The sequence below is a fragment of the Acomys minous genome, assembly GCF_964271855.1.
Source record: "Acomys minous genome assembly, chromosome: 1".
Classification (NCBI taxonomy): Eukaryota; Metazoa; Chordata; class Mammalia; order Rodentia; family Muridae; genus Acomys; species Acomys minous.
The window spans coordinates 21,090,386-21,231,806 of NC_140483.1; the positions used below are offsets into that span (position 1 = coordinate 21,090,386).

General features: G+C 48.5%; 4 protein-coding genes and 1 long non-coding RNA gene across 13 annotated transcripts; all 5 read right to left on the bottom strand.

The window, feature by feature from the left end:
* Nucleotides 1-2,144: 2,144 nt before the first annotated feature.
* On the bottom strand, nt 2,145-28,989 carry CFAP45 (cilia and flagella associated protein 45). 5 transcript variants are annotated; one of them, XM_084797001.1, is made up of 12 exons: nt 28,861-28,989; nt 22,973-23,098; nt 20,787-20,929; nt 18,544-18,688; nt 18,064-18,234; nt 16,037-16,215; nt 14,593-14,722; nt 9,695-9,841; nt 7,974-8,087; nt 7,339-7,532; nt 3,489-3,713; nt 2,149-3,139 (listed from the first exon to the last, which is right to left on the bottom strand). In XM_084797001.1, the coding sequence occupies exons 1-12, from the start codon at nt 28,972-28,974 to the stop codon at nt 3,061-3,063; spliced, it is 1,767 nt and encodes a 588-aa protein (XP_084653127.1). In that variant the 5' UTR covers nt 28,975-28,989; the 3' UTR covers nt 2,149-3,060. The 5 variants fall into 5 exon arrangements, with proteins under 5 accessions (XP_084653131.1, XP_084653127.1, XP_084653128.1 ...); XM_084797002.1 differs by having other exon boundaries at nt 2,159-3,139; nt 28,866-28,973; XM_084797003.1 differs by lacking the exon at nt 28,861-28,989 and adding an exon at nt 27,775-27,829 and having other exon boundaries at nt 2,166-3,139.
* A 14,606-nt stretch (nt 28,990-43,595) lies between these two features.
* Nucleotides 43,596-51,122, bottom strand: TAGLN2 (transgelin 2). The gene is made up of 5 exons (XM_084797062.1): nt 50,975-51,122; nt 45,678-45,885; nt 45,066-45,240; nt 44,686-44,788; nt 43,596-44,387 (listed from the first exon to the last, which is right to left on the bottom strand). The coding sequence occupies exons 2-5, from the start codon at nt 45,855-45,857 to the stop codon at nt 44,246-44,248; spliced, it is 600 nt and encodes a 199-aa protein (XP_084653188.1). The 5' UTR covers nt 45,858-45,885; nt 50,975-51,122; the 3' UTR covers nt 43,596-44,245.
* Nucleotides 51,123-51,279: 157 nt separating this feature from the next.
* Nucleotides 51,280-71,284, bottom strand: IGSF9 (immunoglobulin superfamily member 9). Of its 5 annotated transcripts, none has more exons than XR_014782156.1 (22): nt 71,159-71,284; nt 68,599-68,863; nt 68,166-68,354; nt 62,894-63,046; nt 61,942-62,096; nt 61,621-61,738; nt 59,755-59,896; nt 59,516-59,661; nt 59,268-59,410; nt 57,963-58,103; nt 57,287-57,403; nt 56,928-57,078; nt 56,639-56,762; nt 56,239-56,414; nt 55,744-55,997; nt 55,440-55,524; nt 55,172-55,348; nt 54,869-54,911; nt 53,768-54,628; nt 53,443-53,570; nt 52,833-53,230; nt 51,280-51,361 (listed from the first exon to the last, which is right to left on the bottom strand). XR_014782156.1 is itself a non-coding variant. In XM_084796976.1 (21 exons), the coding sequence occupies exons 2-21, from the start codon at nt 68,654-68,656 to the stop codon at nt 53,049-53,051; spliced, it is 3,543 nt and encodes a 1,180-aa protein (XP_084653102.1). In that variant the 5' UTR covers nt 68,657-68,863; nt 71,159-71,284; the 3' UTR covers nt 52,757-53,048. The 5 variants fall into 5 exon arrangements, 1 of the variants encoding a protein (XP_084653102.1); XR_014782158.1 differs by lacking the exon at nt 51,280-51,361 and adding an exon at nt 52,757-52,798 and having other exon boundaries at nt 52,829-53,230; XR_014782159.1 differs by lacking the exons at nt 51,280-51,361; nt 71,159-71,284 and adding exons at nt 52,757-52,798; nt 70,767-70,897 and having other exon boundaries at nt 52,829-53,230.
* A 2,986-nt stretch (nt 71,285-74,270) lies between these two features.
* Nucleotides 74,271-77,376, bottom strand: SLAMF9 (SLAM family member 9). The gene is made up of 4 exons (XM_084786168.1): nt 77,174-77,376; nt 76,221-76,562; nt 75,223-75,495; nt 74,271-74,626 (listed from the first exon to the last, which is right to left on the bottom strand). Exons 1-4 carry the CDS (start codon nt 77,214-77,216, stop codon nt 74,427-74,429), a joined length of 858 nt encoding a protein of 285 aa, XP_084642294.1. The 5' UTR covers nt 77,217-77,376; the 3' UTR covers nt 74,271-74,426.
* A 15,937-nt stretch (nt 77,377-93,313) lies between these two features.
* Nucleotides 93,314-125,183, bottom strand: LOC311597382. The gene is made up of 2 exons (XR_014779210.1): nt 125,063-125,183; nt 93,314-93,580 (listed from the first exon to the last, which is right to left on the bottom strand). It is a non-coding gene; the product is annotated as an uncharacterized lncRNA (long non-coding RNA).
* Nucleotides 125,184-141,421: the final 16,238 nt, after the last annotated feature.

Below are 141,421 nucleotides of genomic sequence, written 5' to 3' on the forward strand. Positions count from 1 at the left end.
CACCAGCCCCCACTTCAGCCAGGTGGCTTCTTCAGGGAGCTATCCCATTGTCAATCATTAAGATGACTCGAGAGGAGCTGGAGATACAGCCTGACAGTAGAGTGTTTGCTTAGCACATGTGAGATTGCCATTCATTCTCCAGAAAGAAAGAAACAACAACAACCACCACCACAAAATACCTTATAAAGAGTGGGTAGAGTGCCAAGCGTGGTGGCTTACTCCTGTAATCCCAGAACTCGGGAGGCAGAGGCAGGTGGATCTCTGTGAGTTCGAGGCCAGACTGGTCTATAAAGCAAGTCCAAGACAGCCAAAGTTACACAGAGAAACCCTGTCTCGAAAAACCAAAGAGTGGGTAGAAGGTTTATACGAGGTGACAATATGGAACTGCCCAAAACCCCAACAGCTCCCAGAGCTGCTCCCACTTATAGGAACTGGGCTCTAATGGATTCCGATTCTGGAGGCTACAGAAGCCTGTAGAGGGTCTCTCATGAATCCTGAGTGAAGAAATCAAATCCCTCCGCCACATCACAGGCCAATTCTGACATTTGAAAAAGTTAGTGGGGACTAGAGAGATGGCTCAGAGATTGAGAGCACTTCCAGCTCTTCCAAAGGTCCTGCGTTCAATTCCCAGGAACCACATGGTGGCTCACAACCATCTATAATAAGAACTGGTACCCTCTTCTGGTGTGCAGTTGTACAAGCAGGCAAAACATTGTATATATAATAAATATTAAAGAAAAGAAAAAGTTAATGGAATTAGAGGGGCAATCCTTTGTATTCTCTCTCAAACCATATCTCTCTCTCAAAACATAGACAGATGATAGATAGATAGATAGATAGATAGATAGATAGATAGATAGATAGATAGATAGATATCTTAGCACAGATGGCTTTCTGGTTAGTTTCTTGTTTGTTTGGTTTTGGTTTTTTGGTTTTTTGAGACAGGGTTTCTTTGTGTTAGCCTTGGCTATCCTGGACTCGCTTTGTAGACCAGGCTGGCCTCGAACTCAAATCGGTCACCTGCCTCTGCCTCCCGAGTGCTGGGATTAAAGACGTGCACCACCATGCCTGGCTTAGTTTCTTTTTTTAAAAAATTCATTTACTTTATTTTATGTGTATGGCTATTCTTGCCTGCATGCACCGACCTGTGCACCACATGCATGCCTGGTGCAATGGATCCTCTGGAACTGTAGTTACAGAGAGCTTTCAGCTGCCATGCGGGTGCTGAGAACTGAACCTGGGTCTTCTAGAGAAGCAGCCAGTGCTCTTAACTGCTGAGCCATCTCTCCAATCCCAACCATCTTCGTTTTATTAGCTATAGAGCCAGACCTTTATCCATGTGACCTAAACCCTGTCCAGTTTGTCTCACTCTGGGGCTTTGGGCTTTGCAAACCCATTTGCACAGAGCTGCACTTCACCAGCAGCAGCCCTGGTCAAACATCAGGCTTGTTTGACATCCATGAACCTGGCCCTTTTTTCCCTATGGATACTCAGAAGCTGGTAGTTGGTGTGGAACCTTCTTCCTCCCTGGTTTGCACCACAGAGGGGTCCATTCTGTTCAGCTCTGTGAAGGACGGCAGGTGTAGAACCAGCCAAATGGCAGGTACCAAGGATGCTTCTGGCTTTCTTGAGAAAGTCCTCTGAAATAGATGAGGCTTGATCTGTGATCCCAGCAGGTATCACCTGAACAATCAGTGGTGCCAGTGTGCCAGCTAGAGGCAGGCTAGAATCCTTGGCGGCACCATCAATGCTTTCTCTCCTATCCTGGGCTGAGTACCACATCTTCCAAGACCTTTACACTTCACTAGGTAGGCGGCATTGAGGTAAGGGTCTTTTCCCCATCCAATGGCGCTTCCCACCTAGTTGTGCACAAGTGATCCGTCTTCCAGTTGAGGAAGGTGGAAAGGGTCACCATTGGGGAAGCAACTGGGTCCAAGGAAGAGGAAACACAGGAAGCACCTTGTGACTCTCCTTGGGCCCTGTGAAAAGAGGACTCTTGCCCCAGGCCCTTGTAACCTGGCGTTGTAAACACCCAGGACGCGCCTGGCAGCTGTCCTCTCCTCCTTGGTATAGAATTCATAGAGGGAGACTAGACTAGACTCTGCATCTGAGAGACGGAGCAAGTCCCTGGGGGCCGGGGTGGAGATGGGCACCACACTGATGATTTTAGATAGAGAGGTGGCTTTGCAATTCAAAAGGGAAAAAGGTTCGATACCCAAAGACCGGAAGGGGGTGAAGCTGAGGGGAGAATCGGGAGCACAAGTGAGAAGCTCCCAGAAAAGGGGGAGCAAGTCTACTGTAGATACTGCGTGCCTCGGGGGTATTCAGGAAGTATCTGAAGTGTGAGTGAATGAATAGGAGAAAGGTAAACTGAGGGTAGACAGGCCAGAGTCGGGGTCGGCTGTATTTGGATGAGGAGCTGGGCCCTGCGTGGGCCTCAATGGGAACCGGGGCGAACGTCTGTGCTGAAGTACTTACTGCCTGAGCTGAAAGGGTCTAACCGGAGAGGAACGAATCCAGAGGAGCAGGCCCCAGGCTCACGCTCCGCCCCCTCCATACATGTGGTCTGAGTCACGGTTAGGAGCCCCAGGAGGAGCCAGTCTCAGCCGTACAAGCTCCTCCCTCTCCACCCCTGCTCTACGCAACCCTTTCACCAGCCTTTAACAGAAGCCCTAACTCTGCCTCAGTGCCCCCAGATTCCTATGAACACGGGACCAGTAGAGAGAAGAGAATGTAGTGAGGAAAAAAAAAATGGACAGATGGTACGATTACAAAGAGGCCAGGAGGCCCTCCAAGAAAATGGATCTCCCAGTGTAGGAGAGAAACCAGAACACCCAGGTTCAGCCCCTGAGCGTCAGGCAGCCCACATTCAGGTCCACTGGAGTTTATTTTGATCCACCTTTGGTACCCATTAGTAACCCCATCCCCCCAGCAGTAAAGTTGAGCTGTTCCTTAGAGGATAGAATAGCTTTAATCGGTAACTATGAAATGTCTAGGTTAGCAGCAACTGTGGATGCCCAGGGGACTAAGCAGCATCTGTGACCAGGCTGGCGCCCTGCTTCACTTGACAGAAGCGGTCGGCAGGATGTTGGCTTTGCGCTCAGCTTCAATGCAGTATTTCTCAGGAAGGCCGGTGGCTCTGCGGGCAGAAACACAGGGCATGTGTAAATAGGGTGCTTATCAAAGCAGTCCCTGTACGCCCAGGCTGTTCCTACCATATACCCACTAAGCACATTCCGGCCAAGGTCGTGACACACTGGCAAGGAGCTACCAGTGAGCCAACGAAACCCAGCCCCAGAACCTTCTGCTAGAGGCCCCTTCAGAGGGCAAGCCTCGGGTGCCAGTCGCCCTCCCATTAAGCACCTACTGTCATCGCCCGCTCCTCCTTCCCCAGCTGCGCACGTATGCGCGGCGCTTTTCCAGCCTGTTTCGCCACCTCTTTGGGGAAGAGAAGAGCAGAGAGAGAGAGAAAAGAACCCGGTGTGCACCTAAGCTCTTCCAGCTTCTGCTTCTTGATGTCCTCGATGCGTTCGCGGCGCTTCTGGGCTTCCTCCTTGAGGCGCCGGCCCTCTTCGAAGGTAGCAATCCGGTTCCGCACCTGCTTCTGCTGGTTCTCCCGCACCTGCCGTCGGAGTTCGTTGGCATGCTGGAGGCGCCCTGCGGCCTTTTTCTCCTGCTCCAGCCTCTCCCTCTCAATCTGATCTCTCTGAGCCCTGGGGAAGGGATGAAAGGAATGCAACTGGCTGAGCTCCCGGGGTGACCAAACCCTCGGTGGTCATGCTTCAAAGTCCACAGACGTCCAACCTCCAGGCCTCGGGGACCAGGCTGAAAGTAACCACCGACCCGGACCCCCGACTCCCCGCGCAATGTGTTTGCGGCTTCCCAGCCAGAACCAGATACATTGCCATATGTCACAGTGTTGACGTTCCTAATAATTTCTAAAATGTTTCTCATTTTATTTTATGTGTATGAGTATTTTTGCCGGCAAACGTGTTTGTGCGTGGCATCTATGCCTGATGCCCTCAGAGACCAAAAGGAGAGTGTCAGATCCCCTGGGACTGGAGTTACAGATTCTTGTGAGCTGCCATTATGGGATTGAACCTGCATCCTCTCCAAGAATAGTCAATGCTCTTATCTGCTGAACCATCTCTCCAGCCCTTACTTAATACATCGCAAACAAAACTCTCCACAGTTTAACCTTTCACTGGGCTCTCCCTTCTCTTCCCTCTAATGACTCATGTAACTCCAGATCTACCTTATCTTCCTCCCTGTCCCCCTTAATGATGACAGTATCAACAAAACCAAACAAGAGTAAGGGAACAGCATCTGTAAGGTCGGCTCAACTTTGGTTGCTAGCACAAGGCAAGAACTCAGCCTGCTATCCCTCTGCTCTCTTAGTGATCAGTGTCCTCACATTTCTTCAGTGGATGCCTTGTATAGGAACACTTCCTAGACCCTAATATCGGGCAGAAAACTCTCTCATGGCTTCCAGAGAGGCTCAAACGAAATAGATTTACATCTAAAAAAAAAAAGAGGCCATCAAACCTAGTATCAGATTCCGTCTCAATACAATCAAAACCAAAATTGTAAAACACCTTAGGCAGGGAGTCCTCGCTTGTTCATCTTACTGTCTTACAAAACCCATCACTCATGGCAGAACCCTCTCAAGTCCTAGCGGGTCTTCCAACCATGCAAACCTTCCCAAACCCCACACCTTTACAGAGCTTTTCCCCAGTGTCTAGGAAGGAAAGTGCTGGCCTCCACACCTCTATAGTTAAACACCAATGCCCGCAGCCCACACAGCTCTGAGGCAGGTGTCCCCTCCCTGTTTGTCATCACCCCCCTGTGTGTACATTCGTTTCCTATTGTTTCACACTCATCTAAGTGAAGGAGTCACTGTGGGAGACGGGGAGCTGGATGAGAGGAGAGAGATGCTGGGCTGGGGGCCGGTTGAAAATCCAGATGAGGAAGAACTTCGTCAACTTGACTAGTTCCTAGATTCACCTAAAAGAAACACTTCTGGGCTGGAGAGATGGCTCAGAGGTTAAGAGCACCATCTGCCCCTTCTAGAGGTCTTGAGTTCAGTTCCCAGCAACCACATGGTGGCTAAGAACCATCTATCATGTGAACTGATGCCCTGGCCTGCAGGTGTTCATGCGAACACTGTATACATAATGATTAATAAATAAATCTTTTTAAAAAAAGAAAGAAAGACTTCTGAACATGTTTGTGAGGGGGTTTCCCCAGGAGGAGAGACACACCCTCAATTTGAGCAGCACTATCCTGTGAACTGGGGTCCTAGACTAAAAAAAAAAAATTAATGGAGAAAGGGAGCTGATTACCAGTGTTTTTTTCTGTCTGCTTCTTGATTATGAATGCTGTGTGACCATCACCTTGCTGTCATGGCTTCCCTGCCATGTTGTACTGTATCCCCTCAAACCGTAAGCCAAAATAAACCCTTACTCAAACTCACTGAATATTCTGTCATAGCAATAAGAAAAGTAACCGAAACACTAGTCAGTCATTCCACAAGGTGAAGGCAAAGGTGTGGATCCTGACTGCATGTTAGAATCATGTAAGAGATTTCAAAAGCTACTCGCCCCAAACTGTTTAAACCACAATCTCTTAGGGTGCCATCTGAATGCCAATATTTTTCCAAAGGTCCCGACTTGGCTCTCTCTGCTCAATCAACAGTTCAAAAGCTCAAGACCTCCTTTTCACCCAGAAACAGGAAGTCCGCATGGCCGTGCTTTCTAAGTAAGAAAATGTGAATTGCTGGCCATAGCAGAGACACTGTCAGGGAAGTCACACAGGCTGGAGACACTAGGTCTAGGTGTTAAGCTGGGACAGCAGGTGAAGTTGGCCTTCTCCAAAGAGCTGGGCGAGCTTTAATAGCCGCCTATAGTGTGTGTGCTCCAGGCAAACAGAGCAAAGCAGAGTCAAGCGGGTCAGCGGCAAAAGCAGAGCTTGGAATTCATCCCATTAATATTTATTAGTGCCTGCCAAAGGCACACAGCTGTCCAAGGGCACAGAGGCAGGGGTGAGGGGGGTTGAGAGACATCTGGAAGGCCATCTGGAGCCCAAGGGCTGGCTCCATGGGGTGGGGGTGGGGGTTAGGAGGCTCTCTCCATTACCAGGTGTCCAGTGACCACAGCACAACCCCAGGGGCAGGAAAGCAGAAGAGCCAAAAGGCATCACAGCCAGTGGGAACAAGCAGGGGCGAGATCCTGTGAAGATCCAGGAATGTAGTTCTGGCCGGAGAGGTTCTAGGAATCTGCTCTGCCCCCACTAGGGGTGCAGGAAGCCTGGCCTGGCTTCTTCCTGATAGAGACAGTTCCAAGAGGAAGGAGCCAGAGCCCAGACACCAAGATGACTGGATGCTAATCAGTTGGCTTCAGCTGAGCATAACTTCTTTATTCGCACATTCTCCAAACCCAAATTCTATTTGCTTCCTTCACCCCTCCGCCCCATCCCTGCCCCCCCCACACACACCCCAGGCCTTTTTTTCCCCCCCAATCTTATTTTCCAGAGGTTGGAACAAAGCAAAAAGGGGGTTGTTCCCAGTCAAATCAGGTCTGGTGGTGGCAGATCTGACTGGGAGAAAAATCAGAAGAGAGAAGGAAGCCCACTGCTCCGAGGGAGAGTCGGAAGAGCGAGCAGAGTGTGTCCTTGGCTTTGGTGTTACATGCTAGAATCATCACAGCACAAAGTAAAGAGGTAAGAGCCGCCGAGCAGCAGCAAGATGAATGCGGAGGATGCCCACCCAAGTAGGGGTCCCTGCAAGCCTTCCTATGGAGTAGGCAAGAGCAGTGCTCGTGCATCCCTAATGAGCTTGACAGTATCCAGATAGAGCCTTGGACAGATGTTGCTCAGCAGCTATGATTCAAATCAATGGCAAAGACTCTCTCCCCCAGACTTGCTGCAGTGGCACACCCCTTAGTGTCTGGGGTAACCCTCCAGTCTCCTCTAGGCTTTGCCTATTGCAGTCTCCCTAGATTCCTGAAAGACGTGGGATCTAGGGGAGGCAGACCAGACCAGATGTATATCTTTATTTACACCGTTAATGACACAGGATAAATAACCCTCGGTTCCTTGAACACTTCCAGATGCTATTTTCCAATTCCCTAATCAGAAAATGCCTGGCGCTGAATGGCTTTGAAATATATTTCAGCCATGCGTCTAGTCGGAATGGCTGCGGCGACGTGATCAAGACGGATGCACACCTGCCTGTTAACATGGCAGGAATCTCCTCCCCATGCCCTGAGCACACCCCGTTCTCCTTCCACAGCTTTATCAACACAGGGGGGACAGGAAGCCAGGGTTCTCGGATCTTCCTACCGAAGGATCCTCTCGAACTCATCTCGGTCCCGCTGCACCTGAACGGCCAGAGTGTGTTCCTTGAAAGCCACCTGCTCCAGCCGGCTTTTCCGCAGCTTTTCCTCTGTCTCCAACTTCTTCTGCGCATTTTCCTTCTCCTTTCGGCGCCACTCTCGATCTGCAACCTCCTGGTTGCGCTTGGCCCGCAAGGCATCCTAGGAAAGCAGGCAGGAGGGGCAGAAATCAGGGGACCGATGAGGATACCAAAAGAAAAAAGGGAGAAAAAAAAAAGCCTTTAATCCCAGGACTTGGGAGGCAGAGGCAAGAGGATCTCTGTGAGTTCAAGGCCAGCCTGGTCTACAAAGTGAGTCCAGAACAGCCTAGGCTACACAGAGAAACCCTGTTGCGAAAAACCAAAAAAACAAACAAAAACTTTAGAGTCACTAACTTACAGACGTCAGTCTGCCAAAAGAAGAAATGGACAATGGGAACAGGCCCACCCTTCCTCCTCAAATACGTTTTCCAGAGTGAATCCCATCATTAAACGACGTTTGTCTGCGGTTAGAGTTTACAGCCACTTTACAGCCTGTCAGGGATGGCCATGGAAGTGAGAGAGACAAAGGAGAACAGAGGGGACAGGAAGCAGAAGCGGATACCTGTTCTGCTCGGTAATCCTGCGCTTTCTCCTGCATGGCCCTCAGGCGGGCAATCTCCTTCTCTTTCTCCTTCCGGATTCTCTCCTGCTCAGCCTCAAACTCTGCCTCTCGAGCCTGCCAGGAAGAAAAGGCCTCGTGATAATCCACAGTGTTGCAGCTTTGCGCAGAGAAACGCAATCTCTACAGCGAATATCCCTTCCGGCACCTCCCCTACCACTTCCTCCAGCCATCTAAGATGGGGGTGCGACCTTAGCGAGGCCCAAACATTAAAGACCAAGAGCGTTTGTAGAAGGCATCGTGGTTTACAAAAGGCATTCTCGGGCATTATCCTAGAGAGCTCGGGCAGCATCTCGCAAGACAGAAACTGCGCATCCCAAAACTAATTTGTACGCCAGAATCCTGAACCCAGGGTTTCGTACTCCTTCCATCACATTGCAGATAATTGTAAGTTGCAAGGCCATTGGAGCCAAGTACCCAACTGTGGCTCCTTGCCTGTCTTATAAAATGCAGCAGGTAGAGGTTATCTCATTAGTCCCCGGGCAAACCGCCAGCCATGCTTTGGGCAATCCCACAGTGCTTAGCAGATACTTCAAGAACGAACCATCAAAATGTGTTCCTTTTACCACCTCTATGAAAGAACAGGAGTGAGTATCCATCCCCCAACCACTGCTCCCAGAGAAGTCACGTGGCCACAAGCGTAGGGTGGGTGACGCGTGGTGGCCCAACCCATGAAGGCTGTCCCTTATCTCATGGTATTTCGCCTGCCCAGACTGCCACGAATCTCAGCGAGCTGCCTGCTTGGGAGCCATGCCCCCACTGAATGAAGCTGGTTCCTCTTCCTCATATCCTGCCCTGGATAGCAGGGGAGAAAATTCTAGATGCTTCCACACCCACCCTCCGCCTTTAGTCCTGAAGGGGCAGTGCTGGGAGGATGATGACACTCTCTGAAAACACTTTCTGAAAAGTAGGATGTGTTCGGGGTCATTGCAAAACGCCAAGTTTGAAGGAGAGATTGGGTCCACAGGCAAAGAAAGCATTTCCCTGCCTCTGTGAGTACTTCTTCCTATTTTTACATAAATCCACATTCACTCTAAATTATACAGAGAAGTCTTTTTTTTTTTTTCATCCTCCGCTCCCCTCATACCCCAATCATTCCATCATTCAATTTTGTCCCAAAAATGAGTCCACACGCTTGGGGGCTTTATCCATCCAAAGCTGTTTGCAGATATTACCTTCTGCATATATATGCTCTTACACATTCATTTTACAGTGGGTGGAGGCCTATTTTTAATGCTCAATACAGGATGTCCTATATAAGAGTTTTTACACACACACACACACACACACACACACACACACACACACACACACACACACCACGTATGGAGACCCTGACTCTTGGTTTCTAATGTACCCTTGAAGAAGTCATAGAAACTTCACTTTCACCAATCGTTTTAGTTTTCTTCTGCTTCATGACCTTGATCCCAACTTTTAAATGAAGGTAATAATGAAGATAATGACACACTGGCTGCCGGGTATCTCTAGAGCTGTGCTCCTATTGGACAATTTATCAGGCCGTGAAGGGGAAAAAAGAAGCCAGGACTGCACTTTTAAAATGAAGACATGGCTGTCTTCCGCTAGAGTCCCCTCACTGCTCAGGCCTGTTATATAGCCGTGTCACTCCTGGACACAGGTTCCAGCATCAGACACCAAGTCCCTACCATCTTCTTCTTGGTAAATTCCATCACCATCTGGTCTGCCAGTTTCTCCTGTGCCAGCCGCTCTGCTTTCTGTCTCTGGTTTTCATCGTTGATCCGCTTAATTTCCGCTTGCATCTGCAGCTTCTCCTGATGCCTCCGTTCTAGATCCTGTCAGCAAAAAGAAGAGATCCTCAGAGTAGCTTGGACGCGAGGCGAAAAGCTACTGGCCTGTTGGTACAGAGGGACACGAAGGCTGGAGGCAGTCCAGCTGCCGTGACCGGCCTAAGAATAGACAATAAGCAACTTTACAATCAAATAGCCTCTTTGCAGTCTCCATCCAACGAACCTGGTGATGGCCCCTGCCACTTTTCTCTCTCTCTCTCTACACTTTCTGGAAATGGAGGCTCTTAAACTCTCTTCCTCTTGCCATGCTAAAGGCTACCCTTGTGACCCCATGAGCTACCACGGTCCGCCTTCCGATTTCCTTCTGTTGCAACTCAGGTTTGAGACCTCATTCAGTAGTGATGAAAGTGAAATAATAAATCGCTCAAATTGAGTAGTTTCCACTCACTCACAGGCATCTAGCAGAGGCTGTTTCCCAAGTCCTGAAAGGTGGGGCCTTGAACAGATGGAGAACTGAGGTCCCTCGATTTAGTGGCTTGCCCTAGGCTGTGCTGCTGGTAAACTCTCTCTGCCTAAATCCACATTGCCATCCTCTCTGGAAATCTTACGGGACTGCTTCAGCTTTCAGCTCTCTCTGTTTCAAGAGTTTTCTACACTTGAGACCTGTGATCACACACCTCATTCTGTCCCTGATTAGAGACAGGGACCTTGTGGCATTCCCCTTCCCTCCCCTATTGTTTTTTAAATTATCTGTATTATCTGTAGGCCCGCTAGCAATCAATTAAGACACAGACACTTGTTATATTTTAAAATAGCCTTAGTTAACCTGGGGTCGGGCAGATATCAATCTTTTAAACTACATCTCATAGTGGGGGCAGGCATGGGATCCTTGTCTCAATCTCATGTCATCTGTTTCTAATAAACTCTTTCTATCAAGCTACCTCCCATCCATGATCCCAAATACTTGTTAATGTTCTTTATCTGGGCTGGATTCTCCATCCACGATGGACATGTGTTTCTCCTCCATCTAACCCTCCGGTCTCTCTCTCTCTCTCTCTCTCTCTCTCTCTCTCTCTCTCTCTCTCTCTCTGGCAGTCTTTTTCCCCCCAGAATTCCTCTAATTCCTCTGTCTCCTAGCCCCACCTATCTCCTTTGCCCTGCCCAGGTGGATCACTCTGAGTTCGAGGCCAGCCTGGTCTACAAAGTGAGTCCAGGACAGCCACGGCTACACAGAGAAACCCTGTCTCAAAAACTAAAACAAAAACAAAATCATCAGACCATCTCCCAACACTCCCCCAACAGCAGGTAGCCCAAAGACAAGAAGACAGCAAATACTCGACAGACTATTGCTAAACAAAGACCAAAGTGAGTAGTAGTACATGATGTGGAGAAAAAGGCTCAGACACAGAGCCATGGGAAGCAGGATGCCAATTTGAGAGCAAAGATCTTTCTAAACACAGAGTCTATTTTTTTTTCTACCCCAAGCTTCCAAAGTCAGGTACTTTTAAGCCAAGGCATATTTTTTTTTTTTAAATAAAAGCTCACTACCTCACTACCGTAGTCCTAGCTGGTCTCCAACTCAACTAAGAGAGATCACCTGCCTCTGCCTTCGTCCCTCCTCCCTGCCTCCTGCCTCTGCCTCAGGAGTGGTGGGATTATTGGAGTGTGCCACCACACCCAGCGTATTCTTGAGTCACATGCAGAGAGACACACTGGAATCTTGTGCAGCTGGCTGTCCATCACCTCCAGCTCTGCTTCAGATTTCTTCCTGCCCACCTACCCACTCAGCTTCCCTCAGCTCCATTTCTTCAAAAGCTGGGTCTCCCCCAAAGCCTTGCGGCTACTCTGCGACCCAGCTTCAAGCCTTGAGCCACTCAGCCATAATAGGCCTTGCTGCCTTGCTGCCCTGCTCCTCCCCCTAGGGCTGCTCCCTGCCCATCCAGCTGCTACCCAATTAAGGGCACCCCTCCTCCAGGAAGCTTCTGGCCAGTCCCCTGCTGCAGCTCCTTAGGTGCAGGTCACAGGCTTCCCTCATTCTCTCTGGACTCTTGCTTTTTTTTTTCTCCACACCACCTTTTCCCTTCTGCCCTGCCAGCTCTCACGCTCTGCTCCCTCTGCCTCTTCTCCCTGTCTCCCCGTCTTCCTTTCCAACTTTTTCTCACCAGCATCAGGACTATTATTGGTAGCCCAGGCATTATTCACACTGACCCTCATAGCCAAAGAAGCTGTCGCCTCTGATCTAGGGTGTTTATATAATCATGTGTTTATTTGCTTCCTTGCCTGTGTACTTACTCTTTGGTTTGTTGTTTGTGTTGGCTCATTTGACTTCCATGGAGCCAAAAGGACTTTCCCTGTCATTGAAGCCCTTCAAAGCAACCCAGAAAACCTCCCTTGGTTCTTCTCCAGTCTTGCTAGCAAGGTGGGAAGAGCTGCCCCACTCCCTGAGACACTGACAAGCAGCTCGATGGCTGGTTAGGTGCCGGGTTCTACCCTAACCTTGCCTAATAACACTTCCTGGAGACTTGGGAGTGTCTTTTGGAAGGACATCCAAAGGACACTGACACATCCTCGTAATGGTGTTGACTCACTGACTGCCGGGATTCCCCAGAGAGCCCACCAGTTCCCAGCTCCCCACAACCTAGCTGAACTGTCTAGTGCTTGTTCCCCCACTTTATTCCTGCATATTTCCCCCATATCTCTGTTTCCCACCCTGCTCCCCTGAGCCAGGATCCCAGCTGGGTTTGTCTGTCCTCTTGGTCTCCTTGGCAAACAGTTCACGAGGCTGCAAGAGGGATCTTCAGCCTACCCTTCACACAAACCCTCACATTGTAGGTGCTCTGAAAACCTGCTTATCACTTATGGGACCCTTAATGGCTTTCTAGTCACTCCCTGCCACCCAACGTACTGGCTGATGGCAGCTCCATCATCCAAACACATGGGGAGGGAAAAAACAAAAAACAAAAAACAAAAGACTGTGAGTTCCATGAATTAAATGGCATCCCCAAAAAAAGAGTCAGGTACAGGAATGCTATTGGATAAGAGGAATAATTTCTGGTGTTCTATAGCACAGCGGGATAATTACAGCCAACAATAGTCAACTGTACATTTCAAAATACTAGTATAAAACATTCTGAGTGTTCCCAATACAAAGAAATGTCAACCGTCTGAGGTGACGGATATGCGAGTCACCATGATCTGACCATTACACATTCTCCACATACATCCGTCACACTATAGACCACAAAGATGCAGAATTCCTATGTGCCAGTTAAGAATAAAAATATATTTAAGAAACAAATGAATCAACAAATGAGGGGATGCTTCTAGATCAAAGCAGACTAAAGCGACCTTTAACCAAATGCAGCCTGCAAGCCTTGACTAGAAACTTGTTTGGAAAAAAAGAAAAGTAGCTGAAAACACATTTCTGTAGCAATTAGGGAACACTAAATATAAGTTAATATTAGGGGATATTATGGGATCTCTGGAGGAGCTTTTGGTAGAGGCTTGGAAGTGGGCCTTGCTCTTCAGAGATGAGTGTGTGTGTGTGTGTGTGTGTGTGTGTGTGTAACATTTAGTAGCAAAGTATCAAGATGTCTACAGCTGAAAGTAATTTAATCAATATTAAGATTAATCTTTAAACCAAAGTGAAGCACTTAAGGGTAAGGTTACAATTCTTTCAAATCTTGTTCGTGTGTAAACTTTTCAAAACAAAGTTTTTTTAAAAAGGGGGGGAGCAAATGGGTAAATGTGATCAAAGCACATTGTACAGCATTGCCAAAGAACTAATAAAACTTTAATGTGTGTATGCTCAAACGGCTGCTGTAGGGCTAGAGAGATGGCTCAATGGCTGGAGCGCTTGCCACACAAGAGTAAACACCATGACACTGGAGTGCAGATCCCTGGAGGTCTTGTAAATGCTGAGTGGGCGTGGCGGTCCCCTTCTAATTACTACCTGAGAGAGAAAGCAGATCCCCAGAGCAAACTGGCTAGCAAGGCTCCACCGAGAGACCCGCCTCCGTGAGTAGGAGTGATGGGCGATGATTTCTGACATCGACTTTGGGCTTCCCGCATGCATGTGTGCACACACACATGTGTAACCATCCACATGCAAAAGCATGCATATCCGCAGACCTACCTATGTGCATATGTCATTGCTACGTGCTTTTGTGCATTGCAACACACCAGACAAGGCATCTTAAAGTCCTTGTCTTTAGACCACCTTAAACTTTATAAAGTTCACACAGGTGTGTCATCAGGTGTTTTGTTTTATTTTTTTTTTCATTAAATGTTCCTACTGATTTTATCTAAACTAATGGAGTTTAAAAAAGGGTTGGCTTTCCCCCACACAACTAATGACAATGGGATATTGTGTGCTTTGAATGAGACAACAGCAGGGAGCAAGAAACTGAAGCACCGCTGTTCGCTGTTTTCTGTGGAGTGTATAATTTCCCTCGGTAACCAAGGAAAACATGGTAAAGCACCCCTCCGTTTACTTGTGCAAAGCATGAAGCCATATATTCCCTTCAAGTGTCTGTTCACACTGATGTGCCAGTCTTGGACCACAAGTCCCTGGGAGGCAAGAACACTATCTACGCAGATCACAGACGATCCCCAGCATGATGCCGTGGCCAAACAAAGGTTTCAGACGGCAATTAGGAAGTCGATGGTGAGATGGTGATGCTGTTGTGAAGTCGGGGTGGGGGGTGGGGGCACTTCATACTCTGAGCCCCAAAATCTTGGCCAGCTTTGCGGGGGGGGGGGGGGGGGAGGGGAAACTCAGCACGAAGGCTGGTTACCTGCAGATCCTCCTCCTGGAGTCGCTCCAGATATGCCAGCATCTGCTCCTTCTCCTGTTCACGCTGCTCTGCGAGCAGCGACCGCTCCTCTTCGTTCTTTTTCATCTGCTCCACAATGTGCCGTTTTCCCCTGGGAGAAAACAGGACTTTCTGAGTGACTCTAAAATTAAGAGTCCAAGCCTCTACTTTGACTTCTACCCAAATAGTCCCCAAGACGGGAGGTTTCATAGGCATCATCTGACAATTGACCCTTTGGTATGCTTTTCTGTTTGTTCGTATTTATGTTTGTTTTTGTTTTTCGAGACAGGGTTTCTCTGTGTAGCCTTGGCTGTCCTGGACTCACTTTGTAGACCAGGCTGGCCTCGAACTCATAGAGATCTGCCTGCCTCTGCCTCCCAGGTGCTGGGACTAAAGGCGTGCGCCACCACAGCTTCCCTTTGGTATTCTTACGCCTCCTGGGTCCAGACTATAAAATCCTTCCCTCGAGTGTCCTGGGACATAGGCCCTCGTTTTGCTGTGTTAGTTCTACAGTGCTACTGCCTGAGACCCCTCCTCTTTATCTGTCTGGCCAGCAGTTACCTACATATTAAAGCACCTTCTCCCTTCCAGCATATTTAACAGGCCTCTAGAATACAGTTTCTTCCCAAGTCTTCTCATGAGTTTCACAGAGCTCTGTAGATTTTCGAAGACCAGGATCTCCAATTCCCCTTGTGTTTCCCCCTTGTTGTCTGCCAAGCTGACTCTCAGGCCTCCTCTGCCCACTGTCTTTTTGTGTACGTACTTACACTGAAGACTCTGCTGCTGATAGACAGGGCTGGACCCTGAGCCCCACTCAGCAAAGCCCTCTCTTCAACAGGAAATACACAGACACTGAACAATGGGTGCTGCCTGCCAGTGGCCCCGGCATGCACTAATAAGTATGTCGGTCAATCTGGAGGCATCTAAAGCCTACGGCATGAGTAAACGCTGGAAGATTGGGAGTAGACAAGGCTCAGATACAAATTGAGAAGACACGTTAAGGTGGAGGAGCTCTTGGATGCTTTGTGTGGCAGACGAAACAAGCGGGAGCAGAAAGAGTTGCCTGGAGTGTGGGTGTGAGCTCAGTCGACGTAAAGACTGGATCAAATCGCCAGAGCTGCCTAAGAGGCGCAGTGTTCCTCCATTGGATCTGCTTGCAAAGACCTTGGAGACGTTGGGGGAGACGTGTAGAGTGGGTGACGGGGAGCACTGAGAAAGCACACTGCACCGGACTACGGAGAGAAGCACCCACTAAATACGCTTTGCAGGCTGTATGGTTCCCCGTACCATTCCATGAGGGAGGACAGTGATGGGTACCGCACAACCATGTCCGGTGTCTTCCTTCTCTGCTAAGCTACAGGGACCTGCAGACACACGGAAAGGACTTAGGGAGAGAAGTGCGGACCGCTGCCTCATCTCTACCTACCGGACTCGTTCCTCCCTTCTCTTCCTCTCCCGATCCTCCTGCCGCTGGAGGGATTTCTGCCTGTCTATTTCCATCATCTGATCCAAGCGCTTCTCCTCAGCATCCAGTTCCTTTTGGATCTGCTGCTTCTCCAGGATCTGGGCATCCCGGATTGCGTGACACTTGGCATTCAGAATAATCTGGGGAGTGGGAGAGGGGGGAGGGGGAGGAAACATTGCAGCACTAGGCTTGGCAATAAGGTTAAGGAAGGAGCTGTTGTGAGCGTGTGGAAACTTAAGGGGAAGAAGTGGGAGCAGAGTGCCAGTGCACGTACTGGAGATGAGCATGCACACTGAGGTCACAGAAACAGAGCATTTTTCACTCACCCCACAGCTCCAACAATTAGTACGTTGTTTTGTTTTTGGTTTGGTTTGGTTTGGTTTGGTTTGGTTTGGTTTGGTTTGGTGTGTGTGTGTGTTGTTTTGGTTTTTGAGACAGGGTTTCTTTGTGTTATCTTGGCTGCCCTGAACTCGCTTTGTAGACCAGGCTAGCCTCAAACTCACAGTGATCCTCCTGCCTCTGCCTCCCAAGTGCTGGGATTAAAGGCGTTTGCCACTACACCTGGCTTTTTTTTTCCCTAAGATTTATTGGTGCTTTGCCTGTGTTCTATGTGCTGGATCCCTTGGCATTGGAGTTACTGACAGCTGTGAGCTGCATGTGGCTGCTGGGAACTGAACCCAGGGCCTCTGGAAGAGCAGCCAGTGTTCTTAACCACTGAGCCACCTCTCCAGCCCCTTTACTGGGTTCTTGGGTAGGCACTAAGGTTTATTCAAGGAGAGACAGCATCACTCAGGGTATTGTAGAGTTTGAGAGGTAATGGGTCAGTCTTTGGAAATATGCTAAAAGCCATGATATGGTATTCACCTACATAAGCACACACAACATCTCAGTAGGACTTTAGAGCTTTGCAGTTCCTTCTATGAACACTGTTATGCTTAGGGAAGCCAAGACATTCTAGCAGAAATTCAACCACTACGTTTTTTAATCTAGAAGAACCCAAGGGGACAGAAAAGAAATGAAAAACCTTGGTGTCATCATCAAGAACCAGAAAGTAAGAGCTTTGGAATACTACGGAATACTACAGGAAGGAACGAGTAGAGAAGATTTACCTGAGAGATAGAGTTCAGAGATGAAGGGGCTGGGGACTCAACATTTTTTTTTTCATTTGATCAACAAGAGAGCCAAATGCAAATGAATTACAGAATAGAAAGTCAAATGAGCCCCTGATCTTTATGCTCCCAGCTAAAGGAAATACTCTGGGCACTTCAAAAAGAATCCTAGGGGGCTGGAGAGATGGCTCAGAGGTTAAGAGCACTGTCTGTTCTTCCATAGGTCCCGAGTTCAATTCCCAGCAACCACATGGTGCCTCACAACCATCTGTAATGAGATCCAGTGCCTTCCTGCAGGCAAATACTAAATAAAATTTTTTTTTAAAAAATCCTATTGTCGGGCTGGAGAGATGGCTCAGAGGTTAAGAGTACTGACTGCTCTTCCAAAGGTCCTGAGTTCAATTCCCAGCAACCACATGGTGGCTCACAACCATCTAGAATGAGATCTGGTGTCCTCTTCTGGCCTGCAGGTATATACATAGGCAGAGTACTGTATACATAATAAATAAATAAAAATATTTTTTTAAAAATCCTATTGTCTCCACCACTTATTGGTGCCAGACTTGAACTAACAGTATAGAAATAAATGTGGGATCCTGATCAATCACGGTTCACTAAGGTTCCCCTGTGTCTTTGCTTATTTGATGCTGTCGACAAGTCTGCCAAACTGTGCTGACGTCTTCATTTTCCATGTGGGCACAGTGAGCTCAGGGAGGGCGAGTGACTTGCTCTAGTCATCCAGAAAGCAGGTCACTTCTCCTCCTCCTCCTCCTCCCCTGACAAGCCCCACCCACACCAGTCCCTCACCTTGTCCAGCTTTCGTGAATACAAGCAAAGAGGGCGTGGCAGTGAGTCCCCAGATAAAAGGAAGAGACCCACCTTGCTCATGTCCTTGAGCTCCTCCTCGCGCTCCATGCGGAGCTTGTTGGCTCTCTGCAGAAGGTTCTGGGCCCGCTCCCTGGCCACCTCCTCCAGGTCGCTTAGCTTCTTGTTGTTGTTCCAAGCCATCTCCTTCTGCTTCATGATCTTCTTGCGCATTGTCACTGCTTCCTAAGGGAGACGAGCCTGGATTGGTGGCGGCTGCTCCCCGAGAACTCCGCCTGCCACAGGTGACCTGGGGAGACTTCTCCTCAGTCCATCCCAATATCAGAGCAGAGAGGTCCCACAGCCTGGCGCTCTTCTCAATTTTCCCAGTGGCTCACGTAACTCTCCCATACCTCGGGGATTTCTTTCCAGATTTCACTGTCCAACGTTTCTTTATCAAACACGCATGCACATCTTATTTTAGCACACCTTAACTGAGTTTATTCCCCTCTGACATGGGGATCCACTGAGGTCAAGGCTATGACGGTGACTTACCAAGATGGCTTCCTTCTCCTTCTTGAGGGCCTGCTCCCTGGCCTCCAACTCTTCTTTGGTCAGGACTTGGGATGCCCACTTGATCCGCTCAAACTCCTCAGGGCTGATGATTAGAGATTCCCCAGAGGGGTCCTCTGTGGGGATGCTGACACAGGAATGAGCAGCGTTAGTAAGGAGAACAGGCTCCAGGGTCCCTCCCCTCCTCCCCTCCCCACACTATGCCGTGCCAGAAGAGTCTCCAACTCTATGGACCACTGGAGAAGGATGCGGCAGACTACAAAGGACATCTTACACCTTTCTCCCTATGGTCTGTCCCATATCCTCCCTTCTCTACATAACCGCCCGTGACCCTTCCTTGTGTTTATGGATGTCCACCCTCCTCCCAAGTATTCTCCTCTGAGCCCTACCACATGCTGACTCCATTTTACTGCCCACATCTGGACCAGTGATGCAAGGCCCGTATCAAGCTTCTTTGGGATGAGACCCTGTCTTCACTACATCAATGGCCCTACTCTCTGAGCCAAGGCTCGGTACTTAGCGCTCAAAGCTGTTGAATCGGACTTTAGAAACAGATTCTTCCTGATGCATTAAAAGGTATAAGAGAATGCTTGACAAGGCTAAAAATGGATGCTGGCGGGAAATCTAAACATCCCCTGTCCATCCACCCTAGATAGACGCTTTAAGCCCTAAATATTAATTAAAAACGCTGATTGACAACTGCTGCAGACATGTCTCTAGTGCTCTCCTTGGTAGCTACCCAACGCATTCAACAAACCTATAGCTAATTATAATGATTAGAAACAAATAACATACATTAAGGATGGGGGAGGGAGTAGTTGAGAGGTGAGAATAAAGCTGCTTCTGGGCGAGGCAATTTAACAGGTGCATAGCAATGAGACGCAGATGATCTGAGACCGGAAGTGAAATCTCTTCTAATAAAAGCAGTGGGGGGTGGGGGTGGGGGAGTTGTCCTAAAAGTAGATCTACACATTAGTCAAGGTCTTACACTGCACCAAGTGCTGTGGCCCAAGAGAACAGGGAGTTGAAATGACCTGGATCTAAGACAGTGGATCTGAAACACCACTGACCACCATGTCTGCAGAGAGACCAGTACCCGTCTGGCTACTGCCTATGTCTGGCTGTCTGATGGCCAGGCTGGCCAGCCTCCGCTAAACAAAGGCCATAGTCTAGGCCAGCTCCTGCACCAGGATCCAGCTGTGTCTCTTCAGCTTAAGGCATGAGCCAAGGGCTTCAAATTCTGGGAACTTACGTCATTCATCGCTCAGCAACGGAGCCAGAGCGGCAGGAGTGGTTAGAGCGTGCGAGGCACTTAAACACCACTCAGCACTGGCTCCTAGCTCTTGGCTGAGTTCAGCCCGCACCCTGTAGGAGGAGCCCCATGCACTGCGCCCCGCCCCCTCCCCCCGCGACCCCCCCACCCCCCACCCCGCGTCAGGAAGTAAAGCTGAGCTAACCCCAAAGGAACCCGAAGGGACCCTGTGAATTTCCCCTGATAGCCTCCAGTCTGGGAAGGAGCCAGAGTGTTAATTAAGCATCTGGTCAGTTTCCCCTTTGCTTTGGATTCTTGATATAGCCAAACGGAAGTGACTCATCGGGTTCAGCCCCTTCCCCCAAAAAACGCACTACTGAGGGCTTAGATGCATCACCCCTCTCTACCAGGTACTTTTACAGCCCGAAGCAAGCACTGGCGTGAAGGGCAGTGTAATGGTAACTGCCAAAGGGAAAAGAGCAGGACCGAGATGGAGGAGAAAGAACTCAGAAACAAAACGGGAGACCGTGATTTTCTTTTCTTTTACCTGTAGAATTGAAGTGTGTGTGTGGGGGGGGGGGCATGGAAATAGAGAACTGTAAGAGGGAGGAAGAGGTTAAGTAGGAGAAGGGAACTATAAAAGATACTGGAGGAGAGGGGGAGAGGGAAGACAGTGAAGAAACTGTGGAAAGGACAAATACGAACAAAGTATATAGATATAATAAAATGTCACAATGGAACCCATTTCTGTGTGTGTTAACCAGAAAAGTTGTTTGTTTGTTTTGTTTTGTTTTATCTATACAGACAAACAAAACAAAAACCCAAGAGTAGAAGAAGAGAAGTGAGGAACGGATAGAGAAGCCGCTGGAATTGGGCGGGCTGGCTGGCTGCAGTCAACCTGGTGACCCCATCACCCTGCACAGAGGCAGCACTGCCTGAACTGGGAGCCCAGGACCGTGCCCCTGGGACTCACATGAGTTCTCTGACCATATCTCTGGTGATGAGCTGGATCGTCTCTGGCTTGTGGTCCAAGCCCAGAGCAGTGAGAGTTTTCCGGATGGCATGTTTATCATGGAGCAGCACGATAGGGCTGTCGCTCTTGCCCTGGGGCGGGGGCTATGAGATCAGAAAGAAAGAGTTAGAAACCAGTCGCTCCACTTCCCACTGACCCATCTGAGGAACCTCAAGAGTAGCTTCCTTGAGGCTTCCTCCCCATGCAGCCGCAGGGGCAGCTCTGGTATAGACCGCAGAACACAAGAGCAGCTAGGGTACGGGGAAAGCAGCCTGGTGCTCTTTATCAAAACATGGCTTGGGTATGCTCTGTACTGGCCAGATCTTCTGAGAGCAATACCTTTTATTCCCAGGATGGCATTCCTCCCAAGGATGCTAGAGACTATGCCAAGAGGTAAGGGGGGGGGGGCGGGTGACAGTGTATATCTGTCCCTATGTTGAAACCATCAGGAATGAAAATTTAAAATTTGGTGTCTAGGTTCCTTCTCCATGAACATTTCTGGTCTTGTGAAATTCTTGAACCACATTGTGACTCTGGAGCAGTACAACATGTTACAGATAAATCTACCCCCTCGTATTAAGGTATATAACATTTAATCCTTTTTAATGATTTTTTTTAAAGCCATATTGAGGGAGTTGAACACAGCGAAGTGGCCTAACAGAAACTGCCTTTAAAATCTAGCATCATTAGGCCAAGCATGGTGTCACACACCTTTGATCCCAGCAATTGGGAGGCAGAGGCAGGAGGGAAGCTAGTTTGAAGACACAGCAATACTCTTAGCAAAACAAAATGTGGTTAAGGAGGTCACTGAGTTAGGATTCAGCAAAATGAACACAGATCAAATGTATGACGTCTTTTTTCAGATTTTTTTCTAACCCGTGAAAGACTTAGCAAGAAAATACAATTCAGGGGATTTCTAAATGGGGTGGGGGAGGAATTTAAGTGCCATAAACTGCAGTAACCAACACCTGCCTGGTATCCCAGGGGTAGCTTTAACTGGTTCTCCTTGCACCGTCCCCTGAGCACTACTGCCACCTGGTGTCACCTCTGCTTCCGGAAGGGCGTGACTCAAGTCATGCCACAGACCACTTCTGCCCCCTACTGCCAACTTCCTGGACTCTACCCATAAGGCCAAAGAACGTGGGGATGGACAGAGCTATTAAGTAAACAGGACTATTCTTGGAACACCTGGCCACCCTGCACCCTCCTAGACTAGAAAAAAAAAAAAAAAACACCACGAGGACCCTTCCCCCTCAAAAAGGGTATGTCTGTGCAATTACAGAATTGCATCCTTTTGAGCCTTGCCTTTACCAATGGGAGAGGCACAGCACAGTGAGAGATCCTCCAGGCAAAAGCAGGACCCAACATCGCTCTCTACTCCCCAACCCACCTACATTTCCAGAACTGCTCCCTTCTCTCTCCTCTCTGCTCTTCCTCTTTGTCTCTCCCCGCCCAGCTCTCCAGGTTTTACTCTTTTTTTTCTCCCTCCTGCTCATCTATCATCACGGCCACCAATATTGTTCCCAAGAGCCGGGCGTGGTGGCGCACGCCTTTAATCCCAGCACTCAGGAGGCAGCGGCAGGCGGATTGCTGTGAGCTCGAGGCCAGCCTGGTCTACAAAGCCAGTCCAGGACAGCTAAGGCTACACAGAGAAACTCTGTCTCAAAACAACAACAACAACAACAACAACAACAACAACAACAACAAAAAACAAAAAACAAAAAACAAACAAACAAATGTTCCCAACAACACTCTTCTCCCTTTCTGCACTTTTCTGAACTGTCATTGTCCTAATCTGAGTGGGTCTTGCTTGTCTCCCCAAACTAAGCAATTGCCTTAGTTGAGCAGCTGGAAGTGGAAGAAGGGAGGCTGTCTGTACTGTTTTGTACTCTAATGCTGGGAAGAAATGGGAATTTTCAGGGGTGGGGAACCAGGTACCCCTGTTTATCTAGAACACACTAGATGTCAGAGAGCTAGGGCCCCAGAGCTTCCTCTTTTTCTTTGGTATGAAATCTCAGGCATGTGCCTAGCACACACTTCACCCAGAGCAACACTGGTCTAGGCCACTGCTGTGTAGGAGCAGCTACCCATGATGGGGGGGGGGGGGCAGGGACCCAGGGGGTGTCTACTGATTATTAATTAATTACCTTGGCACCTCCAAAAAGGCTCTCATCTACCTCAGAGTTCATGGCTTTGGTCCGATAACGAGTCCTATTCCGTGATCTGTTGGAAGCACTGGAAGCAGAGCTTGAGGCATCACCTGTGCTCAGTGGCTGCAGGAAGAGACAGAAAGTGTGGGTCACCAGTACCCAGTGACGTCCAGCCCGCAGGCAGCAAACATTTCTCTAGCTTATGGAGGGAAAACCTCCTTTTTTGTTTTTCTGAGACAGAGTTTCTCTGTGTAGCCTTGGCTATCCTAGACTCATTTTGTAGACCAGCTGGCATCAAACTCACAGTGATCCACCTGCCTCTGCTTCCTGAGTGCTAGGATTAAAGGCGTGCACCACCACCACGCCAGGCTCATGGAAAACCTCTTAACAGAAAGCGTCTGTGTTGGCCTTGAAAAGTAGGGGCACAGCATCCCCCCATGGGGAGACCTCTTGACGGGGCACACTAACTCAGCAAACAGCTTTCCTGCAGTCTCAGGAGCTGATAAAGTCAAGCCAGTCACAAGGTACAGAGGAAAGGATGGAGTAAAGGATGACCAGAGGACTGGAGTAACACTGGACCTCATTGCAGGCACAAAAGAAACGGCCTTGGAGAGGCAGCCGCATCTACCTTTCCAAGAGTGCAGTGTTCTCTTTATGAGCTCTAGAGCCCTTTTGCTAAGGACGCACGACACATCCCCTTCAAGTTGCATGAGTAAGCTAGGGACCAAAGGAAATAAAAGCTATGGAAAGTCACAGGGCCACAGCTCGACATATGATGGCTGACAAGATTCAGGTAGTGGACCAACAGTGATTACTGGCTACCATCAGACAAACTAACCAAAGTAGACTACACACCACACCATTCCATGTGCCCAGAGCGTCCTATGTTTGACAAACTCCGCCCCCACCTTCCCCTCCCCACATAATGATTGTGGGAGACAAGGCTCATTCCCAAAAAAACAGAAGCTGAAAACACCAGGTATTTGCCTTCCTAGTCAAGCAGGGGATCTAAGCTGAGCCAATAAGATGCCCCTGACCTGACAGTGACAAGGGAGCCGGTGACGTGAGACACAGAACAAGGAAAAGCCTTTGTGACACGGGTGGTGGGAGCAGCCGCTCTCAGCGTCTGGGACAACAGTGATAAGGCTGCCACCAGCGAGCAGAGCCAGCAGTGTTGAGGAGCATGTGCCAGATCAGCTCTCAGTTTGGATTTTGGCCTTGGTTACAGCTGAAGAGGCTCCCTCTGTTCCTATTTTCCAAGCCTAGTTTCCCTGCTGGTTCAAAATCAGTGGGCTCTTCTGAATCCTCTCGGGGTGTTCCATCCTACTTAAATAAGAGTTCTGGCTCTGCTGCTTACAACCGAGAACCCAGCTAATTACAACCTCCAGTCCCAGCCGTGGGTTCAACTTCAGCTTGCCCTCCCACCCCACCCCACCCACTCCCGAAAATAGATATCTGCATCCAGGAAGCAGTTTCTGCAAGGGCTTTTGGATAACTGTAGCCAGCCTTAATCTAAAGCTGATTCCATTCATTGCTTTGGAGGAGGCCACACCCACCTCATCAAAGCTCTACAGGCTGAGATATCTTGGGGAAATGGTCTAGACACACTGGGTCCCTCCAAGTCTCTGAATCAGCAGCCACCAGAGGGATGGAGTAAACAGAGGAATGGACCTTGCTTTCCAGGTCACTACACAGTGGTTTTTTTTGCAAGCTCTCACTCGTCTGCCATTATCAACGAGCGCTCCTCCCAGCACCTGTAGCACCTGTGTCAGGTTTTTACTCAGAACCCAGGGCGATTATTCCTCAGCTGGCGCCCTACCAGACAATAAGCACTTCCGTGTGTGCCTTCCCCCTTGCTGCTTGGCATAGCCAGCGGAGGCCTCCTTTACATCCCCAGCCAGCCCCCAAGACAGCAGAGCACAAAAGCCTGCGTTTATTAAAAGGCAAATATGGCAGTCCCGGTGACGCCTAATCAAAGTCTCTGAAGGGTTGGTATACGGTGGGCGGTGAGCGGCCGCTGCCCTTCCTACTGAAAACAGAATAAGAGGAAATGAGCAGAAACTGCAGTAGGTAGGACTCGGGACAAAGGGAAAGGGTGGAAGGCTCTCGAGGGGTAGTGTTTGAGTTCTCTACGTGGTTAAGGAAGCCGCGCAAGGGCCTGGCGCACAGGAGAAACCCAACTCACGTGTGATACGAAACAGGGGATGAAAGGAAACAAAATGACCCCACGAGGACTCTAGACTAGATTGAAATGCATCTCTGGGGAAGCGCATCTGTCTGACTCCGAGTCACTCCACCAGTCCATGTTTTCCAGATCACGTATGTGGTCTGCACTGTGGATAATAATGTATGTGGAAAGGGTTTTGGAGTGCAGATGGAAAGTATTATTATTGTTTTCCCATCTGTTTTCCTGTTTCTCTTCAAGGGCTCCTTGTGTGTGGCATTGTGCACCACCAGACTATGAGTCCCTCAAGGCAAAGACGGCGTCTTCTCTTTCCTGTGTCCCTGGTACCCAGATTAGAGGAAGTCACCACAGGAAATAATCCACCGCCTGAGTTTAGAAGTCGGAACGAGGGACCGCAGAGAAGTAGCCACTGAGCAGGCCAGCGGGAAGCTATGAGCACTGGCGTTGGGTATCTAAGAAAAACTTCATTGAGAACTGCTGACTTTGAAGCCACAAGCCTTACCCCAGGGCTAGAATAACCAGTTTTGCCAAGAAGAAGAAGAAGAACTAGGGAGGTCACTGTATAAACACACTAGGAAGAAAAAAAAAAAAGATGAAGAACCAAGAAGAAATGGAAAGTTGGATCCCTCTGGACCAGAAGCAGTAGCCAAGTGGTCCTCTTAGGAGGTAAAGGGTTGGTTTTATTTCTTGCGTGATCCAATAAATATCCCCACAGCGCTGAACAGTGGCTAGCCAGAAGCTGCCTAGTCCTGCTTGGAAGGAAAAGAAGGAAAGGCAGCCTTCTCCCAGCTACCAGTAGCTGAGGAGGCAGGTGGAGATGGGGAAGATGAAGAGCAGCTGGGGCCAGGTAAGCATGCATTAATATGCCTCTCTTAGACCCCCAGCTGTGTCCCCCCCTTCCCTCCCCCTTCTCTTTATATACCATCTTATCCCAAGGGCACGAGAATCTGGTCTAAACAAGATTACTCTAGCAGAGACCCTGAGGCAGAAAGATTAAATCAAAAACAGACAGCCATGGCACACGCCTTTAATCCCAGGACTTGGGTGGCAGAGGCAAGAGGATTTCTGTCAGTTCGAGGCCAGCCTGGTTGGTCTACAAAGCAAGTCCAGGACAGCCAAGGCTACACAGAGAAACCCTGTCTCGAAAAACAAAACAAAACAAAAAACAAACAAACAAGACAGTGATGAGACGGACATCGCCATAACATATGATGTTTTTAAGAAAACAGGTTTGTTTGTTTGTTTTTTTCCCAATAGGAGACAGAAGAGGCCCTGCAGGGAGTGGGAAGCATGACATGACTAAACCTAATTATATAACTGTGTAAGACTGTCAAAATTTTATTGAAGAAAATATATTCTAAGAAAGGTATAAGTATTACTATAGAAATGGTGGTGTGGAGGGCTGGTGTGGTTGCAAAGTGCTTGCCACACAAGTGTGAAAACCTGAGTTTGGATCTCTGGCACCCACACAACAGCCCGGCATAGCCTCACACATCTGTGATTCCCCCCACCCCGACCCCTTTGCCCCTGCATTTCAGGTGAGTATTACCATCTTAAGATGTTTCTTATATGGAGTTTTAGGGAATGACTAGATAACTATTTTATGACCAAGAAACACAACTTAAAAAATGTTTCTAGTTGAAAACAAAGCGTAACTGCGGGGCTATAAACTGACTGAAGGCAAGAGAGTGCAGCCTCGAAAAACTAACCCATTTTTATTTGTATATATATATGGCAGGACCTAGGGTTTTTGGCTTAAATGCAAGCAGGGCAATGCTAGCAGGGACCGGAACAGGCCGGTGTGGAGTTTCCCGGACGTAAGTACAACACCTGTTAACTAAACAAAGACAATGGCACGTTTCATTCTTAGATGTCCTTCGCACCCAGATCTACTTCCTCTTCTACAGACAGAGTCAACGCAGGCTGACAAAGTCAGGCTTTCCTGGCTCCTACCAGGCCTTTCTGGTCTTCTCAGTCTATGACCATGACAGTCCACGCCAGCTCAAGGCACCTCAGGACTAGCAGACTTATTCCCATCATTCCTTGGGACTTTGTAAACCTGGCATCCTCCTCATTCATTCATTCATTCATTCATTCATTCATCCATGCATCCATCCATGCATCCATCCAATTACAAATGCTTATGGCATGCCCAAATCATTCCCACAATGAGTGAACTGAGGCTCTTCTGGAATATTAGGTGCCTTTCCCATGACCACCCTGCTGGGTAACAGCATAGCAGGTCCCAGAGCCCAACATCTGGCCTTTTTCCAGGTGCTTTTCTACACATCACAACTCATAACCCAAGAGGACTCAGCACAATGGGATGGAAAAGGTGCAGCACCAACCCCAACACACACACACACACACACACACACACACACACACACACACACACACACACACACACTTCCAACCCTACCCGAAGCTGCCAATCACTTCTAAGTCTTTTGAGTCCTCCTCTGGACTTCCTTTATTCGGTTTCCAGCAGCGTCGGGTCCTCACTCCCAGAACTTCCTGTCTTCCCCAGCCCCTCACAGAAAACCCCAACTTTCCCCCCTCAGAGCCCTAATCCACTTCAGGACTCAAAAACTACAGCTAGCCAGAGCCTCACCATCTCTGTCGCCGCTTTAGCCGCAGGCGCCTCCACCGGCTCCGCGGGAGGTGACGCGTTGCCGTAGCAACCAAGAACCCGCGGTCAGAGCCTTAGCCCCGCCCCTGGCCCCTCCTCTCCCAATTCCTCTGGCTGTACAAGGTGGTTTAGAAGCAGGAACCCCTCCCTCAACCTTTTCCCGCCCTACAGTGTAAGGAGGAGGAGGCTTTTGAAGGCTGAGCCCCTTGGATTCGCCGCTGCTGCCCATTTTGGCTTTGACTCAGTTCAAGTCAGGCTCAAACTTTTAAGGGTCTACTTTCCATGGACCCAGGAGAGCTCAACTATCATCAACTCCTAGAGCCAAGCCCAGGATCCCGGGTTTTCTCCCACAGACCCTTCCACCAGCCCTAGGTTACCATGGTTACCGGTACCGGTTTCCGGGAGGAGTCAAATCAAACCTGATGAGAGTTCAGGCTGCAGAGAGGCAAGCAGCATTAAAACAAACACATTTCACAGTAGGAGGGAGTCTGACTAGACCAAAGAACGAACTTCTAGTCCTGAATATATGTATGCAGTCTCACAAGCTGTAGCTCTTAGATCTGATGGAGTTTACTGAAAATACAGGGAGTCTGAAACACAAAGTTCAAAACCAGCCTGGGCAGCATAGCAAGATCCATCTCAATAAATAAGTAAACAGAAAAAGTAAGTCTTACCAAATCTATGATACGAGCTTAGCGGGACCTGCCTTCTAACACTTCTACTGTGAATTTTCCAATTTGGCCTTGGTTCCCCCCTGACCATCTTCAGGACAGAGCTGAGCAGACCTGGGTGGGATTCTGTGTGCTCCACACCTCACAGCACCTCCCACCAACCAGGTGATTGTTTTTCTTTCTCAGGTGTTTATTTTCTGAGCTCTTGGTCTCTCAAAACCCTCCAAGCTCAGACTGCTTGTCTCTCCGAACCTTATTCCAAGCTAAGCATGGAAAGCTGTTGACAAGCCCTAGGAGGAAAGGAGACAGGGACATCTGCTACCACCACACCACCACAGACACCACACCACCACCAGAACCACCAGAGCCACCACACCACCACCTCCACCATAGGTACCTCACCATCACCACCATAGGCAGCCACCACACCTCCACCATAGCCACCACACCTCCACCACCACCAGTTCCACCACAGCAGCTGCAGCTGAATCCAGAAGCCTGCGCAATTCATTCCCTACATCCCTCCACTCTTATCTCCCTTGGAATCCAATTACTAGCCACACCTACGGGGTAATTATTAACCCCGTAAACCAAAAAGGAAAGTTAAACCCAAAGAGGCAACTGCAAAAGAAAGAAGGGATGTGTTCTTTTCTCCACTCAGCCCGCCACACTAAAGGAAAGCTTTAAAGGCAGGGAGGAGAGGGTGACAGAGTGCACCGTCAGGAAATCACTCCCCAGGGTTCTGTCTGAACTAGCAGAGCCTTGCTCCAGGCCTAAGGCTCATAGCAAACCCCTGAGCAATATGTCTGCTTAGTCATGTGTTTGTGCAACGTAAGTTGATTTAAAGAAACATTTATTCTGGATTTAGTGACACATGTTGGTGTGGTTTCCATACTTGCATACAGTTAAGACTCTCCTAGGACAGGAAAACTTCCTGGAACTTCCTGGAACACTCCTACAACCGGGCTACGAAGTCAACCCACTGGATATCCAGGCTGCAGCTTGTCAGCCCTGTTCTCCATACAGCTGTGCTGTGATGCCTGATCCCTAAAGGATCCAGAAATGGAGGGAAAACAAGGTTAGAAATGAGCAAAGCCAGAAACAAAAAATTCCTCTAGCCACTGGTGCTGTAAAGCTGGAAGTGGGTATGGGGAGCTGGCTCATTGGGTAAAATTCCTGCCGCACAAGCCTGAAGACCGGAACTGGGATCCCAGACGCCTACATAAACGCCCGATGGGTGTGGCAGGTATAACAGCCCCTCCTGTAATTCCCAAAGCAATCTGGCTTCCTCGATTAGCAGAATGGCAAGCTCTGGGTTCAAGTGAGATATCTTCCTTCAACATACAAGGTTGGGAGCAATTGAGGAGGATGCCCAGCACCAACCTGCAGTCGCCCCATGCATGCATGCATGCACACTCACGCAATGTATCTGAACACATATGCATACACATGCATGTACACCATGCATATTCATGCAGGTAGGAATAGAGCAAAATGTTAAGTGGGGGTGGGTGTTCCATTTATATCAATGCTTAGTAAAAACTTAGGTTTTCTGTGTCCAGAAAGAGGCCCAACAATGCAGCATACAGAGCTACACACTCTCTCTCTCTCTCATACACACACACACACACACACACACACACGCACGCACGCACGCACGCACGCACGCGCGCATGCACGTCATTGTCTCCTCAGAGAAAAGATGCCCCCAGGGCACCCAAACTGGTTGACTGCTTTCGGTTTTTTCCTTCTCTGGTGTTTTCCCTTTGAATCTCTTTATTGAAATGTGCAAGTCACTTGAATTTCCCTAAACATAATGAGGCAGCTTCCTGTTGTAAAACCATCTCAGTCCTAGGTGTTTCCCACTGCTTCTATAACAAACCACCTCGAACTTAGTAGCTTTTTACATAAACACAAGTTTATTACAGTTTTAAAGCTTGATGTAAGTTTCACTGGGCTAAGATTGAAGTATCAACAGGACTACATTCTTCCTTGTGCTTCGAAGGCTGCCCCCTTTCCTTTCACTAGCCACAAAGCCAGCACTGTTGGCTGTCTCTGACCGTTCTAGTCGCTTCTCTCTCTGCTGGGAAAGGGTCTGTTTGTGCACCACGTGCCTGCAGTACCCCTGGTGGCCACAAGGTGGCATTGGATCACCTGAAACTGAGTTCCAGGCGGTTATGATCTGCCCCTTGGATGCTGGAAATTAAACCTGAGTCTTCTGGAAGAGTTGTCAGTGCTCCTAACCACTGGTCCATCTCTCCATACTCTGTAATATATTTTCAAAGACTTGAAAAATGAAATAAAAAAATACTAAAAACACTGAAACAAATGAATATGCTCCTTTAAACTTCATTTTAATTTATTTATGTTTTTATTTTGGAGATTTTTTTTAAATGGAAATATTTTTCATGCAATATTTTCTGATCACAGTTTCCCCTGCCTCATCTCCTTCCAGATTCTCCTCACCTCACTACCCTTCCAATCCCACACCTTATTTCTCTCCCTCTTTAGAAAACAAATGGGGTCAGGTGTGGTGGCATATGGTTTTAGTCCCAGCACTCAGGAGGCAGAGGCAGGCAGATCACTGTTGAGTTCAAGGCCAGCCTCATCTACAAAGTGAGTCCAGGTCAGCCGAGGCTACACAGAGAAGCTCTGTCTCTCGAAACACCAAAAAACAAACAAATAAATAAAATAACAATAATAATAATAATAATTTTTAAAAAAGAAAACAAACAGGGGAGCCGGCACTCGGGAGAAAGAGGCAAGCAGATAGCTGTGAGTTAGAGGTCAGCCTGGTCTATAACGTGAGTCCAGGACAGCCAAGGCTACACAGAGAGACCCTGTCTCGGGGGGAGGTGGGGGGAAAGCCTGGGCAGTGGTGGCACATGCCTTTAATCTCAGTACTTGGGAGGCTGAGGCAGGTGGATCTTTGTGAGTTGGAGTCCAGCCTGGCCTACAAAGCGAGTCCAGGATAGTCAAGGCTACACAGAGAAACCCTGCTTCGAAAAGAAAAAAAAAATGTCCAAACAAATCAATATAATACAAAAATACCATTGAGCTAATTTTGCCTTAGTTATTTCATGCTGGGAATGGACCTGCCCTTAAGTGTGGTCTGTACACCCAGTGAGGCTCCACTGGAGAAACTAATTTTTCCTTTGTGAACGGTTGTCAACTGGAGATAGCTTCTTGTTCAGGGAGGAGCTCGTATCCGCTTCCCCCATTTGCCTTGGACCTGTGCAGGCCCTGTGTTGACTGCCACAGTCTTCGTGAGTTTGAACGTACGTCAGTCCTGGTGTGTCTGGAAGATCCTGTTTCCTTGGTGTGAGTGTATTCGGGTGCCGGTCTTGGTCCTGTTGTGTCTGGAAGTCACTGTTTCCTTGGAGTCATCCATTTCCTCTGGCTCTTTATAAGCTTTTAGCCTCCTCTTCTGCATAGTTCGCTGTACCCCGAGGGGAGGAAAATGATGAAAATATTCCATTTTGGACTGATATTTCTATATATTTATATATTTGTGGTGTGCGCGCATGCACACATTTGAGCATGGGAGGGGTGGGCAGGGGTGGGGTGGGTGGGGTGGGCAGGGGTGGGGTGGGTAGGGTGGGCAGGGGCGGGGTGGGGTGGGGTAGCATGATTCTCCTGTCCCTACTTTCCATCTCCACATAAGAGCAACATGAATACAGATGTGAGCTACCATGTCCAGGGATCAGGCTCTGCTCACTCAAGCTTTTGCAGCAAGCGCGGTTGCCTGCTGAGCAATCTCCAAAAACCGAGGATCAAATTCAGGGCCTCTGGCATGTCAGGAAAGTGCGCTACCACTGACCTAAATCCCCAGACACCTAGTTTTTGAGATGTTAATCATGCAAGCCAAATTTAGAAGATTTCTGGTTTGGACACATATGGACAATATTTTCTTCTTACGTGTTTAAACGTATGCATTAAAGGACGTTAAATGAACTTAAAATGGATAGCTCACGAAACGGAAATAGCAAAAACAAGCCATGAAATCAGTAGGAATTGCTTTGAAATTGGAAGACAAGTTTTAAATTATACCACAAACCAAAAAAAAAAAAAGAAAAAGGTAATTCCAAACAAGGAACAGATAAAATCTGAAGGACTAAGAAGGCATTTCGGGGTGTGCAGCAATCCACGTCACAAGGAGGAGGAGGAATTGCCACAGACATCGCCAGAACATTAAATTCCTTGTTGACTTAACCAACACAAAGCACTGGCATTGATAGAGGATGTGTCAAACCAATATTAGCACAACAAGAGGAGGTCCAGGGACCATCTGACTAACGAGTGTCATCAAGGCAAAGGACACTTAAGATTCATTACTGAACAATACCCCGGAATTCTACAACTCCTGTAAGAAAGAAATTTAATAGAAGTTTCCCCAAATTTGACAAGAACAATAAAAAGTGACGTGATTTTTGCCCACAACAAACTGTGAAGTGAAACATTCTAATCTATCAGTAATAATAAGTGCTGTTCCACCCACATGCCAGGAAAGGCTGGGTTGTCTTACAAGTTATAAAGTCAATATTCAAAGCGACTAAGAGGTGGGGGTAAAAAGCCCGGTCATACAGCATCTTACTCCTCTCTTGGTGGAGATCTTGGTGACATTTTCCCGAGTTCTTAAAGCTTACAATTATTCTTGCTTTACTATTCCAAGTGTTTGTTTCTGTATTTAATTTTGTAGTAATAATTTCGTACTGCTTTTCTCAGTAGGAGCTTTAAAAAAAAAAGCTGCACAGGCTTCAGGCCTCACAAAAACCACGTCCTGCCGGGAGTGGTGGCGTGCGTGCGTGCCTTTAATCCTAGCACTTGGGAGGCAGAGGCAGGTGTATCTCTGTGAGTTCCAGGACAGCCTGGTCTACAAAGGAATCCAGGACAGCCAGGGCTACACAGAGAAATCCTGTAGCAAAGAAAAAAAAAAAAAAAGACAAAACAAAAAACAAATCCCAACTCTGATAAGGAGCTTTCTCAGCAAAACTTGGCTCAAAAGCACAGCAGTGTCCTACCCTTATCTTGTGAGGCTTCACGCAATTTCCTTATTGCACCGACCGTGCCAGCTGGTTCTTAGACACCCCGGTTCTGTCTTCTTCCGGCTCTTTCTACTTGTGCATGCTTGGAGTCCTTCCACCTTCACCCAGAAGCAATCCTTTCGCTCTTCTCCTGTGTCCTGTTTTCATCATGTCCTATTTTCTCACTGCCCGACAAGCCCAGAGATGAGAGCTATGAGAAGGGCTAAGATTCTGAGGAGCCAGAAGAAGAGGGGGAGGGTTCTTCTCCTCTGCTCAGCCCTGCCCCCACCTCCTCCGGCTGCCTAACCCCTCCTACCAGGGCACCACTCCCAGGAAAGTCCCAGAACCAGGCCTACATTGCTACCCAGGGGTCAGGATGCAGGAGAGGAGTGCAGGCAAGATCGGGAGCACAGCTTGTCTGTTCCTGTTTGGACTTGACCTTGGAACAGTCTTTTCATCCTTTGGAGCCTTGAAATGTGCCTGGCTGGTCCTCTCACACTAGCTGAGGCAGGAGACAGAGGAAGTTTGGTTCTATGATGAATAAGCACATTTAGTGGGAGGAGTCTGGCCGACATGGTCCAGGAGAGCTATTAAAATAAAGTCTGGCCTCTCATTTAAGTGTGTCTCCTGTCTAAGAGCAATGAGAGGAGGACTGGATCTCTGAGACTCCTGGTCCCTTCCTCCCGCCCCTCTGAAATGCATGAAGGAAGCCAGCGTCCCAACAGTAGGATGACACACTCTCAAGCTAGGTGAGGAAGGAAACAGGATGGGGTAGCTGGCCACGGGCAGAAAATGAGAAGGGACGCTGCACTCCTGTACAGGGGTTTGTGTTACCTGTACATGACTACGCTTCACCCTCAGGAGCTCTCTGGGAGGCCCAGACTCATCTCCTTCCCCTAGACCTGTCTCACCACCTTCCATAGCCTTTGCTTCCATTTTACGGGTACCCATTTGATCCTCAGTAAAGCTGTTTCCTCAGTAAGTCTGGTTTCCTAGCCAAAAAAATCCCAACTTGGAGGGCCCAGAGGAAGCTCTCCCATGCCGCGTTCCCTTGGGGGAAACAGAATGGAAAAGGACAGATAGGATTTGAACCGGCTCCCAAGGCTTGACCCTGGCCTGGGCCTGGTTTCCTCCTGGGAAGGGATAATAGGCCCCACCCCTGGGGGGGGGTGGCTATGAAGATAAGACCATGCTCAAAAGCCAGCTTGCAGTGTTTTCTTACCCACCCCCCTCTCCCCACCTCCAGCCACGCAGGGTGTGTGTGTGTGGGGGGGGGTCTTGTCCTTAATGTAGTACAAACATCAAGACACAGGACCGGCTCTTACTCTCTTCACTAAGCTGCGTGAGGCTTGAGAGCTGCGTCACCATTCCCCTTTCCTGGAACACTTAAAACTCTCCAAACCACCCGAAATTCTTTTCACATCAAAGTCAGGCTCAAAACATAAATAAATGCTTAAATGCACCAATTACTTGATTTAAACTGCTAGCTGCTGCTCCCTCTGTCATCAAAACTCCCTTTCTCTTTCCTGTTCTTAACGGCTGGCCCAAGAGACCGAGCTGAGGCAGGGAGAGAGGAGAGACTAAAACCGGGGAAGCAATCTGGAACCAAGCAGAAAGAGCAGAAACCCATGGACGTGTGGAGACAAGGATGTCGGAGTTGGAATGGAAGGAGGGACCACTAGGGGTGCATGGGGCTGGACACTCTGGGCCTAGAGTGGGGGGGGGCTGAGAAGGAAGACCTGGGACATCAGCATTAGCACAGAGAGCCCCCTTGTTAGTCACTGCCGCCTTTTCCCACACCCCTATTTAGCAGGTACCTCCCAGGCCATAGAGAAAGACATTAATGAAACTGTGCCCCTACCCACCCTCCCAGACTTCTTAAACTTGACACCACCACCCTCCTACCCATCCAATGCTTGGGCTAGTGTTCCGTTAGTGTCCTAGACACGCCTGGCACCAACTTCCCTTCCTACGTGACCAGCACACAGCCCTGGACTGGGTGGCGGATGCTGAGATAAGGCCAAGGAGGGAGAAAAAAAAAAAAAAGCCAAAGCCAGGAAGTTGCACAGCCTGGTTCCCCTGGCAACCCCACCACAGTCACCAAACAGAGCTAGGGTTGAGGGGGTAGGGACAAGAATTGTTCCTGGCTCAGGCCAGGGCCCTTCCAAGACTTGAGTTTTCTTGTTAAAGAAACTTTTTCCAGTCTTTTAGGGTATACTGCCTTAAAAATTAAGGGAGAGTTTGAGATGCAATTCAGTCTCTACCTGGGACCTGCGTCTATAGATCTAAGAAGTCTGTGGAATCTGCATTTCTCACGAGCATCCCCATTGAGTCCCATGCTCCAGTGTGAGGATATCACTTAGACAACAAATGTGTTTAGCAAGTCGGAGCTCCTTGTCTGGTTAGGAGAATCCATCATCCCCTGTTCTCCGAAGTCTATAGCCCAGCTCAGCCCCAACGGCGCTTGGCTTTCAACTTCAACTGATGAACCGGAGTCTGGAAACCTAGATGCTAGTTCATGCAGAACCAGTTTAAACTCCTGAACTCTGAACTCCTCCTGGCTGCAACACTTCTGGTTCCGAGAGCCAGCAGCCAACGGGACGTCCATACCTCATGCTTTCTGCTCTCAGGAACCCCAGGAGTCCAGCGAAATCGCTCACACTCCCTAAGCTTCAGTTTTCCTGTTCCTCTCCAAAGGCTGTGAAATACTAAAGCCTTACCAGGAGGTGACAGGCCTCTCTGGGATCAATAAATAATCCAAGTGTCTTGAAAGCACACCCCTTGGGTATTGTCTTGGTGGTCGTAGTAGCTTCTGTTGCTGGAGGTAAAAAAAAAAAAATAGGGCTATCTGAGAGAGGGCTAAGAAGGTCAGGCTGCCTTGAGCACAGAAACCTGCAGAAGCAAGATCCGGGGACTGCGCCTCAGGCGCTCCCTCAGTTCCCATCCTAAGCAGCCAGAGATCCATTTAACTAGAGAGGTGGTTGCTGCAGGGCTGAGCTTCCTGCCCCTCTTGCCAAGCTTGACCTCTCCCTTCCTCCAACTGTGGCCCTGGTCTCTACTCACAGGAAAACCACAGTCCAAGCCAGCTGCAGGCTGAACCCTTCTTCAGGGTCAGCCATTTCTCAGGGGAACCCCACAATAGGGTGAGCAGTAGTTTAGACTTCTGCTGTCTAGAGTTTGGATTTCAGTCGCTGCTCCCTTAGTCTGGCTGGGCCAGTGACTGATGCCCTTTGAGCTCCTGTGTCCTCATCTGTAAAATGGGAAGCGATCATAGTTTGTGCTGGTGCCCTCTCTCTCTCTTTCTCGTGGATTTCTCACCCCAGCAACTGCTAGCATGTGAGTTACTTAAGCTAAACAATGCCTTTCTTAACCCCCTTCTCTCTCTTTCATGTTCTACTGTCAATGACAGAGCTACTATTTTGGACTTCATTTTCTTCCTTCAGTCTTCTTTGCCTTGCCCTTATCCTTGGCCTCGGTCACTCCAGCCTGAGCCACCGCAGTAACCCTTTTCCAATTTCAGACCTTGTAGCCTCACAGAACTCTCTGAACAAAACATAGCTTACAACTCTGCTGTCTGAATCGGAATCATCCAGTCATCGGGGATGATGGCAGACACCTGTAATCCCAGCATGCCAAAGGCAGAGGCAGGAAGACAGCCACAAGTTCGAGGCCCAGCACAGAAGGCCCTGTCTCCAGGAGAAGAATCCAACAGCTTGCCTTTGGGAATCATCCCGATGATTTCTTTCTCTCTGAAGCTCCTTTGACGATCCAATCCTCACTTCTCAATCATGTGTCTTAGCACCATCTCTAAATTCAAAGATCTATATATAATCCAGTCCAGCACAGCCTCATCTCTGCAAGGGCACTTACCACTTTGTTCTTGGGAAGCCTCGCCCTCCCTGGCCCCCCACTACGCTTCCAATCAGCCTTGCATCTTCAGATGTCATCATTCATACCCCATGGAAAGTGTATGATAGAATCTGATATTTTTTTAAGGATTTATTTATTTATGTATTTATTATGTATACAGTGCTATGCCTGCATGTACACCTACATGCCAGAAAAAGAGTATCAGATCACATTATAGATGGTTGTAGAGTATCAGATCACATTATAGATGGTTGTGAGCCACCATGTGGTTGATGGGAATTGAACTCAGGGACCTTCTGGAAGAGCAGATGGTGCTCTTAACCGCTGAGTCATCACTCCAGCCCTAGAATCCGATTTTTAAATTGGTTTTCTAGTAGGGGAATAGGGCTCAGTGTGTGGTAGAAGCATGATGGCGATGGTGATGATGGTGGTGATGATGATGGTGGTGGTGATGATGGTGGTGATGGTGATGATGATGGTGGTGGTGATGATGATGGTGGTGATGATGGTGATGATGATGGTGGTGGTGATGGTGATGATGGTGGTGATGATGATGATGGTGATGATGATGGTGATGGTGATGATGGTGGTGATAATGATGGTGATGGTGATGATGATGGTGGTGATGATGGTGGTAGTGATGATGATGGTGGTGATGATGGTGGTAGTGATGATGATGGTGGTGATGATGGTGATGATGATGGTGGTGGTGATAGTGATGATGGTAGTGATGATGGCGATGGTGATGATGATGGTGATGATGGTGGTGGTGATGATGATGATGGTGATGATGGATCCTGGAGATCCCTCAAGACCTAGACCCTCTCTCTCTTTTTTTTTTCTCGAGACAGGGTCTCTCTGTGTAGCCTTGGCTGTCCTGGACTCGTTTTGTAGACAAGGCTGGCCTCGAACTCATAGCGATCTGCCCGTCTCTGCCTCCCCCGAGTGCAACCTAGACCCTCTTATCATAGCACAAGTCATGTTGCTTTATAATCGGCTCCTTCCTTTTCTTACCCCTTTTAGGAAAGCAGATATTGCTTGTCTTGTTAATTACAGACACCCTCCTCCAGATCCCAGCAGGTTCCCCACCTTGAAAAGATGTTTGAGGGTTACTTTTTGAAATAATGAAAGGATAAATCCAAAACATAGAGTTCCTGGCATGGTAGGTAGCAAAATATGATGGTGAATACCACCACTGTCACCATCATCACGTGTCTATCAGGCACTAAGCCATATTTTCCCACTAGAAAACCAACTAAAAAGTCATATTCTACCCTAGTGGGGTGCAGCAGAGTGACAGCCTCAGTGTCTGATGGGATGTTTCCATCATCTCTCCGTATCTGCTTCAGGATCTACTGATGCTGATCCCTGGCTCTCACCTTTACTTACACCTTTTTGATTGTGTCCATCCCTAAAAAGAAAAGACTGCCTTCTCTCTACCTACAGACACTTGACCTCTTACCACAAAGCCAGTGACTGCTTAGTATTCCGAAAGTGTCCCTAACTAGGCTCCCATACACCCCTGGGCAGATAGAAGCAGACAATTCCTGATATAGGTGACCTCTGACCCCCGTGGCACTCAGGAATTCCCCAGTGTGTTGAAGAGTTGGCAAGTGGGAAGCGCCCTCATCCCCCCACCCCCCACTCCGTAGATCCCTGCATGTTCTCCTGAAAGGCTTGTATCCTTGGCTTCGAGAACCATCACAGCTCACATCCACCTGTTATTTCCTTCCAAGGCCAACAGTCTTTGTGCAAAGAGGTCATGTGTCAATAATTTACCCTGTGAGGTCTGACACAGAACCCCAGGAAGTGTTGAAAGGCAGACACATGAAAAGTGAGTGTATCCGAGCATTTCCAGGCAGAACTGCCCCATTTTCCTCCACTAGGAAATGAGATTCCTCCTATTTGTTGAAGACATTCCTTCTGACCCTTGAGAGATTCCAGAGTCTAAGAACCTTTAGGGCAAGAAGATCATTTTTCCTTCTCTAACCTAAATTTCTCTAGATGCAACTTCAGGGCATTTTTCTGTGATCCACCTCCCCGGCCACTGGGACAGAAACCCACTTCTTTGCAAAGAGACAATTACTAACTCATTCTTTTAGCCATTTCTTGAACAAATTTAATCCCAGGCCCTTTACTGCGTCCTTCCCTAGAGAACTATTACCCCGTCTTCTCTCTGTTCCACTGCTCCTTGGGCCCTTCGCCAAGTTCTCAGAGAGCAATAGGGGCAGGAATGACGCCTACTGTTCTCCTTGGTGGACAAACACACTGATGCCTACGCACACAAAACCCACACACACCTTTACCCTCCCTTAATCCTTCTCCTTCTCACCCCACCCCGCACCCCCCGGGCAGGCAGACACCCACAGGCAGCCTCTTCGCAGATTCACCTCTCCTACCTGGAGCCCCCTGAGCCTTAGTCTAGTCAATCCTCAAACACCTGGGTACACACTCACACAGAGACAGCACAGACCTTCGCTTTTTCTCACAGGTAAGCCAAATGGGGTGGAGCTTCTGAGACCCTCCTCCTCCCCCGGCGGCCCATCTCTAACTCTCCTTCCTATTGGCCACCATGAGCCACGCCCACTTTCTCTCCACCTCCACAGTGATTTTCCACTCCGCGGCTGAGGGCAAAAGAAATGAAGCAAAGTTGACTCTGACCTCTTCCTCCGGTGCTCCTCCTCCTCCTCCCCCCCTCCTATTTCAAACCATCAATCAGCTTTCCATTCTCCCAAAGCACACAGACACCCTCCATCTACTTTGCAGCTTCTCTGGCCGCAGGGAGTGAGGCTTCTGGGGCGGGGGGGGGGGGGGGGGAGGGCTTTGTGAAAATTAGCACAACGGAAGTGTGGGAGCTGACAAAGGAGCTGGGTTCCATCTCAGATCGGATGATAGCCTGAGTTGCCAAGCCCTGGGCTGTCTGGGCACTCTCTTACTAGGCCAGGGGATTTGAGAGCAAGTAGGTGGTGGGACAGTCATTCATTCAACAAATAGTTACTCAGCACTCTACATGGGGGGGCTGGGGGGGCGGGGGGGGCGGGGAACCAAACAAACCAATAAAGCCCTGCCTATGTGCAGTGTAGATTCTACGGGCGGACACTGAAAATGAGTAAGTAAAACATATTGGCCCTCGGACAGTCATAGATACCATCGGGGAAGGAGAGCGATACAGACTGAGGTGGTGTGTGATTTTGAGTAGGGTGGTCAGGAAAGGTGATACTTGAACAAAGCTTTGAGGAGATAAAAAAGCAAACCATGGAGAGACCTCGAAGGAGATTGTTTTAGGTCGCCGGAGTCATCCATCCTCCGGCATTAGTAACCAAATACATACAGAGAACAGGCACCCGGAAATGGCAAGCAAGGGGACATTGTACAAAGGAGCTGTTTCTTCTGGCATCACAGTTGGGACCTGTCCTGGGCTGTAGGGGTGGAAAGAGTGCCAGGAAAAATTAGCAGAGACAAGTCAGGAGTGAAGCTGACCTCAGCAGGAACTAAAAGCTAGAAGGCAAGCACACAGAACACAATACAAGATCCTAGGATGCCAGTCCCCAAAAGGATTTTGTCTTAGCTTCCTCTCTCTTGATGATCATGACCAAAAGCAACTTGGAGAGAAAAAAGATTTATTTAGTTTATACATCCTAAGTCACAGTCGATGGAATCACTCAAGGAAGGAAGTCAAGGCAGGGACCTGGAGGCAGCAAATGAAGCAAAAGTCATAGGGGAACATGTCTTACTGGCTTACTCTTCATGGCTTGTTCAGTCTGCGCTCTCTCTCTCTCTCTCTCTCTCTCTCTCTCTCTCTCTCTCTCTCTCTCTCTCTCACACACACACACACACACACACACATCTTGTTTTGTTTTTTGCCTTTTTTGAGACAAAGTTACTCTTTGTAGTCTTGACTGTCCTGGACTTGCTTCATAGACCAGGCTGGCCTCGAACTCACATCGTTCCACCTGCCTCTGCCTCCCGAATAATGGGAATAAAAGCGTGCGCTACCACACCCAGCTTCAGTCTGCTTTCTCACATCACCGAGGACCATGTGGCCAGGGATGTCACACTGCCCACTGTGTGCTGTGATCACCCACTTCAGTCATTAACCAAGAAAACGCCCTGCAGACTTGCCTAGAGGCCAGTCTGATGGGATTTCAATCAAGACTCCCCTTCCCAAAAGACTCCAGTTTGTGTCAAACAACAAAAAACCAACAAAACAAACAAACAACCGGACCCAAACTGATCAGGACCAGAGCCGAACACCTCCTGGGATGGATTAAGAGATCCTGAGATTCCTCTCCAAGTTCGGCAGCTGGAGATCATAGTCAGAAGGAAAAGGAGCATCTCTTGGATCCCATTGACGTCTGCCTTGGAAATGCTGCTCTGGAGAGTGAGAGGGGGCCCCCCCCCCCCGAGGAAGCTCCTTTTATCATATTCATCAGCGCAGTGGCGAAAGCACCGAGGGGCAGCAGCAGTCTCTCCCGGCCCCTGTGCACACAAAGCCTACCTTTTATCTTCTCACTCCATTTCTTGGGCCCTTACGAGCAATTCAGCACACATGTTCATTCCACTCTGGGCTTACCACAATCTTTACAGGAGCCCAAGGAGAAATCCTTCTCTGGAGTTAAGAGAATGAGGAGCAGCATCCCATTACCTCCACGTCCCCGGTGGTGAGGCTGTAACAACACAGGCTGAACTAGAGCTTCAGCCTGGTTGACTTAGGGCTCAAATACTGGCTCCTTCAGTTGACGGTAGTTTCTTGCCCTTTGTGAGAGCCAGGGGATAGAATGGGGGCCAGGAACAAGGTCTTAACAACCCCTACCCTTCCGTAAGAATCTTCCAGGACCAGGCAGTGTTAATGCTGAGACATATCACATCCCAGAAAACGGCAGCGTGTTGACAAGTTTGTAGTTCTATATAGTTAAAACGGGGAAGAATGTTTAAAAAAAAAAAAAACCAAAACAGTGAATTCTGTGTTTTCTCTGCAATGACATCACTCTCTCACACTGGCAGTCCACAAAAACTTCTTGAGGGGGAGATAAAGGCGTGACAGCTAACCCCCTGGAGATTTATACAGAGGCCGCAGCCTGTCTTATCTGTGCCACAGCCCCTGGGAGTACAGCAAGGAAACGCTGTCTCTTCCATAGTGTGGTGTCAGGGTAATGCTGACAGCTATAAACCATGGCGTGGTGCCTGGCACACAGTAGGTGTCTCTAGGAAGAGACTGCCACAGTGAGAAAGGGAAGGAGGAAGAGGCAAGAGCTCTTTGGTTACAGACCACGGGTGTCATGAGTCTCAGGCACAGTGTTGTGGCTTTCTCCTCTGAAAGAGACAGGCAATACCAAAGTAGAGAGGAGGAGAGGAACATGGGAGACCACAGCCCAGTCTCAGGACTAGCTGATTCAAGTAGACATGGGTGGGGCGCCATGGGAAGACATGAAGATAGCCTAGGAAGCCTTAATTTAATGGGAGATCCACAGGCTGCCACTATCCACTCATGAGTTTGGGCTGGGGTCACTGGCCTAAGGCCAAAATCTAGAGCAAAGACACTGCTGGGCTCTCTCTAGAATGTAGCTCACAGGTGCTCGGGATCAGGGGGCGAGGCGTCTCCATAGGCACCAACTCATTCTTGCTCATTTCCCAGCCTTTGGTTCTGTGCAGCTCCTGTGAGCCTCACCTTCAGCACCCAAGCTGGAATAGCTTACTCCAACATGGGGGCCATCTTGCTCCCTCGCCCCTGCTGCTTGGAAGCCTCCTATTTGATGAGGCCAGTACTCAGCCAAGAACAGCAAGCTACCTGCCCAACTTAATGGACAGTAAAGTTCTCCCATCCTGCAGACACAGCCCCACAATCTGCATTAAAGCTACTCCACCCTCACCCCCACCAAGGACAGCTGTGAGGTCCTTCTCTTCCTCCTCCTTTCTTTGGTTTTCCAAGACAGAGTTTCTCTGTGTAGCCTTGGCTGTCCCAAACTTGATTTGCAGACCAGGCTGGCCTTGAACTGACAGAGATCCTCTGCCTCTGCCTCCCAAGTGCTGGGATTAAAGGCGTGCACCACCACCACCCAGCTCCTGTCCTTTCTTAATCCCAATTTATCTTCCCCTAAACTAAATAACACAGACTGGGGTCAGAAAATGAAGACAGGGCTTATACACAATCTTCCATCTTGGCCTTCTTTCCCTACCTGGTATGTCTCCCTTCCCCAAAGTGGGTGCAGTGGCCCTAGCTAGACACAGCCTGAGTCCATCCAAAAAAGAATGAGATCCTTTATTTAAAATCAGCAAACTCGTGTTCCTCAAAGCCCCAGACCAAGGTGTGGGTATCTCTTCAACCTCTGCTTCCTCAGCCGCACCCCTCAGCCACAGTGAGAGGAATGGAAAAATTAAGAAGCCAAGAGGGCCTCTGCTAGGGAAAGCTGCCCAGAGGTGTGGTTAAGTACAGCCCAGCTGTGGCTGGAGTGACAGCCACAGGCCCCTCCCTATAAATTAAGTCCTTGCAGCCACAGCTGTAGGAGACTCATACTTGAAGAAAGAAGGTCACTGCAGCACTGGGCCACGGGGCAGGCTCTCGGACTCCTAGCCAAGGAATGGACTGAAAAGCGCAGGGGGAGGCCAGGAAAGCAAAAGCACGCTGGGGAAATGAAGCTTTGGTCCCAGGGGAAACACTGGTCCAGTTTTCATGGTTGTGGGGAAGGAATGTATTAGTAAGGCCAGAGATAGAGAGACATCGGGCACCACCAGAGGTGACAAGATAGGCTGGACCCCACCCTGGGGCAGAGGGGAGAGCTGAGCAATCCAGGGGCTCTCAGGGAATGTCACTGCTAAAACATATATATACATATATATTAACCATTCACGGAGGGCGGGGGCAGGTGTGTGTGTGTGTGTGGGGTGCGATCAGAGGATCTGGCGTGGCATCCCATAGCCGGTCATGCCGGCCTGAGATGCTCCGCGGTTGGTGCCCATTTGTAGCCCAATCACATTCTTGCCCTCTTGCAACTGGTTGTCCGAGAAGTTCCGAGGGTTCTCCTTGGATTTCCTGGGTAAAAGGGAGTTCTAGTTAAGAGCTGTTCAGAGACTTGCTACCCCCAGTATATTCTTCCCTGGAATGTCTAAATGACACCCACTCGGCCTCTGAGACCCCTGGGCTGCCTAGGAGCACCTCTTTGTCTCCCCCAAAAAACAGTCATTGTTGCTACCACCACCTGCCACCTCCTGGAGTTCTAAAGGTACTTGGGACGGACTGGCTCTACGGCCATATCATTTATTCTCTAGGGACAAGAATGGGCAAGAATACTGGACCAGCAGGGCCCCATGGCTACCTCACAGATACTTACTTAGGAAACCAGTTGGGATCTCCAGAGAAGAGACCATCATCCCTGGCTACTGCCAGCCCACCCAGGTTCATTAGTGTCCGCTGAACACAAGCCATGTTCTTGCCTGGAAGAAAACGGTTACGTTGTCTCAGCAGACGTATAATTCCAGGATTCTACCTGTCACTAGGTGTGCACGCTTGGCACTCAAACTTTTAATTCAATTGTTCCGATCCCAACAATTGTTGGGATGTGGATCAAACACACATGCACACCCTCACACTGGTCCTCAGGAAACATACCATCTATCCCTTTTCTTTGGTCAAGATGACCCAGCCCAACCCCACCCCCACCCCACCCCCACCTCCCAGTCTCCTGGGGAACAGCCTTGGACCACGGCCCACCTTCCCAAAGATCCACAGTCTGGAAGATGTCAGTGGTGTTGATGCCGTAGCTCTCGGCTGCCTTCAGGAACTGAGAGATCTGCTCCATCTGCTTGAAGGCCATCATCGAGGCCTGGATCTTCTTTACGGGGCCCTGCCCCTCGGGGAATAGTGAATTAATAAGCTCACACAGCACCTGGAAGAGGCAGCAGGCGTGCAGAAGTGAGGGCGTGCCTCATTGGAGATCAGAGCGCCAAAGACAGCCAACCAGAGAGGTGCATTGTCTGCGGTGAGCCTCAAGGTGCCTTCCTACCCCTGAACCCACATGAAGGGCCAGTGTGTCGTCTTTCCTTGCAACTCTTGAATCACTGCCTGGAGTGTACCTTCTCACCTTCTTTCCAAACAGCTATTGTACCAGCGCCTACGAGTTTCTGCTCCAAGAGGAACATGCACCTTAACCTTCGGTCATGGCGGTAGGAAAGCACGGGCGCCCTAACAGCCTGATGCCAAGCTTAGGTCTGGGTGCTCTCTTTGTTCCTCTCTTCTATGGGTTGAACAGTCGAGGGTTCCCCACCCCACCCCTCAACCCCAGCATCAGCCCGCCTCTCCCTGCACCTCCCACCCAGCTCTCACCGTGCCATCCTTGAGCCAGTTCTGGAAGTTTTCCCGGCCAGGCTGGGGCCGGCCCACGTCCTTGCGGCACTGCGTGGTGATCCACTGGATCAGGATCTGCTCCAGATCTCCGTCGTACTGTTTCTCGATCTTCTGCTGCACTTCTCGGCTCAGGCCATACGAGGGTCCCCTGTTGGCCATGCTGAACAGCTGTGGTGACGGTGAGGAGCTGTGGAGCAGACACAGGCAGGCCCATGGTTAACCTTCTACAATACAACACTTGGGGGGGGGGCGCCGTGAGGGCCAGAGAGGGAGCTAGCACAGGAAGGCTGTGAACTCTGGCCCCTGTAAGGCCCCACAGATATTATGTTTCATTTGAATGAATGGTCCTACGTGTAGGCTGAAGGGTAGTGCCCGTTGGAATACACAATGGGGTAAATGATTTAGGTTCAGCTCTCCATTTGGAGTAATGGAGCTTAGCAAAGGCAAATAGATCAGTCACGCCTTCAACCCTAATCTTTGCAGCCTTAAAAAAAAAAAAGATTCAAGAAACAAGAATACAGATTTGCCGGGCGTGGTGGCGCACGCCTTTAATCCCAGCACTCAGGAGGCAGAGGCAGGTGGATCGACCTGAGTTTGAGGCCAGCCTGGTCTACAAAGGGAGTCCGGGATAGCCAAGGCTACCCAGAGAAACCCTGTCTCAAAAAAACAAAACAAAAAACAACAACAACAACAAAAAAACCCCACTAGGTTTGAATTGAGCACCTACTACGTGTAATAGGGATCATAGAAGAGAAAGACATCTCTGTACCGTCCACAGTGGCATCAAGGGGACACACGGAGTGGAGGTGACAGCAGAAACAGTGCACACAACAGACACTAAGCTGCTCAGTTGAGATCATGTTACGGGAGTCAGGGACAGGAGCAGTCTGGGTGGGCCTGCTGGGAACAGTGGGCCCACACTTTAGCCGGCCAAGGGACTTGCCTGTGACAATTTCCCAGCAGTCAAAACAAATTCTTTCCTTTCCCATCTAGGCCCTGAGATAGGCAGGCTAAGCCCCTTTCCTTACTTTCCCACCAACGTGGCCTTAAATGAATTCCCAGAACTGGAAGATGTTATCGCCTTACATAGTTAAGACAGGGTGGGGAGGGCACGTGGATCTATCACTTTACATAGTTAAAAGAGGTGGGGGGGGGGATGGGGCACCGTTTGCGGATGGAGTGACTAGCCAGGGGGGCCCAGAGTTACCACAAGAGTTCTCATTCTTGGTAAGTGAAAGGGCAAGGCATCACGGGAAAAGAGAAGGAAGGGTAGGTGTCATGCAGGGTCATGAACCAAGTAGTGCCCTTAGAAGCCAGAGAAGAAAAGGAACCGGTTCTTCCCTAACTCCCCAGCCTGGGTGAATGCAGCCCTGCCAGAACCCTCCCGCTGGGTCTCTAGAACTCTTAGAGAGCCCAGCGTGTCACTGAGTTCATAGTTTCTTACAGCAGAAATGGGAAATTAACCCAGAGCCCTCGGGTGTTCTTTTTGGGGGAAACCTGGCAAGAGAGAAAAAAAGGATGGCAAAGGGCATAGCTGGGTTTAACTTTCCTTGAGGACCCTGGTGAGTAAGAACTGGTAGCTTCTGACCACAGGCCTGAGTTGGCAGCTCTTCACTGTGTGCAGCCCGCCCCACCCATGGCTTTACTGACAGGTCCCACACCCAGGAACGTGGGGAGCAAGGACTGCAGTTGCTGCTGAATGCACAAGGGAGCCAGGAAAAGAGGAGGGACGCCGCCCCTCACTTGCTGCTCCCAGCCACTGCTTAGGGGGGGGTCCTTCTGTCAGCTCAGAAACGAGCCAGCTGTCCCTGACGCCTCACAAAATGGTAACCACGGGACAAGCGCCTCCATTCAGAGACAGGAAGGGAGCCCACATCTGGCTTCAGGCCAGGTCAGTCTTGAGGGATGAAGTCATCCTGGCTCCCTCTCTCAGGCACCCCCAGGTTAAACACTCCCACCACCCCCTCAATGGGCTCTGGCGTTCTGACAAAATACAAGAAGCCAGGCTGTCTGTAAATAATGTCCTCTGTCTGGGCAGAGGTTGGTGTGCTGGGTCAGCCCCCTCTCCCGACCCTTCAACATGGCTGCTTCTTCCGACTCTGTGTTATCCAGCTGCACGTTTCCGGGCAGGATCCTTCCCCATCAATCAGTTATTTTTAAACTTCGTTAGGAGACTTCCCCCAGCCAGACCAGATAAATAATGTCAGGCTGCGTCCTGACCCACACCATAGCACAGACCACACACACAATCAGCTGGATGAAAGCAGGTAGCGGAGTGGAGTGGAGTGGCTGAGGCCTGAGCAATAGGGGCAGCTGGAGGGGGGGAGAGGGAGGGGGGTTGGGGGGGGGGAGCAGCATCCTTGCCTTCTCTAGTCTGGCCGCAGCTTCTCAGCTCCCAGTCTATACAAGAATAGTGTTGTAACCTCTGACTACAAAAGAACAGCTAGGAAACAGGATAGGCAAAGGAGGGGGCAAAAGGCTGCTTTCATAAGCAGGCCTCTTTTCCCTGCCCAATTTCTAGACCTGTCTTCTGGAGGTAGCTTCGCGCTTGTCACTGGGGGCTGTTTCCAAGGAGCTGACCGGCCTGAAGCCAGGGAACAGGTAAAGAAAAGGCAAGAGAATCACTAACCGAGATGCCAAGGTTATGAGGGTGAAGACAGCCCAAAGGCAGACCCCTTCCAGTGTCACCTCCCTACCCCCAGCCCCACCCCAGCTCTACCTCCAGACAGGTGAACACTGAGGGTCCCTCCCCTGGCTTTGGAGCCTGGATGCAGCTGGCGGGGTTGTCGACTTCCAGCTGCAGTGTCTCTCTGTCCCACTCTGAGGCTATGACCCTAGAACCCCAAAGTGGCAGAGCCACGGGGCGGAGTTCTCCAATGAGGCTACCCCAGCCAGGCCAGCCTGGCCAGCAGCTGTCTCTCTCACTCTCTCTCTCCCCCCCTACTCCCTCAGGCAGGCAGGCAGCTGATGGGTTGTGGCTGCTGCAGCTGGAGAGACCCACCCTAGTCACACCCAGGAGACCTACCCCAGCCTTCCCTCAGAGAGAGGGAGGGAAAATAGCAAGTCTGCTTCTGGTGTGGGCTAAAAAAGATCTGTCCAGCTGGAACACAGGTGTAGGAGATGCCCACAACTGGGTATCCCCAGGGAATACAACAGCTGGACCGCTTCCGTGGTGGGCTGGCAGTGGCGATCTCTAGAGCTGACCGTGGCCCTGGGAACAATCCTCATCCAAGCCCACGAGGTTGCAATAACTGAGAAAGAAGGAGAGGCCACAGAAGGCCTTCCAACCCTGTGCTCCACCCAAATCATGGTTGGCAGCTCACCTCACCCCATTCAATGTAAATGCTGCAGGCAAGAGGAGCACCAAGGTGGGAAGGGTTGGACTTTTAAGATTTTTTTATTTTTTACTTCACTATTTATTGGAAGACAACGGGGACTCTCCGCTCACTGTGCAAATGGAATGTAGGGACCGTCCCAGCTGTGAGCTGGGACTGTTCTGAAACAGAAATGCCACCTGGGAAGGCAGAAGGCCAGTAAGAGCACCGTGGTTAAGGGGGTTGCCTGAGGGAAGATCGTCTCCCAGCCAGGGGCAGCCCCCTCACCACCTAGAGTCCTGAGCAGAACAGAAAGCTCAACTCCACAAACAGGAAGCCCGCAAGGCCTGCTCTGGAGGAGAGGAGGGGGTGGAGGCCGTTGCCATGGCTTCTGTGTACCAAACATAGGAATGGAGGCAGGGTGGGCCCCGCCCCGCCCCCCCCCCCCAGGCAGGAACACCCACTCCACACAAATTTGGGTGGAGGCTCTGGGCAAAGGGGTATATGGGATTCTAACAGCTCTCGGAGTACAGTCGGACTCAGAAGAGGCAGCTTTGGAGGACCTGGAGGGCATATGCAGTTTGTGGGTAGACAAAGTCCAGAAGACAGGCACATCCTGAGTAGGGGGGGGAAACCGTTTTCTGAACTAGGAAGCCTACACCTGGCAACCTTTAAGGGCGAAAAGCGATGAAGTGATGGCAGATTAGGGTCCAATGCCCTCGGGGACCGGCATAAACAATAAAGTCCTGGGTGCGCAAGGGGAATCGCAAGGACAAAGATTATTTGCAGCTCTAGAACTCTAGTTCCCTGCTCACTCCTTCTACCTTGGCCCGCTGCAGTCTGAGGCTGCAGGATGGAGAAACTAGGAGGCGCTTAGAGATGAGGGAGCGGTTCCTGATTACTGCTCTGAATTAGGGAGGCCGTCCAGCCATAGGTCTCCCACCGCACCTACGCTTCCCATCACCGGTGCTTTTGCTCCACAGATACCAAGTGTACCAGAACCTTCCAGATAAGAACATAGGGAGGTCTGTAGAGCCCAGGAGGGAGGTAAGCTACTTCCGGTCTGCAGGTCCAGCCCCTTCAGCCCACCCCTCGCCGCCCCCACCCCCACGGCCACACCCTAGGCCGTTACTGAGGATGAGTCACCCCACCGCCCTCCCGCCACTGGGGTGACGCAGGTCTGGGCAGCCCGCCCGCCCGCGGCCACCACCGGCTTTCCCAGCAGCAGGGGGCACGGGAGGGGGCAGCGGGGCTCAGACTAGGGCAGGAAAGCTTGGACAGCAGCCAAACCCTACAGACAGGGCACATCCGAGAGCCGTCGGGGCTACAGCCCCGAGACGCCCGAGGTCAAAGGCACTCCGGGAGAGGAATGGGGTTTCACAGAAGACCAGACCTCTGTGCAAGTAAACGCACCGAGATCCGTGACCCCAGCTGGTGACCTCGAGTATTCAGAAAAGCGAACTAGCAAGAGGGGACACAGAAGGGTGGTCTCTAGGACACAAAGTCAGGCAGTGCCCACACGTGCTCCTGGACCAGGAAGTGAAAAGGTCGCGCGGTAAGTTCTGGGATCACGGAGATAGCACCAGGGCGCGTGCCAGAACCCTGTTCTCTTGCCGCCACTCAATGCCAAGCTGCGAACGTCGGACTCTCTTCATTCAACCCCCCAAAGAGAACTCGACTCTGGAGCGGACTGCTGGGGCTTGGGACCCGACCTTTGGGCTCGGGATGCATGCCCCGTCCATGCACCCGCAAAGCTCGCCTTACTTAATTGCCCAACAATGCAGAGTCAAAGCTTGGGAACCGGACCTTACAGCATGGGGCGGGGCACCTAATGCAGACCCCTACGACTTCAGCCCCCATACTCCATGGAGCAAGTCTTAAGTGTTGGCTTCTCTAGCGTCCTACAGACCACACACATACACCCACCCTCACCCGCTTCCTTGGTCCCTCAGTTCTGCTTACCGTCTAAGCGAGCTGGATAAGCGCACACGCACTTCAGGGGCCGCTGTGGAGAGTGGAGCGCAAAACCGGGCCGGGTTTGGAGTTTTTCTGAGGGTCCCGCCTCACACAGGGCGGACCAGGGGCGGGGCAAGGGCCAAGAGGGTATTAAAGGCGCAGCCGCTGGAATGTTGGAAAGCTTAAAATAGGTGGTCAGTTGGTAGGAATGAGGGTTAAAGGACCTGCTGAGTCCTTGGCGCCACTGCAAACGGTATCCACCTATGAGATCCTCAACCTGCACTCAACAGCCATAGACTTGTTATCCCAGTAGGAAACTTTCTACCTAGATTAGCTCATGATTGCAGGTCTGTTTTCTGTGAGAAGCCTCCTGTTTAAAAAAAAAAAAAACAACTTCCAAGGTAAATGGAGATACAGGAAGAGACTTCTTTCCTCTAGGATTGAGTAGGGTGTGACAGGACGGTGGCTTGCAGGCTGGGACAGCACCCCCGCGCGGTTCTCCTTGCCATTTAACATCAAGCCTGAGCAAAAACTTAACAGTGAAGTCACTCCTTGCCCAGGGCCCAAGGGGTGTGGTAGGGCTTGGGACCTGGGGTTCAGACCCAGCTTCTTCCTCCCTCCCTGTCATCTCCTGTTTAATAACCTAACATCTCTTCTTATTTCTTGGGGGGCGGGGGAGGAAATCAGAAGGGAGTGGGGCTTAGTGGAGGAAGCGGGCAGGTACTTTTTTTTCCTGCCCATTAGAGTGGAGAGCAAAGTTTAGGGGTATCAAGAAGACCTTGTACTTTTACAGGCTTCAATTAGTGGGGTCCTCACTTGAAACCCACCAGTGTTATCTTTCTATACATTCTGGCAGAATCCCCTGATGAGCTTGAACATTTTATATATATATACTTTTGCAATCTCTATTCCCCCAAAGTCTCACTCAGACCTATAGAATGTCAAGTTTCTGTCCTCTATGCCTTCAGGGTGTTCCCCTGCCTGTTAGCGGGGTGCCTCTTTATTGGCATCTCACCTGCTGTGCCTTTTGGTCAATTGCCAAAGTACCTTATGTTTTCGTTGCCAGGTCTACAAAATAAACTCAAACGCTGTGGAGACTTACACAGCACATGGAAAGAACCTAGAGCCTCGCGTGGCACACCAAGAATGCCGCCAACCTTCCGTGAGGGCCCCAGGAGTCCCCAGGGGTTGTACTTCCTAACTACTGACTCAAACTGAACTCTTTGTCCCGCCATGATGCCCAGCTTATGGCTTTACCACAGAGGTTAGTCTACTGCAAATGTTTGCCTGCCTCATTAACTAAAAAGAGCCCGCCCCCGCTCCACCCACCCACCACGAAGGCGTTATCTCAGTGACTTCTGTGTTTCCTCATGGCTTCTAGCCTAACAGCAAGTCTTTACTATCTGACCTTATTAAGCACTCAACAACCATTTTCTTTTTTTCTTTCTTTTTCTTTTATTTTATTCTTTCTTTCTTTTTTTTTTTTGGTTTTTTTTTTTTGTTGTTGTTTGTTTTGTTTGGTTTGGTTTAGTTTGTTTTTTTGAGACAGGGTTTCTCTGTGTAGCCTTGACTGTCCTGGACTCACTTTGTAGTCCAGGCTGGCCTCGAACTCACAGCGATCCGACTGCCTCTGCCTCCCGAGTGCTGGGATTAAAGGCGTGCGCCACCATGCCCGGCTAACAACCATTTTCTTGAATGATTGTTAAATGTGTCCCATTCAGAATCTTCTCTGTACGAGTCTGGGGACCTCCTCACCTTTCTTAGACACAAAGATAAGTAACAGAGAAACATTTTTCAGACTTTTATTGACCTGTTTAAAAAAAAAAAAACCTACACCCACACCATAAACACCATACACACACACACACACACACACACACACACACACACACACACACACACACACGTCCCTGTTCAACCCCCAGACTCAACTAAAGAGTCAGTACATCTATTCTATACCAAGCTCACGCAAGCCCACCATCAGGCCACCGTCAGGGTCTATGGCTGGGCACAAAGAGATAGGGGCGCCCCGAGCTTGGAGCCAAGGTCTTGGCCTTTCCTAGTCTCACACTAAGTGTGCTCATAGCAGAGTAGCCTGTTCGGGGTAGGAAACGGACTGCTGATGGACTGGCAGCCGGGCCCTGGTGGCATCCCTGCGGCGGCGAAAAGCTAGGAATTCCTCCCGAAGGGCAGCACAGCGGGCCTCGGGGCCGGGAGCGTGAGCTGAACTCAGGAGACAGCTCTCCTCTGGCGTCTTCACACCTTCCGAGGGAAGACAGGACAATGTGACTCACGGTGAAGGGCTTAGGCCTGAGGCTCCAAAGGACCCTTTGCACGCAGCGAGCCTAGGGAGCAAGAGACACTCCGGGGGCGGGGAGCCTGAGACTCAGGAATTGACTGGGAAGCAGAGAGGCCAGCTGAGAACGTGGAAGGGTGGGCGTGGGACGGTGCAGCCAGCTTGAAGGTTCACATACCTAACTCTGGCTCAAGTTCGGGACGCGACCGAGAACCGGCCGAGCCCAGGTGCCAGGTCTCTAGCAGTTCCATGTCCCCAGGGAATTCCGAGTCCCATTCATAGTTCTCGTCCACAGAAGTGTTCCTCCTGTTACAAAGGACAGACGGGAAGTGTGGGTGGAGGAGTAGAGGGACCTCAGCAGGACTCCCAAGAGAAGGTTCTTCTGGTCTCATTGTGGAAATGGAGCAAGGAAGGTGGGGGTGACAACGGCGGGTAGAAGGGACCTGGAAGGACAGGGCAGGATGGCAAATCAGGGCAAGAACGGGTAGTTACTACCTCTTTACCTTTTGCTGACTGTCACCACATGCTCCCTTCGGGGCCACCTCTCAGGGCCACTGGCCCAGCTGCTTGTGTCTCCGGGAGCTGGACTGAGGTAGCTTCCCCCTGCAGAGGGCGCTGTGGAGGGAGGGCGAAAGAAGGAAGCACTGCCCCGCCCACTGCTCTGGCTGGTGAGGCTGCCCCGAGGGGCAGCAGCGAGTAGCCCCGGCAACACCCGGTCCCTCAGCGTCCAGTCAGCCAAAGCTGTGTAAGGGGGCTCTGAGGAGGTCCCCACGCCCATCAGTGTCCCAGGAAGCACTGCCCTGAGGTTTGCAGGAGGTGAGTCAGGTGGTGGGAGGAAAGATGAGGTGGGGCGGGCCTGAGTTTCCATCAACTCTGGAGGTGGACCAGACGTGGGCGCCTCAAGAGGTGGCCAGTCTCCGTCCACATTCATCTCCCGGAAGAAGGGTAGGCTCAGGTACTGGAGCAGGGGCCCAGGACCTGGTAGGGGACTAGGCACGGCCGCAGGAGGAGGCCCCACAGGGCTGATGTCTGCAATGCAGAGGGGCCGTGGGACCCCACTGGGGCTGCTACTGCTGCAGTCAAAAGACTGGGCCGGGCGTTTAGCTGAGGTCCGAGGTTCTGCCCGATCCAAACATAACTTTTCTTGTGGGGGCGCTACAGTGGGTCCCATCACAAAGCGCCCATCAGGGCCCCTACAAATAGGCTCCAGTGGTAAGGGTCCCCGACCAAGTGGAGAATCCGGGTGAGGGCTAGGAGGTCGGGCAGGTTCCCCCCAGAGCAGACTCTGGCGTAGGCTGGGTGCTGGGGAGCCCTGGAGCTTCAGCTTGGTCACGCTGTCAGGGCTGCCTGAGCCAGGAGCAGAGCTGAGGAAAGACAGAAGATCAGGGTCTGGCCTTGCAAGGTTTGTTGCACAACAGACCAGAGCTAGGGAAAGAAAGCAAAGGGTAGGGCCAGGTAGTGTGGGTGGAAGATAAAGGAAGAAAGACTAGAAGACTAGTCCCCAAACTGGGGCCAACACGGCCCTATTCTCACTTCGCTTTAATTCCCAATCCCTTCCGCAGGTTACAACGTAGGAAGAAAAAAAAAAAGGTAAAGGGACTTACTGTGGGCTTGACTTCCTGCGTGGGGAGAAGATCAGAGGTGGATCTGTAAGGACAAGAGAGCAGCAGGTGATCCAGGTAAAGTTCCTCCAGGGGGATGTAACACTCGACCCCCCTTCCCATTAAACTGGGGAAAGGGTATGCCGGGCTGGGTACCAATTTGGGAGGATGCTGTACCAGGACCATGCAGAAGGAAGAGACTGTTCTCCCAGGAAGAAGCAGCTGGTGGATGGGCAGCTCTTCAGGTGGCCTAGTAGTAAGTACTTGGGACCCCAGTGGTGAGGGGGAGGGGGGAGGGCACTCTACCTTGGCGCAGCCGCTTTCTGTGCCGCCGGGCAGCCCTGCGCCGATTCATTAGGCAGGCAGCCAGGATGCTCACAAGGATGGCCACGCCCAGGAAGCAAACCCCACCCACGACACCAGCCAATACAGGCTGGGGCAGGAGACCTGGGAGCTGTGTGCGGGAGGGGTACACCTCCAGGCCTGGGCAGAGGGACAGGAAAGAGGGTCAGTGGGCTGACAGCCCTCATATACCCCTTCAGCAACTTTCCCCCTTCCCCTACTGAGTTCTCACCGGAAGTGGAGATGTTGGCTATGTTGCTGGGATCACTGACATAGCTGTCAGCAAAGGCCACGAGGCGAAACTCATAGAGGACGTCCTGGGGGATTAGAGGCGGAGGTGATGAGGAAGATCAGGGTCAGCACTGCCTACCACAGTCCCTTTAGTGAAGACTGCTTCTTGGGAGCTAAGAATGAGGTTAGGACGGCGGGTGAAAATGGCCAAATCAGGATGAGAAGACAGGATTAGGAAAGACAAGGAGGATGCTGGAGAGCCCCCTGGGAAGACCTTCCCTCTCTGAGCTGCCTCCTGCACACACCTTGATGAGGCCAGGCACCAGCAGCTGGCTCTCGGTGCCTGCCACGGCTTGGTCCAGTATCTCCCATCCTTGGGAGCCTTGCCTTCCCTCCAACACATAGCCATCCAGTCTCTTAGGCATGAGTTCTGGGGGATCCCAATGCAGAAGTACCCCCCGGGGTGTCCTCACTGCCACCAAACTTCTAGGAGGGGACAGGGGTGGTGACGACATCTCTGTTGGAGGAAGCGTAGGAGCAGCCGGTGTGGTAGGAAGCCCTGTGAATAGGACAGAGAGACAAGTGAGGGTTAGGAGTCTCATGGCCCTTCCCCAGCCCCGAGGACCCACGCCCTCTGCTGTAGCCTTTCTGGACCCCAAGGTGGTTGGCATCTCTGCCTCATCTCCACCCCAGCTTCTCCCTTACACCCCGCCCTTCCCCGTGCATCCCATATGCCCCGCCCTTCCCCATCTGTCACCTACACCCACCCCGCCCTTCCCCCATCCTTCTCTGTGCAGTACCTTCCGGTACAGACAGAGCAATCTCGCTGAAAGGCCCACTGCCCAGTTTGTTCTGAGCAAGGACACTGAACTGGTACTGAATGTGAGGCTGCAGCCCGGGCACCAGGAGGTGTGTAGCCCCCAGAGGCACAGCCAGAGATACCCAGTCGTGGTGAGCTCGGTCTGGACGCTTGGCCCTGGGAGAACATGGAGAAAAATCTCATCAACAAGGAAGGTCAGGATAGTGTAGGGTCCAGACAGCTGACCTCAACCACCAAAGTCTCAGGACCTCGGCCCTGAATGTTAGGAATCTAAGAAAAGATAAGGCAGCAAAGCTAGCACGTGGCTAGCCATAGAGGGAGAGAAGAAAAGACAGAGGGGCCAGGTAGATGCAGGGTGAAGTCAGGAACGGGTCACTCACAGTGGGGTATACCAGACACTGAATCTCTGCAGATAGCCACCATCAAAGCCAGGCTCCCAAGAGACATTGGCACCCTTGGGTAAAGGTACCACAGACACATTGGTGACGACATGGGGACTGGTGCCTGGGTAGGGGGAATGAAGGGAGGGATGACGTGAATCAGAGGTTCTGTCCTCTACCCATCCTCCTGGGGGATCCCATACCCACAAATCCCCCCCAAAACAATACCCCCCATGTCCTGTTTCACATGGCTCCCTCCCCCCACCCAGCCCACTCCCAGGCCACTAACCTAGCACATAGACATTGGTAGAAACGGCCACTTGGGCTACAGCATTGCTGGCACTGCACTCCCACCGTCCATGGGCCTCCTTGGTCAGGGGTCGAAGGACGAGGCTGCTGTTGCTGTCCATCTGGACCTGGCCCTGCAGCCCCCGGCCCACCTACAGAACCACTGGTCAGCCCTGAGGACACATGCAGCCACCCCTCACCAAGGGGGCCGGCCCACTCATCTCTCCGGGTAACTTGTTTCCATCCCATGTTGCCCCCTGATGGCCTGAACCTCGCACATCCTTTTCCTCCAGAAGCACAGCCAGGGGGACAGCGGGCATGGAGCCAGGTAGAGCTTGAGCCGGGATGCAGGAGCCTTACCTTGGCCCAAGAGACAACAGGAGGAGGGTCTCCCCAGGCGGAGCAGGGGATGAGTAGCTCCCGCCCTACTTCTTGGAAATACTCTTCCTTGGGCTGGTCTATAAAAGCCGGGGGAGCCTGCAGGCCAGATCTGTATTGGGAGGGGCCTCTTTCACAGCCTCTCTTCCACCTCTAAGCTTTGGTGTCCCCATTCCCAGGTCCCTGTCCCGTTGTCTTAGTCTCCTAGTTCTATATCTTTGCTCCCAGCAAGTAGGGCTGCTGGGTCAATGGTGGGCTAGGGCAAGACTCTTTGAAATAGATGGATCTCTATAGCCCATCAGCTCTGTCTCTGTGTCTCTTTGTCTCTCTGCCCCTCCCTCTCACCCAACTCCTGCTCTGTTTCCTGTGGAACTCCAGAAGGCAGAATGGCTGAGGTGAGACAGATCTCTCTCTCTCTCCGACCCCCCCCACCCCCCGCCTCTCTCTCTCTTGTGAATGTGAACGTGACTGATGTCCTACTGCCCAGTATCGTCTCTGTGTAGTCTGCCGTCTGTTGCTATGACCACCAGGAGAAACAGACTTAGGAGCCTAACCCCCCCACACACACCCTGTCTGCCTGACTCCACCCTGTTCACACGGCTCAGAACACATATTCAGCCACCTGGCCACACCACAGCAGGCTCGCTGCGAGCCTTACCTTGAGCAGCACTCGGGTCACAGGGGAGGGTCCAGCAGTACCAAGACTGTTGTAGGGGGTACAGGAGTATTCTCCCAAGGCATCCTCGTTCCCCAGGGCAATGGTGAGGGAGCCTTCTGGGCCCTGGGACCAGCCAGGGAACTAGACAGTAGAGGAAACGACAAGTAGAGAGAGAAATTCAACAGAGGCAAAGACGGGGGTGGAGAGAGGCACCTCAAGAGAGGAAGAGACACAGCAAACTCTGTTGGCAGGAGACCAACCTCTGGGTCCTGGACTGATTCTCTCTCTCTCTCTCTGGACTCTGGTTCTCCACTTGCCTTTCTCGAGGTAAGGGGCTTTTATCTACAAGTGTGAGGCTATGACAGCTCGGCTCCACAGCACCACTCAGAATAGTGTGAGTGGCATCCCTTGAGTTGAGCCACCTGGGGTTCCCTGCCTGCCCACCCAGCACCCTCATGCTAAATTCGGCATCTCCTACCCCCAAGCCACTTGTGTCAGAAAGTTCTCCTGGATGGGGTGTGGCCCCTCGCTCTCTGTACCTAAGTACTTGTCTGTCAGGCGGGTCTGAACATCAAAGCCCATCCCTTTTCAGGTCCCCTCACCAGGCCTGTCTCAGCCCCTAACTAACAGCTCGCGGCCATCCTCCTGATCCCACAGCACCACCGACAAAAATCACTGCCGCTGTTGCCTTAAGATTTTTCTAAACTTCCATTAGAATTTTTACCGAATGCTTCAATTGTAAAAAGCCCCCGGGGGACACGATGATGAAAAGACGCAACGCCTCAAGGAATTTACAGTCTCCTCAGACAAACAAAAGATCCCAATCAGCTTGGAATGAGGTCATCATATTAAAATCGCATACATTTTTTTTTCCCCTTTAGGGCCCAACCTGTCTTTCCAGCCCTTTGTATGCTACTCAAGTCCCTGCAGGTGCTCACGTCAGTTCCCACCTCACCGCCCCATTCAGACTTTCATCAACACACTGCTCTACGCCCTGGCCTGAGAAGTGGTTTCTGCATAAAATGACTGCCACCTCGTCCGGGCTTATCACTTCACCTAAAAACAAAAGCCTTGCTCCATCTCTGGCCAGCTGAGTCTCTGTTGACTGTTCTGCCCTCAAGGCAACCGTCTGACTTCTCCGGGACACCGCCACAGCCACACACTACCTTACATGGCATCTGGTCAGAAGCATGCTACGCAAACACAGTGCTGCTGAATTCAACTCAAGCTACCGGCTGCCGCTGGCCCTCTTGACCGGAATAGCACCTAACCAAGAGTTTCTTTTCCCCTGTCCCACGCCTGTACCTTGTCCAGGTGCAAGGCCTGCCCATCTTTGGTCCAGGTGACAAAGAGTAGTGGGGGATTAGCACGAACTGGACACCGGATCACCCCCCGCATGCCAATGGGCAGGGGTGTCTCGGGAGGCATGACTGTCACCCGTGCTGGGTCTGGAAGAATGCAGACAAGTTGAAGGACGCCGTCTTACATGCGGTCTCCGTGGGAAGGAGCAGGCTGTGGAAGGGGTGGGGCATGGGGGCGGGGCTCAGACTCACAGAGCACCGTAAGATAGGCAGAAGCTGAAGGTGGATGCAGAAAGCCATTGCTGGGGACACAGGTGTAGTGGCCAGCGTCGTCAGGCTGAGCGGCCTGGAGCCAGAGGCTTCCATCTACCAGGATCCGCACTCGAGACTGTAGGCGGCTGCAATGTGGCGTGCGTGAGGAGGAACCCCGTGGAGACTGACTACTCATCCCGTCCCCCACCTCCACTACCCAAGACGTAGGTTACCCCTACCTAATGTGGAAGACATTGATACCATCCTGGAACCAGCTGTAGGTGAGGTTAGTGGGGTAGGCCTCAGCCCGGCAGGCCAGGGAAACATCCTGGGAGGCGTTGACGGTGCTGTTGATGGGGGGCACCACGATGACAGGAGGTCCTGCGGGAATTACAAAGATGCCCTCAGCCCATGGCCTTCCCAACACCCTCAGGGCCCTTCTCTACCTCTTCTTGGTTCTGCCCTTTGTAACACAGGATGAGTTGCTATGCGACCCTGAGACCCTGAAACGGAGTCCTATTCCAGATGCTGCTCCCTTTTCCAAGTGTTGCTTGTTTCATGAGGAATGACAGTTAACCCCATTTACCCTGTTTCTCTCTGCTTAGAAACCGTATGTGGAGAGGTTTTTTACTTTTTTTTTTTTTAGGTTTATTTATTATTTATACAGCATTCTGCTCCCTTATATGCCTGCAGGCCAGAAGAGGGCACCAGATCTCATTATAGATGGTTGTGAGCCACCATGTGGTTGCTGGGAATTGAACTCAGGACCTCAGGAAGAGCAAACAGTGCTCTTAACCACACTGAGCCATTCCTCCAGCCCTGACTGTTTACTTTTTATGACATCCATGTCACATCCCACATCTCCCACATAGGTACCCATACCTTACCAAAGATGCTGTGGCAATGCCTTGGCCTGCATTCTCTTGTCTCCTCAACACTAATGGCCATCACAGAAAACTTTCATCCCAGGGCCTCCCCACAACCCCCCACCCCCGCCCCTGCCATCACCACCTATTTTTCCATCTGCCAGCTTCTTCTGGCCAGGCTGGGCAGCTGGCTGTCCTCATACCAGGCTGCTCCCTGTTCTCCAGTGAACTCCAGGCCTGGAATACCATTTCCTAGGGCCTAAGCCAGCCACACAGCTTCTGGAAACCTGTCTCTAGCTACCATACCTTCACTGCCTTCTTCATCCCTGGGACCCCACTGCACAGCCAGCCGGTCAGTAACAAGTGAGAAAAAGCGTGGGCGCAGGCCCACAGAGCACCTGCCTCAGGCTACACTGAGTGCCTAGCACTCTGCTTGCTCCTTTCTGAGCCCTCATAAGAACCAGCGTGTGAGGACTGGAGAGATGGCTCAGAAGGTTAAGAGCACTTGGCTGCGCTTCCAAAGGTCCTAAGTTCAATTCCCGGCAACCACATGGTAGCTCACAACCGTCTATAATGGGATCTGATGCCCTCTTCCGGCATGTAGCTGTACATGCAGGCAGAGCACTGTATGCATAATAACAAATAAATCAATCTTTAAAAAAAGAAAAAAAGAACCAGAGCTCTAAGAATTATCTTTTGGCTTTGGCAGACGAGGAAGTGAAGGTTGAGAGGCAGATACACTTCCTGGGGGGCCTTCCTGATGTCGGGGGTCTCTATATTAAGTATTACCCAGCACCACTCTTCTCGAGTATTAAGGAGAATGATGCTCCAGTGGATCACAAATTAATCTGTTTCCTCCGCCAGGAAACCAGCTGCTATGAAGGCAGGTTCCTGCCTCACACGCCTCATTTGCTTTTCCTTCCGAAAGGAAGAGCTGAGCACACATCACTACATGCCACATCCTGTGCTTGTCAAAGTCCTGTGAGAGGTACATACGAGCCTCTTGTTTTTAAGATGACAGAACCTGGACTCGGTCAGTACCGTGATTCATGGCGTAACGCTAGCACCCATGTCCTTTCCACTGTAATGTACTGCTGGGCACTAAACTGCCCGTTTCTTTATCCTTTCTCTCACCTTACAGGTATGAGCCTCCTCCCGTCTTCCCCTGTGTTTCCCCAACACAGGTCATGCCTTCTAATAGAGGTGGCCCAGGCCCTCAGCCCTCCCACCAAAGAGCACCTAGCACCAGCAGCTGGGTGGCATGGGTGACGCTGCCCTCAGTGCTGGAGGCTTGGCAAGTGTAGTCTCCAGCGCTGCCTCGCTCCACCCGACGGATCCGCAGTGTTCCGTTCTGCACCTAGACAAACAAGGAAGGAGTCTTTAAGGAAAGGCCCTTCCTGTTTGGTCAGCCTCAGACCCTGCACTTCCAGAGCTGGCCAGCAGAGGGAGGCAGCACCCCAGGCTCAGGGACGTCAATGGAAAACTCCTCCCCCCGATCCACCTCCTGGCTTATCTTCTGCCCGCCTGTCTTGCCCTCCCAGTCCAGCCGACCCCACTCACTTGCACCTGACCCTGGCCCTTGCCAAGGTCCTGTCCTCGGAATTTCCAAGTCACATAAGGCTGGGGGCTGCCACGGGCCACACAGCGCAAGGTAACAGCCTCCAGTTCCTTCACTTCCAGTACTGACGGAGGCGTCTCCTGGAACTGAGGCGGGGCTGTGAGGGAAAGAGGCATCAGGCGCTGCCCAAAAGGCTGTCAGCCCCACAAAGAAGAGGTGTTCAAAAACCAGGGAGACCTTCCTCTCAGAGCTGCAGCCTGCCCGTGGGAATACTAACCCAGAGCCACCTGTCTGCTGTACCGGGGGACACGGTGTTGTACCCAACACTGGCACAAGCTGAACACAGAGCGAAGTGCCCAGGGAAGTCTGGGAACCAGGAGATGTGGGTCTTAGACTCATCTCTGCTGTTCATCAGTGACACAAGCTGCCTCTCTACCTGACTGACTGTCTCAGTCTCTCCTATAAAATGGAATGATTACGACTGCCTCCCTCTTAGTGGTAAGGAAGAAAACAAGGTCCTGGATAAAAAGTGCTATCTGCACACTGGGCGTGGAGGCACACACCTTTAATCCCAATACTCGAGAGGCAGAGGCAGGCGGATTGCTTTGAGCTCAAGGCCAGCCTGGTCTACAAAGTGAGTCCAGGACAGCCAAGGCTGTCTCAAGGTGGGGGCGGGGAAGAGAGGCTGCATCATTCAGGATTCAATATACCTTAACCTTGGCCAATGAGTGGAAGTTCCTGACTCAGAGCCTACAGGCTGATTGGATTTTATCTGAAGAACTGAAGGGGCCAGGAGAGGTTAGAGGCAAGCAGTAAATGATTGGACACAGTGAGCAAATGCCAGGATCGGTAAGGTATGTGCAGTGCACAGAACTCGCTCTCTCCCCTTCATTCCCAGGGTCTCCCCCATCACCATCCGCCCCCCCCTTCACCACCTGCTCCCCAGCTTCATACAATTGACTGTCAGGTGCACCCAGGAGCCGTTGGCAAAATCCTGTTCAGGGCTGTGTTGGTCCAGGAAGAGCACACGGCACTCGTACCAACCCTGGTCTTCTATCCGGAGCCCCTCAATCTGAAGAGATGCTCCCGTCTGCAGTCGGACTCGTCCTGTGAGGAGGCAAAGTCTTGAATCAAGGGTGCTGAAGGAAGGGACTGTGCAAGAACCCCACCCCCACCCCTCTCCCGAGTCCTGGTCACACTAGCCATTCCCAGAGGTTGAGAATAGCCTAGGCCTGTTGTGCAAGAGCGGGGGGGGGGGGGGGGTAGGGGGGGGGGTAGGGGGGTCTCCCGAGGAACAGATGGGCTTGAGATCAGTGAGGACACACTGCTATGTTCAATCCTTCTGACTGCTCCTGCTTTGCAATAGCTGAGACCCAGACCAGACCAGAAAAACTCAAGGTGTGGCGAGTGGATAAATGTTTGCTGGAATACACTGCGCTTCACAGACTGTTAGAGGAAGGGGGCGGGGACGCGGGGGGGGGGGGGAGCCAGCATCTGGCATTTGCTCTCCTACAACATGCGCCATCCCTGAGCTCCTTTCTAAGACCAAGTTACAAGTTCTCTGGGGGTACTCCTGCTTTTAGAGGACCCTGTCCCTGGAATCTCCAGCAGTGTTTGGGGCCCTCCCAGGAATCCAGTCCTCGCCTACCAAAGCCTGTAATCCCCCAGAGCTATTATCAGCGGCCTAAGCGCCTTAGAGCAGCCAGAGTCCAGCCCAGCCAGCAGCAGTGTCAGCAACCCCTCGCCAACCCATCCCATCCCATCCACTCTTACCCTCCAGCTGGCTGACCACACGCACCCCCCCACACACAAACACACAATGCCACACACCACAGCACACCACCAGGCTGCCTGAGATACCCACCCAACCCCTCAGCCTCCATCTCTGAGTGAACCCTGCACCCCGACAGCATTAAAAGTCCCTAGCAGTGCAGTCTACGTGAGAAAGGCACATGCTTGGCAGCCGGAAGTTACCCAGGCACAAATCCAGCTCAGCTGTATGCTCCTTTGGGCAAGCTACCCAACCTGTCAAATTCAGCTTCCTCATCAGTAAACATGAGAAAGGGGGAAAGTGGGATGCGTTAGACGGCAAGACACAAGGCAGGAGAAATGCAGAGCACCTGGCGTCACTGGACACTCACATAAAGGCTGTTAGACAAGATGAAGATTTGAAGTCAGAAGCCTACACTCAATCTTGGCCTCGTCCCTCATCTGATAACATCACCCCTGTTTCCTCCCCCATGGCAACGAACTGCACCACCATGTACAATGTAGCCCTATGTGGAGCCTGGCACAACCCAGATTTCTCTATCACTCTCTGCCGTATACTTACTCATTACATTTGTTTTGTTTTGTTTTGTTGTTTTTCAAGACAGGATCTCTCTGTGTAGCCTTGGCTGTCCTGGACTCGCTCTGTAGACCAGGCTGGCCTTGAACTCACAGCGATCAGCCTGCCTCTGCCTCCCGAGTGCTGGGATTAAAGATGTGTGCCGCCACCACCCAGTTTCATTACATCTTTCAAAATCCTACCTCCTAAGCATTAGCGTTTCCCTCCCCACCACCTTCCACCTGGAAGCCCACGGTGACACTCCCCTGGGCGCTCTGTGCCCCCTACACTTAGAAGTTGACCATCCTCACTTTGACCTTTGGTGTGAACAAATGGAATTTCCTAAAGCTCACAGGCTTGGCAGATGTAGCTCCGGGATGGCGCGCTGAGTGCCCTGCCTACCCTAGCCGTCCCCCCCCCCCCCCCGCCCCCGCCCCTGCCCCATCCTAGCAATCCTGAAGCCGCTGCGGTACTGCCCCACCCACTCTATTCCAAGATGCTTCCACTCTACTTCAAGGTTGGCCTATCTGAAATAGAAACTCTGCCTGCACACCCCTTGATGCCACTAGAAAGATGAGAGCCCTGGCATCTTGGGGAGCTGGAGATCTCAGTGGGCCTTTTTTCTTCTAACAGCTGGTCCCTGGGTGTGGGGATTCTTTAGAATGGGTGGACCTGCTTATAGGTCTAGGTGTATAGTCCCCACCCAGGAGATAAAAATGGGCCAAGCAGGTAAATATTTAACCAAATACCCTTCCTCAACCCTGCAGGATCCCTCAGTCACCTTAATCTGCCAGGGCCACGGAGCCCAGCAGGACCCCAGACTGCAACCTCCTTCACGCTCCGCATGATGGGATTTTTTTTTTCATGGTGGTGATCTCTGAGCTCCAGAGGAAAGGAAGGAAGACTGAGCACCAAGTATGAGCCATGTAATATTTGACACTGTTGCCATATTTAACCCTCCCCCAAAATCCATTCTCGATGAGGGAACTAGTGTTAAGCTTCTTTCCGAAATTGCATAGCTCTCAGGAGATCAAGGCAGGTCTCCCAAGTCAGCACACTTCCTGCTGGACACTGCCGTTATAATCGAGCGGTGCTCAGGGCACTGAGCATAAGCTCTGATCTCACTTAAGAAGTGTGACGGGCTAATGGCTAACAGTCCTGATGTCCGCTACCCAGGATACCAGGGCAGCCAGTGGCATAGACTAACTTCCCTAGGAGGTCCAGGGATGCTGTGGTGTTCTAGAGCAAGGCAGCAGAATGGCTGTCCTATGAATTCTTGTGACTTAGGCCTACCTCCTATAGGCCTGCCCTTCCCCCTGCAGGACCAAACCTAAAGGACATCAGATCCGCCTACAAGCAGAGTCTGCAAAGGAAAGAGTCTGCTTCCTTGGGCTCTAAAATGGCAAACAAAACAAAAAACCCCACACTAAGTTTAACCATGAGCAAGGACAAGTGTACACTCCCACACGAGTTCAGAGCACGCCAGTGACTGTGCCCACGTACTGCACTATGAAGCCAGAGGCACAAGGAGGCATGCTGGGAAGATGGAGCGAGGCAGACAGCTTGGAGGGATCAAAGGCTGAAAGGGGAGATGACTAGAGGGAGCACGGAGTGTTCTATCTAGGTGGACAGTCAGAACTGATTGACCAAGCTACTTAGCACAGGCATAAAACACAAGTCCTGTCTGGTCTGCCAGGCATTCTTGAGACTCCCAAGAAACACAGCATAAAATCAAGGGCCAAGAGCTAGTTGCACAGGTTCAGAGACAATCTAACACCCACCCCAGGAATCCTAAACCCAGACTGCCTTCCCCCAATTCCTGGTCAGTGACACACCACCCAGGCGCTAGGATATATATATACATATACATATACATATACATATGTGTGTGTGTGTGTGTGTGTGTGTGTGTGTGTGTGTGTGTGTGTGTTTTGAGACAGGGTTTCTCTGTGTAGCATGGCTATCCTGGACTCACTTTGTAGACCAGGCTGGCCTTGAACTCACAGCCATCTGCCTGCCTCTGCCTCCCAAGTGCTGGGATTACAGGTGTGCGCCACCACAGCTGGCTTACTTTAAATATTCTAAGTAGTTAACCATCTATTAGTCCTAGGCCATTTTATATTGCCTTTCAGTACTTCTGTACTAGTTTACACACCTAGCTCCTCGACTACACAGAACCCTCCAAACCCAGCTTCCCTTTCAGAGTGCTTCCCAAAGCTACCCTCAGGATTCCCCACGTACATATCCTAGGCCACCAGCCTCATGCAGTCCCAGGCCATCTCCCCTCCACTTGCCCACAGGGTTTATGACAGAACAGCATTGTCCTCGGCAACCTCCACCTCCTGTTGCTTAGCAACAGCAATTGTGAGTCCCCCTGCACAAAGGCTGAGGGGGCCCCCCTTCTGAACTGTAGAGCAATAAAGGGTTAATGGGCTCAGAGGCCTCCCTCTGAGGGTCTTCATCAGAGCAGGGCCCTTGTGGCTGGTCAGGAGCTCCAGGCCACTCAGGGACAAGAGTGAGAACAAAGGGTTGGGGTAGGGGGTGGGGGAGGGAGGACAGGACGCAAAGGCTTGCAACCTTACATACAGGCTGGAGAAAATCCACAAGTAGACCCGAAAGCTAGCATCTCCTGGTTCCTCAGCCCAGGGACCAAAGGCAGAGTTTCACGTCTCCCAGGTGGAATCCCAAGGAAAGCCCTTTCAACCTCATCTCCACTGCCCCTGCCTTGCCTCAACCCTGTGGCCAGAGGGCCTCCCCAACCCCAGGCCCAGACAGGCCCAAACAGGAAGCCCGGCATAGCTGCTGCTATTTCTCTCTACGTGTGCTAATTGGGGCCTACTATCATCAAGTCCCCAGGGCTTGTATATTGTATAGACACACACACACACACACACACACACACACACACACTCCCAGCTAGGCTGTTTGCCAACAACCGGCCCCAGTTTGAAAATAAACTCTCCTGCAGGCACCTACCAGCGCCTCCTCCCCCTCTCAGCCCCAGCCAGCCAGTGGCAAGAGCCCAGCCAATCCCAGGATTTCCCTCGGGATTCAAACCGAAGGCAGAAAAGGTATCCTATCAACACCTTCCCAGGTGGCCTTTTCTGGGTCTCACTTCTGAAAAGGAAGCACCAAGGCTCGCTCTTCCCCAGCAGCCCAGGTCCATCCTTAGGATCTCCTACAGGTCCTCTGAGACCTTGTAGTAAACCACCCCCCTTAAGGCTCCACCCCGGATGAGGAACAAGCTGGGGTGTAGTAGAAGACTCCAGAGAGGCATCTACAGTACACCTCTGCGGAAGCCTTCGGAAGCAGAGAGACCCAGCCAAGCCCATCTATGATAGCCCTTTGGGGAACTGATCTTGAACCTCACCAGCAACCCCAGTCTGTGTACACGCTCTTTGCTACCCAGAGTCAGACTGTGTTCTTCATACCCAAAAGGCCCGCACGTCCCTACCCACTTTGCTGTCCCTTCAGCCCACTCCTTAAAAGCCTGGAACCACCAAACTGGCATTCCGGACAGCAGAGAAAGTGCAGACACAGAGCGGAGTAGAGTAGATGCAGAGACCAGCGGAGGGCTAAGGGTGGAAACTACAGAGGATCAAGATGGAGTCTGGAAGGTTGCACAGGATAAAGCCTGAACAATCAGCAAGTCGGGATGGAGACTTGGAATACGGCTGCGGGACGCCCCCTCCATGCAACACGCCACACACAGCTCAAAGGGCACAAGCTCTGATGTGCGCATGCGTCACGTACAAACATAGGCATCTTCTCCAACTGGCGCTACTGGGGAGCAGGACCATGCTTGCTAAGCAGTTAGCGGAGATGAGACTGGAACGGCCCACCTTCGTTGGTGATGCTTCCCCGCCCCCCACCCCCTCTCGGCTATGGGACAACTCTTACCCACGTAATCAGGGTCAACTCGGGGAGAGTAGAGGCCGAACTGGATGAAGATGGGAAGCAGGAATCCAAAGCGCAGCCACTCGATGACATGCAGAGGGGGGCGGCCAGCTGGAGGCAGCAAGTCACAGCCCAGCACTGCACTCTCCCCAGCCCGGCCCACCACAGAGACCACCTCAGGCTTCCTCCGACCTACGAGGGTGGGCGGCGTGAGGGAACAAGCAAGGGATCAAAATGACGTACGGGAGGGGAGGCTCTATCAACTTCTCTCTTGTTTCCTTAAGATTTTGCATGACTGGTGGTACACGCCCCCCCAAAACCTCTCCAAACCAGTCCTAGCCTTCTCCTACTCTCACATTCTCACAGATAAGCCCCTTAGCGAACAGTCACACCCCAGGGTAACACAGAGCTGTTGGTGCCCTGGGCTCTGGCTCACCGGCAGCCCCCTGGCTGATGATCAGGCTGAGGATGGTCAGACGGAGACACCAAATCATAGCCCAGCTGGCCTGCTCACCCGGCCCCTCCTATCCACAGGAGCCCAGACGGAGGGGCCGGAGGGATGTCCACTGCCCAGCAATCCCAGACAGCATTGGTCGTTCTGATCCGCCTCGGGCAGTCAGTTTCAGTTTCCACTCTTCCAGTTAGTGCCTAGCTCACAGAAACACCTGAGGGAGCTGTTCCAGTCTGGAGAGCCACCAGATCTAAATGCAAAATACAGAGTCGGTCAGCAGAGGAGTCCAGAAAAAAAGCCCTGTTAGAGCAAGGCACAGGGAAGGGGAAAAAAAGAGAGGGGGGCGGGGGGATGAGGGCATAGAGGAGAGGAAGGGATCTGCACCCAGATTCAACTCTGGGGCCTCATTCCTCCCAGACTCTACTAGGACAACACTCCTAACTCCCAAGCTAGAGATCTGGAAGACCCGACATAAAGCAGGGACTTGAACACTAGAGAACACCAGAGTGCCGTCTAGTTGAGACTACAGAGGTAAGGAAACAGATCTTAGAAAAAGCAAGGGAATTCTGGGAGGCCTGGCAAGTGATCCAGTGTTCTTAGCAAAGTGAGCTAAGAGAACCAGGGGGTTCTCACACAAGAGGAAAAGGGCTTAACAGGGAAGAGCTGGAGATGAAGAGCATCATGGACCAGTGACCTCACTCCTTCCCTTTCTCCTGATGCCAACAAGGCAACAGAGACCATGACAAAAACCATTATCACACACATGCACTGGAACACACCACACCACACACACACACACACACACACACACACACACACACTTGGCAGTGAGTGAGTCAGAGACTTGGGAAAGGAGGGGCTTGCCTTCCCCACCTGCTGGATGGGGTTGGGGGGGCGGCATTGGGAGAGGGAAGGCAGCATCCTCCAGGTCTGGGCAGATCCCGGGCTGGCAGCTGTTAACTACTTTCTTCATGATGCTGCCAGAGCACCCCTCCCTCTGTCAGACACCCCAACTTTGTGCCTCACCCTAATTATTCCCACATTCTCATCTCTAGAATCCCGAGGGTGCCAGGATTTGCTAGGCCCTCCCTTCCCTAACCCTGAAGGCATGATCAGAGAGAAAAGGAAAAAGCTTTTTGAGTCCGTGGGATACACGAAATGAATCCTGGGGTGTGGAAGGCAGGTACTCCTAACAGTACCACCCCCTCAGAGTCTAAGGTAGTCACAAAGGACCAAAGGGCCCTGACCTGGGCCTGGCAAGCCCAAGTGGACTCTGCTCTGGGGCCTCCACCCTCTCTTTGGCCTCACACAGTTCAGCCCTGTAAAATACCCTCCACAGGGCAGCCTCCTCCCTGGCTCTCTGTAATACCCCTGTGTGCCTGACTCCTGGTAATACCCTTGCCTCCTGCTATACCCAGCCAGCTCTCCTGGACAGAGTTCCCTGGAAAACCTTCAAATTGTACCATAGAGGAGCCATTCTCTTCTGGCTCTGCCAAGGATCTCTCTCGGTGGTCGTACTAAGAATGCCTGGTGACCACGGCATCCCCAGAATCTACTCCACTTTTCCTGGAACCTTTCCACCTCCTCCTGCCCATCCATGCTCCATCCTTTCGGTCTTCCCATCCAGCACGCCTTTCTTCCAGGACTCCCATCCCAGCCATACACTTTTCACAGTGTCTGCAAAATTCCAGCTTCTCACACCTGATCTCCAATTGCGTCAGGATCTCTCTTCAAAACACTCCTGGCTGGCCTCCTCCAAAATTCCCACTTACCCTTACCCTCTTCCCGCCCGCAACCCCCCCCCCCCATCCTCCCGGGCTCAGCCCACAATACACTTCTGATATAATCTACCACAACAATTCTCTTTTCCCTCGCATTCTCTGGCTTCGGGAACGCCTTTCTTCTGGAAACCCCCAAGAACGCCCCTACATTACCTCTAACACTCTTCCAGATCTCAGGGAACCCCCACTCACCTATTAGTAATTCCACTACGCTTCCAGAACTACCCTAGTTCTGCTCTACACCCCCCCGCCCAGATAAATTCACTTCTCTCTAGAGCTCTCCCGCTTCCCCTTGTCCCCCACAACTCCACAGTGTTCCCCTTGCCCCCTCCGGCACCCCATTTCTAGGTCCCAGGACGCCCCCACCCTCACCTGCTCTGCACGGCACAGCTCTGCTCTCCGAGCCACACAATAGGGGGCGGACCCGCCTCCCCGCCTCAGATGCCCCGAGCGCCTCCCGTCGCCCTGGAGACCGCCAATCCCCCCCTCCCGCGGCGGCCAATTGCAGCCAACAGAGGCCAGGCAAGGCGGGCAGGACCCCCGAGCCGCCTGGGAGTTGTAGTTTAGACAGAGAAGGACGCGGTTGCACGTGGGCTCTGGTCGCCCTCTCGTGGATCTCTGTACAACTAAGCGTGGGAAGACTGATCGCTGCTTCCCGCCTCAAGTCAGATGGGCTACTAGGTCAGACAGACCAATGCACCGAGGACCGCGGGAGCCTACTCCCTTTGCAAGCTGCTAGCATGCGCTACTCCTTTATAACTTACCTGTGGCCTTCACCCCTTTCCGAACAAGCGCACAACAAAAGATGCATCGAAGGTGGAAATCTGAGCCAGAGGCAAGAGCGCTTCGAAGAGAGCAGGACTCCCCGCCCCACTCCCTGGGGATCCACCCAAGTCCTGGGCCCATCTGATCTTCTCTCCTATCTTCATCCCCACCCCCACCCATTTCCTCTCGCTGGACTGGAAATACCTGTCTGTATTGGCGAGCTCCCAGCTTTTGCTCAGGCTCCTCCCTTGTGTGTAGCTTGCTAAAGGCTGCGCTCCTAGTTTGGGGCGCCCGAAGCTTCTCGCACCAACGACCTAGAGAATTAAGCCCAGGGGGAAGAAATGACATGGGCACCCTGACAACGGAGACTGAAAGAGAAAGAACAAATATCTGGTCCTTCACTGAACCCCTTGCTGGGTGCCAGACCCTGGGGAAGAGGCATGCGCGAAGTGAGTGCAAGTTCCTTTTTGATTGGTGAGAAAAAGCAGCCGGGTCAGATGGAAGAACTTGCCCAAGAGTTCCCACGTAGGCACATTCAGGTGCTGCATTCAGATCCAGCCGAAATCACGGAACTGCCTGTTAGAAGCCAGATGCTCCCCCAACCCTCCTCAGCGCCACCTTATCACCCCTTGGATATTTCACCCACAGGCAGAAAAACACTTGCCCTGAGAAACTTGTACTCGGCTTGGCTCTGCGGTAGGGGGTGTAGGCTTGCTATTCGTTTTCCACCCCAGGCCCAAGCAGCATTGTTTGTCCCGGTATATCCCAGTGAGTTCCCTCAGAAGCCCTCCATGAAAGCAACACAGTGCCCTTGCCGCTGTCAGAGTGGAGTAAAAGCTCCAACTGAAGAAATGAGATCGTGGTCGGGAAGGGGACGGAGGAGAGATTCTAAGCACATTAAAGTCACTGTCACACCACCCCCTTGTAGTGGTCATCAGATCCTATTGCTGTGGTTGGCCTTCCATCTTCGGGAGGGCTGGAGCACAATCCACGGTCTGAGGGTTTCCATCGCTGTGAAGAGACCCGCAGCAACTCTTCTTATAAAGGAAAACATTTCATTGGGTCTGGTGTCCAGTGCAGAAGTTTCGCCTGTTATCATCGTGGCGGGTGGCAGTTTGCATTAACCTATTCCAAAGAGCGAGTAAAAGTATCTTACAACATGCTGCCAGGTTGCTATCCCGGCTTCTGAGGGTACACTCTCTTTGAGGTTTCAGCCTTCCTTCTCCAGGCTGGTTTGGGCTTTCTCTATTCAGACTGGCTATGAGAAGAAGAGACTTTGCCAACTCCGGGGAGATCCCTGGACCAACCACACAGGGACTATTCATTTCTCTATTTGCCTTTCAGTATGCCAGCTCCTAAAAGACATGAGAAATAGGCCGTCCCTCTTTGTGGGGAAAAAAAGAAAAATGGACTCCAGGTGGTTTTCCCAGGCAGGTCCTCACCTTGTAGTGGCACCTCCTACATCAGGCGTGCAAACGTGCCAGAAGTTGAGGCTATAGACCTTTGTTGAAGACAGGACTGTTCAAGCTCTAAAGGACGCCCAGATGGCCAGTCTCAGGCCAGGGCCTGCTTTCTAGAAGAACAAGGGCCCTGCCTCTCAGACAGTGGAGTAGATCAGTTTACAGTCTTTGGGGCTCATTGGGGGCTAGTTTTCAACCTCCCCACATCCCATCCAAGCTTCTAGAGGTCCCATGTCCCTCGCAAAAACCCAGGAGTTTTCTTTGTGCACATGGACATCCTCTGCTCCTCGCCGAGCCTCTTCCTAGACTGTCCTAGTAGCCAGATTGTGTGCCCTGCTTTCCTGAAAGCCAGGTGTCCTTGGTCTCCATGGTCCCCGGATGATCTTCCTGTACATAAACATTGTGTTCTTATTCTTGGAAGGCACTTCTAAGGAGATGAGCACCCTCCTCAAAGACAAGAAGGGCACCGTGCCACATGGCTCATTTCCTACCTTTCAGGTGCCTCTTTCAAGGCTCTGCAGGGATCCCTGCCCATACCAACTTGGTAGAAACAGTCCCTGTAAGAACTCCAAGAAGCTACACCTATGTCTTCCTTTCAATTATGTGTTCTCTGTGGAACTGAACCGTGACTCCACAGATGTTGGGTAAGCACAGTATTCCAGGCCAGGGGAAAGTGGCAGAGAAAAACCTAAGTCTCCTGAGATCTCACTCAGTTCCCACCTTGGAACAGCCTATTACTAATTACTCACATCGGTCCTACTGATTTAAGTGGCTTCTCTTGAACCCTGACTGTTGCATAAATAAAGCACTCAAGATCTGGTTTGAGGGCAATTATATGATAGGCACGTCAGACCTGGGGCTATGGAAAAAGCAAGAGTGAAGAGCTCTAGACTGACCCAGGATTCCAATCAGAAGGCCCATCAACTTAGGCAGAGTTTCTCTGTGTAGCCCCTGACTGTCCTGGGACACGGTTTGTATACCAGGCTGGCCTTGAACTCAGACACCGACCTGGTGCATGCCTCCCAGGTGCTGGGATTAAAGGCGTGCACCACCACACCCAGCTGAACGATACGGACTTTAAACAATAAAGTCAAGAGTCCAAGATCTTAGCAATTGATCCACCAAATTGTCACTTCTACCAGGTGAGCAGCTGGGCTCAAAGCAGCTGGTATCAGGGAGAGAACAGAGGTCACCAAGCTCAACTATAAAACAGAGACGGACTGAGCAGGGGTCCCTCCCCCCTTCCTGTGGGACAGCGTCTGTGTAGACTTGGTACACCGGGTAGAAGGGCTTTTATCTTCCAGAATGAGGATGGGGCAGGAGGATGGGGCGGGAGGACAAAGAGCCTTAGGCGTAACACTTAACACAGAATTCTAAACGAACTGCTATCATTTAGGACTCACAAGTTCAATGAGCTAAGAAAGCTTCTCATGTCATTTAGAGTATGTAAGACTTAGGTTGGTGGGGAGTGGGATGTGTAGTAAAGACAAACACTTCACTCTAATGGGATCTTCAGACTCGTTTTCCCCATCCAAGCCTGAGCCAGGGCATGGGCTTCCGTGAAGATGCCTGGACAGATAGTGTAAGGGGGGCGGGGACAGGTTTTTCCTACGCTGTCCGTTGCAAATGGAAGCATGAAGGGTAACTCCTCCAGAGGGATGGGGACTTGACTTTATTGTCAGATGGTGTCCCTCGGGGAATATGGCCCTTTTAGGTGTTCAACTCTGATCCCCCTTCTCCCACCTGTCCCAAAAGGACTTCCGTGGAGACTGAAACAAATCTTAGGACAGAGGTCCCCAAAGGCCAATTAGACTGGACTAGAGCTGGCTTTCCCCTTCTTCCTCAGTTTGATTCGGTTTCTCTTGAGTTTCCTCACGCTTGCCATCTCATAGTTTTTCTGGGCTCGGAAGATGCAGAGCCCCACAGCTAGAATTACCAAGAGTAAGAGAAGGAGCAAGCCCTTGGCGAGGAGGCATAACATCGAAGGCTTCTGCGGATAGCCAGGGTCTGGGATGGGAAGAAAGGAAAGAAGTTCATTAAAAGAATGGTAACTTTAGTGGGCAGACATATAATACCTAGAGTTTCACAAGGAGGCCCTTTGGTTGCTTATGACAAATGTCTCTATAAATGCCTATTCTGTGCTCAGAAGTTCAGGGACTGAGATCTGGCCATCAATTTTGAGCCAAGAGCAGAACTGCCCTCTAGAAATCCAGAGCAATGGACAAAGGGAGGGTCCCTCCCTGATCCAGTGGCAAGCCTCTGCAGGAGAGTGTTATGTTCTAGACTCCATGTACTCTGCTTGAGAGTCATAGGTTGGCCAGGCAGTAGTGGCACATGCTTTTAATCCCAGCACTTGAGAGGCAGAGGAAGTTGGAATCTTTCTGAGTTCAAGGCTAGCCTAGTCTACAGAGAGTATTCCAGGACATCTAGGGATACACAGAGAAACTCTGTCTCAGAGAAGAAGGAAGAAAGAAGAAGAGGAGGAGGAGGAGGAGGAGGAGGAGGAGGAGGAGGAGGCACAGGCATTGGAGGAAGGGGAAGATGTAGTGTGCTGAGCCACAGGACTTGCACAGGCTCAGAAATTGTCTCATGGGTTCTATTACCTGCACAGAAGGACCCAACAGGGATGTGACGGGAACTGATGTTGCTGATGGGGTTGCTGATCCTGCAAGTGTAGGAATGGGCTTTGTCACCAGGCTTCCAGGATGTCCTGAGGACAGAGCCTTCATGCCATGTGTTAATGCTGTCCTGTGATGAAAGCCAGATGTAGGTCACATCCATGCCTGCTTTCTCTACAGAGCACATCAGGGAGATATTACAGGCACCTTCCTCAGATATCTCAGAGTTCACGGTGATGTGTGGCTTCGACAGCCGCCCTAAGAGAGAAGGAAACACAAAGGCCCACTGAGCACTCTGGAGTTGGGTCTGTTTTCCTCAGTTTCTCAAGCCTTGGGTGTTCTTGCTATCTTAAGAGGCCACTTATTGGAACAACAAATAAGCAAAACCAGATTTAAAAAAAAAAAACATATAACTTATGAGTACAGAGTCCTAGGCTGAGACAGATGTACAACACTTGCACCTCCCAACTTCAACTCTGCTGGTTTTACACCCCCTTTCCTCCAAATCTTTTTCTGCCTCACTGGTGCACAGAACACCACCGTCATCCCTCCCGCCTCCCAAAAACATTCATTGCATTGTAATCGGCTCCCCATGATCAGAAGTAGATTCAATGTGGCAGGTGGAGAGAAGACATTTTGGTTCAAGTAGGGAGAAAATAATTATTAACCCTCAAATAACACAGGGGGATAAAGGGCTTGAGAGCTGTGTTTTTGTTTGTGTTGTTGTTGTTGTTTTAATTGAGAGCTATTTATCGAGAGCAATCTCCTAGGTGAGAAAGGGCCTTTAGATGCTCTATACTTGGTTCTCATCTCTCTTACTGCTTCGGGCACCTCTCTGGAAACAGCCTCAGTACCCAACACCTCCTTGTTCCAGCTAGCGGCAGTGCGCCTTCCGGTTTCAGCCTCTTAAAGCTTCTCTCAGCTCCTGAGCTCGCTTCCATGCCAACCTCGGGAAAGCCGGAATCAAAAGAGTCCATACTCACGGTAGACCCGAAGAGAGTAAGACTTCGTGATACGGAGCTGGGACGTCTCCAGGTTGACCTCGGCTTGGTAGAGCCCCGAGTCCTCCCAGGTCAGATTGCTGAGAGAGAGAGAGCAGCAGGGCTCGGAGATGCTCACTCTGCCCCGGTAGCGAGGATCCATCACCGTGATGACAGCTGGCTGTCCCTCTTTGCCTGGCATCACTGTGGCGAGGTTGTTTTGAGAGGACCAGATGATGTTTTTAACCTCGTCGTTGGATGGTATCTCCAGAGAGAGGTTGACGGACTCCTGAAGGACTGCAGCCACCTCTTCCATGTCCTCATCATCTCCCGAAAACCCTTTGGCTGAAAAGAGGCGCATGTAGCCCAGCTTAAGGCTAGTTACCCTCAGCGCAGTGTGGTAGCTACAGCGCCTCCTCGGAGTCCCTTCTCCAGCTCCACGCTCAGTGTGACTCTCTAGCTACCTCTTGGAGTTCTAGATTCCCATTGCACCTGAGTTGCCCAGGGGTGGTTCCCACTCGTCTCTTCACCGTCCAAATTTCCCCTTATTCCTCATGCTTCTGGAACTGCAGCCCCATACACGCCCCACCCCCCTGCACCGTATCCTTGACTCATCCTGCTCTGAGGCCATACCTTAATCCTGGGAGGTCAGGATGGAAGTTCCAAAAAAAAGCTATCCTAGAACCAGCTATATCACTCCTGGGTACCTAGCACAATCCACGCCGACATGCTACAGAGATCCATACACACACACACACACACACACACACACACACACACACACACACACACACACACACACCCGGTTGTTGCAGAACGGCTCACAGTCAGCGTTGGTGCCCATCAACAGAAGGGCTGACCCATTCACCCCTAAAGGAAGGGTCTTTCTAGCCTAAGGTCAAGTAGAACAGAGGGGTACGGAGGTGGTCCTGACACAGGAGCAGGTAGACACTCACTTTCCTGAAGCAGCAGAAGGAGTGACCACAGAAGGGCCCCCATGTCAGCAGCACCTGCCCGAGGAGAGTGACTCGGTCAGCTCCCCAGGCTGTGGAAACACCAGCTGTTGAGGGCGTCCTAGAGGCAGAATGACTGGTTGACATTAACAGGAAGCAGAGAGGGAAATACTTTTTTACTCCAACTTCCTCTGTCCCTATTAAGCTCCTCCCTGGCCCTCATGGGAAGATGACATCTCTCCTCAGCCTAACAGATGATTTATCCACTGACTCACATTGCCCATGCCCAAAACTCAGCTCAAATCTCACTTCCTAATAAAGACTCTCCGCCTCCAGCCCTCTGCATGCCCAGGTCCCATAGATATCATATACGCGTGCACGAGCCGGCTGCTGGCCCTCAGCGTACTCTCTTCACCCACTCAGTATTTCCTTATGTTGCTGTGATCTTTGTCTCCCCTGACAGGCTCTATATTTTATTTCCTCTGTATGTTTCACTGTTCCTGGCCCCTGCTAAATGCATCTTCATAGCCTTAGAATGGATGAGTGAGGGAAGTCTTTCTATTTAAACCTATTTGTGATGCTATGAGGGGATGGGGAATTGATCCCTTTTGAAGAAACGGTCTTCCATCCACCTTTCTCACGTGTCTGCGGAACAGTTTAAGACTACTGTGGTGGTTCCACCTGATCCAGCGGCCTGAGCAGTGAGTGCCACAGACTAGTCCCCAGTGGCTGTCTGGTCCATTCCTGGCTTCACCGGGGACCTGCTGGGTGGCCACAGAGGACACCTGCACACCTCCAGACCAGCCTACCACCTCCATTTGGGAGAGTGACCTCAGGGGCAGGGGCAGTCTGTTCACCCTGACATCTCCTCTTGGTCACAACCTTTTCAGCTTGCACTTGCTCTTCCTTTTCAATCTCTTCAGGCCCCCTATAGGACTAGAGTTCAGGCATGACCAGACGAGAGCCAGGGGTGCTCACCAGAGATGATGCCACATGCGTGCAGAATTTCCCAAGCCAGCATCCACCAAATAGGACTCACTGACTGAGCATCCTTGTTGCATGGAATAGCAATGTCAACAGAGCAGAGGAAAAGCTCTGTGACACAGAGCAACGGCAGGCAGATTGACACAAGGTGCCTTCGTGCAGGGCCGGTGGTCAGCTCTGGGATTGGTGACCACATGAAGAGACCTTTCCCTGAAGCCCTTTTAGAGCTGGTGAGTGAAATTCCAGTGGTTCCAGTGGCAGCAGCAAACTTCAGCACAGCTGCATGGCCCCAGGGGTTCCTGGAGGAGATGACGCTGACTTCAGCGGGGTTCTCAGTGGCAATAATGGCTGGAACTGTCAGCAGATTTTTGATGTAAATACCATCACTTTGCTCTTTGCAGGAGTATTGCTCGATCTGGAAGTCAAGATTGGTGCCACCACCTAGGTGGGTTCCTACTGCAAGGTATTTGAGGACATTCTCCTCTTCCTCCTCTTCTTCTTCCTCCTCCTCCTCCACCTGCAGGGTAGCAAGGGTCCCAGACAGTGTATGAATTTCCCTTCAAATTGTGGTGTGAATTGAGAGAGACATCATACAGACCCTTCACCAGGCAACAAAGAAAGGCTGATTCTCTTCTAAAATACCTTTTCAGGCCAGAAGTATTGGTACACGGTTTTTAATACCAGTACTCAGAAGGCAGAGGCCAGTGGATTACTCTGAGTTCCTGGCCAGCCAGGGCTACATAGTGAAATACTGCCTCAGAAAGAAAACAACAAAAATAATAATAGCAACAATAATTTTAAAAAGAGTTTTAGCTACAGTTGTTATTGTCATGGGAAGATTTTAAATCATTCAGATCGTCAATGTTGGTCAACAATATAGAGAAAATCAGATTTGAGAGGAGGTTGTAGAGGTTGTAGAGGTTGTAGAGGATCAAGGTATGAAAAACATTCCCTGGAAAAGGAACCCTGATGTACGTACACTCTTGGTAGTGTAATGGATGGCTAGCTTTACATGTGTACTTGATACAACATAGAGTCACTCAGGAAAAGAGTCTCAACAAGGTATGGTCTACACTGAGTTAGCTGTGGGTATGTGTCTGCGTTGGTTGATGTGGGACAATCCAGCCCACTGCAGGCAGCACCGTTCCCTAGGCAGAGGTCCTGAACTGTCTAAAAAGTAAGCACAAGCACGCATGTATTTGTTTCTCTAGACTGCTCTTGTTAATCTGGTGTGACTGTCTCAGGCTCCTGATACCTGGTTTCCCTGCTTTGATAAACCGTATGAGCCAAAATAAACTGCTTTTCCTCTAGGTTTCTTTTTATGAGGATATTTTATCACAATAACAGAAATGAAACTAGAAGCAGAACTGACACTAGTAAGAATGTAAATTAAGTGAGCCACTATGGAAATCAGTGTGGAAGTTCTTCTAAAAAGCTAAAAACATAGCTGGATGGGTGGTACGGGGGGGGGGGGGCTGAAGGGGTGGAGGATGCCATCAAACCCAGCACTCAGGAGGCAGAGGCAGGCACCAGCCTGGTCTACAGAGTGAGTTCCAGGACATCCAAGGCTACACAAAGAAACCCTGTCTCAAACAAAACAAAACAAAAACAAAAACACCTGAAAACAGAACTATCATGTGATCTAGCTATACCATTCCTGGGTGATATACTCAAAAGAATCTAAGTCAGTGCATTGCAGTGATCCTTTACATTCAAGGTTACTGCAACAGGATTCATACCAGCTGTTATGGAATCAGCCTACAGCCCATCAACAGGTGACTGGATAAGGCAGATATGATAGATATATTTACACCACAAATTTTATTCAGCCATAAGCAATGAAGTTATGTCCTTTGTAGGAGCAGAAATGGAACCAGAGAAAATTATGCTAGACAAAATAAGCCATTTATTTTCTCATATGCAGAATCTAGATTTTGGAAAACATGAAAGTAAGAGGAATAATAGAAAAGACAGACTGGGGATGAGGGCAGGAGAAGATAAATAGAGTAAATGCAGTCAAAGTATGTCATACACATATATGAAAGTGTTACAGGGGAAAACCCATTATTTTGTAGAACATATACTAATTTAAAAAGCTAAAAAAGAACAGATCTCGGGCTAGAAAGATGGCTCAGCGGTTAAGAGCACATACTGTTCTTGCAGAGGATCAAAGTTCGAACTCAAGTCAGGCAGCTCACAACTGCCTGTAACTCCAGCTTCAGAGGGGACACACACACACACACACACACACACACACACACACACACACACACACTCATATATACACACACACCATCAAGTGCCCCTATTATAGTGCTCTCTGGGTGACCAGGCCATGACTTATTGGTTGGCCACTGTAAATATTATTTCCCTGACAGATACCAGGATCTACACTGTAGTGTCATGATCCTGGCTCCCTCGTCCAATCAATGTTAATTTTCCTGAGCCTGTTTGGAGCCGCTGTCCCCCTCAGACTGTCTTCTGCAGGGCACACTTCCAAAGCAATGGCTACACCCAAAGAAGTTGCTTTCTCCGTCGCGCGCTCTCTCTCAGTCCTCTGTCCGTGGATGAGGGGTTAAAGGGGGATGGCGCAGGTTCTTCTTAATTTCTGCTGCAAGGGGCCATCTGATCTCCCCCGCCACTACCTTTGATCTCCTGGCAGCTGTCACAGTGACAGCTCAGGGTAGCCAAGCAGGAAGAGACCCATTCCAACCTCTTGCTTATACCACACACTCAAAGTTTTCTGCAGTGTGTCCCTTTGACAGCGGATTCCTATCCTAGACAGTCTTTATGATTACGTCATCCTCCTCCTTCCCTTACCTGCTGCAGTTTTCATCCTGGGTACACTTCGCTTTTCTGTTGCTTTGGTTTTCACTACAGCAAAGAGAGGCTAACTCAGCCCCATCCCCGGGTGCATCTTAGGAGTAGAGAGTGGTGCAAGCCAGTCCGAGGACGGTGGGTGGCTAAGCGGGTAAATGCCACAGCCCCTTTGACCCTCGAGGAGACAATTCTGAGAACCTGTTCCCTGTGGTTCTTTTATCTTTTTGTTTTTTGGGTTTGTTGTTGTTGTTGTTGTTGTTGTTGTTGTTGTTGTTTTTGTTTTGTATTGTTTTGTTGAGACAGGGTTTCTCTGTGTACCCTTGGCTGTCCTGGACTCACTTTGTAGACCAGGCTGGCCTCAAACGCACAGAGATCTGAATGCTGTGGTTCTTAAGAGTAATGGGGCCCTCCTTGTCCACATCAGCACTCCTTTGACACACCTTTGAGTGGCTTTTTTTTCCCTTGGGAAGTCACTTTATTTTAGCTCCCAGTTCAAGGAGATCCACTTCATCACATGGCAAGGAAAATATGAGACTGGGCTAGACCTGGGGTAGACCAGGAAGCAGGAAAAGGTGAATGCTGGCACTCATCTGGCTTTCTCTTTTCTATCAGTCCAGGACTCCATTTCAAGAGGATGATACTGCCTACATGCAGGACAGCTCTTACCTGCTCAGCTGATCTTCTGAAAATGCTCAGACAGTGCCAAAGTGTTCCTTACTGCTGCCAAGGTGGCAATCAAAATCTGCCCCCACAATGCACTGAGACGAATACTGTGCATGCTGAGGGACTCATACCAGTACAGTTTAGATAGCCTCTCTCTTCTGTCTGGGTCTTTAAAAGCAAATAAATCAATGAGAAATAAATCTCCCCATTCTAATTCTTATATGAAAGCCTTGGGAGGAGGGAGCAGTGAAAAGCTGCTCTTTGAATTGAGACAGTTCTCTTTTGATCTGGAAAGATGGGGAGCCACATGGCAGAGCCACGGTCCTGGAGGGGTAAGTTCCAAGGAAAGCCATCCTCCTCTGAAGACAAAACGTGTTAGCCTGCATGCATCCTCCATTGTGAAATGGGCCTGAGCATTTGATCAATGCTTTCCTTTCCCTCCCTGCCACCCCGGTTCCTATTTAAACGTCCATGTTAAAGGTTTGATTATCCCATTGAACCACAAAGGCGGCTGGAGCGGAACAAAACGATCTTCGAATTGTTCGGTGTACCCAAAGGAGACATTGTGAAACAGAGGAGAAAAGAGCATTCCTGCAGAGGGACAAGGATGTGGCGTTACCAAGGTGGAGGAGAGGTCAGAGCACACTGAGGCAGAGGGAGCATCTAGAACAAGTGAACCAAGAAAGGCAGAAAAGAGGCTAAGGTGAGGCTAAGAGTAGAGAAACAGCTTTACACAGAAGCTGGAGAAATTCTCTTAATCTTTAGAGACTGGATTGGCCACTCTGACACTGTAAAGAACTTCAGGACTAAGCAGAATAATAAAACAGAGTTGGAGATGCTACTAAAGATATCATGATATGGGCTAGAGAGATGGCTCAGAGGTAAGAACACCGTCTGCTCTTCCAAGGGTCCCGAGTTCGATTCCCAGCAACCACATGGTGGCTCACGACCATCTCTAATGAGATCCAGTGCCTTCCTGTGGCAGGCAGGTGCACATGTGGGCAGAATGCTGTATAAATAATAAATAAATCATATATATATATATATCATAATCTAGTGATATAGACTTAGTCATGAAGGTTAAGAGGATGAGGTGCCACATGAGGGTGTGGGCTTCCCCTAGAGGCCTTTTACAGACATGACAGAGAGATGATGAGTCATGCCCTCTCAAGTTCACCTTTGATGAGGAAAGGAGATAAGTGATGAGAAAGGGGAAAGCGTAGTGTATCAGGGAACCTTATTAGTGGTGATGGGAGAAAGATGACTGTGTGCAAATGCCGAGGAAAGAGGCCAGTAGGGAGAGACATTAAAAATAGAGGCAAAGAGGAGATAAGGAATAGAGTAAGGCTTCTTCTCCTACCTACTCCTCACCCACGAGTTTGTAGGGAGATGCCATCCTGAGCACAGGAAAAGGGACCTGTCTTAGCTCACAAGATCACAAGACTGTCCTCCCTTAAAACCAGAAAGAATAGGCAGGTATGTGGAAAGGGCGCCGCATGTGTCAAGAAAGTCGGGGGCCATCTTTAATTTTAACTGGCAACAAACTGCCCCAGAACAGATGGTGGGGAAGGCCATACTCCGGAACTAGACTGCTTGGTTCTCACACATGCCCTCTACAGATGAAAACCCAGTTGATAATAATACCTGAAAAGCACTCAAAATAGAGCTTGGACCATGGTGAGATCATCAGTGAACGTGGGCTGTGGTTACTGAAGGGTGGCATTATGAAGACCAGGAGCCACTCAGTAATCAGCCACTATACGTGATTATTACAAAGAAAATGCCAGAAATCTCTAACATAAGGAAGTAAGCCCAAAGCACCCAGCACCCTGGTTGCAGAGCAGTGACACTAGGAAGCACAGCCCAGCTCCACGTTTCCCATGCCAGCAGCAGCCTGGCAAACAGCGATGTCGCACCTAAGGCTGCTCCCCAGCTATATCTCCAAACACCTAAGTCCTTGTCTCCTGGGTATCACATATCCCAGAATCCCAAAGTGGCCCCCTCAGCTTATCTCTGTCCTCTGATCCCCTTGTGTTAATTGCAGTTATTAATAAAGTGCAGACCTTGCCCCATATGCTTTAGGGTCACACCGAGAGATAGTTAAAATGCTGGTACCATTGGTCCCACTTCATACCCAACCGAGGTAGGATAAAGGTGTGGAGGATGGAGCTGATGAAACTTCTGCTCATCATGCAAGGTCACCAAGTGCTTCTGCTGTAAACAGGAAAGCTGTAGCTTTCTCTTGGGTTCTGTGAGAGCAGAGAGGAAGGGCCCTAGCCAAGTGATGTCTTTTGTCTGTATTCACAGAAGGTTTGTTTTGGCCAGGCAAAGCTGTGAGGTGGCACTCTCTGTTTTCTTCTTGGACTGGGCTCTGGGGAGCACGAGAGGGGCTCTACCAGCTTTTCACCTGTTCTCCTGGGCTTTCCACACAGGGCCTCACAGAGCAGGGTGGCAGGTATCAGTCCTGAGGGCTACGTCCTGACATTCTTGCTTTTATCTTCTCACACACAGGGGCTCAGAGGCAGAGCTTGTTTGAAAGTAGGTTGCTTCAGAGAACACTAAAAAAAAAGAAAGAAAGAAAGAAAAAAAAAAAGAAAAAGAATCTTCTGAGCTCATCCAACCAACCTCTTATCTCACAAATTAAAAACAAGGGACTGGAGAGATGGCTCAGAGGTTAAGAGCACTGACTGCTCTTTCAGGGGTCCTGAGTTCAATTCCCAGCAACCACACGGTGGCTCACAGATTAAAATCAAAAGTAAAATCCTCAGGTCCAGGATATAAAAACAACCTCAAGTCCACTTATAATGCAAAATTGGGACCCAAATCAGTTTTCTTTTCTTTTCTTTTTTTTAGTGTTACTTGTTGGTTGTATTGTTTTTCTTTCTTTTCAAAGTTGTTGTAGTTAGCATACAAAGTAATGTCTTCCATCATGGTGTGTTAATGCATATGTGCTGTTTTACCTTGTTCTCAATCATTCCCTTTCTCCACTGACCTCTCCCAACTAAGCTCCCAATTATGCTTTCCAGCTAAATATATCCATTAGACTCTCTGTCTCCCACTTCACTCCTTTCTAGTTTTGTGGCACACACACACACACACACACACACACACACACACAGAGAGAGAGAGAGAGAGAGAGAGAGAGAGAGAGAGAGAGAGAGAGAGAGAGAGAGATTTACATTTAGGTTGTGCATATAAGAAAAATAGTTCTTATCTTTCTGAATCTGGCTTATTTTGTTTACAATAAAATTTCAACTTCTGTCCATTTTCCTGCAAATATCATGATTTCATCTCTGTTCACAGTTGTATACAATCCCATTGTGTATATGTACCACACTCTCATTACACACCCATCTCTTGGTGAACATCTAGGCTAGCCTCGCTTCCTGCCTAGCCACTGTAAATAGTGTGCCAACAAACACATATGTGCAAGTATTTCTGTGATGTGCTGCCTTCAGTTCCTTTGAGTGTACACACGGAATGCTAGCATGGTGGTTCTATTTTTAGGTTTGTGAGGATTGATTTTCATAGGGGCTCCAAGAGTTTGCGCTCTTGTCATCAGGGCAAAAAGGTTCCTCCTCTCCGACATCCTCACAGTATCTGTCCTCGTTTGTTTTCTTGATGATAACCATTCCAATTTGAGTGACATGAGATGTCATCTGATACCTTGTTGGTGGGGTGATACTTGATTAAATAGTTTTGCAGCATAATAAGGCCAAATCTGGGGATGCTCATGCACATAGAAAGTACTTAGTAACTGTCATTATTGTAGTTGGTGTCATTATTAATTACAGTATGTGCTCGTTTGTTATTACTGACTTGTACTTGAGACCGGAGGCGTACACCGCAAGCATTAGGGACTAGCAGGGCAGTGGTGGCGCACACCTTTAATGCCAGCACTCGGGAGGCAGAGGCAGACGGATTGCTGTGAGTTCAAGGCCAGCCTGGTCTGCAAATCGAGTCCAGGACCACCAGGGCTACACAGAGAAACCCTGTCTTGAAAAACAAACAAAAGAAGAATGCCTGAGGAGAGCTTGCTGGCTGCTCAGAGCGCTGTGCACATGCTGGCATTTTTCTGAGTTAACTCAGTACTGTCCAGGCTCCAAGTCTTTGCAGGAAACTCCATCAATATCCCAGAATTGATCAGAATCTGTGATCACTCTCCACTTCATCAGAAACGTCATCGGCTGCCATGAAAGTGGCTACGCATCCTACAGATGATATGTATGAAGCTTCAATTAAATGCAGGGCACCATTCCAGGTGTGGGGTCCAGGGATGGAAGGGAGTGCATGGGCCTTTCACCATCGCTGGGGCAGAGGTCAGGGGAAGATGAGCAATACTCAGTAAATATCTATAGCAGGTAATGAGGTACTGTGAGAGGAAACCAAGCAAAATTAAGGAGCAGAGGCATGCCCGAGGCAAGAAACGCACTTTGGTTATGTTGTTCAGGTCAGGTACGGCAACTGCAGTGTCTCTACCGTGACATTTTCTCCCTATCCGCAGTCAGGGTGAGGGGGTTATCAACAGAAGGCTTCCTGGAAACATGGCCCTGCCAGACAGAAGCGGATGAGCCGAGAGTCAAGAGCTCAGCAACAGTCTATCTGTTCCTCTCTGTACTGCGGCTCCTTCTGCTGGCTCTTGAATACCATGGTCTGGCTAACAGAACCCAGTCAGAACTCAGCTGATACGGACAGGATATGTCCTCCTGTGACTCTCACGTTTCAACGGGCCTCCTATCCCCCCCCCATTCTTAATTTCTTAATAAGGTATAAACCTTCATTTGATTATTCACTTAGGCACCGACAACTTCTATGTGGCAAATTGGATGACCTCAGTGTAGACTTCATGCTTTGGCCTGAGGAGGTAACCTCATTTTCCCCTTCTCTAGAGCTACCCTCTCCTCTCTCCTTTATCAGTTAAGGCTGCAGCTCTTCAGGCTGTCACTCCATCCTCTCTGTCAAGTTCCCCAAAGCGCTTGTCACTTATTATGACTTCCTGACACTCCATGACACTCTGTTCTCCAGGCTACATCTTTCTTCTGCGAGAGAAGCTGTGTGGGAGGCTGACCTTGGCTTACTAAGGTGACGTGGGGTATAGACCAACCATTGTGAGACTGTGAGACAGGATCTCAGAGAGCCTGCATCTCAGAGGTCCCCCCTTATTTATGTCAGTCTATGGATATTTAAGAAGTGGGGAAAGCCTTGGGAATTCTCCATCCACAAAAAAGAAAGGAAAAAACAAACAAACAAACAAAAAACAAAAAAACAAAACAAGCAAACAAAAAACCACAGCCGGGCATGGTGGCACATGCCTTTAATCCCAGCAGTTGGGAGGCAGAGGCTGGTGGATTGCTGTGAGTTCAAGGCCAGCCTGGTCTACAAAACTAGTCTAGGACAGCCAAGGCTACACAGAGAAACCCTATCTTGGAAAACTAAAAAAAAAAAAAAAAAAGAAAGAAACAAAGAAAGGAAGAAAGAAAGAAAGAAGGGAAGGAAGAAAAAGAAATTCTACTAGAAGCCAGGCGCAGTGGTGTAATTCCAGCACTCCGGGAAGCAGATCTCTGAGTTCAAGGCCAACCTGGTCTACAAGTTGAGTATAGGACAGCCAAGGCTACACAGAGAAACGCTGTCTGAAAAAACAAAAAACAAAAAAATCCTACTAGAAGAGGAAATTAAAGTACAAAAGGGAAAGCTGAAGATTTAGGGGCATTCAGTAAGTAGGACAGGAGCGGGTGGGGAGAAGAACTTTTTGGTTATTTTGTTTTTGTTTTTGTTTTTCAAGTCAGGGTTTCCTCCGTGTATCCTTGGCTGTCCTAGACTCACTTTGTAGACCAAGCTGGCCTCAAACTCACAGTGATCTGCCTGCCTCTGCCTCGAGAGTGCTGGGATTAAAGGTGTGCGCCACCACACCCAGCTAAGAACTTTCTTAAGACTGGTGATCCTTGCAGTTACTGGGAATGACTGTATTGGGGGGGGGGGGCAAGCACCTCGTCCCAACCACATCATTTTTCAAGTGATCACATGTGCCCATACACATAAAAAATAATAAAAATGATTTAAAAATAAACAAATAACATCAAAAAACATTCAGGCTTTCCTTCAATGGGACTTCTACAAGAATACCAATACAATGAAAATTGGACCAGGCTAGCCCATTGCAGCAGTTCAGTTAAACCCCAGGTAATGTGTCAGCCCTTAAGGGCCCTATGGACACCGTCTGCTCAGGAGTTGGCAGGTGGGGTTGCCAGCCTTCTACCGAGGGTGACAGACTGCCTTTTAGAAAGCCCTCCCCACCTCCACCGCACACCCTTTAAAATTGTGTTTATCACCATCTCTATGACTTGGCCCCACAAGAATGCTACACGCCCTTACAGTAATGATGGCCTGTTTTGGCAGAGAGGCTCCTCAGAGTTGGAAGAAGGAAGGAGGGCCCCCACTGTGAATCATTAACCTGGGAAAGCTGGGCGATAAGAGTGATGAAATCTAAGCTATACGAAAGGGGACTGTGCAGACTTGCCTACTAAGATGTTTTGCTGCAAAAGCCACGGCTTGTGTAAAAGGGTGCAGTAACGTGGGACTATTCATTGGAGTTATGGAAAAGATATGACCAGCATGCTGTTTGTTACCACCGAGCGTCTGTCTCCTTTAGGGAAAGAAAATGCCTCCCACTTGGAGGACCAGCATTTCTCTGGACATTCCTGCGCTTTCACTGTACAACAATTTGCACCCATTCATTCACTGCTAGGAAGCCCGGCTCCCTCAGGCAAGGACAGAGCAGTAACAGACGCAGCTTAGATACTGACTTTGTTCCCAACTGCAACCCATTTCCCTACTCTGCTTTCTTCAAACCTCACATCCTAACCAGTTAGTATTTTATCTTGTCACATTATGTAGCCTTTGAACGGCTTGTGAGCTTTGAACCAAGTGTATGGTTAGAGATAATACAGTCCACAAAAAGGCTGCCCTCACTCCTCACTCTGACAACAGTTGCCCAGTTTGAGGATTGCGAAAATCTACCCCCTGTTGCAGTAATTCGCTCAAAGCCCTCACTGAACACGCTTGAGACTGCTACACTGCTAGCTACCGGTTAGTTTAGAGAGAGGGTGCAAAGTAAAGTCATCCCTGAGAAGAAGCACCTAGGAGTTCAGAGTCCTCTGAAGCATGATGTCTCTAGTGAGCAGGGACAATGGTTCTTGCACACTGTGAATATTTTTACTGGAGCTAGACCGCGTGGTTAACCTTGAGCTCCCAGCCTGTCCAAAGGTTGGGCTGATACCTAGCTTGGATCTACAGTTCTCTAGAGAAAAAAAGCATTGTACTTGGCTCTTAGCTTCCATGATAAATGGCTTTGTTGGATTGTCTGATGACCAACATCTCTGGGCAAATAGACATCCCTATCATATCTGCATGGAAGGTTCCAGAATTAAATCCCAGCAGCTCAGGGTAAACCTAGAACAATCTTTAGGGAAGATTAATTTCTTAGTATACCACATAAAAATTCATCTCCAGGGTAAGAGAAAGAGCAAGATGGAGCAAATAACTGAACAGATCAAATTAGTAGCAGTATAAACAGACTGTTGATCTTCATTAATAATGGAATCAATCCCCCAGTGGTAAGGGACTCTCTGAAGGGACTCTGTGACCAAAGCCAGTGACCACCTTGTAAAGTGATTTTATGGCTTGTGGCATGCTAACATGGATACAGAACCCAGGATGCCCATCACGCTGAGTAAGGTGAGGAGTGGAGTGGGGGGCTATCCTTCAGTGGTCTCAGGGACCAAAGGAAGCATGGATGTTCAGACGGTCTCAGGCTTATTTTATTGCCTCATTTATTTGGACTGGAATGGACTCATGTGTGGTAGAAGATGGTACTCCTGGCAAACAGTCAGGACCGGTTGGGAAAGACACTGCCCTGGGGTTGTAGTTGATTCCAGAGCACGAATGCCAGTCTGAAGAAACCTTCAGGAGCACCTGTGTGAAACAGCTGCCATCCCTCCTCTGACACTCTAAGAATCTCGTGGTTCCCAACATGCACAAGCATGTGCACACACACACACACACACACACACACACACACACACACACACCTCCGTGAGAGGCCGTGAACTCTCTAATGGAGCATGGCTTATAGACTCAGGTCAGTGGCTCATCCAATCAGGAAGAACAAGAAATGTTGTGAACTCCGGAAAACACCTACCAACCTCGGAGAGCGATAGGCATTTGTAGGTCTCCTGAACTCAGCTGCACACAAGACAACTGCACCTCCATCTCTCTATTTATGTACTGTGTGCCTGTCGACCTCACCCAGCCTGGCAGATGCCTATGTTTCAGGCCAAGAGCTGCAGGGCTTAGCATTAGTGAGCACTCAGAAAATCCGTTCTCTAGAAAAACAAAACCAACAACTTCTGTGGGTACATGAGTTGTGATCCATTTCCCTTCCCATGTCTGCCCGCTCTAAGCTCTCCACATTCCAGCAGGCTGTTGAGGTTGGAGGAAAAGTAGTAATCTCAGGCCCAAAGCTGAGGTTCCACATGGGAAATAAGATATATCACCAAGGAGAGCCTCTATCAGGAGATGATGAACTCACCTCTTGGCAAGGAGGGAGCTTCTATCAACCAACTCTGACTTCACTGTAAAGAAGAAGAAGAAGAAGAAGAAGAAGAAGAAGAAGAAGAAGAAGAAGAAGAAGAAGAAGAAGAAGAAGAAGAAGAAGAAGGAAGCAACTATGCCAGGAGGAGCCAAGCAGTTCCCCAAGATCATCCCAAAAAGGTAGAGCACAATGACAAAAGAACTCCACTGTGATTCCTGCAACAGGCTACTGGGCCCCTGTCACACAGCGAGGAGAGGAACAAGACTCACACACTGAATGGCAGGTAAGGCGAGAAGGCCAGCCTCAGGCTGCAGGCTTCCTCCTTCCTGGACATCCCTCCTCCACCCCCAAGGAATTCCTGACCCCTGATGCCTAGATCTCTTGGAACTGCCTCCCTACCATTCCCACTTATCCTATAGTCTGATCTATAAACAGTGTCTCTGTTCCTGAACTCAGCCACCCTCGGGGACCACCTCGCATCAGTAAAACCCAGAGTCTCCCTCTGATTTCTCGGATGCAGAGTTCTGGGTGGTGACCACATTTTTCCAGGCACATCTACCTCATCAGTGGAGAAGAGTAGCCAGGAAGCCAACCTCCAGGGGTTCAGCGTCATCTGACACCTCAGAGTCAGCTGGTTGTCCTCTTGAGGCTCTGTACATGGGATGGGGCTCAGCACAGCTACCGACCACTAAAGCCTGGATCCCAGAGCAGCCTAGATCTCCCTGGAGGGTTAGGAACCCCTACTGTCACTCTTCTGTCCCACCAGCACCCCAAACCCCATCTATACAAGGTATCCTTAAATGCCCAAATCACAGCTGGTATTCATGCCTGAATATCATGTTGAAGAACTGTGGGAACAGCCAGGAGTGGTGGCGCACGCCCTTAATCCCAGCACTGGGGAGGCAGAGGCAGGCGGATCGCTGTGAGTTCGAGGCCAGCCCTGTCTACAAAGTGAGTCCAGGACAGCCAGGGCTACACAGAGAAACCCTGTCTCGAAAAACAACAACAACAACAACAACAACAAAAAGAACTGTGGGAGGAAGATGCACTGAGGTCTCTGTTATGAGGAAGATGACGTCAAGTGTGCTCGGCCTCCTTTTTCCACCTCAGGGTACCTTGCATCACTCCTGAGACACAGAAGGCCTGTGGGGTAATGAGCACACTCCCACTTCCCAAGCCTGGTCCCTAGCTTAGTGCTGGCTGCAGAGCACTTGAGCTTCCAAGTGTCTGTACTCTCTCCCACATTCATAACTCACCAGCACTCTGAGTACTCAATACGTCTGTCACGGTTCCTCGCTTTTGACTGATTCACTGGAAGGCAGAAAAACCGGGTTTATTTTTATTATTAATTCATTGACTTATTCATCTATCAAACTTTTATTAAATACATCCTACAGGCCATACACTGAGGAAAATGTGCTGCCTCCAGACTGACAGACAAGAATAGAGACAAAGCATTGTAAATGTAACTGTATAAAGCAATGGTTCCTTTCTACTCAGAGAGGAGGTAGGTCATCTTGGCCTCACCTTGACACACAGGCAAGTGTCCAGTGTGATGGAGAAACCTGGAAATTCCATTTCAAGATGGAAGCACAGGAGCAAAGGGTGGGAACCGGGAGAATTCTTGGAATCAGGGGAATGTGGCAAGGCTGGAGAGGTAAGCCACAGAGAGGATGGCGCTGGACGAGTGAGCCTGGCTGGGGATATAGCAACTGGTGACGTTCACACTCGGCCAGGACAATGAAAAGAGTTAAGGATTTGGAATAATGCAATTAGATGTATACTTGGGATCCTATAGAGTCACTGTGAAGAGAGAGCAGAAGAGGAGGTGAACAAAAGAGACAGAGGGGCTACTGTAATTGCTCAGGCAAGAGACGGGACACGCGCTGAGCCACTGGCAATCAAATGGAAATAAGAGACCGGTATGAGTGGTGCTAAAGGCACATGATGGTGGAGGAGAAGGGTGTGGAGAGAGGGGAGCTGGAGGTGATAGGAGACCAGGAAAAAGCTAAAGTGTGGGGGAAGTGATACATTAGAAGGTACTCATCTTAAGGTGAGGTGCTCTTAGCATTACTCAGTGGGGATATCCATCAGTTTAGAGTCTGTGTAAATTAAATGTCTGTTCTGGGCTAGAAGATAGATTTGAGAGTTGTTAACATTAGGTGGTACGTGATGACAGTTGTGTGGGGAGAGTGCTTTGGTTCTTCAGCATGGAGGGTAGAGTGGGGAGAATACGTGTTTAATTTATATTCACTCCTTTGCTCTTATATGTAAATATGTACGTGTCTTAGGTTTCTATTGCTATGATAGGTACCAAAGGCAGCTTGGGAAGAAAAGGGTTTATTTTATCTTATAGCGTGTAGTGTATCAGGCAAGTCGGGAACTGAAGCAGATGTCATGGAGGAATGCTGCTTACGAGCTTGCTCCCCATAGCTTGCTCGGCTTCTTATACAGGCCAGGACCAAGGGTTCAGGAGTGGCACCACCCACAATGGGCTGTGCCCTCCCACATCAATCACTAATTAAGAAAATGCTGAATGCAGCTTTGTCGACAGGGCCACTTGGCTGAAGGCGTTTTCTCAGCTGAGGTTCTCTCTTCTTGATAACTTCAGCATGCATCAAGCTGACAACAATGAGTCAGGACTGGGTATAGTACAATATGTGTGTGGTTTACAATAGCAAAAGTTAAAAGCAACAAAAAATGTTCACCATATATTGTTTTTTTTACTGCAATTAAATAATTGTAATGTAGCTATATAATAAAAATTTGATGGAGACACACACACACACACACAAAAAAGAGATAAATCCTTAAATACAGAGGTTGGGTGTGGTGGCACACACCTTTAATCCCAGAACTCGGGAGACAGAGGCAGGCAGATCGCTGTGAGTTTGAGGCCAGCCAGGTCTACAAAGTGAGTCTAGGACAGCCAAGGCTACACAGAGAAACGTTGTCTTGAAAAACAAACAACAACAACAAAAAACCCAAACAACAGCAACAAAAATCCTTAAATACATACATGGAGTGAGTCTTAAGGTAAGGGATTAGTGTGTTGGCGGGGAGTAAAAACAGTACGTGAGGTCATGTATATGATATACCTTTACTTGTAAATAAAAAGAAGTGCACGTGTTCACAAATTTCAGAATATTAGGACAGACTGTGCAGATATCTGGGCTGAATAGGATAGAGCCAATCTTCCTGCTGGTCTGAAGTCGGGGACCGCGGAAGCCTTTGCCAGACAGCTGTCCTCTCTGGCAGCGTGGGTGGTCAGACTGGGACGTGAAAACAGGAACAATACAGAGCGATGCAGGGACATGAAATTAAAGGCTCAGCAAACTTTCCATCACAGGAACCTGTAATGGCGAAAAGTGGGGGGGGATTAGATGAAATAATAGGGGCTTATTATATATAATAACTGGCAGAAGGAGTAGTTAAGGATTGCAAGGATGCCCTGTGAGGATGTGGGAAGTGCCAGTCCCCACGGCTCCTCTACCCTGCCCTGTCTCGGTTCCTGCTACCTTCCCCAGGAGCATTTCTGCACAGCTTCTGAGCAACCTAGCTGTAGAACCGCCACCCCAAAATGCCTGTTTCCATTTCCCTCCACAACTGCTTCAGGAGGAACAATGAGCAGAGGCCAGATGGTACTTAAGTGACAGTCAACACATCCTCTAAGAGGGAAGCTGAAAAAGATGCAAGGATAGACACAGAGATGGGCAGGGACCTTCGTAAGAGAGAACTGGAGTTTTGTGGTAATTGTTGGGGGAAATGTCGGTTTGCGGCTAGGGCACCAGATCTGACATGGAGGGTCCCAGGCAGTTGGGAAGAAGTCCTTCTCCTTCCTGGACCTGCTCTAGCTTGAAGGGAGCAGATGGGTAGGGTGGGATGGCTCCCAGACAGGCCGGCAATGGAGGCAATGCAGATAAAGATCCATAGCCCCTATCACTTTCCTGGTACCTATCTACATCCCTTTTTGATTTGCCCTCGTCTATAAAGAACACGGGTCTAAAGGTCTCAGCTTCTCACAGCTTTGTGTTAAAGGGACAGAAGCAGAGAGCCTCCCTGTCCAGCTCAGTCTATAGTAGCAAGAGTGACTGAAGAGAGGCCTGTAGGGAAAGTGAACCTCAAGAGCAGAGAGAACCTCAGGTTTATGTCTCTAGCTGCTCCACTCCACCAGGAGCCCCTTGTTTGGGTCTGTGATGGTTTGAATGAAATGTCCCCCCCCCATAATGGCCCCCAGTTGAAAACACTGGGGAAAGTTAGGAGGAGTGGCTTTGTTGGAAGAAGTATGTCTCTGGAGGTGGGCTTCAAGTGTTAAAAAAACAAACAAACAAGCATACAAACAAACAAACAAAAAACAAACAAACAAAAGCCTCACAAAATTGCCATGCTCTCTGCTTTGTCTTGTGGTTCAAGATATGAGGCCTCAGCTTTCTGTTCCTGCCGCCTTCCTACTGCCTGCTGCCATGACTCCCTGACATGATGGACTCTCATCCCTTTGGGACCATAAGCCCAAATAAACTCTTTCTTTTTTTTTCCTATAAGTTGCTTTGTTCACATGGTGTTTTATTACAGCAATATTAAGGTAACTAATATAAGGGTTTGGTTTTTTTTTTTTTTTTGGTTTTTAGATACAGGGTTTCTCTGTGTAGCCTTAGCTGTCCTGGACTCACTTTGTAGACCAGGCTGGCCTTGAATTCACAGCAATCCCCCTGCCTCTGCTTCCCAAGTGCTGGGATTGAAGGTGTGCGCCACCGCACCCAGCTAGATCTTCTGAACTTTGTGACTAGTGAAAAAGAACAGTGCTGGGGCTAGGTAAATAGCCAGTTGGTAAAGTATTTGCCATGGACGTATGATGAACCGAGTTTGGACTCTCGGCCCAAATATAGAGAGCCAGGCGTTCGTGGCAATGTGCCTGGAATTGTAGCACCGAGGAAGCAAAAGCAACAGGACTGAAGCTCACTGGCTAGCTAATCTTGCCAAATCAGTGAATACCAGGTTCAGTGAGCCTCTGTCTCAAAGAAAGGTGGACTGCCACAGATGAAGAAACCCACACTGGCTTTTGTCCTAAGCGCACACAGAAGCCATCCCGTTATCCTGACTGATCTTCAGGTTCTGCCACTGCACATCAAACCAACCTTCATCAAACATAGTCTTTTCTAGGCAGAACACGGCGGGCCGTACCCTCGGGAAGCAGGCAGATCTCTGTGAGTTCAAAGCCAGCCTGGGTTACCCAGAGAGGTCTAGGACAGCCAGCCTACATAGTAAGAGCCTGTGCTGCCTAGGTTTATATCAACTTGACACAGATTAGAGTCATTTAGGAAGCAAGAATCTCAACTGAGAAAATGCTCCAAACCAGACTGCCCTGTAGGCAAGCCTGCACGGCTACTGATGGATGTGGAGGGCCCAGCCCATTGTGGGTTGTACCACACCTTGGTCCCTGGACCTGGACATGATGAGAAAACAGGCTGAGCAAGCCATGAGGAGCAAGCTAGTAAGCAGCACTCCTCCAGGGCTCTGCTTCAGTTCCTGCCTCCAGACTCCTGCCCTGTTTGAATCCGAGCCCTGACTTCCCTCAGTGATGAACTGGTGTGGAAGTTTAAGCTAAACAAAGCCTTCTCTCCTCGACTTCCTTTTGGTTGTGGTGTTTTATCACAGCAACAGAAACCCTAAGACAGACCCTGTCTCAACAACAAAAGGTGCGTTCAAGATTCAGCCTCACCGGTAACCCAGCACCATGGCTGAGGAAGGCATTGCTGCTGGAGGTACAAAAGACATCAACACTGTTCTACAAGTGAGGCTGAAGACCGCCTTCATCCACGATGGCCCAGCATGTGGCTTAGGCAAAGCTGCCAAAGCCTTAGACAAGAGCCAGGTACATCCTTGATGAGCCTATGTATGTTAAGCTGGTGACAGCAACCTAATTAAGGTCGATGACAAGAAGAAACTAGGGGAATGGGTAGGCCTCTGTAGAATCGATCAATAGGGGCCGCCATGGAAAGTGGTTGGGTGCAGTTGTGTGATGGCTAAGGACTATGGCAAAGAAGCTCAGGCCAAGGATGTCATCAGGAGTACTTCAAATGCAAGAAGTGAATAAATAAAGACCTTGGCTCATTAAAAAAAAAAAAAAAAAAAGCTACTCGGAGACAGAGGCAGGTGGATCCCTGTGAGTTCGAAGGCAGCCTGATCTACAAAGAGAGTCCAGGACAGTCAGGGCTCTGTATAAGAGAAACTCTGTCTCGGGAGGGGGCGGAAAAAAAGCCCTCCCACCACAACATCCAAAGACTTTTTTATTTTGATGAACAGTTGTCATTTCCTACCACAGTATCACAACTACTTCCAGCTGGGCGTGGTGGCACAGACCTTTAATCTCAGCACTCGGGCAGCAGAGTTAGGTGGATTGCTGTGAGTTTGAGGCCAGCCTGATCTACAAAGTGAGCCCAAAACAGCCAAGGCTACACAGAGAAACCCTGTCTTGGAAAACAGAAAACCCCCCCCCTCAAAAAAAACCCTCTATTTCCATAGCATTGGTTACTATAAATAATCTAGAGACTACTTAAAGTGTATAGGGGTGTATGTGTGGGTTATATGCAAATACTTGTATGTGAGGAATTGGAGCATCTGAGCCATAAATGTACAAGTTCTTCCTTGCAGCAAACCCTTCTTGAAGAAGGGTTTCTCCCAGCCCCTAGCATCTTCCCCCCCTGAGCTAACCTCAGAAATCTTCATCTGACTGTGTAAAAACCACAGGTTTTGTTTTTTGTTTGAAGGACTAGGGAACCCTATGCTTGCTCTTCATGAGGCATGAGGCAGGTCTTGTGTGGAACTGAAGGAGCCTGAGCGTGCTGTCAGTCGGGCTGCATTTTGACTTCTGTCTTGCCATGCTCATTCTTTCAACTTTATGAGTCATTTACTTTGCAAAATTGGTGTGAGCAGAGAGAAGTTATAGCGCTGGGTACCAACCAGGAGGCCCAGAGCACGCGGGTTCAAGTGATCTCCACCACTGGGGGAGGGAAAAATGTGCCCCTCCCGGTCACACTTTCCCAAGAGCCACCCTCCCTCTACCCTCAGTTCCTCTGATGTTTGTTTGTTTGTTTGTTTGTTTGTTTTGGTCATTACTACCTCCCCACCCCACCCCTGTGCTTCTTTTAATATGCAAATGTTGCTAGGAAGATAAGAAACCACACCATATCTGCTTAGAAACTATTCTAGATGTTTTATAAATGTCCAGAAAAAAATTTAAATCTCCTCGGATAAGCAGGCTTACATGAAACTATGAGCTCATTTCTGTAAAAGTGCAAGCTTAAGCACTGGGAGAAAAGTGCTTTAAATCAATCTGAGCTTCAGGAGGAAGAAGTCAACAGTCAAGGTCTAGTAAGGGGGAAAAGAGAGCTCTTGTTTTCTCGACTGAAAGAAATCTTATGAAACTCTTTACTCTAAGTGACCTAGAGAATATAGCACAAAACAATTCCTTTTAACTCTACTCAACAACGGTTTTTATACTGCTACACGATGTTGCATGAAGCAGTTGAAAGCCATGAAAGAATAAACATATATGGGGCGACCCAGAGCAAAGTGTCAGCATCAAAGGCATGTGTCCCATCTAATTGGAAGTTTCTAGAACAGCCCAAGAAAGATTAGAAGGCTGCTGTGAGGGCATGTGCTATACTTGAAGAAACCAGCATGGACCAGGCACAGGGATGGGAATCACAGGGCGTTTTAGAAAACATGGTTAGGTCTAGATGGAGCAGGGGATAGAAGTAGGGGTGAGTGGAAAGTGAGAACGGGTGACAAGATTGTCCCTGGGACCAAGATGAAGCAGAGGAAGTTTAGGGGCAGTCAAGCACCTGTGTCTTCCACTCTTTCTATCCCTCACCGCTTGAGAGAGTCTCAGGGACACTCTTTAGATGGACCTCTGGGCCACACATGCTTCTCTGCAATGATCTGAATCCGTAGTTCTACTCAGATCAGAACTACTGCACTTGCCTCAGCCTCCCTTGTCCTACCCCTCGTCACAGGCTCTTTCTCTTTTCCACACACCCCTTGTGCCCTCTACCAGTCCTGGCACATCTTATCCCCCTGTCCCTTGACCTAACAGCTACCTCTGTTGTCTCTCAAAAGCGACAGTGATACAGTGATAGATACCCAGCATTGTTGTCCAAGTGCCTCCCCCTTTCTTCCACTTATGGGCCGCACTCAACAGGCTACCCAGGGCTCTTCGGATTCCCCCCTTTCCGTGTCCAGTGTCAGACGCAGGAATTGCAGGCCCACCCCAAGTCTAGAACCTTTCCATGTGTGAGGTAGCTGAAGAGGTCACATGTTGATTGCCTTCTCTTATGGATCCCAGAAATTCATATTCTGGCCAGGCTCTGGCCCCTGGTACTTCATAATGTGAACATATTTACCGTCTTGAAGGAGTTAACAGTTAAAATGAGATTAGAATGAGCCCTGCACTGGCTAGTTTTATGTTGACAGAAGCTAGCTAGAGTCATCAGAGAGGAAGAGGCCTCAACTGAGAAAATACCTACCTAACATAGGCTATAAGCAGGCCTGTCCTGTAGGACATTTTTCTAAATTAAGAATTGAATGGGAAAGTCCCAGCACACAGTAAATGGTGCTATGCCTGTGCTGGTGGCCCTGGGTTCTATAAGAAATCAGGCCATAGGAGAAAAGCCATAGGAGCAAGCAAGTAAGTAGCATTCCTCCATGGCCTCTGCGTCAGCTCCTGTCTTCAGGTTCCTGGCCTGTTTGGGTTCCTGCCCTGACTTTCTTCAGTGATGGAACATGATGTGGAAGTGTAGGACAAATAAACCTTTTCCTCTCCAATTAGCTTTTGGTCATGGTGTTTCATCACAATAATGATAAACCTAATTAATACAGGCCCTAATCCAATCTGTCTCATATTCTCATTAAAGGAGGGCACTTGGATACAGACACATAGGAAGACCATGTGAAGCCTAGTGAGAAGAGGGCCCTCCACCTGCAGCTGGCCTCAGAAGAAACAGACTTGCTGAAATCTTGACTCAAACTTGTAGGCTCCACCCAGAACTATTAAAAAATAAAATCCTGTTTCTTCTTCTTCTTCTTCTCCTCCTCCTCCTCCTCCTCCTCCTCCTCCTCCTCCTCCTCTCTACCTCCCCCCCCCACTCTCTCACTCTTTTGGTTTTTCGAGACAGGGTCTCTCTGTGTAGCCTTGGCTGTCCTGGACTCACTTTGTAGACCAGGCTGGCCTCGAACCTGCCTCTGCCTCTCAAGTACTGGGCTTAAAAGCTACCTCGTCTCTCATAGTCCAGGCTAGCCTCCCACTTCCTATGTAGCCAGAGATTACCTTTAGCATCTGATCTTCCTGCCTCCGTTTCCCAAGTGCTGGGATTACATGCATAAGCCATTCCTGGTTTGTATAGTGCTGAGGATGAAACTCAGGCTTTCATATGAGATAGATAGCTCTATCGCCCAAGCTACGTCCTCAGCCTTCCAATGTGTGGTTTGTAAGCCCCAATGTCTATGATTTATTCTTAAAGTTGTCCCGGCACACTGACTGAGCCTCCTAAAACCATGCTGAAGAGGATGGACCACAGAGGCATTTATAATCTTCTCAGCGCCTGCCAAATCTATGTGCCTCTTCTGTTTTGTGTTCATACTTGCAAAATTGGCCAGACTCTGAGTTTTATGACCCAGCTACCCTGGATAGCACTGATTAGACCAAGGGCCAAGGGCTTGGCTAGCCCAGTGGTTTCAGGGGAGGGCTCTGTTTTGTATGGAGCCAAGTTCTCTCAGAGAACTTTGAGCACCAGCTGGGAATCCAGAAAGAAGTGAAAGTAGAGAGCAAAGCTGAGCAAGGAGACAAACTATAACTGAAGCCCCATTTGCAGGGTCAGCAAGGTCACTCGACAGCCAAAGTGTCTGCCATTTCCCAATGGTCATAGAGTGACACCCACCATTCCATGAGGCCATACGAGGAGACTTGTCACACAGAAGAACGCTTTCTTCTTAGTGCTTGCTTGAGCTCTCCGAAGCCTCAGCCTCTGTCTTTTTTTTTTTTTTTTAGTAATCTGAAAGATCCGAACTAAAACGCTAAAGTGCCCTTCTGTGCTGCCACCCTGCCACAGCAGCCAAGCTGTCTGTCCCTCAGGCCTGGTGTTTAACGACCTTCCCCAGAATGATGCTGATGCCCTCACCTATCTGCAGCGCATTATCAGGTGCTACCAACACAATAGAGATCTTTGTGTGCCGATATTGAAAGAACACCAACATCTCAAAGGGAACAAGTTATAAATCTGCGCATTCAGTATGAAAACATTTGTGCTGAAGAACAAATCTGCGTCTTTGGCGTATGCATATAAAATAAGGCACGCATACAGATAATAGGAAAACAGAGCAGGGGGTTGAGGTACAGTTCAGCGTAGCTCGGAGTACTTGCCCAGGATATGTAAGAAGCTCTGAGTTCATCCCCAACCCGTGGATAAGCTGAGTGTCGTGACACAAGCCTGTAATACCAACACATGGGAAGCAGAGGCAGAAAGATCATAAGACTGTGCTGGGGTACATGTACGTAGTGACAACCTGCAATAATAATAACAACAACAACAACAACAATAATAATAATAAGCATTTCATGTAGTGTAAGGAGGAGAAAGTTGAAAGTTGCAAGTTCTTACAAATTAGTCCTGGAACTAGTAAGCAAGGGAATGGAGGATGACCAATAACTGACCCTTGGTAAGGAGAAAAGAGTAAATTTGGTCACTGTAACCCATGTAAAGGTAAAAGAGAGAACTGACACGTCAAAGTTGTCCTCTGACTTACACACACACACACATCACCACCATCATCATCACCACTATCATCATCATCATCATCATCATCATCATCATCATCATCAAACAAAACAAAGCAAAAACCAGAATCTGGACAGCAGCAAAGTCCAGGAGAACAAGAAGCTGAAATGGAAAGACCCTGACACATGGAATGACATTAGTCTCAGCACAAATGAGACAGATCACTACTATGGGCTGAACTGTGTTCCCCTCAAAGTCCATAAGCTTCTGGGCATGATGACGCCGCCTTTAATACCAGCACTTGGGAGGCAGAGGCAGTTGGATCACTGTGAGTTGGAGGCCAGCCTGGTCTGCAAAGTGAGTCCAAGACAGCCAAGATAAAGTAGAGAAACCCTGTCTCAAAAAAAAAAAAAAAAAGTCTATAAGCTGATATCCTCAGAATCTCAAAAAGTAACTGCATTTAGATACAAGGCCTGTAAAGAAATAATAATTAGAGATAAGGTCAGTAAATAGGACATAATCTGTTCTGATGGTGCCCTTCTACCTAAAGGAAAACTAGCCAGAGAGACAGGCATGCAAAAACCAAGGGAGCACACAGGGAGATGACCATCTGTATGAGCCAACAAGAGAGAACTCAGAACACGCCAACCCTGCCGACCCCTCAACTCTCAGACTTCCGGTCTCCAGAACTATGAGGAGATCAAAATCTGTATTCAAACCCCAGCCTGAGCTGTTCGCTATGGCAGCCTGAACTGTTCATGCATCTACTGAGTCTGTGGTTTTCCAAAAAAGAATGGAAGAGAGCCTCTGGCCCGACTGAAAAAGGGAAGCGGCCAGCAATCACGTGAATAAGAGAAACAGCTGAAGGCCTTAGGAGAGGCTAAGCCGTAACTGGCTTCAGTATGTGTGTGAACGGGGTGGCCCGGAACAAGGGCAGCAGCGGAAGGAGACCCCCTTTCACACTGCTCTGTTCTCTGGTTCCTGCCCTGGTTCAGACTGGGTTGTTTTGCCCTCTGCTCTAAACTGGAGCCCCCAGGTCTCTCTCCCGCAGGAGACTCTGACTTGAGGAGCTCAGTTGAGTGCCAGCCTCCAGCTGCTGCGCCTTTGGAGAGGTCTGAGGCTTACCCAGAGTCGACCAGTGCCCCCCCTCCCCACCCCCCGGGATGTTTCTGGTCAATTTCTGAGCACAGCTGGATACTAGAGAAAGACTATTTTCTGTCTGATCAGGAGCTATTTTGTCTGATCAGGAGCATAGTTTCTGTTCTGAGACACCTCACCCCCTACCCCAAGCCAGCTTAGGTTTTCTCAAACCAGCTCCTCCCATCAGCCCGCTTTTCCCTACCCAAGCTCTCTATAGATGTCTTACCTGAAGCCTCTCCCTGCCTGACCATGTGCCACCAGAGTGCTAGGACTAAAGGCGTGGGCCACCACACCGGGCTGCTAAATTTGTTGTAGTCCCTGCTTCTTTCGACTGACCTGGCTGCCCCAGGCGCCCTCCTTGATCCCCTTCTCCACACCAGCTAGAGTCCTAAAATTCAAATCTAATCTTGTTGTGTTCTGCTTTCAAGATATCTGGACATTTACAAGATAAAATTGAGAGACACAAGTCTCTTGGGATTCAGCCCTGAGCTCAACTGTCTGCTCTCCTATCTTCCGTCCCTACCCACTTCTGTCAGCTATACGGAATGTTCTGTACTCTTGTAAACCCAAGTGCTTTTTTTTACATCAAGGCTTTTGGCTGAAAATTCCTTCATGAAACATTCTTCCCCATTTCCCAATTTTTTACACACATGCGCGCGCGCACGCACACACACACACCACACACACACACTTTCTACCAATCTTTGGGTTCTCAATAAGACCCACTTCAAATGTCTCCTCCATAAAAGGTTTCTGAGAACAAAGGCTTTCATCCTTGAGCACACCACAGCCTCCTCGCAAACAGCAGAGACTAGGAGCCTCGATGACATTTCCCCCTCACAGTTCTGAAGGCTAGAAGGCTGAGAAGGAGGTGTTTCTGGTTTGGTTCCTTTTGAGTCCTTGCTTCTTGGCTTGCAATTGGCTCTCTTCTTCCCATGAGCTCTCCAGGCCTTTCCTCTGTCCCTGTATCCCTAAAGTCTCCCAATTTCCTCTTCTTACAAAGACACATTTAGATTAGGGCCAACTCTGATGACTTATCTTGGGTACCTTTAAGATACCCTATATACACTAGGCACAGTGGCGCACGCCTGTCATCCCAGCATTCAGGAAGGTAGTTCGAGGCCAGCCTGGTTCACAAAGGGATTCCAGGACAGAGAGAGGGGGGGCGGCAGACAGACAGACAGACACAGACAGACAGACAGACAGACAGACAGACCCTAAATGTGTTCACATTCTGGGAGGCAAGCAGACAGTCCTGCCTAAATGGCACACCCACCCAAACAAAATCATATCTGGTTGTGCTATTTCAACACTAATACCTAAGACATTTTCAAACTTCCCAGCTGTGATGTTCATGAACCACGCCTCCAGAGGAACTGGCCGGAACTGCCGAGGTGGAGCTTGTTCAAACCCGGGAAATCACACAATCCTCAGATGGCTACAGGTGGTCAGTCACCCGAGCCTGTCACCTGTTATCTTTCCCCCATGTGTATAGAGCACTGTCAGCATCCTAAGTCCCAGCCAATGAGAAGCATTCATGGCAGAGGAAGTCACGATGGCAGAACCAGCTTCTGTCAGTGGTGGAGGTAAAAACCTGAGGATGCTTGCTCACGTCTCTGCACATCAGGAAAGGGAGAAATCAGCTGGAAGTGAGGCCCAGCTGTACCTCTGAGGGCCCCATCCCAGGCCATCCTCCCTCCAGTTCCTAAAGGTTCCACAACCTCACAAGACAGGACCAACCCCTGGGGGCCAAGGGTCCAAACACGTGACGATGCCGGGGGCACCTCACAGTCAAACCATAACATGTGCACACCCACCATATTAGGCACTCTTCTCGTTGTTGTGGCAAATAGCTGGCAAAGGCAACTTAACGAAGGAAGAGTCGGTTTGGGCTTGCAGTTTGAGGGGACACAGTCCACCGTGGAGGAGAAAGTAAGTATGGCCGCAGGATCCTGAAGCTGCTAGTCACCTTGAAGTAGAGAGGTCGAGTCATGCTCAGCTAGCTGTCGCTTCTTTATGTAGCCTAGGACCCCACAGCCTGATGCCATCCACAATTTGGGTGGGTTATCTCACCTCTATGAACCAAATGTAGAAAATTCCTCATAGACATCCCTAGGGGTTTGTTTTCATGGGTCAAATTAACAAGACTAATGGTCACACCCCAGAGTGCTGAAATTTTGTTGGGTTCTTACCGCTGGCTGCCCATGGCTCATGGCTCTTCAGCCACTGAATGCAAACTTGCATCAGTAAGTAACCAGAAGTTTCCCAGGCCTCCAGCCTCAGACTGAAGCTGCCACACTGGCCCCTTTGTCCTGAGGATTCCAGGTTCTTGGGCTGAGCAGCCATTAGTTTATCTATTTCCAACCTGCAGATGGATGTTGCGGGGTCATTTTGCCTCTGACCAGGAAAGCTGGTTACAGATTTTTTTTTTAAGAGTCAGAGGAACAGGAAGCTCACTGTGAGAGTTCATCTCATGGAGCTGTTAGAGAAGCCATACCCATGAAGTCTCAACAACATGGCTGTCCGAATAAGGGCACCAACAGACATACTTAGATGAAAAGGAAAGATCCCATAGGACCTCAACCCTCCAAAAGGAAGCACAGACAAATCAGGAATGCTGAGAGTGGGAGAAATAGCCCTCCTCAGGGAAGAGCCTCCAGTTGCAAATGGTCAAAACTGAAATTCCTGAGCAAGCTGGGCAGTGGTGGTGCACGCCTTTAATCCCAGCACTCAGGAGACAGAGGCAGGTGGATCTCTGTGAGTTCGAGGCCAGCCTGGTCTACAAAACGAGTCCAGGATAGCCAACACTACACCGAAAAACACTGTCTCAAAAAATAAAAAACAAACAAACAAAAAACATGAGCAGGTTGGAGGTATATATTTAGGAATGTATACTAGGCATATATTCTTTGTCGCTACATACATATGTGTGTAACAGCACTATATATGTATGTAACAATAATTACAGAAATAGAGGCCACAAACTTGAGAAAGAGCAAAACAATGCATGGGAAGGATTGGAGGGAGGAAAGAGAAAATTATGTAATTATATTTTAATTTCAAAAAAATTAAAGCTAATTTATAACTGCCCTCATACTTTCATACATATCTTATTGATTCCATTCCTCTAGACGACCCCACCAAATGCACTTAGTGGAAACTAAAGTGTGTGAAGTAGCTCTATAGTTTTAATATTTATTGTATGCTGAAACAGAGTAGATTAAATAGAATATATTTATTGATTTCATCCATTTCTTTTTACCATTAATAATGTGCTCCTAGAATGTTTAAATTTTTTCTTTTTGAGACAGGATTTCATGTATCCTTGATGGCCCCAGACTTGTAGCAAAGGATGGCCTTGAACTTCTCATCCCCCTGCCTCCACTCCCCAAGTTCTGTAATTACAGGTGTTCACCACCACACCTCATTTATGGGGTGCCCGGATTGAACCTGGGATTTGTGCATGCCATGCAAGTCCTTTGCCACCTAAGCTCCAGCTCCAGCATTAAAAAAAAAAAAAATCTGTATTTTTACAGCCTATATAAACAGAGCCAGGTCATGGCCAAGTAGATTCCCAGTTTGAGGAAACCCATTCCTTACTGCTCACCTCCACAGGGGAAACCCTCCAGGCCTCTCTCAGCTCCTATGGACCATGTTCCTTCCTGGTGGACTGCATTCAGTGTCGCCTTGCCTCTCCCAAAGCCTGGTGGCCACCTGGGAATGCGTTCTCTTTCTCCCTGGGACTGTAGGTCTTGGCACAAGAAGCTTCAATCATAGGATGTCAGCTGTACAGGTGACACCAGTGTTGGTAAACAAGCTGATTTGTTTGTTTCGGGTTTTTGTGTTTGTTATTGTTGTTGTTGTTCAAGACAGAATTTTTTTTGGTGTAGTGCTGCCTGTCTTGGAACATACTCTGTAGATCAAGCTGGCCCCTAACTCAAGAGATCTCCTGGCTTCTGCTTCCCTAGTGCTGGATTAAAGGCATGCGCCACCACGCCCAGCTTTATCAACTGATTTCTTTTTCTTTCTTTCTTTCTTTTTTTTTTACAACCAGCTTCTGACTACAGACATTCTCACTTGGTAGTTCAAAACTCAAGCAGGAAAGAAAGTTGGTCAAATCTCAGCTCTATTGTTATCAGAGTAGATGACCACACCAGGGCTTTCTACCAAGCCATGTGTCAGCAGCCTTATCTGAAGGAAACAGTTATGAAGTGTTGGTCATTAAGACAGCAGCACCCAAGCTTGGCATGGTTTCAAGGTGCTGGGTCCACAGCATGTTTCTCCATGCAAAGCTTGGTACAGTTTTGTTTTGCTTAGGTTTTTTCGAGACAGGGTTTCTCTGTGTAACAGCCCTGGCTGTTCTGGACTCAAACTCACATCGATCCACCTGCCTTTGCCTCCCAAGTCTGGGAGGCACCACCATGCCCAATCCCGGTACAGTTATTTTTATAAAGCTGTGTTTGTTTCTCTTAGCTTATTTCTTAGCCCAGCTAGCACATAAATAATTGAGACTCTTTTATATCTGTTTATAAGGCTTCTTTTTCTTTCTTTCTTTCTTTTTTTTTTTTTATTTAATGTATGAGTGTTCTATCTCCATGTACACCTGCATGCCAGAAGAGGGTATCAGATCCCAGTAAAGATGGTGGTAATCCACCATGTGGTTGCTGGGAATTGAACTCAAGACCTCTGGAAGAACAGCCAGTGCTCTTACCCACTGAGCCATCTCTCCAGGCCTGTTTATAAGGCTTTACAACACAATCTTGAGCAGTTTAAGTCTTAACCCTCTATGTTATCCTGACTCCATCTTTTCCACAACTTGCTTTTTAGTTCTTATGGTTGCTCCAGCTGAGTCATTTTCATCTCTCCTGCACCTCTGCCTGTGGCTGAATGGCCTACTTCTTCTCCTAACTCCTCCTCCCCTGCTGGCAGGAAGTCCAGCCCTATTCTCTGCCCCGATCATTGGTTGGCTTTGAGCTGTTTTATTGACATATCAGGAGGCCAACTGGGGAGCAGAGTTTACACAACATTTAGACAGGAAACCAGAATCTAAACTACACAGGGGTAACCTTATGCCTATAGTAACTTCTTCATGACTAGTCTCTGCCAAGATGGACAGATGCTAGGGAGAGACTAAAAGCAGCAGAGAAAAGAATTGCCCTTCCCATGGGCTGCCTGCCCCCGGTCATTTTCCCAGTAGGCTGGTCTCTGTCCGAAGCTCCCATCAGTGCTCCCAGAAGGAACCTCATGTCTCCAACTGGAGTGTCCACAGCAGCCAGGCAGCACCCATACTTACAGGTCTGAGCTCTGCCAGGCTCCTCCTTCCATGGAACTGGAGAGGACGGGACATGGTTAAGTGGGGAAGGACTTTTTACCCCTATTGTAAGGCAAGATAGTTCTGTCTTTATATCCTTGTTCCCCAGCCACTAAGAGTTAGTCTGTCTTTTTACCTCCTCCCTCGTGCTGTCCCTCCCCCTTACCCCCCCCTCCCCCCCTATCTCTCTCTCATTCTCCTGACTCAATAACTAATTTCCCATTGAACACACTCTGTTAGCATGCCTTGTATGGTTACTGTTTTCCTGGGTAAGCACTAATGACTGTGAGGGCTTTTGTTCTGTGGTAGAGCAAAGTTTAGGGTGACCTTCATGGTTCCAGAACCTTTCTTCCCCTTAAGTGGGGAAAGCACCTGTGACCTAAATATAAACCACAGAATGTGACAAAAAGGGACTTCATTTATGTAATTAAAGTCTCTAGAGCCAGGTGGTAGCGGCACACGCCTTTAATCCCAGCACTTCGGGAGGCAGAGGCAGGTGGATTGATGTGAGGTCGAGGCTAGCCTGGTCTACAAGCCAAGTCCAGGAAAGCCAGGACTCAGAGAAACCCTATCTTGAAAAACTTGAGGGGGGAAGAAGTCCCTAAATAGCTGAGTTTGCATTCACAAAAAGCAAGATGATCTAGGACGGGTCTGATTGGGTCAGATGAGAACCTGCAAAAGAAGAATCAGGCCTTCCCTGAGGTCAGAGAGATCTTCAACCATAAAGAGCTAGGGTTAGCTTCTAGAACCTGGGGCCCTGCCCCCAGGTGGCACCAAGCAACACCCTAAGATCGTGCAATCTCAAGAAAACGAATTTAGCCAACAACCCGCATGAGCTGGGCAGAACATCCCCTGCAGAGGAGTCTCCAGATGCAAGAAAACAAATCCCAATTAAAATCATGACAGGAGCCTGGGACAGAGCACCAATAAGCCATGCGGAACCTCCGATGGGAACTGCGAGCCGGTGCGCACTTCCTTTTAAGCCACTAGACATGTGGCAGTTTGTTACACAGCAACAGAAAATGAACACAATCTCTAAAAGCTTTAATTTGCCCACGAGGCAAATTAAACATAATGTTTAAACTATCCATGAAAACCCCAGGAAAGCTGACACTGATGCCCAACACAGCCAGTCTTTTTCTTCTAGATTAGCCCACACAGCACCAGGGGAAGCACTCGGCTTTCATTCGGGGACCACAGGGTTCAAAATTGCATGTATTTTGAAACATTAAACTCACATTCATTGTCTCAAGATGTCACACAAGAAAACTGAGATTTATGAAGAGGGAAGTGGTGTCTCCCTCACGCCCGCATTCCACAGCTCTTACTGAACCGAACAGCAAGGAATCCTCTACATGTTTACAGACGTCTACTGCTAAAATACATAACTGCCTTTGCCTAAATTGGACAAGGATATCCTGGGATGCTTCTTTATTTGAGCTTTTGTGTTTGCATTTTTTTTTTAAATTAACAAGACAACTGTGATAAGTACCGGAGAAGCTTCTCTTTGTTTTTACTTGAAGGTGCTTAGTTTATCCAAAGACTGAATGGAACCTGCCAATAATCCATTGATTAAAGAAAAGAAAGCAAGCACTCAGAAGGAAGCCGAAATCAGATCTAAGTATTTTCTTCCATCCTTTCTGTAAAAGATGGCAATAAATAATCCCTCCACGGTCAGTTCTCACACTCAAGGATGGCAATTCGTAACAGAAGAAATCAGTGTAAATGTGTCATACACAGACTGAACTGCGGGCTCTGCTTTCTATGGTGTTAGCTACTACGTTGTAGTAGTCTTAACTGCTGTCTTCTTAGTCATAAAGTCAAAGCTGATAGCCACAGAGATTACAGTTTATTCACACACCTTTTCTCTTGGTCCTTTGGAACAAGATCTCACTGTGCAGCCCAGGTTGGCCTGGGGATCACCATGTAGCTGAGGCTAGCCTCGAGCTTGCAGTTCTCTCACCTGTACCTCCCAATTACTGAGGTGACAGGCATACACCTTGGCAGGCTGAAAATAGCATTTCTGTCCAAAGGGAAATATCTATATGTGATATGTTTAAGTTTTCAGGTGTTCCTTAAAGTAGTTCTAACAGGTTCCTATATCAATTAAGGAGTTAATTGAATACAAATTAAATTTTGATGTGATCTAGTTTCTTATTGCATGTTTTTAGTTTTTTATTTTTTGAAAGCATCTTTTAAGCCTGGCGTGGTGGCACACACCTTTAATCCTAGCACTCAGGAGGCAGAGACAGGTGGATTGCTGTGATTTCGAGGGCAGCCTGGCCTACAAAGTGAGTCCAGGACAGCCAAGGCTACACAGAGAAACCCTGTCTCAAAAAAAAAAAAAGTATCTTTTAATCAGCGGTCAATGCAGAGTGCCACCCACATGCAGAAGCAACCGCCCATTATGGTATCCATATAGAAGTAGACTGAAGAAAGACCTCATGATGGCCCTCACCTCTCCATCCTTATGACCTGTGGCTTCTATCTTCACTTAGCTCTGAGAGGTGAAAATCTCAGGCATCCCCAGTTAGAGAAACAAGGCCCAGGGGCAAAGGTCATGAGTCAATCTGGAAAGGGTCCAAATGAAATGTCTTTAGGCATGACCGCTCAGATGTCCTCAAGAGAATCGGGAGGAAAGGGCCAGGACTTGAGAAAGTATCACAAACAAAAGCAACAGCATCACCAAGCAAGGGCCATGGTCCAAGTCACGTGACTCACCTGCGTCCTAACAGTACTGCGTCAATCAAGCTAGGTTAGAACTAGCCTGCTCCGATCCCTCCCTTTACATAGCAAATAAGGTTTATTGTTGTTGTTTTGTTTTGGGTTTGTTTTGTTTTTTGTTTGCTTGTTTGTTTGTTTTTGGTTTTTCGATACTAAGTTTCTTTGTGTTAGCCCTGGCTGTCCTGGACTCGTTTTGCAGACCAGGCTGGCCTCGAACTCAGAGATCTGCCTGCCTCTGCCTCCGGAGTGCTGGGATTAAAGGCGTGCGCCACGACCGCTCGGCTGCAAATAAATTTTTAAGTATTAGCAAATACATAAGCTAAAAGCAGGCTTCCGTATTGTCTCAGTACCAGCGTTGTTCACACTGCTCCAGTTCTCCTGTGTCTGCGTGACTCTCTGTAATTCAGTTCTGACACGGTCCACCGGGAGTTGGCATCTGGCTTCCACAGGGCTCAGCTCCCTTCAGGAACTAATCACAGGAATTAGGCTGCCAGATTGTCTGCATCTCAGCTCAATGATTTGTCAGCGCAGCGGCCGGGACTGCGGAAGCTACGATGGTTCTCGTTAGCGGTCTATGATAAATGACACAAAATGAACAGCCAGACGGAAAGAGTTCACGAGGTAAGGTTCAGGTTCGGGAGGGTCCTGAGCACAGCGCTTTCTGTCCCCATAGAATCGGAGCATGCCGCCTTCCTGCGCATGAGAAGTGCTTACCGTCAGGGAAGCTCTTGCCCCCATTCTTTAGGGGCTTTTAAGAGAAATTCCCATGACAGGCACGATTAATGAAATCAATGTAGGCACGGGAGTAGGATTGAAAGTTGCAAGGCTTGGTCTCCGGTGACTAGCCCCTAACCTGAATCAATTCAGGGGACTCTACTGAGAGTCTCCTCCTTAAAATAAAAACAGACACAATTGAATGGTACTGCCTACCAATAATGACATTATTGCGATAACACAAAATTTCAAGAACTTTAGGAGCGTTCTTCTATGGACAAAGACTACTTTTTTTTTTTTAACTTCACCTCAGCAGCAGATCCAGATAAATCCACCAGAAAGTCCAACAGAGCTATGACACTGTATCTAAATAGTTATATGTATGTCTGTTAAATGACAAAAATTCTTATGTCTGATCCAACTATACACTGTTCAGAGACAATGTTTAAAAGAGAAAAAAAAAAGATGATGGGGCTGGTGCATGGTTGGTATATGCATTAACTACTTTTGTTTTGTTTTGTTTTGTTGGAAACAGGGTTTCTCTGTGTGGCCTTGGCTGTCCTTGAAACTCATAGATATCTGCCTGCCTCTGCCTCCCCAGTGCTGGGGATTAAAGGCGTGTGCCACCAACGCCAGGTGCATTAACTACTTTTTATTGCCAAGTTGGCTTACTTCGTTGGTGGAGATAACCCATCAGTTAGTTGGGTTTTTGTTTTATTTTGTTTTGTTTTTTGTCAGTTTGGCACAAGCTAGAGTCATGTTAGAAAGGGGATCTTGCTGGGGGTGGTGGCGCATGCCTTTAATTCCATCATGCCTTTAATCCCAGCACTCAGAAGGCAGAGGCAGGCTGATCACTGTGAGTTCGAGGCCAGCCTGGTCTACAAAGTGAGTCCAGGACAGCCAAGGCTTACACAGAGAAACTATCTTGAACCCCCCCAAAAATAAACACTGTCATGAAAAACTAAAAAAAAAAAGAAAGGGGATCTTAAATGGGGAATGGCTCCATCAAATGGCCTATTGGCAAATACATGGGGCATTGTCTTAATTAATGATTGAGGAGGATGGGTCCGGCCCACCGTGGGTAGTGCCACCCTTAGGCAGGTGGTCTAGGTGCTATTAAGAATACAGGTTGAGCCGGGCGTGGTGGCGCACGCCTTTAATCCCAGCACTCGGGAGGCAGAGGCAGGGGGATTGCTGTGAGTTCAAGGCCAGCCTGGTCTACAAAGCGAGTCCAGGACAGCCAAGGCTACACAGAGAAACCCTGTCTCAAAAAACCAAAAAAAAAAAAAAAAAGAAAGAAAAAGAAAACAGGTTGAGCACGGTGACACACGTCTTTAATCCCACAAAGCGAGTCTAGGACAGCCAAGGGTAGCACAGAGACCCTGTCACAAAAAACAAACAAACAAACAAACAAAGAAGCAAAACCAGGTTGAAAAAAAGTAGTTTCTAAGGAACAATAGCAAAGCCGATCTCTAACCTCCAATTACATATACACATACACACCTGCACATACTTTTGGGCACAGACACACTCATACACACATTATATCAATATTACACACAACAGCATGTTTTAAGTTTTTACTGTATTTACGTGAGATGTCACAGTGCACACTTGTAACCCCATCACGTCAGAGGCTGAAGCAGAAGCACCTTTATTTTAGTTCAGACTCTGCAATAATCAGGACAACTTATGCCAGAAAAAAAAAAAAAAGGTAGCAAGGAAGCACAGGGAAGCAGAGAAAAGAGTAGAGTAGGGGAGAGAGGAGGGACAAGAAATTAGAGGAAAGAGAGGAGAGCTGGGAAGAGGAGGAGTAAGAAGAAGAGGAAGGAACAAGACCGTAGTGGAGGGTAGGGTGGAGAGGAGCCGGAAGGGAAGAAAGGATGAGAGATGGATGAGCTGTGATTTGATAGAAACGTTTGCTAGAAATGAAGGTGAAATGCAGATCAACTGAAAAGACAGCAAGTTGAGCAAGCCATGGGGAACAAGCCAGTAAGCAGCTCTTTTCTACATCCTCTAATTCAGTTCCTGCCTCCAGGATGCTGTTCTGCAAGACAAGCAAACCCTTTCCTCCCCAGTCTGCTTTTTGTTTTTGTTTTTCGAGACAGGGTTTCTGTGTAGCCTTGGCTGTCCTGAACTCACTTTGGGTTTTTTGTTGGTTTGTTTGTTTTTGAGACAGGATTTCTCCTGAACTTACTTTGTAGATCAGGCTGACCTCGAACTCACATTGATCTGCCTGCCTCTGCCTCCCAGGTGCTATAATAAAATGCATGCACTACCATGCCCGGCTCCCAGTCTGCTTTTTGGTCATGATGTCTTTATCACAGCTACAGAAAGCAAACTAATACAGCTAGACAGGAATCATTAGAGTAATTGAGGAAGACACCCAAAATTGTCCTCTGGCTTCAAGGACATGAGTACACACATGTGCACACACATATACAAAGAAGACATTAAACTCAGGCTCACAAAAGCAAGACCTGACATCCCAGGCCCATGATCCCAGATACTAGGGGGGTTAAGGCAGGAGGATTGCAACATCAAGGCCAGCCTGGACAACTTACTGAGATTGCATCTTAAAATAAAAAAGTAAAAACCAAGAGCTGTGGGTATGGGTCAATGGTGGAACATTTACTAAGCCTACTTTGAGGCCCTGGGTTCAATCCCCAGTATCACAAAAATAAATTAATTTTTTAAGTTATGGTTCTCCTTTTTCTTGGGAGGCTGTTAGCCACCAGATCATTAAGGCAGGAGGTACAGAAAGCTAGACACAGAGCTTGGAAGGCCGAGAGCACCCCAGAGATTGTACACTTCAGGAACCACTTCAGGGAGCTGGTTTAACTTTACTTGGGGAAAACAAAAGTCTTTGGGGAGTGGTTGGGGGGCTTCCAGGACAGGTGCACATAATTGGTTGAAACCAGGTACTTTAAGGATGATTGTTTTGCGTTTGGCAGCATACTCATATCATGTCGACAAGAACACAGTACCTCAATTATCCTACAGGCGCAGGGAGGGGAGAGCTAGCAGGAAGCTGTGTCAAGAGCCATAGATCAAATGTGCTTAGGGGCTTCTATTGTGCCGGGCTTCGCTGAAACCCCAATCAACACCAGGAGTTGATTCAGATGCAAACATACAAGGGTCTCGTTTAGTGACTGTTCGGCTTAAGTTGGACCCACTCTATCACCGACACAGTGGATCAGGTGTGAGTATAAGTAGGAGGTGTGAGGATCAGGTGTGAGTATAAATAGGAGGTGTGAGGATCAGGTGTGAGTATAAGTAGGAGGTGTGAGGATCAGGTGTGAGTATAAGTAGGAGGTGTGAGGATCAGGTGTGAGTATAAGTAGGAGGTGTGAGGATCAGGTGTGAGTATAAGTAGGAGGTGTGAGTCCCGAGTACAAGTAGGAAAGAACTTTCTATAGATTGTAGTAAACGAGAAAGCAAGTAAGTGAGTTTCTAGTTTGGCAAACAAAGTGGAGTTACTTTGGTCCATCACTATGTCTAAAGACACTCTCCAGATGGAGTGTGGAGAGCCAGAGGCCCTGCTGGGGAGAGGGAGTCTTTCGCCTAACACTGAGCTCAGAGTGGCTATCCGGACTGGAAGGACTACAACCTCAACAGCAGGGGCCTTCCAACAGCAAATCTGTTTTTGTTTTTGTTTTTTGTTTGTTTGTTTTCAAGACAGGGTTTCCTTAGGTTATCTTGGCTGTCCTGGACTCACTTTGTAGGCCAAGCTGACCTCGATCTCACACTGATCCTCCTACCTCTGCCTCCCAAGTGCTGGGATTAAAGGCGTGCACCACCACACCCAGCACAATTCATTGAATGTTGTAAGTCGATACAAGTCTTCAAGATGCCTCGGTAAGAAAAGCTATTTGCTGCCAACCCTTACAAGCTGTGCTCTAGCCTCAGGACCCACATGGTGAAAAAAGAAAACCAACTGCCCCAAAGTGTCCTCAGACCTCCACATGCCTGTGTGCACCTGTGCTCACACGCACAGAATAAATAATGTGGAAAAAGGCTACATCTATAGAAAGGGAGAAATAGTGACAGGAATGAACCAAGTTAGCAAGGATCCAGCTTAGCCACAGACTGAAACCAGGGGTCATAAGCACACATGTGCAGGCTAATCTTTTTTAGTGCTTCCATGTAAAATTTTATATCAACTTACTTGAAAATCTTGATGAAATGGTAGATGTATGGGAAAAACGTAAGTAATCAAAATTGGGTTAGGAGGATGTAAACGGTCTGAAAAGCTAATCCGCAGAGGACAAACTGGAAAAACAGTACCAGACAACTGTATCCTCAGAAGATGACAGGTCTGAATAGAGAGTTCCTAACGTGACCAAAACATGTGTGTATTTCAAACACATAGCCAGTTGCTAAAACTAACAAGAAGGAGACTCTACAATACTAATAGCAGATAGAATAGATTTTCCCAGTCATAAATGTGACTAAAATAGCACCAGAAAGAGAAAATTACAGACCAACCTGACTTATGAATATAGATGAAAAAAATCCTGAATAAAATATTAGCCAATTAAATGCAGCAGTGTGATAAAAGAATAATGGAGCATGATCAAGGAGGTTTATTTTTATAAGAATACAAGTAAGAACCCAAATTAGAATTTCTATTAATATGATATTACCCATACGAATAAAGAGATTAACTCAAGAGACACTTAAAACTTATTTTTTGCTATTAAAGAAAAGAAGATAAAAACCTAAATAATCTGAAGATGAAAATACACTTATTTAACAGGAGAGGAATATGTACCCCAAACCAACAGGCAAGGCTGCATTCAAAAGGAGACATTTTAGAGAATTTCCCAGTAAAGTTACTGGTGAGATCCGAATGGTTGTTATTGCTGTCAGCCTGTCACATGGCTGTGGTCATTTCAGCCATAGGACAGCATGTCCTGCTTAAAAAAAAAAAAAAGATGTTCAGCCACCATATCAGAAACAGCATGAATGCAAGCTTCCTGAAGAATGCCTTAACTATAGTTTCTACCTTAAAAAGCCAAAGATACTGTAAAATAAACAAAAGCAGACACCATCTAATCTGGGCTTGCTATAAGCAAGGAGGTGAGCTGTCATCACTTGCATGTGGAAGATTCTGGAGCAGGTGGAGAATAGAGAAGCACCCTGGTTGGTGGGAGTGTTTCTCTGTCCTCTGTCAAGAACGAAAGGTTTGTCCTTCCATCTCCTCCAACCCAGCTGCTCTCAACTTTCTGTGTTGAAATCTTAATTTTTGTTTTGTTTTGCTTTCGTTTTCAAGACAGGGTTTCTGTGTGTAGCCTTGACCATCTTGGACTCACTTTGTAGACCAGGCTGGCCTCGAACTCAGTGAGATCTGCCTCCCCGAGTGCTGGGATTACAGGCATGCACCACCGCACCCTGCTGTGAAACCTTAATCTTTTTATTTTTTTAAAGATTTTATTTATTCATTATTTACACAGTATTGTGCCCCCATGTGTGCCTGCATGCCAGAAGAGGGCACCCTATCCCAGTATAGCTGGTTGTGAGCCACCATGTGATTGCTGGGAATTGAACTCAGGACCTTTGGAAGAAGAGACAGTGCTCTTAACCTCTGAGCCATCTCTCCAGCCTTGAAACCTTAATCTTAATGTGGTGGGGTTTGAAGGAAGCCATCGGACCCTGATAATAGAGCCCTAGGAAATAGTACCTTTGCAAGAAACTGGGGGTGGCAGAGGAGGGGGTGGTAGGGGTGGGCAGGCCCTTGCACTGTCCATTGTCCCAAGTGAGCTCTGCGAAGGCTGCTGTCTGCAGCTGGGAAGAAGGTCCTCACTGGAACCCAGTGGTGGCACACTCGGGCCCCAGCCTCCTGCTTCTGGAACTGTGAAACTAGGTGTATATCACTTACAAACCACACCAAGTGGTACTTGGTCAGAGCCATGCAACCAAGACTGACAAATTGCTGCTCTGGGAAGCTGGAGGTAAGCTAACGAGAAGCATCTATGAGACTGTCTCAGGGAACATATTTCACTTTCCCTGACTTGGAAACAGAGGCAAAACCTTGGAGAAATGCTATTTTTAGCTGAGCCCCAGCTCTTCCGTGCCCATTAATGCAGCTGAGGTGGGCTGACTCTTCCGTTGCTTTGCTGCAAAGGTTGTAGGTCAACGTCTGTCATCATATGTGGTTCAGCCACGGCCTTGTTTTATGCACTGCTCCTCAAAAACAACCAGGAAATAAGTATACAGTTATAACCTTGAGTTATTCAGCCTTCTGCTTTGTTTTCTTGGTTTGTTTGTTTGTTTTTGAGACAGGGTGTCGCTATGTAGCTCAGGCTGGCTTTGAACTCCCAACTGTCCCGTCTCAGCCTCCTGACTGCTGGGTTACAGGCACATCCCCCTCCCTCTGGCGAGCTCCTTCAGCCTTCTTTGATTTCTGTTCTCTTTGGACTCAGAGACCGCCAAGCCACACCAGCCCACGCAACATCCTTCCCATTGACTGTTTTTCTCGGGACTTTTATATTTCCTCTGCTTAATTCTTGCTGTAGCTTCTGTCACTGAATTCAGTCTTAACTCTTCAATACCCTCTCATAACCATTGTATTCTTTCTCCGTCGTAGTGGATGCTGGGCCTGGAACTTGACTCACCAAAGTACCAGTATCCAAGAGAGTTCTGCAGCAGTCTCTCCCACACTCACGGGAGCTGAGTTCCAAAACCGCCCCCCCCCCCCAGGAGATGGAAGTCTGAGGCCATAGATTGCACTGTATACACCATGTTTTGTCCTATACCAATGATTAAATTTTATTTCTAAATTAGGCACAGTAAGAGGTTAGCAATTAATAACAAAAATAGGACAATTAATATATTGTCATATAAATTCTGTGAGTGTGGTCCCTCTGTTATTGTACTTTGCCTGTTCGTCATGGAGGATGCCCTGTGATGCTGTTCTTTGTCACGTCTGAATTGCCAGTGTCACTTGTGCTTTGGGACCACTGTTCAGTGAGACAAAGCAGAACACAAGCACCGCTATACCTTCAGTTGACATTATGCCAAGATGGATAAATGGCTGATGGGCAGATGCCGCATGCTGCATGGATACCCAGGACAAAGGGATGAGTCTGTCTGGGTAGGATGAAGCAGGGCTGCATGCGATTTCATCAAGCTCCTCAAAGCATGCAGTTGAAAACATGAGAATTATTTATTTCTGCAGTTTTGCATTGAACATTTGACCTCAGATAACTGAAGGGGGGTTGGGGGGGCGGAGGGGGAGGATCCAACGATAAGGAAGGCCTGCTGTACAGAACAGACTGGTCTCAGGTACAACTGGGAAAATGAGATACAGAAGCAGACAGAAACACCCACTATAAAAACATCCCGGTCACAAGTGAAGTTTCCATTTCTCAGCACAGGGACTTTCTCCCTCTCCACAGCCCTTCTTAAACGTCAGTACACCCTAGCATACGAGCCCCTCCCTCCGCCCTTCTTCTGTGCACACTCTTGACACTCTTCTTCTCCGCCCCTCCCCCCACTGCGGACAGAGTTTCTCTGTGTAGCCTTGACTGTCCTGGTCTCACTTTGTAGACCAGGCTGGCCTTGAACTTGCAGAGAGACCCACCTGCCTCTGCCTCCCAAGTGCTGGGATTAAAGGCATGCACCACCACACCCAGTTACTTGAAGATTCTTTAGCATCAAAATAAAACTTTAAATTACAAATAATAACTAAGAATATGCTGCCTTATAGGTGCAGCCTCAGTTGGTTTATTACATGTGGCCATCTTAAGGTGGCAATGAAGTCACACGGCACGTACCTTCTTTTACCAGTGAAGACTGCCAGCCACATGACTGTTATTTTCAAATCAATCTTTCTTGTACATCTATTTTAAAATAATCTATTTTTAGACTAGAGCTGGAAGGGTGGTGACTTCAGGGTGGGAGGCAGAGTATGCCAGCCATACCCTGGGGATGCTGGGAAAGCCTGGCAGCCAGGTCTGCCTTGATCTGGTTGTCCTGGGTTTGAGACCTAACACTTAAGGCATGGGGTCATGAGTGCTAGTCTTAGGACATTCATCCAGGAAGCTGGAATTGGTTCATTTTGGGGTTTTTTTCTTTTTTGTTTGTTCTAGATGCTCTCTGCGCAATACAAAATTGGCAAAAAAAAGTACAAAATAAGATGCCTATTAGTAAGCATTTAAAAAGTGTACAGAATTGGCGTAAAGGAAAATGCAAACCTATTTGGGGAATACAAAAAGCTGCGAGAGACAGTGCCATATTTATGAATGGAAAAGCTCAACCTATGAACACTAAGATGAGGGGGAAGAGAGGAAGAAGAAGAGGAGAAGGGAGAGATCAATGTTTTTATATTCTTTCAAAAAATTGATGTGATTTTAATGAAAATATCAAAGAGTTCTTTTTGCAAGCTAGCATAATTAATATAAAATCAACCAGGAACAGCAGATGAGAATCAAAAAGTACGGATGGACCGGGCAGTGGTGGCAGCGCACACTTTTAATCCCAGCACTAGGGAGGCAGAGGCTGTTGGATCGCTGTGAGTTCGAGACCAGCTTGGTCTACAAAGTGAGTCCAGGACAGCCAGGGCTACACAGAGAAACCCTCTCTCAAAAACAAACAAACAAACAAACAAACAAACAAAAAGCACTGTTTAGATGTGAAGTGTCCCCCATAGACTAAGATGTCTGAACACGTGGTCCCCAGCTTGCAGGGTAGGAGGAGGTAGAGCCTTCTGGAGAAAGTGGGGTACTGAGCCGAGCAGGGCCTTTTCTAACCTTCCTCCTCTTCCTGTATTCCCTCTGCCTCCTTTTTCTAGTGAGGCCCTAGGCACACTCTCCTGTCACCACAGAGACACCCAGCTCCATCCCGTTCCCTCCATGGTGGACTGTATCCCTTCAAACAGTGAGCCAGAACAACCTTCCCCGGCCTCCTAAACTTGCTGTTGTCCAGTATTTTGTCACCGAAATGAGAAAAGAAACTAACACAGAGAACTACACTGTCATATATTAAAATGTGCCTCTGCATTAAAATCAAATTGCACAATCTTATTACATAAGCATAAAAATAAATCACAGAACCTAACAGAAAGCCCCATTACTTAAGATTAAGTTCACTTCCAATAACCAATAAATAAATATATATATATATATATATATATATATATATATATATATATATATATATATATAAAATGTAACAGTGATTTAAGTGAGAAAAACAAATACAAGCTTATTAACATGTCTGCCTCATCTAAACATAACCTCAGGAAAAAAAAAAAAACCTCACACTGGCCAGGTAGCTTAACTGCAGATCTTTCTCCTCTTCCTCCTCCAAATCCAACCCACTTATCTCACCCTCAGCTCCGTAGCAGACCACCTGCCGTGGCCTCTCTCCCTCCTCTCTGTTCCCATCTGCACCTATCCTGCAGGTCTCCTCCTCCAACCTTTCTCTCTACTCATCCTGCTATCTGAGCCCCCAACCCAGAACCACCACCCACGCCTCACTGCCTCGAGAGAAACAAGGAGCCCAGCTTCTCAGGGAGATGTGTTTCCTCCTTATCCAGTTCCCAGTCTCATCCTCAGCTCGGTGACAAGCTACCTGTTATGGCCTCTCCTCACCCTCTACTCCCATTCCCAGAAGACTCAGCAGATCCTGGTGGAACACCTTGCTTTTTTTCCCACCTGCGGACCCCCTCAAGCTCCCTCAACACCAGTAGTCTCAGGTCTCCGATAATAAGACAGAATAACAGAATGGATGTGAAAACAGGATCCATCCTGCTGCATTCAAGAAATACACTCTAACATCAACAACAGACATCACCTCAGGGTAAAAGAATGGAAAAAGATATTCCAAGCAAATGGACCTAAGAAACAAGCTGGTGTAACCATTTTAATATCTGACAAAATAGACTTCAAACAAAAACTAATCATAAGAGATAGGGAAAGACATTACATACTCATCAAAGGAAAATCCATCAAAAGGCCACCTTAATTCTTAACGTCTGCCAACACAAGGGCAGCCAAGTTTGTAAAAGAAACACTACAGTTTTAATCACATATTGACCCTCATACATCAGTACCTCACGCTCACCGATGGACAGGTAATCCAGACAAACTAAACAGAGAAATGCTGGCACTAACTGAAGTTATAAACCAAATGGATTTACTAGATATGTACAGAGCATTTCACCCAAACACACAAGAATATACCTTCTCCTCAACACCTCATGGAATGTTCTCCAAAACTAAGCATACACTTGGACACAAAACAAGTCTCAACAGATACAAGAAAATTGAAATAACACCCTGTATCTTCTCTGACTAAAGCTGGGTATCAGCAACAGAAACAACAGAAAGCTTAAAAACTCATGGAAACTGAACAAACAGCTTGCTACTGAATGAGAGATGGGCCAAGACAGAAATTAAGAAAGAAATTAAAGCCTCGTTAGAACAGTAAAAATTGAAGGGCTCGCCGGGTGTGGTGATACATGCCTTTAATCCCAGCACTCAGGAGGCAGAGGCAGGCAGATCACTGTGAGTTCAAGGCCAACCTGGTCCGCAAAGTTAGTCCAGGACAGCCAAGGCTACACAGAGAAACCCTGTCTCAAAACAAAACAAAACAACAAAGAATCAATGAAACAAAGAGTTGGTTCTTTGAGAAAATCAGTAAAAATGGCAAACCTATATTCAAATCCTGTCCCAAAGTAGAAACAGAAGGAATATTGTCCGATTCATTTTATGAGGCCACAGTTACCCTGATAAAACCACACAATCACCCAACAAGCAAAGAGAATTACAGACCCGTTTCCCTTATGCACATAGATGCAAAACTTCTCAATAAGATACTTGCAAAGGGAACCCAAGAACAGATAAAAAAAAGTTCATCTACCATGATCAAGTAGGCTTTATCCCAGAGATGCAAGGATGGCTCAACATATATAAATCTTTAAATGCAATCCACCATATAAAGAAAGTGAAAGACAAAACCACATGATCATCTCATTAGATGCAGAAAAGGCCTTTGACAAACTTCAACACCCTGCATGATAAAATTTCTTGTGAGATTAAGGATAAAAGGGACACATTTCAACATAATAAAGGAAGTTTACAGCAAGCCTATAGATAGCCAACATCAATTTAGATGGAGAGAAACTCAAAACAATTCTGCTACCATCAGGAACAAGACAAGGTTGTCTACTTTCTCCATACCTAGTCAATATAGTACATAAAGTCTTAGTCTAAGCAATAAGACAACTGAAGAAGATCAAGGGAATAAAAATTGGGGGGGAAATCAGTATTTTTATTTGCAGATGATATGATAGTATACATAACTGACCCTAAGAACTCCACCAAGAAACTCCTACAGTTGATAAACACTTTAAAAAAAAGCTAGTTATAATATTAACTGACAAACAGGGCTGGAAAGGTGGCTCAGAGGTTAAGGACACTGACTGCTCTTCCAGAGGTCCTGAGTTCAATTCTCAGCAACCACATGGTGGCTCACAACCGTCTATAATGTGATCTAATGCCCTCTTCTGGTGTGCAGGTGTATGTGCAGGGCCCTAGAGTCGAAAAGAGAAGTGGATACACACCTCCACCCCTAACCCCAGAAGCGGATCTCTAATTGATAACTACTTGCAAATGAAAATTTAATTTTCTCCAAGGGGAGAAAATTTCTCACTGGGGAAACAAACTACTCTTAAGGGTAGCCTGCATGCCCAGCGATCGATGGGAAACAGAAAATGAACCCAATAGCATCTCTGGAGCTTCCTTATCTCATAATGTCAGGATTTTTCTTTCTTCCTTCCTCTCTTCCATCCTTTTTTTCTGTCTTTCCACCCCACCCCAAGACAGAGTTTCTTTGTATAACAGCCCTAGCTGTCCTGGACTCACTTTGTAGACCAGGCTGGCCTTGAACTCACAGAGATCTGCCTGCCTCTGCCTCCTGAGTGCTACAATGAAAGAATATGCCACCATATTTTTTTTCTTTTCTTTTCTTTTCTTTTCTTTTTTTTTTTTTTTGGTTTTTCGAGACAGAGTCTCTCTGTGTAGCCTTGGCCATCCTGGACTCACTTTGTAGACCAGGCTGGCCTCGAACTCACAGCGATCCGCCTACCTCTGCCTCCTGAGTGCTGGGATTAAAGGCGTACGCCACCACGCCCGGCATATTTTTCATTTTTATTTTTATTTTACTTATATATTTTTCTATTTGCCCTACCTTTGGGTATATATTATGGCTCCCGCTTCAGTAGTTCCATGAGATGTATAAACAATTGGGTTTCTGCATCTGTTTCTTGTGCTTTTTCTTAGGCTTTTTTCCTTCTGCTCATTTTGTCCTATTCCAATGTATTAGTTTTTGTTTTTGGTTTGGTTTGGTTTGGTTTTTCGAGACAAGGTTTCTCTGTGTAGCCTTGGCTGTCCTAGACTCGCTTTGTAGACCAGGCTGGCCTCGAACTCACCGCTTGCCTCTGTCTCCCGAGTGCTGGGATTAAAGGCGGCGGCACCACACCCAGCTATCTTATTATATTTTATCTTATTATCATCCCTTTAAAAAGCTATTATTGGCCATCCCTGAGGCAACCTCCTGTCTCCTCCACTGAAGTTTCCTCTGCCAAGAAAAAAGAAAAAAAGTCTATTATTTATTTATTGGTTTGTTTGTTTGTTTGTTTTGTTTTGTTTTTTTCAAGACATGATTTCTATATGTAGCCCTGGCTGTCCTGGAGCTCAGTCTGTAGACCAGGCTGGCCTCCATCTCACAGAACCACCTGCCTCTGCCTCGTGAGTGCTGGGATTAAAGGCCTGCGCTACCCTGGCTTTGGCCAATTTCTTTTTATGTAGATGAGTACTCTATTTGCACGTACGCCTGCATGACAGAAGAGGACATCTGACCCCATTATAGATGGTTGCCAGCCACCACATGGTTGCTGAGACTTGAACTCAGGACCTCTAGAAGAGCAGCCTGCACTCTTAACCCCTGAGCCATCTCTTCAGCCCCCTGCCCATTTGTTTTGTAATGAGACAGAAGGAGGGAAGGACCGGATAGGAAGGTAAGTGGGGAGGAAATGGGAGCAGAAACTATAATTAGAATATATTATGTATAGAAATATAATTTATTTTCAATAAAAGGAAAAACAAAAACTAAACAAAAAGCCAAATGGGAGGAGAAGTGGAGAGGAAATGGGAGGAGTAAAGGAAGGGAAAACTGTGTGAGGGAAAAAAAATCTACTTTCAATAAAAGGAAAAAAAATATCTAGAGTATATCTCTCAAAAATAACAAGTAGCCAGGTGGTGGTGGCGGCAGATGCCTTTAATGCCAGCACTCTGGAGGCAGAGGCAGGTAGATCGATGTGAGTTCAAAGCCAGCCTGGTCTACAAAGCTACTCTAGGACAGCCAGATCTACACAGAGAAACCCTGTCTTTAAAAAAAAAAAAAAAAAAAAAAACCAGCTCCACAAGGTTGTCCTCTGACCTCCACATACGTGCCTTCACACACATGGGCCTGCACTCACAAATACACACCACACACAGAGACAATATTAATAACTAGTAAATAAAAATTGTAGGCCCTGAACTCACGTCCTTGCCTGTCCTGTCCTGAATCGTTCGGTCCTTTCACCTGTGTGTCCCTGACAGTTCCACTACTCAGAGGAGTGCTGGAGACGTAAGACCGGATGTCATGGCGGCGTGCAAGAGTATATTGGAATATGAAGATGTACCGTTGATTTTTTTTTTTTTTTGGATAAATAGAAAAAGTTGGCTATAAAATTATGTGTTCAAAAAAATTATGTGTTGACAGAATATTCCAGAATCTTCGCTAATATCTGCTCACGGCCTCTACTTGTCTGTTCTGTTTCATCGCACTTCATCCCCGGCCTCCTTTAGGCTGAGCAACACCGGACCCAAGGATGTTATTACTAGCAAACTCTCCCTGAAGGGCTGCGAGGTGAGTGTAATTACATCACACAGCGGGACAACACTTTGCATTACACACCAGACCTTCCAGCCACAGGAAGCTCCCGGTGGTCAGTCGGTGGGTCAAGCTTCTCCAGAGTCTCCACCCTGTTTGTGGGTTCCCAGCTGGCTCCCCAACTCTCCTTCTCACCTCTCACTTCTTTGCTCCTGGCCTTCACCTTCCTCAGTGTTGGGGCCTGACTCTGGAATCCCCCCCCCCCCCAGACCCATGTTCTGAGCACTTACTCCCTGGCTGACGGTGCTGATCTGGTGCTGATCTAGGAGACGGGCCTCGCTGGCAGGAGGAGGTAACTTGAGGTGGGCTTTTGAAGGTCTTCCCTGCCTGTGCCTGGCTTGGCTCACGCCGTTTCCCCATCCTTATCATATGACTGGCGCAGCCGTTCACTGTCCCACTGAACTTGTCATGAGGAAGTGCAACCTTCTGAAATCAGGAAACAAAACTAATCCTTTTTCTCACGGAGCTGTCTCTAGCCTGCATTGTGGTGACCGTGAGCACAAGCTCTTGAGCTGCCAGCGGATCGCTCAGTACTCGGCTTGCTTCGAGGAGATAAACTGGAACACTGTTATAGTTTCCTCCTCCGCTCCGCCCATAGGGGTGAGGAGCGGCCCCTACTCAACTTCAGGAGACCCCTTAGGAAGGGCTCTAAATTAAACAAAGTAAAACTTCCTGAGACGATTGTATCTTTAAAAGGCAGAAGCTCCTTCAATGCTGAGAGCACATAGGTGAAAATATAGGTCTTTTTGTTTTACACTTCATATTTATACATGCATATGGTGAAGAAAAGAAAAAAAGGCTAGAAAAGCATTCTCCAGAGTACTAACAACACTTTATTCTGATTGTTGGGATTACAATAACATTTTCTTTTCACTTTGTGCTAATATGCTTTTCCCAAGTCTTCAGAAATGAGTTTATATTAATTTTATGAAAAATTGTGGGTTTTAAGCAATAAGATGTGACAACAAGAAAAGCATTCTTTTTGTTACAAAATTTTGTCACAAAGTTTTACCATTCAGATGCAAATGCCCTCACTTCATCTCAGCTTCTTTCACCACCTCCCCCCCCCCCCAGTTTTCACTGATAGACTTAGGAGAAAAAGCAAGTTTATAAACAGCTATAATTAAGGTCTAAAGTATGTATTTCAAAGAGGCCAGCAGACAAAGATAAAATAAGCAACTACCAACTAATGGACAATAGATCCAAAATGGGGGTGAAGCCGGCCCTGGATTTATACTGTGTATTTCCTGGATTTATACCATGCCTATCTGTTCAGTAGTATTCAATCAAACCGGTTGACATTTGGCCAGATTCATGGCCCATGAATTTTAACAAGAAATAAAATTTGATAAAAATCTATCAATCTCAATGTTTAGTTTTCCGAAAATATTTATGTCAGCCATTTATCCACATAAAATATGTAAGGGACCATCGGCTCAGCCTGAGATCAAATACGTAGGAGATACATGTACTGCGGTGGGCACATCCCAGGCTGACAGACATCCTACAAAGTGCATCCTACAAGGAACTTCCAAACGGGCCTTAACCTGGAAATTGAGTCTTTGAAGATATAACTAGTTAAGTCTTTAACTTATCGTGAATTTAGAAAAGACTCAATGGAAGGTAAAGTGGGGAAGAAAGTGTGGTTGATCGGCAGCATAGACAAGAATAAGAATCCACGGACAACGTGGAATTCTCTCCAGTGGGGCCGGGGCCAGGCCGGGGATCGCTCAACTTAGGCTAATATCGTTGAACTGAAGGACTTCCACTTAAGCCTAGATCTGGGTTTAGTTCACATAGTGTACTTTTCTCTCCTCTTGGGGATCTCATACACATTCCAGGCAGCCTTGGCAACTGGATAGAAAATACTGAGGCCCCTGAGAGTGGTGACGCACGCCTTTAATGCCAGCATTCAGGAGGCAGAGGCAGGCGGATCGCTGTGAGTTCGAGGCCACCCTGGTCCACAAAGCGAATCTAGGACAGCCAAGGCTACACAGAGAAACTCTGTCTCCAAAACCAAAAGAAAAATGAAAAAGGAAATGCGGAGGCCTTGAGGGTCATGACTGACCTGTGACTGAGAACAAGAAGTGGCCTGGAGGGCGTGTCAGCAAAGGGAGAGGTGTGAAGACATTTGAAGGACACCGAACTCACCACCTCAGGTTCAGCAACATCAGCATGATGCACCGACTAGGAACACTGAGCCAATAATGCATGAATCCCACCTCTGGACTTACCTGTCACTGGGAGGGAGACAGAGACACAGACATAGACAGACACACACAGAGAGAGAGACAGAGACAGAAGGAGAGAGAGAAACTGTATTGAGAGTGTGCTGGGTGGCAGGTGGTTCTTTTTGTTTTGTTTTTTGAGACAGGGTGTCTCTGTGCAGCCTTGGCTGTCCTGACCTCGCTTTGTAGACCAGGCTGGCCTCGAACTCACAGCAATCCGCCTGCCTCTGCTTCCCGAGTGTTGAGATTAAAGGTGTGCGCCACCACGCCGGGCTTGGCAGGCGGGTCTTATCTCCAGGAACAGGTGATAACATAGGATGCAGGTGGTAACCCAAGAGGTTGTCAGGACCCTGAAGAGCCCTGAGGACAGGCCAACTGAACCGCCTGCATACCAACACAACACAAAGTATTTTAATAGTAAGAAAAATATAACCAACAAGGTGAAAAATATACTAGAGGGGGCAATAACCACTTAAACAACAATGACTAACAGGAAAGGAAGGGTGAAGCAGTGATGTTGGTGTTCTCACTTTGGTCTTGACATGCATTTTAAGGGCATCATGCAGTTTCCAAAACCCTGAGGAGGATGCGGGAAAGAGTCCAGCATCTGGGCTGAGAGCTGCTGGGCACCATGTGCTGATGAAGGACGGCAGAAGGCGCAACAACCTTGAGGTCCTAACAGGACACGTGGAGGAAAGGGGAGGGAATTGGGACTAAACCATGTGAAATCTGTGTTACAGGAGCGGGAATCAGCATCTGCGCCTTTCGCAGAGTCTAAGCTGGATGCTCTCCGCCCACCACCCCAGGGACTCTTCTCTGCTGGCCTGCTAGTACTGGAGCACACCGTTGTGAAGCAGGTCCTCACACTGAGCTCACTACCACACACGGGACACACTGCCATTTCACAACAGAAAAATCTAGAAAAGTCAAGTCCCCTTCGCAAGGTCACTCAGCTGACCCGGGCAAAAAAAGCCTAGAAGGAAAGAGTGTCCATTTCTTAGGAGAGGGCCCATCCTCCATCCCAGCTCTCTACCCTACACATCTGTACACCACCTTGCCAGTCTGCAGGAGAATTCTGAGGTTTGCTCTTAGAACAAGAACAAGTCTGGTTGGCATCGTGGCACTTGGCATACCCTTAGCATAGGCAGGAAGGTCCTGAGTTGAAGGCCAGCCTAAGCTACACAGAGATACTTTATGCCAATAAACAGAAAAGTAATAACTACAAATTTTTGTCAGGTAGCACAGGCTACCCTTCTGTGCCTCAGACCAGGCCCCTCCCAGACTGACTCACTCTAGCCACCCCTGCTGCCCATGAGACTGGGGAGATTTCTCTACCCCAAATCTCTTTGGCTTCCCCACCCTTTCATTATCTGGCTTATAGTCCTTAGCTTAGGGTTCCTGGGCCCTTTGCTTCATTCCTATACCCTACACACACACACACACACACACACACCTGTGCAGTGGTTTCAACCATAGCCAACGAGTCCAGTCCCGCTAACTCACCTCCCTGGGGCTAGAAAGGCAAGATGAGAGTCAGGAAGCCCTTTCCATCCCTGAGATCTTGGACTCACTCCTCTGTGACCAGCAGCTCCAAGCCTGTACATCTCAGGGTCCAGTTTGATGGATGCTGCAAAGCAGGCAGGCAGTCACCAGTATCTTCTATGTTAGAAGTGTGTGTGCACGTGTGCGCGCGCGTGTGCGCACGCGTGTGTGCGTGTAAGCCAAAGGTCAATATAGGGTGTTTTCCTCCATCACTCTCCACCAAATTGTTTGAGATACTGAACCCAGAGGGTCCAAATTCATCCAGCTGGCTCCTAGCTCTGGCATTGCACACCCATGTCTCTACACTCAGCATTTTTTGTAAAATTGGGGATCTGAATCCATGCTTGGGAAGCAAGGACTTCACCTAAGAGCCATCTTCGAAGCACTTATTGGGATTTTTTTGTTGGTAGTGGGGTTTTTTTGTTTGTTTTGCTTTGTTTGTTTGTTTGTTTTTTCAGGACAAGGTTTCTCTGTGTGACAGCCCTGACTGTCCTGGACTTGATTTGTAGATCAGGCTGGCCTGGTCTTATTGGGTTTTTATCACTTCCTGAGGGCAGTATCTCTCTATCAGGTCCTGCCTGTTTCTGGCTCCATCCTCTCCGCCCCGACGCAATCTCCATGTATTCCGTATCCTCTTGTGTGTATCTCCCAGTCCTTCAGTGGAGAGTCTGGCTCTTTGGCAGAACCTGCAGGCTTGCCTCTCTGTGTTCTTATTCCTCTCAGTTTCTCATCTAATGCAGGTCCTGGTTTGCTTCTCCACTGCTGTGATCAGACCCTGACCAAATGCAACCTTGGGGAAGAAATGGTTTGTTTGTCTCATAGGTTACCGTCCATTGAGGGAAAACAAGATAGGAATGCAGGACAGGAACGTGGAGGCAGGAACCGAAGCAGAGCCTATGGAGGAATGCTGGTCACTGGCTTGTTTGACATGGCTTGCTCTGTGTCCTTTCTTATATAACCCAGGACCACCTGGAGCACTTAGGAGGCAGAGGCAGGCAGATCTCTGTGAGTTCAATGCCAGCCTGGTCTACAAGGTGAGTCCAGGACAGCCAAGAGAACACGGAGAAACCTTGTCTGGGGGGGTAGCGAAGGAAGAGAGAAAAGAAAAAAGAAAAAGAAAAATGCCTCACAGCCCTTTCTGATGGAGGCAAGTCTTCACTGGAGTTTCCACTTTCCAGGGACTCTAATTTGTGTCAAGTTGAAAAAGCTAACCTTTTCCCACCAGCTTCAACACCCATCTGCAGCCCCAAGCACCCTGCTTTATATGACCTTCCTTGACTTCAAAGCTAGCTCCTACATGACCTTCAAGACTTCTTCTCCCTGGAATGCCTATCCTGCCCCAGTACCAGCAACCTTCCTGGGCACACCTCTGGCTCAGCAGTTGTCACTGTGTGCCAAAGCCTATTTGCTTTTTGTCTCTCCCACCAGACTTTGAGCTCCTTGAAGGCTGTGGCCACATATTACTCATTTCTGTCCCCAGGCCTGCCTCCACCAAAGATAAAAAAAAAAAAAAAAATGAAGCCATAAATGAACATAGGAATGGTGTTATAAGGGCACTTCTCCCTGAGGCCTCCCAGGGTCAGCCCAGTGTCCTTGGTGCTACCAGGATGGGGCAGAAGTTAAACCGCAGTTATCACTTGGTCCTAGGTGTTCCTAGGTGTTCCTAAGTGAAGTTTGTTCTGAAAGAGGTAGTGAGGGTGGGTGTGGTCTGTGGAAATGAATAACCTCACCTCACCCTGTGACAGCCTCATGGCACAGACTTATCTCCTGCCTCTTTCCCTTCCTCGTCACCACCTCCTGCCCTAAATGGCTATCATGCTATTCCTCTCTGACACTGGATAGGAAAGGAGTTAGACATGAGGTAGCTGGAAAATTAAAGCCTTGTCTTGGGTAGTTGCTCTCTGGACAGTTCGAACACAGCTTTATTGTTTTTTTAAAAAAATATTTCATTTAATTTTAATTTATGTGCATTGGTGTGAGGGTGTCAGATCTTGGAATTACAGACAGCTGTGAGCTGCCATGTGGGTGCTGGGAATTGAACCCCGGTCCTTTGGAAGAACAGGCAGTGCTCTTAACCACTGAGCCATCTCTCCAGCCCCCCACAGCTTTATTGTTTAAACATCTTGTTTCCACTATTTCAGAAACTAAGGCACCGCGGCATTCTCCCACGCATGCGCACTAACAAAGGATCTACCTCCTCCAAAGATTTAATATCCTCATGACATCACTTACAATGTGGTTTGTTTTTGTTTGGTTTTTCAAGACAGGGTTTCTCTGTATAGCCTTGGCTGTCCTCGACTCACTTTGTAGACCAGGCTGGCCTCGAACTCACAGATATCCGCCTGCCTGGGATTAAAGGCGTGCACCACCACGCCTGGCTTACAATGTGGTTTTTACACCACATGGGAAGCCGGTCATGGGAAGAAATAGCCTAGAAGGTCCACCATGATTTGAGAAAGGCAAAGAAAGTGCCACCTAAGCCTACCAATAGCCACCCACACACCCTAAACATTCCTTAAAACCTAATAAAACCCACAATCACATGGGGCTGCTCCCCATCTCAGAGCTGCCCACTCCAAATTCTCTCGAGTGTTTGTTTAAACTGTTGAAACTGCGAATGTCTCTTGACTGAATTCTCTCCTTCAAGAAGGCAAGATCCAAGAGCCCTCGAAACATCTCCACGGTGAGCACTTCCCCATCCCCGTTTTCTGTTGTCCCCATCGGTCAGGATGACTCTTATTTTATCCTAGCCCTGCACCGCTCCATGGAGGCCCCTCTCTTTGGGGTCAGATGGGAAACTGGTGCCCAAACTCCAAACCTTACTGTCTGTCATACTGTAGCTGTCCACGCGGCAAGACACTAGCGCCACCTTGTGATCAGAATCTTCACAGCGCCCTCCTTCAATCAGTTTTCCCTAAGTCTGAAGACTTAGCCCAGAGGGTACGTAAGCGCCAGCCTAGGGTTTGGGGTATTAGACCGCAGTGGCCTTGCGGAGCCTGGGCAGCCGAGGTCCGCAACCATCTGCCTTTGTCCATAGCTAACCAGCAAGCAAGGCCGGCTGTTCACACAGAAGGCGGGTGTCTCGTCCATTCCTGTGCCCTTCAGGGATATCGCTGAGCCTTCCTGAGTAACTTCCGGAGGAGGAAAAAAGTTGACATACCTATAGTTTGACTCACCTATAGTTTGCCTGAAGCCTGGATGAGGAGAAAGCATCCAGTCTCCTGCCCTGCATGGTCTAGCCCAGACCCGCATTGTTTTAGAGCCTGCTTCTGCTTCAGGAAGGTGAGAGGTGAAGGAGTTGGGTAGCCTTAAGGTCAGAAAGGTCTTTGTCTCTCCAGATAATCAGGACTTCTCCTCATAGCCTTCCAGAGCCTGGTAGGGTCTGGCCTCTGGAGAAGGCAAGAATTCTCTCCCTCCCGCGGTCTCTGCTTCCCCTGCCTCCCTGTAATACATTTAGAACTCTGAATTGGGAGGTGTAACTTGGGGATAGTTAGGCTGTTCATGGGCCCGAGACACTTCAGCATATGTGGGTTCCTTCCTCCCTTAATAAAAACTGATTGTTTCTGACGCCGGGCCCACGCCTTTAATTCCACCACTCGGAAGGCAGAGGCAGGAGGATCTCTGTGAGTTTGAGGCCAGCTTACAGGTCTACGGAGAGAGTTCCAGGACAGCGAAGGCTACACAGAGAGACCCTGTCTCGAAAAATCTAAATAAATAAATAAATAAATAAATAAATAGATAGATAAATAAATAGATAAATAAATAGATAGATAAATAAATAAATAATCATTTCAAGCATCTTCATGACCCCCGAGAAAGTACCTTGGTACCTAGACCGCATGTTATTGAGGTGGCCCCGATATCCCTCATGAGTAGCACTTGCGCCTCCTGCCGGTAGACGCAGCAATAGCGGTCTCTAGGACGACGGGGAAGTCCCGGTCACTTTCTAAAGAGTTTTGGGGCTCGCGATTCTTCCGATGGCCTCTCTGCCATGGAAACCTTCAAAATAGCCAGGCCAGCCAGGATCCAACCATCCAACCAGCCAGTCTTTGGCTTGTTGGTTCCAGAATCTAGAGATTTTCCTGTGATAAGGGCACAAGGAATCGGATCATAAAACTGCGTGTCATAGCCAGGCCTGGGTACACACATCTAATCCCAGCGCTTGAGGCTGAGGCAGGAGGATGATGACTTCAAAGTCAGCTAGGGCTGTATAGCTACGTAGCAGGCCTTGGTTTATCGTATAAGCAGGGATTCAACAGAGAGGTAAAACAGCACCCGTGCAGCCACCTAACACTTCCTGAAAGCAATCAGCACGGTAAAGCCTTTCACCGAACGTTCCTACCTCCTGGAAGCCGTCGCTTGGCAGCCTGCACAGCTAGTCAATTAACGGGACATTTGCTAACCAAAATATTTTTTTAGTCAACGAATCAGGTAAATCAAAGCATCTGCTAGCTGGCTGGAAAGTTATGAAAACACCCGTGTTTACTGATTAAACTATTTTAACCACGTTAACAGACTCCTTGCATAAGCACATCGCTTGGCGAAACTTTACACATTTCTTCTGGATTGCTTTTATAAATAGAACAAATAAATATTACATTTAAAACTAAAGTGAGCTATTCTGCTTACTAAACGATTTTTCTTAAAGGATTGTTTTGCATTGCGTGAGTTTCTTAAAGAGGAAAATATCAAGTTCCCCCTAAGTGAAGCAAGGTGCACCTGTAAAAGATTAGGGGTAGGGTGTCTTGTTTTACATAAATAATTGTATTGTATTGTGTCACGAAGTTGTGAAACTCAATTTGAGAACCCAACCGCACAGCCTTTGGAGTCCCCAGTTCTGGCTTGGTTTGTTTGTTTGTTTTGTGGGTTTTTTAAATGAAAACTTAAACATTTTTCAAATGTTTCTAACTTCAAAAAAAAAAAAACCACTTTTACTGGGTGAAATAATCATAGTTAACGCTGACAGCTAATCTTTGTTTTCACGTATCATCTCATCTCCACAGCTGAGTATAATCGATGTTATTGTGTCAAAGCCAGAGGAGGTTAAATAACAACTCCAGGATACCAGAGCTAAGGAATGTGCTCTGAATCCTATGTTCTCCAATCCTCCCGATCCCTCTCTGTGACGCTTTGCGGAATGACACGAAGATGAGAGCCGAATTCTGCTTCTTTCTGGGAAGCTTAGCATACAATAACCACCCTCCCCCTTTCCCTGTTAAAAACTGATTTCAGCTAAGTATTTTTTGTTGGTTGGTTGGTTGGTTGGGTTTTTTTGTTTGTTTGTTTGTTTTTGGTTTTTGGAGACAGGGTCTCTCAGTGTTAGCCTTGGCTGTCCTGGACTCGCTTTGTAGACCAGGCTAGCCTTGAACTCACAACCTGCCTCTGCCTCTCGAGTGCTGGGATTAAAGGTGTGTGCCACAACGCCCGGCTCAACTAAGTTTTGCATCTGTTGCTACTCATGATTTTTAAATTTTCTACCACTGTTATAGCATGATTTCTTTTTTAATTTTCTGTGTCTCTCTTGGATTCCCCTGAAATATTTGCAGGAATTCTACGGAGTCTGCAGACTGCCCCAATGATGAAATTCGGAGTAAAAGACAGATACACAATAATGTAGCCTGTAGCGTCATCTACTGGTACATTTGTAGTATTGCAGCCATTTTGGGCTGGAACTAAGAGGATCTTGTGACTGACTCTCCTGTGAGTCAAAATAACAGGACTCTTTTCCTGCAGACCAAGCAGGAAGGTAACCTGGACATCTCCCAGCATGCAAAGCACTGAGCCCTAGTCCTGGTTTTCCATAATTAGTTGTACAGACGTGAGTAGGTCACTGCATCTCAAGTACCTTGTCTTGGGTCATACAGAGAGGCTGGTTCACGGTGACTTCCTCTCCAGATTTCTCTGTAGCCTTGGCTGTCCTGGAGTCACTTTGTAGTCAGGGCTGGCCTCGAACTCACATCAATCCACCTGCCTCTGCTTCCTGAGGGCTGGAATTAATGGTGTGCGCCAGCACACCTGGCGTTATCTCCAGATCTCTTTTACATGTAAATTTCCTGAATAAGATTCTTTTCACAAGAATCCCATAATACTTCAATAAGTTTCGTGTTTGTGTCTGTGATGTGTGTGTGTGTGTGTGTGTGTGTGTGTGTGTGTGTGTGTGTGTTCTGTTCTACAGACATGGCCAACCTGTATCAACATTTACTGCATCTACAACTTTTTAAGGCTCCGCAGTAAATCTTTATGAGCTATAAAAACAGGAGTCCCAGTGAAGAACTTAGATCTTGGTTGTAGAATAAAGCAAGTACATCATCTACCCATTCCTTAACAATCTTGTCCATCAATTGGGGGATTTTTTTTCTCTCCCATGAGATGATATCTCTGATTTTATAACAAAAGTCAATGGGAGAGAAAGAGATCTTTTTATAGTCAATCTAGCTGGAAGGCATCTTTGCTGTAAAACTAGTGCCTCGGTAGTCTCTGGGGGAGACCTGGTGACAGAACTGAGCTCCGCGGCCCTCACCGAGTTCCTTCTCATGGGAACTAGATTTGATTAAGAGATTTGTGGGCATTATCTATTGCGTTTAAGCAAAGTATATAAGAGTCCAGCATCTCAACACAGACCTCCATTCTTTATCACCAAGGGCAGACATAAAATTTCAGCAAATGTCACATGATATTCATCTTCTCTCAGAGACCAACTTGTTTGGTTTTTTTTAAAAAAATATTTCTACCAAAAATTGGTAAGGAATTTGTTCTTAAAATATTCAAATATGACAACAACAATCATATCCTGACTAATTAATTTTAATCATTTTTTGTTGCTTTTCTTTTTCTTTCTTTCTTTCTTTTTTTTTAGACAGGGTTTCTCTGGGTAGCCCTGGCTGTCCTGGACTTGCTTTGTAGACCAGGCTGGCCTTGAACTCACATCAGTCGGCCTGCCTCTGCCTCCCAAGTGCTAGGATTAAAGGCATGTGCCACCACACCTGGCTCTTTTTTCTTTTTTCTTTTCTTTTTATTGTTGTTTAAGACAGGGTTTCTTTGTGTAGCTTCGGCTGTCCTGGACTCACTTTGTAGGCTGGCCTTGAACTCACAAAGATCCGCCTGCCTCTGCCTCCTGAGTGCTGGGATAGTAGGTGTGTGCCGCTGCATCCGGCTGTAATCATTTTCCTCACATTTTTCTAACAACTGCAGCTCATTTACTCCTCACAGCATTGCCAGAAAGTGCTCTATTTTGCCCCCTCGTACTAGAAGAGGAAACTGAGGCACGTTTATCAAATAACCGATAAAGTTATAGTGGGCTGGTGCAGACTCTGCCCTGGGATAACCTTTAAGAGAGCTGCTCCCGCCTCCCACAGATAACAAGTCTTACGTGTCCTTCTGCCCCCAACTGCAGACTTAGTGACCATTCAGACAATCAAAGAATCCGCTGTCTGCACAAAGCTAGGAGTGGTACAGGAGCTCCCTGAATATTCCCTGGCATCACATGCAAGACGGAAATAAGGAGAGCCAGTGAACTTCCTTTGGCATTTCCGTCTTTTAGCACCCTGCCCCTCATGCCTTATTGCAACCAAAAGGAGTGGTATATAACACTTCACCACTCAGGTAGTCCTCTTTCTCAGGCTGGGCCCACTTGGACGGTGTTGGAAGAAAAGTGTTGCCAGTTGCCACATTCCAGGAGCTACAAAAGAATTGTACCCTTCCGCTTTCTTCTCTATCCAACTTAGTTCAGGAAACACTAGATAATAATATGCCGTTCTCAGGTCTTGGCTGAAAATTAAGTTTTCTTTTCAAATATCTGGTTAATATAAGAACACCTTCACCACCCCTCCCTACCTCTGTCTCCAATCTAGGAGGAAGACACCTACACCAAAAAAACCACAGACAATTCTCAAGGGGGAAGAAGGCGGCCTAACTTTTTGATTATCTTCCCCGAAATGGGGCCAGTAAGTTGGGCCTCCCTGTCAGAACTCACTGTCATCATAGTCCCACGGGACAGGTCTGCTTTGATGGATACGTTATGTAGCAAGTGAAACAAAGCACCTTCCTCCGAGCAATTACATAATCATGGTGTCTTTTCTTCCCTTCTTGTAATACGTATAATTTGTCTTCCCTTGGAAAGGTACCTATAAATTTTAATGCAATTTACCTAAGAACAATAGCAAAGTCACAATTCACTAATCACTTTCGTCTCCTGGGAGGAAGGGGAAAAAAATCTTAACTGCATGCAGAATGACTGTTACGGGCACTTCACGGCCCGCAAGGGAGAATTGAACAGGAGATCGTCCAAAAAGAACGTCATCCCTGATTTGTCAGACCCTTAAGGTAATAAAAAATTGTCTATGCAATAATGAGATATATTCACCATTCAGACCCCAAGTAAAAATCCTTACATGATATTGAGGCACAACTCAGAACTCGGGGACTGGAGACATGTGTGCGCATGTGCACAGAGAGAGAGAGAGAGAGAGAGAGAGAGAGAGAGAGAGAGAGAGAGAGAGAGAGAGGAGGGGGAGAACGCCATAGGCTCAAGCAATGAAAGAAAACACTAGTCACAAGATTTCCAGAAAGGAAGAATATTAAGGACGTTGTCCAGTCTCCCATCTGATGCATTTTCCCCCCTCTCTACAAGATGTTTGGCAAATGATTGGCTTCCCTGTCTGTTGCACAGAGTCTATGAGGAAGAGACTTGTCTTATTCAACATCGGAAACAAGAGCTTGTCCCTCGGGCAGCTATAAATCTCGGGTAGTGTTCAGTTTCCCTGCCAACCTGCTAAATAAGCTCGGGGGTTTTCTCAAGCTCTGGTCTGGAAAACAGAAGCTGCCCATCAGTCTTTATCTACTCTGCCCTCGTACCCGGCTCTGGGAGGCACCGTGCGTGTGGCACAAGAGGCCCACTTTTCAATGTGGGATCAATACAAGTTAAATAGGTGGTATCTCCAGCCCAAAGGGGCAACCCAAATCAATGCGTTTAATGATATCCCTTGGGACGCCCTGATGAAATGGCTGACAGGGTAGAAGAGGACAAACACATCATTGTGTGACAAAGACCAGAGATGAGTGAGAGTCACAGTCTGTGATGTCAAAGTCAAACCATGTTCAAGGGGAACGGGGCCAGAGCGCTCATTCACGGACAGCCAGGTGACCCCAGGCTGCTCAAGGCTTGTTGGGGTCTAGCAGTAAAAATGGAATGGAGATTTGGCTTCCAGGCAAAGCTACCACATCAGAGCCCTGGCAAATACCTACTGAGGCGGGGATAGAAGGTGAGAGGGTTGGGGTGGCATGGCGGTGGGGGTGGGTGGGAGTGGAGGGTGGAGGCTGGAGGGGGAGGCTGGGGGGGGGAGGCTGGGGGGGAGGTGGGAGTGGGCATGGAGGATAGCTAGGTTGGGACACAAGAGTGTTCAGCAGCCATGGCAATCAATGGGGTGGAGGGGGGAGCCTTTCTGGATTAGTTGAGGCTGACCACCATTCACATGCAATGCCACTTCAAACGTGGTTATAGCGAAGAAAATATAAATTTGTTTCCCATGTTGAGGTAGAAACGTTTCCACAGAGGCCCATAGTGTCCAGGAGGGCTGCCTGCCATCTGTCCCCAGCTAGACAGAGTCCTTCCTTCATGAGGAAGAGAGCATGGAGGAAGGTGACCAGATGAGAAAGCCACTGTGAGAGAGCGAGGCGAAGTTAAAAGAGCTGTCAGAATGTATTCTAGGAAACTACGACAGTCAAAGACCCTAAAAAAAAATCCTATGATCATCCAGGTAGAAAACAAGACAAAATAAGCTGTTCACACCGAGAAATAGCAGATCTCTCTTCTGCAACCTTAAATGCAACAATGTCACTCAGTCGCAGAACAGACACTAAATCTGTGTAATGGAGAATGATACAGAAGTGAAAAACAAGTGTGGTCCGTGACACGAGACCGTGAAGGCGAGTAGCAAACACATAATGCTGGGCAAGAGGAGCATCATAAAAACACGTATGTGCAGGATTAAGACATGGACTAGTTAAAGAATATATTGTTCACGTATACACATGTGAGAGGTAAAAACTACAACCAAAAATATTTCCTCAAAATTTAGTATAGTGGTTTTCTTTTTCTTTTCTTTTTCTTTTTTGTTTGTTTGTTTGTTTGTTTGTTCAAGACAGAGTTTCTTTGTGTAGCCCTGGTTGTCCTGGACTCACTTTGTAGACCAAGCTGGCCTGGAACTCACAGAGATCTGTCTGCCTCTGCCTCCCTGAATGCAAGGATTACAGGCGTGCACCACTGAACCCAGCTTAGTGGTTTTTCTCTGGGAGATGGAAAAGGGGTAGAGTTGGAAGCAATTCTAAATGCAGGTGATATTTTATATCTTGGTCTGGGTGGTGGTTGCATTAATAATAATAATAATAATAATTATTATTATTATTATTATTATTATTATTATTATTATTATTATTATTATTATTATTACTATTTAAGCACAGGTAGTATTTTATGGCTTGGTCTGCATGGTGAGTGCATGGATGATGATGATGATGATGATGATGATGATGATGATGATGATGATAATACAAATGGCCGGGTATAGTGGCACATATCTTTAATCCTAATACTCAGAAGGCAGAGGCAGGTGGAGTTTTGTGAGTTTAAGACCTGCCTGGTCTACATGACAAGTTCCAGGCCAGTCAGAGCTACACAGTGAGACCCTGTCTCAGAAAATAAAATGACAAATGATATCATTGCATCCCATAGGCTATTCTATACATATAAATTATATTTGTTTCACATTACTGTTACGTCATAAAAGGCTGAAGAGATGACTCAGTGGATATAGACCCTTGTGGCCAAGCTGGACAACCTGAGTTTGAACCCTTGAATCCACACAGTAGAAAGAGAGAACCAAAAATTATCCTCTGACCTCTGCACATCTGCCATGACACACTTGCACCCCACCCCACCCCACCCCACCCCCGCCACAGGCACACAATAAACAAACAAGCAAGCAAATGAATAAAAGATTATTTTTTTAATTCAAGTAAAAAACAGTATCTATTAGGGTTATCCAGAGACACAGGTTCAAGAGGCTGTATACAGAAAAAAGATGTACATGAAAAAGGCTTCTCATGAGGGATTCGTTCAAACCACTGGGGAATTAGAGGAGTCCCAGAAGCCACCTTCTGTGGGCTAGAGTCCCATGAAGTGTGTAGCTGTAGTCACAGCCTGAGGCCTGAGAGCCCGCAAGGGTATCAGTCCCAGCGTGACCCCAAGTAGGAAGAGCCAAGAGCATGCCTAACTGCAAACAATGGGTGTGCTCACCCAAGGGCCAGACAAAGCTGCCCTTTCTTTACTTTTGTGTTCTATGCAGGCCCTCGATGCACTCACTGGGTGATAGTCCCACATTGACAGGAAGAGCTGTAGTCAGTTGACCCACTCAAAGGCCAGTGTCTTCTGGAACCCCCGTGTGCCTAGAGACGGTATTTTTGCCAGCTATCTGTGCAATTTTTACCCAGTCAAATGACACATAGAATTAGTCACAGACATAATATATATACATTAACTTTCCAAGAAATTAAGGAACATATCAGTTAATGCAATAAAGAATTAATTGTAGCAACAGTGAGAATTTAAGATTATGTACATTTAAGGGGAAAAGTTGACAAAGTACAAAAGGATGAGAGAGGGAATTACAATAGACAAATCTTACTTTGAAATGAGATGCAAATTTTCTAATTACTTTTAAAAGGCAAATTAGATTAGTAAGTATATTAGGGTACATTAGGTAGTGTTAAATGTTGTTAGGATTTGTAATAAAAGAACACATGTGGTTCAATATTAGAAAATCTCATTATAAAGCATTAAGTTTAGAGAAAAGCCACAGGATATCAATACATATTGAAGTCATTTGATTTGATAAAATTCCACACACATAACTTCTATTAATAAGACACAGGATATCAGTGAGCCACAAAGTACATATATTTTGACAATGAAAAATGCTTAATTCACACTTAAAAGTCAAACGCCAAGACATCTCCACTAAAGACAGGTATAATATAAAGATGCTAGCCAGCAGTTTGTCAAGAGCAACTCTGGTTACCAAAGTGATTTCTTTAAGAGACATTTGTAAAGTTGTATTTTGGAATAAAACTTCCTGGCTCTTATCACCAGACAACCAATTCAAAAACTGATTGAACAAAATGCCTCCATAGGCTAGGAGCTCAGTTTGCAAAGTGCTTGCCACAGACAGAAGCCTGAAGGCCCGCTGAATATGAGGCTGTGACCCCAGTCCTGGGGGGCAGAGATAGGAAGCTCCCTGGGGCTTGCTAACTAGAAAGTTCAGCTAAATCTGCAAGTTCCACATTCAGAAAGACCCTGTCTCAAAAAACAAAGTCAACAGTGATTGAGGGAGACACCTGACATTGACCTCTACCCTCCTCACACGTACACATATGTGCACAGGCATTCATACCCACACAAGAACACACACATACACACAAAATACATCTTCATATATATACATATATGTACATTTATATTTTCATAATCTAGTTATGACCATGGGCCTCTAATATATTTTTGGGGGTTCTGTCTTATTTTGTTTTGTTTGAGCCAGGGTCTTACATGTAGCCCCGGCTGTCCTGGAACTTACTGCGTAGACCAGGCTGGCATCAAACTCACAGATCTCTGCCTGCCTCTCTCTCTGGGATTAAAAGCATGTGCCACCATGCCCTGCTAGTGTACAACTTTTGACTAGCATTTTATTATATAACTAATGTGCAAATATCCTAGGAGAAAGATAAAATAAAGCAAAATTGGTTCATTCTTTAACAGGGGACCACTTG

What these genes read in the sequence shown, in the direction of transcription:
- IGSF9 (XM_084796976.1), bottom strand. Translation starts at nt 68,656, where the DNA reads ATGATTTGGTGTCTCCGTCTGACCATCCTCAGCCTGATCATCAGCCAG. An exon ending in AGGCCTTGCACCTGGACAAG is followed by an intron (nt 58,104 to 59,267) that starts GTACAGGCGTGG and finishes TCTACTGTCTAG; the next exon opens with TTCCCTGGCTGGTCCCAGGG. An exon ending in CAGAAAGCGGCTGCGCCAAG is followed by an intron (nt 54,912 to 55,171) that starts GTAGAGTGCCCT and finishes TTGTCCTTACAG; the next exon opens with ATCCACCTCTGATCTTCTCC.
- SLAMF9 (XM_084786168.1), bottom strand. Translation starts at nt 77,216, where the DNA reads ATGGGGGCCCTTCTGTGGTCACTCCTTCTGCTGCTTCAGGAAA. An exon ending in CCTTCTGCTGCTTCAGGAAA is followed by an intron (nt 76,563 to 77,173) that starts GTGAGTGTCTAC and finishes GCCTCTTTTCAG; the next exon opens with CCAAAGGGTTTTCGGGAGAT. An exon ending in TTACTCTCTTCGGGTCTACC is followed by an intron (nt 75,496 to 76,220) that starts GTGAGTATGGAC and finishes CTTCTCTCTTAG; the next exon opens with GGCGGCTGTCGAAGCCACAC.
- CFAP45 (XM_084797001.1), bottom strand. Translation starts at nt 28,974, where the DNA reads ATGAATTGCGCAGGCTTCTGGATTCAGCTGCAGCTGCTGTGGTGGAAC. An exon ending in GCCTTTTTGGAGGTGCCAAG is followed by an intron (nt 20,930 to 22,972) that starts GTAATTAATTAA and finishes CTGATCTCATAG; the next exon opens with CCCCCGCCCCAGGGCAAGAG. An exon ending in GAGTTCGAGAGGATCCTTCG is followed by an intron (nt 3,714 to 7,338) that starts GTAGGAAGATCC and finishes TCCCTTCCCCAG; the next exon opens with GGCTCAGAGAGATCAGATTG.
- TAGLN2 (XM_084797062.1), bottom strand. Translation starts at nt 45,857, where the DNA reads ATGGCCAACAGGGGACCCTCGTATGGCCTGAGCCGAGAAGTGCAGCAG. An exon ending in GACTGTGGATCTTTGGGAAG is followed by an intron (nt 44,789 to 45,065) that starts GTGGGCCGTGGT and finishes GTTTTCTTCCAG; the next exon opens with GCAAGAACATGGCTTGTGTT. An exon ending in GATCCCAACTGGTTTCCTAA is followed by an intron (nt 44,388 to 44,685) that starts GTAAGTATCTGT and finishes CCTTTTACCCAG; the next exon opens with GAAATCCAAGGAGAACCCTC.